The sequence below is a fragment of the Phocoena phocoena genome, chromosome 10 (assembly GCF_963924675.1).
Source record: "Phocoena phocoena chromosome 10, mPhoPho1.1, whole genome shotgun sequence".
NCBI classification, from domain to species: Eukaryota; Metazoa; Chordata; class Mammalia; order Artiodactyla; family Phocoenidae; genus Phocoena; species Phocoena phocoena.
Window position 1 is genome coordinate 72,605,575 of NC_089228.1, and position 114,974 is coordinate 72,720,548.

Below are 114,974 nucleotides of genomic sequence, written 5' to 3' on the forward strand. Positions count from 1 at the left end.
GAGGAAGCAGTGGGAACTGGATGTTTTGAGAGTGACTTACTTAGCTCCTCACCATCTTGGCTGCTAAAGTTTTTTTGTTGTTTTTGTTTTAATGTTAATATACAGGTTTACAGATAAGGTTTCACTGCATTTTGGAATGGAAAGAGGGTGTTGCAAAGGAAAGCTTAGAATTAAAAGTTGGAATGAATTAGTTATTTGCCAAATAACTAAGTTAAAAGTTATGTTTTCGTTTTTGTGTTTTTTTTTAAAGCATATGCAAAAAGTATGTACTGGGACATGTTCCAGTTAGAGTTCTAAACAAATATTGTTTTTTGTTTTTAAACCCCCCCCATCAGCGTCCCCCCCCAGCTAAAACTGGTGTGTGTGTGTGTATGTGTGCGTGTGTGTGTGTGCGTAGGGCGCCTGCGGAGAATAGCACGCATCTTGTAGATCTAAAAAAAAAAAAAAAAAAAAAAAAGCCAAGAACCCTGTTTCTTGAATAAACCACTGCATTTCTTGAAGTTAAAAAGAATCCCAAAGGAAACAGGAATTATCAGCTTTGGAGCTTGATTTTTCTAAAAAAAAAAAAAATTTAATTGAAAAAATCCTAATCTTCACATTTTTTGCTAGGCGAGAACCGAAGTTTGGAGGTAGACGAGCAGGCGAGCGGTTTGCCCGGGCGCAGAGCATGAAGGCCGGGCGGGCGCGGGGAGCGGGCGCCCGCCGCCCGGCGCGGGGGTGAGCAAGAGAGAGAGCGGAGCGCGTGTGGCCGGCGCCGCTCGGCCGGGAGCTCCCGCGCCCGCGCCCCGCGCCCCGCGCCCGCCGCCGCCGCCGCCGCCGCCGCCCCTGGTGCGATGGCGCAGAAACCCCGTTGACAAGGCACTGCTTTTTCATGACGGTGAGTTTCCCTTTGAGTGTATTATAATTTTGTGATAAAAATTTCAAGGAGAAAAAAAAAAAAACACACACAACCTCCTTCCTCTGCCTCTTTCCTTCGGGGAGGGGAAAAAGCGAGGGGGGGAGCTGGAGATATATCTCCAGACAGAAAAGAAAGAGGAGCAAATTAAACACCGAGTTGCCAAAACCAGGATATTAGGTTTCAGCCCAGAGAGCTATTGGCTAAGGCTGTGTTTTTTTTTTGGGGGGGGTGGGTTTGTGGGTGGGTGATGGTGGTGGTGGGTGGATGTTTAATGGACACGGAGAAAAGGGGAATCGAGTGTTTATGCCTTTCCCAGCGATGCCCGGGCCCCGGGAAGACCAAGTTCAATGTCTCGGGCGGGGGCGCGGGCGGGCAGGGGGCGGCGGGGCCGGGCTGGGGGCGCCTAGGCGGGGTGGGGGCCCCGGCGCCTTTTTTTTTTTTTTTTTCTTTTCCGCGGATGCAAATTTCTGGAGCGGGGAGAGGGAGAGCCTGGGAAGGGGGATGGCGTGGCTGTTGGTGGTGGGGTGGAGAGGGGAGGGAAGCCGTTTAATGACTCATTGATTGAGCCGGTTTAAAATTAGTTGTGTGCGCGAGTGAGAGTGTGTTTTCCGCCCCCACCCCCCCCCCCCCACCCCCCGGAGCCGCCGGGAGCCGGGAAGGAGGGAGCGGGGCTCGGCGAAGGGAGGACGGCGCGGCGGGGCCGTGAGCAGGGGCAGGGAGGGCCAGGAGTGACGGCGAGCGAGGAAGAAAAATAAGCTTTTCCAATCTCCTCCCCTCGGTTTTCCCCCCCTCGTTTCTTCTCTCTCTCGGAAGCTCTTGGGTGTGAATCGCATTTTCTTTCTTCTCGGCAAAATGGACCCCGCGTCTCGAGAGGGGGAGGGGAGCAGGTGGGAGGGAGGCGGCGGCGGCTGCACGGGGTTTATTTTTCATCCTGGCTTCCTCCTTCCCGCTGCTTGTGCGGGCGGCCGCGGCTGGGAGAGCTCGGGGCTGGTCAGCCTCCCCGGCCCGGTCCGGCCCGGTTCTCGGAGCGCGCCTGCCGGCAGGACTGGCCCTTCCCCATCGCTTCGCTGCCTGGGTCCAAAGCACCGCAGACGACCCGCGGCCTGGCCCGGACGAGCCCTTGTGCCGCGCGGAGGACCCTTGGCCCAGCCAGGCGCCTCCTGCGGGGCCTGCGCGGCCGGTCCGAAGACACGAGAGGCTCGGTGGCACTCTTTTGGCCGATAGTGCGCGGGCCCGACGCGGCTCGCGCCCCGGATCGTCCCGGACGCAGGATTTTGCGGGGGTTGTGCGGGTCGGGGTTGGGGGGTGGCAGCTGGAAGGCGCTAAGATGGCGCTGGGCCTGGCCCGTCGCCAGGGCTGGTGGCGCAGTTGCTCCGCGGGCGCCATCTTACCTGGCGGCGCGGGCGGCGCCCTTCGGGGACGCTTTGCCGACCCCAGCGCTGGGCGGTCCGGGGCGTGGGGGCTACGCTCCGGGGACCGAAATCTGTACTTGGGCCCGGGGCCGAGTAGCCTGGTCCTTCGCAGTGCCCCCAGACCCGAAAGGCGAGGCAGCCGGCTCGGAGCGGGAAGGGGCTGGGGCCGGCGGCATCCTGTTCCTTTTACCACTTGCGTTGAGGAAGGAAGTGGGCTGAGGGTCGGGCCTTGCAGCCGAGGGGTTCACTCCCTGAACCCGCAGCCCCCTCCGCCCCCGCCCCAGTCAAAATTGGAGGTGAGGGCTTCCCGTCGTCTTCCTACGGCTTGAACCTGGACGGCTTTGCTTTCCCTGGCCCGGCTTCGGGCAGGGCATGGAGGCTTTTCGTTCATCCTCTTCCACTTCATTTTGAGAGTAAAGTCGAACCAGGTTACAAAATTGCAGAAAAAAGAGTCGAGGACAGTGTCTGCCTGCCTTCTAGTAGCGTGGTTCTGTATAGGTACCCTATGTTAGTTTTTTTAGTTGGTTGTCTTATCACAACCCTGGAGAGACTTTCCTCTAGTTGTAAAATTGTGGGAAGCTGATGGGTTCCAGTGACTTGAAACTTCTTTTTGGCTTTCATATCCCCTATTCCAAATGGTAGTAAATTACGATAGTTTCTTAGAACTCTGATCTGAAAAATTAAACTCGCCTTGAAACACCCCGGAGACTTTTTTCCTTTTCCTTTCTAAAAACAAAAACAAAACAAACAAAACACTGTGTTTTGCTTCATCTCTTTCTGATCATACAAGACTTATCAGTTCCCCCACTCATTAAAGTGTTTCCTTAGAAGCATTCATATAAGTATTTATCTGTCCTGTAGTAGCTGTTTATCAAAGTGTGTGTGTGTTTTAACTTTGTTTTCAATTGTTACTGAAAAGATTATAGGGAGGAGGAAAAACGTCGGTAAAGCTCTGATCTCTCTAGGAGTCCACCGAGGTGGAAAGTAAATAGTTAATTTCTGGTGGATAAAAGTAACATAGTGGCACCATTAGGTGTGTGCTTGTGTTTACAAATACTATAGTGGCTGTTTTAGGCCCTATAAGACCTACCATGTGTTGAACACTGTTGTATGCCAGGAATTGTATATATTTACCAGGGGAGGAACTAAAAATGTTTGCCAAGATATTCGGATTGTTCAAGGTCTCGAAGTTTTAAGTGGTAGAATTGACAGTGGATCCCAAAAGCCATGTTCTGAGCATCAGAATCAACTGGGGAGATGTTTTAAAATACAAATTTGTAACATCCATTTGTCAGGGACAGTTGAGATTTTTTCAAAAGGTCTAATGTGTTAGGCAGTCTCAGTTTTAAGATTCCTGCTTTCAACTTCTCAATGCCCCTAACTCCCTCCAGTTTTGAAATTCTGGCTCATCCAGGATCCCCTGAATATGTAGGATTCTGTGTTATTCCAAAGCTCTCCAGGTGATTCCATTGTGACACAGATACACATTCAAAACATCGCTGTACTACACTATGGACTGTGCTGCTGGCTCTCTTGAATTGGAACATGAGACGAGGTCTATATCATTTTGAGTTTCAGCACAGTTTTTTTCTGTTTTTTTGTTTTTGTGGTACGCGGGCCTCTCGCTGTTGTGGCCTCTCCCGTTGCGGAGCACAGGCTCCGGACGCGCAGGCTCAGCGGCCATGGCTCACGGGCCCAGCCGCTCCGCGGCATGTGGGATCTTCCTGGACCGGGGCACGAACCCGTGTCCCCTGCATCGGCAGGCAGACTGCGCCACCAGGGAAGCCCTCAGCACAGTTTTATTGCTCACATTATTTTTATTTTTCTCCTCTGCCATTTATCAAATCGTTGAAATGATTTGCTTACAGAAAGAAAACTTAAGTATTGCAAGCCTTTAAAATCTTAGTATATATTTTAAAGTATATAATTTCATTCTACTACAAGTTACATAACATACTGGCTTCTAGGTCTACCCGGGCCATCTAGTTTAGTCAAGACAGCTATGCAACAAAAATATTGATAGAATTGAATATAGGGTTGATACAGAATTTAGGAATAGGGTAGGAAATATCCTGAAATAAAAACCTAGAGATAAATCCTTGAAAGGAAGGGTTCTTTCTGATTTTGAATTGGGAAGGTATTTTTTTGGGGTTTTGGGAAGTAGGATGGGAAAGTTATTCTAAACATGAGACTTGATAAGAACAGAGTATGCATTAAAGAAACAGAAGGTCAGGAAGAAACATCCAGAGCAGGTAATGAATAGCCAACGAGACCAAAATGAGAACCGAGTCAGTGAGGAAATCATTAACTTCTCTGGAGCAAGGACTACGTATTTTAGTTATTTTGTGCTTTTCTTTCCTTATTCTAAAATTCTAAGATTTTCTTTCTTTATTCTAAAGTGTTTAGTGATTTCTAGGGGGAATGGTTGAAAACTTTGATTTTTGATACAGATGTCAAAATTATATTATCTTTGTGTATATCCACGTTCCTCTGTCCGTCTACATTTTGAAAAGTTTTATAAGGGGCAACTGTTGGATACCTGTGTGCAGTCTGTGTCCAGTCTAGACTAGTGAGTGGGTGGAGTCCTAGTATTTGTGTCATGTGGTTTTTCTCCCCTTGTTTTTCATGGTAAATGCCAGTAATTATTTTCTTTGACTAAAATCCAATAAAGCTTGAAAGGAGGGGAAACCTAAAATAAACCTGCTCAGAGGGAAAGAGTATCTTCTTTATTTTAAAGTAGCCTTTAGTGAAATTCAAGACAGACAAGATCTCTGCCCTCATGGACTTTATAGTATAGTGGGAAAAACAGGAAATAAGTAAACACAAACAAGATAATTACAGGTTAAGAAAATTTATAAGAAGTTAATAAGCTGTTGGGTCTAAGAGTGTGTTGTAGGGAATGACTGTTTTGGCTAGTAAGAGTCAAGGAGTGTCCCTTTTGAAAAGGTGACATTTGAGCTGAGACTTGACACACGAGCTTGTGCTAGCCATGTGAAAAGCTGGGGAGACATTCTTGGCCTAGGAACAAGTGCAAAGACCTTTAGGCCCAGAGGGTGCGGGTGTTAGAAAAGAGAAAAGCAGGAGGAGAATGCAGTGACCTAGAGAGAGAGTGCAGGGCCTCTTATATTAGGGCTTGTGGGAGTTTTGAGATTTTAATGAAAATGAGAAGCTATTGTAGGACTTTAATTAGGACAATGATATGATTTTGTTTTTAAATATCACTGGCTGCTCTGTGGAGCAAGAGAGGAAGCAGAGAGGGCAGTTAGGGGACGATTGCAATGGTCAGCTCAAGGCTGATAGTATCTTAGACAAGGATAGTAGCAGTGGAGATGGAGCAGAGTAGATGGTGGGCTTCAGATATGTTTTGGAGGTTGAATCAGTATTTTCTTCATGGGTTGGCTGTGGAGAGAGAGAAGGAGGAATCAAGGATGCCTTCAGATTCCTGGCCTAAGCTTTGGTGGCTGGTGGTGCCAATTGCTTGTAGAGAAGACTAGGAGAGGGAGAGGTGTGAGGGGTGGGTTCTGTGTGGAACCTTTTAGGTTTCTGAAAAACTTGTGAGACATCCGAGTGGAAAGTCGAGTAGGCAGTGAATATTCAAGTTGAGCTGAGTGGAGTGGACATAAATTTTGGGAGTCACTATCATAGAGATAGTATTGTCATGGAACTGGTTGAGATCATTTGTGATCATGGAAGACTTAAGATCAAGCCCTAAAAGTTCCAGTGTGTAAAGGTTGGGTAAAGTAGACCGAGAAGGTTAAGCGTTAAAGCGGGAGAGCGAATTATCCCTTTCAAGAAAAGAAGGACTGGTCTGCTCTGCCAAATACTGTTGAGAAGTTAAACAGTGAGGATAGAGAAATTCCACTTGGATTTGGCTCTCTTGACAAGTAGTTTCAGTGGCACATGAGGATGGAAGCCAGGCTGGAATGCACTGAGAGAATGGGAGTGAAGTGAATGTAAACTGCTTGTTGGGGAAGTTTTCCCGTAAAGCGAGGACAAACTGCGCAGCAGTGGTTGGAGAGGTGTGATCAAGGAAGCGCATTTTAAGAAATGATGGGAAATAGCAGAGCATTTTCAAGTAGGCTAGCGAGAATATCTAATAGGGAGAGACTAATGCAGAAGAGAAATAAGACTACCAAAGGAGCAAAATTCTTTCTTTCTTTCTTTCTTTATTTGTTGGCCTCGCTGCGCGGCTTGTGGGATCTTAGTTCCCCAACCAGGGGTTGAACCCAGGCCCCAGCAGTGAAAATGCCGAGTCCTAACCACTGGACCACCAGGGAATTCCTGCCAAAGGAGCAAAATTCTTCAGAAGGAGAAAAGGAATTCAAAACACAAGAAGAGGGTTTGCCTTTGGTGGGAGCAAGATGACTTGCAGTCATCTTGCAGTGTAGCAGGAGAGAAGGCAAAAAATTGGCACAAGTGCAAGGAGGTTTAGGAATTGGAGGTAGAATATAGGGCTTTCTGTTCAGGTGGCTTCTGTTTTCTCAGTGAAGTCTGAGGCAGGGCCAGCAACCTAAAGTAAAGGAGGAAAGGGTGTGGATGGTTTGAGATGAGGAGGACACCTCACCTTGGACAGCAGGAAGTGAACTCGCTGAGACACCAGATAGGGTGGCTGGGCATTATTGAGTGGCTGGAGGTGGGGGGGGGGTAGGTCTGAATTTAAGGTGAAACCAATCGACCCAGTTAGTTGTGTGGTTTTCTGCCACCAACGTTCAGCTATAACAAGGGAAGCAAAAGCAGCCAGGTGATCAGTTCAACCAAGATTGGAGTTTGGCCCCCCAGGTGTGATAGGAAGAGAGGAGCTAGGGAATTGAGGGTGGTCTCAAGGGTGTGATTAGTGATGAACTTGAGATGTTATTTGGGTCGGAAAGCAGGAGAGGATAATGAGGGTGGGGGGTGAAGAATTTAACCATGAAAATCAGTTTTGGTTAATAAAAAGTGACTTAATGGGTAGAAAACTTCAGCCGGGGATGATGAAAAAGTTCTGGAGCTGGATAGTGATAACAGTTGTACAACAATGTGAATGTACTTAAAGCTAATGAACTGTACACTTAAATGGTGAATCTTATGTATGTTTTACCACAATTTTAAAAAATGCATTCGGGAGTTGCCTGGCAGAGCAGTGGTTAGGACTCTGTGCTCTCGCTGAGGAGGGCCCGGGTTCAATCCCTGGTCGGGAACTAACATCCCACAAGCCACATGGCACGGCCAGAAAAAAGAAAGAAAGAAAAAGAATTAACATTTAAAGGTTTGTGGCAGGTACAGATGTTAATTGCACAGTGCCTTGGACTATTTGCAGAGTACGATGTTTTCTATGGAAGAAAGGTTTAGAAAGCATATCTCAAATTATTGAGGCTAAAGAGACAGTATGCCCTCTTATCATGGTCCCAGACTTGAGTAGGCATAACAGTCACCTGTAGACACAGAGGTTCTGGCGTAGGACCATGAAATCTTATGTTTCCCTGTTCCCGCACTTATTCTAAGCCTTTAGCATAGCATTTAAAACAAGCTGGGCACTTAGTAAACATTTTCTGGCTAAATACTTAGACAACCCAGGTTAGAGTAGAATGGTGGGAACCAAAGAAAAAAACATTTTTGAGATAGGTAGAAATCAGCAAGGCCTTATAGTACATTGTGATCTCTGTGGGTAAGAGAAAAATCAGATTAAAGGGAGAGAAACAGGGAAAGTCATTTTTTTAAAAAATTCAGATAATACCAAGTGGAACTTTGTAGCACTCTCCCTAACCTCCCTTTCTCTATTCTTTCCTCAGACTGCTGTCATTCTTTTCATAAGGTTCCTCTGTTCCCCAAATGGCCTACAGAATAAGTAACAGTAAAGTAAAATTAGAGAAGAGGAGAGCAGGGTAGATGATAGGATTCAAAATAGAGGTCTGGGGCTTCCCTGGTGGCGCAGTGGTTGAGAGTCCGCCTGTTGATGCAGGGGACTCGGGTTCGTGTCCCGGTCCGGGAGGATCCCATGTGCCGCGGAGCGGCTGGGCCAGTGGGCCATGGCCGCTGAGCCTGCGCGTCCAGAGTCTGTGCTCCGCGACAGGAGAGGCCACAGCGGTGAGAGGCCCGCGTACTGCAAAAAAACAAAACAAAACAAAATAGAGGTCTGTGGTCTTTCCTGGGAAGATAGCAAGGTCATTTGTCAGGGGCAGAGGCAAAAGGTTTTGAGTTTGAGGGGAGTAAATTTGTGGAATGTGTCAGATGTGGGGAAGGTGGATGAAAGGAAGGGTACTTAGCTGCAGTGAGGCAACATGCATTAAGCAACATACCAGTTACATCTGCATGGCATGGTTCTCTCGTGATCAATAATGTTCTAGGGTAGAAGTGGAAAATACAGTGGGTGAGGGGGCTGGCAGAAAGCAGGGGGGTGGGGGGGGGTGGGTGTTAAATGAATGTGAAGTGGGAGAGCTGACAGAGAAGGAAGGAGGTGTGGACTTGAAAGCCCTAAAAGGGAAACCTTGTGAGTGGTACCTCGCTGAATGGAGATGGGCCCACGAGGCGGCTCTGCTGGGGTGGCTTGCCCACGTGTAGTGCAGTTCACAAGTGCTCAGGGCTGGCGACATACCCAGTTTGGGAACGTGGAAGAAAGAGGTCTTGGGGAGAGGCAGCTTGATCTTTTTTCCCCGTTACCTCATATGTGCTTCCGCTCAGGAAAAGATCCTGAGACCTCACTGTACCAGATCTGAAACCCAGGTTCCCCTTCCCTGTAATCCTAATCAACTTTATATAGTTGTTATTTAATTATAAATTTCTTTTTAATAAAGTTGGAAAATTGAACATTTTCTGTTTTTGTGGGTTCTTTGGCTTATCTTGCAAACACATTGAACATTCATATTACCTGAAATAAAAATCCTAAATGTGAGGGAATGAGATATGAACGGTATTGCCTTTCTAGGAAAGGCTTATTTCAGTTCATCTGAAATCCAGGGTGCTTCCTTGTAGCATCAGAAATTAAACATGTGTCACAGGTGTCCCAACCTGTGACTGTAACATTTTCACAAGAAAGAAAAAGGGGGTAAGGAAAAAGAATATTGTGAAACCTTAACATTATTTCGGGCCCTGATGGGTGTTTAGTATTATTAAATTCTGACAACACCCTGTAGGTAGGTTTGTCTCCATTTTATAGATAATGAAACTGAGGTTTAGAAATGATAAATAACTTGCCCAAGGTTACATTACTAAGCAGTAGAGCTGGGATTTGAATATATACTGCATGTCCATGCACGATACATTTTGCCCTTAGTATTAAGCCCATGTATAAGATTTTATCTACAAATGACTGCCTACTAGTTAAACATTTTGAGGTTTTAAAATTAAAATTGGATGACCTTTGTTTCAATAGGAGGAATAGAGAAAAGTAGTGTTTTATTGATAAATAAAAGTGGTGATCAAAAAACCCAGAATCTTAACCCAGAATCTTATGTCGATAGTCAAATTTTAGGTCAGAGCAGTTATTCTGCTCCTTCTGCAGATAATTCAGTTTTTTATTTGCACAGTATGGTGAGTCAGACATGCATAGTATTGCTCCCAAGCTCTATACTTGGGAGCAATCAGGGATTATGAATCATATCTTTCACTTAGCAAAAATCCTAATTGGAGAAAAGAACAGAACCTTAATTAAACATGATATGGTACGGCTCAAGTTGTTCCCTTGCTTGGAATGTTGTCAGTGTAATCAAAGTACAGATTTGGATTTAAAACATACGAAGTATGATTTGCTTTAAGGAGACATTCTTTTAAAGAGGCCATACTGTAGGTTGAATATAAGGCCAGTAAAATAACGTGTCAGAAGGATTTTTTCCTTTTCTTTTTGACCCTATGAGAAAGCTGAGCCCTGATGGACAACAGTAATAAAAGATGATGAAACATTCTTACTGTGGATTTTTTAGTTCACTGGGGCTGACCTACAGCTCTTGATCGTTAAGTTGGTCCCTGAACAGTCTGAGGTGGTACATGAGTTCATGCAAGGCTGCCAGAGCTAACCTGAATTTTCCTTCTTTCCCAGTGAGAACCAGCCCTCTCGCTACTTACTAGTGTTAAGCCTAATTGGGGGAGATGAAGAATTTCAGAATCTTGTGGTAAATGTCATATGGGAGAGACTTTCAAAATTTGTTATATAGACTAAATATTTTGAACATAACTAAGGAATGTTAAGACTGCTGTTTTATGTATTAAAATCACCCATCTTTAACAGTTGCTTGCAGTGATTTCAGATTTTTATTGTAATTTTTTAAAAAAGATAATCAGTTTATCCGATTCTTGGTTTTTATTGTAGAGTTGGTATTCAGCTCTCCTTCAAATAATATTTTACAGTGTTAGGGCCACCACCATCAGTTGATTTTTTTTTTTTTGAGGTACGCGGGCCCCTCACTGTTGTGGCCTCTCCCGTTGCGGAGCACAGGCTCTGGACGCGCAGGCTCAGCAGCCATGGCTCACAGGCCCAGCTGCTCCGTGTCATGTGGGATCTTCCCAGACCGGGGCACGAAACCGTGTCGCCTGCATCGGCAGGCGGACTCTCAACCACTGTGCCACCAGGGAAGCCCCATCAGTTGATTTTTAGCAATAATTTTTAAAACCCTAAGCATTTCCCCTGAATTAAAAAAAAAAAATGCCATAGTTGTTGAATGTTTAGCTTTAGTGTAATATACATGAAAGTTTTATGAATATAAAATAACTTAGGATAGTTTATAATTATTTTCAAGTAGTCATTTCTCAATAAGTAGTAGAGCTGGAGAAACCTGGATGCCATATTGAGAGATTAAATTTAAAATCTTTATATCTGTGTTTGGCAAACAAAGGTATTACATACAAAATTTAAATTACTGTCAAAGAAAGTTTTCTAGAGCAAAGTTTAGTTTTTTAAACTGGACCTAACCTGGGAAGTAGAATAATAGATTTTTTTTTAATGTGGAGAAATGTCTTCAGATTTAGAAATAACTCATTCCATGTGTAGAGACTGTTATCCACACACAAAAAAAAAATCAGATTTTTTTCTCCTGATTACTGAGAGTAAAAGTTTTCGATTGTGTGGTTTTAACTTGGAAGTATTTCTCCTAGGATTTAAAATGAATGCTGCTACATTTAGATTTTTTAACTCTGATACTTCCTAGAAGTGCAAAGAAATATATTTAGGAATAGGAAGTAAGAATAAACTGACCTATTTGTATTCTGATTCTCCAGATCTGTGAGAATCAGGATTGGAAAGATCATGAGAGTCCAGCCCCTTTTCTCTAGGTGTGATCATACTTAAAAGATGCAGATTTACACCTAGAGATGTTTGGAGCTACCTCTATCCATAAACCTCAAGATCGCTTGCTTGCTTATTTATTTATTTTAGGTTTTTTTTTTTCACTTTACTGGTCTAATTTACAAGGTAAACAATAACTGATTTCTTTTTTTTTTGAGCTCACTTCTCCCTCCAGCTACTGCCCTAATTCTTTGCTCCTCTAGCTTTGTTGGGATTTTTTTTTTTCCCAAAGTTTAAAAAACTATTTTACTTGTTTCTCTTCATTAGTCTGATTTTTATGTCACATGTATACTTAGAATTATTTTCTGTTACAGCATATATTACGTAGGTAAAACAATCTGAAAGTAAATGTCCAAAGAGAATAATCAAAGAAAAATGAAATTTGGGGAACTGTGTTTGAAAAAGAGGAGTGGAGAGGGCCTTAACTTACCTAGAAATGTAAAATGGACATTGTGCCATGTGAAAACCTGTGCATACCAGAGAAGATTTCCTTATCTTTTTAATATATTTTATGAGTACCATATTATTACTGTACATTCTTTTTTCATTTGCACTGTCATGTTAAGGTTCTGAGGTTAAATGAGATAAGTAATCAATTAAGAAATCACCGTAAGTCTTGCAGGGGTCTGTTTACATGTCTTCCCCACCAATACTCACAAAGAGAAGTGCATGTGCTACAGTCAAGATGACTGAAAAGATCTGCATCTAATGTTAAAAAGTTGTCTAAACTGCTTTTCAGAAATGTGCACATTGGATATGCAGCACAAAATGAACAATATAGAGAGATGTGTCAAAGTCTTCATGTAAACGAATACTTTAGTTCTATACATACATGTAAACTTAACTTGTTTATAGAACACATTTTCGTTACAATTAGATGCTCCCCAACTAAAACTGATATTGCGTCAAAAAATGTGACATAAAACCTATTTGACATTAACCTTTTATTTTTGTCACACATTACATAAATTCTCAACTCATTACTTAAAATATGTTCTATGTTCCAAATTACCTTACTATCCAAATGTTACCTTGAGCTTCACTCTCAAGTATGTCTTCAGGATATAATATACATGAAAGTCACAAAGCAAATAATTTATTTTCAGAGCATGACATGGATTTGGTATATGTATATGCGTTGTATGTATATACCTTTAAAATATTTTCCACCCTTTTAAGATTAATTTTTTTTTTTTTTTGCGGTACGCTGGCCTCTCACTGTTGTGGCCTCTCCCGTTGCGGAGCACAGGCTCCGGACGCGCAGGCTCAGCGGCCATGGCTCACGGGCCCAGCCACTCCGCGGCATGTGGGATCTTCCCGGACTGGGGCACGAACCCGTGTCCCCTGCATCGGCAAGCAGACTCTTAACCACTGCACCACCAGGGAAGCCCTAAGATTAATTTAAAGTTAAAAATATTCTGGAAATTTTCTGGCAGTCCAGAGGTTAGGACTCGGTGCTCTCACTGCCGAGGGCCTGGGTTCAATTCCTATTTGGGGAACTAAAATCCCATAAGCCGCGTGGTACAGCCAAAAATAAATAAATAAATTAAAATATTCTGGTGTTTTTCTTCCTTTCCAGAATGTTTCTTTTCTAAATGGAATGTCATGTTTTGAAAAGTTATTACTGTAACTATTTGGAAAGAAAAAGCCACTGCACTGATAATTGATCATCAAATATTTATTAAATGCTAATTTTGTACAGGGCTCTTGGAGGGTACAGGAACATGTGATCTAGGTGGGTGGATAATAAGTACATGCAGAAAAGTACACAGCAGCATATGATAAGTGCCAAATGAGAGAGCAAAGGAGAGAGAGCCTTTGACCGAAGTGTGTGAGCGCGTCCATCCATTCACTCATTCAGCAAATATTATTGAGTACCTAATATGTGCCAGGTGCCATTCTAGGTTCCAAGATGCCTCAATGAGCACGACTCTCATGAGACAACAGACAGCATACCTAGGTAAACTTGTAAGTTATAGGGAGAAAAATAAAGCAAGACAAGGAAGATGTGGAATGCTGGGGGGATGGGAAGGTGGTCACTGGTAGGTCATGGTCCTCGGGGCAGAGAGTTGAAAGAAGTAAGGAGTGAGCCTTATCTTAAAGAATGGCATTCCAGGCAGAGAGCAGCCAGTGCAAAGGGCCTGAGGCATGAGCATGCCTGGTGAGTTCTAGGCCTGGGAAGTCGGCAAGGGCCAGAATCAGAAAGAAGTCAGCGAGGTTTGGGGGTGGGGGTGGGGGCCGTTGTTTACTCAATGGGTATTCACAATTGAACATAGAAAAGGAGTTTGGTTTTTACCATGAGAAAAATGGGGATTCATTGGAGGGTTTTGGTTTATGTTTTAAAGGTATTGCTCAGGAGGTTGGGGTGAGAATAGATGCAGGGGGTAAAAGAGGGAGAGCAGAGAGGCCAGATGAGAGGTGATGACGGCTCGGACTAGGGAGGTAGCAGTGGAGGTGGTGTGTGGTTGGATTCTGGATCTGTTTTGAAGGTATAGCCGATGGGATTTCTTGATGGATGGGATGTGGGGCGTGAGAGAATGAGCAATGAAGGGTCACATATAAAAAATTAAATTTGAACTGGAACCTAAGGAATTTGTTGACCGGGAGAAGACGGCAAAGCAGAGGAATTTAGGTGGGAAAGAAAGAAATTAAGTGAGAAGTATATAGGAGGGGCAAGACAGTGGGGAATCTTCCGTTGGATGAACTGAGAAGTTTCTCAAAGAGGAGAGAGAAAAGAAGGAAGGCTGGGATGGGACATTAGCATAACAGTTTGTGAAATGCACTCAATGCAAGGCCAAAGTATTTGAATTTTTCTTTACGTACAAAAAAATCATAAAGTTTTTCAAGCAAGGCAGTTATTTGACTAAGAGAGAAAGAACGATTGTAGTTAATAATAGCCTTGGAACCAGACAGATCTGTGTTCCAATCCTGGCTCTTTTCCTTTCTGTGCTGTCTCCAGTAAATTATGTAACCTCTCTGGGGGCATGTGCCTTAGTTTCTCTGGCTTGAGGATTTACCTTGCAGAGGAAGTTTGCCAGGATTAAGTGAGACCATGCATACAAAGAGTTAACAGTGCCTCACTAGTTTGGAGCTTAACCATCACTACTTTTTAAAATTATTGTTATAAAAAATGTTAAAGCAGTGTTTAATTAGACTAGTTTGCTAATAGTGAATGAATGAGTGAATGGCTCCTTTAGAAAATGAAACTGACTTTTTGTGTTAAGTGAATTATTTCTGTCAGTCAGTATTGCTTTCCAAGACTAGGCAATGCCCCTTGAAATTCCTGTTAGTTGTCCAGTGGTATACTTTTATCAGAACAGCAGAGGATGTAATACAGAGCTCTCCCCTCAAACAGTTAGAGATCAAATATAACAAATTCCCATCTTGACATTCTCAGTTTAGTATAGAAAAGACTGAGAAATTTAGCAGTAGAAGCCTGATGTCACTCTAAAACCCACTTTCCAAAAATCAGTGTCCTGCTGATCACTGGTCTGCAGAATGGAGGTTTAGAAAATGCTGGGAAAGTGAAAAAAGGCATATGGGCTTTGATTTCGTTTAAATATAAAACATACTTTAAAAAATAAAAATATACTAAAGAAAAAGATTGAAAAAGTATGTTCCAAAGTATTAGCTCAGGCTGCCATAACAGAATACAGATGACCCTTGAACAACATGGGTTTCAACTGCATGGGTCCACTTATGCACGGATTTTTTTTTTCACGGAATACCTACTACAGTACTCATGATCCACAGTTGATTGAGTCTGTAGATGCAGAGTAACTGCCTTTGTAGAGAACTGACTATAAAGTTATATGTGGATTTTCAACTGCACAGATGGTCAGAACTCCAACCCTTGAGCTGTTCAAGGGTCAACTGTACCATAGACTGTGTGGCTTAAACAGCAGAAACTTATTTTCTCACAGTTCTGGAGGCTGGGCAGTCCAAGATTAGGGTGCCAGGTAGTTCGCTGGCTGGGGAAGGCCCTGTTCCTGGTTTGCAGATTGCCACCTTCTTGCTGTCCTCACAGGAGCTCTGGACTCTTTTCCTCTTCTTTTTTTTTTTGCGGTACGCGGGCCTCTCACTGTCGTGGCCTCTCCCGTTGCGGAGCACAGGCTCCGGACGCGCAGGCTCAGCGGCCGTGGCCCACGGGCCCAGCCGCTCCGCGGCATGTGGGATCCTCCCGCACCGGGGCACGAACCCACGTCCCCGGCACCAGCAGGCGGACTCTCAACCACTGTGCCACCAGGGAAGCCCTCTTCCTCTTCTTATAAGATCGCCAGCCCTACTGGATTAAGGCTCTACCCTTGTGAACTCATCTAACCTTAATTATTTCCTAGAGACCCTGTCTCTAAATCCAGTCACATTAGAGCTTAGGGTTTCAACATGAGTTTTGTGGGGGACACAATTCAGTCCACAGCAGTTACTGCTGTAGGCAGTGGAATCATAAGTGATCTCCATTTTCTTCTTTATGCATTTCTGTACTTTCCAAACTTTCTGCCGTTGAGGCTGTTGGGTGAAACTGGGTTCCACTTATATGAGTTACCTACAGTAGTCAGACTCATAGTCAGGGACAGAAAGTAGAATGGTGGTTGCCAAGCGCTGGGGGGAGGGGAAAGGGGGAGTAAGCATATAACGGGTACCGAGTTTCAGTTTTGCAAGATGAAAAGACTTCTGTGGATGCATGGTGGTGATGGTTGCACAACAGTTTGAAGGTACTGAATACCACTGAACTGTACAGTTAAAAATGGTTAAGATGATGAATTTTATGTTATGTGTGTTTTACCACACATACACACAAAAATTCTCAGCCCCCTCTCCAAGAAAGGCCCCAAAAAACTTCTAAAAAATATATAGCTTTTGGAGTTAGACAGATTGGGTTTAAATACTAGTTCTGTGTTGATGTCGTGGTTCTCAAACATGAGTGTGCATCAGGATTACCTGGATGGCTTGTTTAACACCCCCTGAGTTCCTGGTCCAGTAGGTCTGGGGTGGGCCTGAGAATTTGGATTTTTAACAAGCTGCCAGGTGATTGAAAGCCTACAGCAAGTTCCCTGTTTGTAAAAGTGGGTCTGTTTGTCAGCTGTGAGGCCTATGTGGGAGTACCTGGTTCAGGAGCTCTCAGCATCAGTTTTAGTTTCTTTTTAGCAGATTGTTTGTTTGCTTTTTCCTCAAATAATTTACTATTGGATCTTTTTCTCATGTATTTAAGATCATTTTACACAAACATGAAGAAATAACTTATTTAAAAAATTTATTTTATTCAAGTATAGTTGATTTACAATATTGTTAATTTCTGCTGTACAGCAAAGTGATTCAGTTATACACATATATGTTCTTTTTCATATTCTTTATCACAGAATATTGAATAGAGTTCCCTGTGCTATAGAAGAAACTTATTTTTAGAAATATATATTAAAGTCTTTAAATATGTAAGAAGCATGTGAAATTAACTTTGCTTCTTAGAAGATTAGGATTATTTCAGTCCAATGGCTAGACTAGGGTTATCTTTGGAACTGATACTTAATATTCAACTTTTTTCCTTTTCCAAATTATATCTGTGTGTGTGTGTGTGTGTGTGTGTGTGTGTGTGTGTGTGTAGGGGGTTGTAATCTGGTGAAAACAAGGGTTATGGCAACTCCCTTCCCTTCATCCCCCCCTTCCATAAAAAAAATCCCACAAACAAAACCTCTTGGAAACCTTATGTAAATAATTAGGGTAAATATTATTCATACCTCTTTTTTTTTTTTTTTTTTTTTTTTTTCTCGGTATGTGGGATCTTCCCGGACCGGGGCACGAACCCGTGTCCCCTGCATCAGCAGGCGGGCTCTCAACCACTGCGCCACCAGGGAAGCCCCTTATTCATACCTCTTTAACTGTTCTTAAATCTTAAAGATTTCCACCTTGTGGCTGTCCGTACAGGCTAACAAGGGGAAATGAGCCTCTAGGCCAGTGTTTTTCCTAAACTAAGTTCTATAAAAGTCTCTAGATGGGAACTGTCCAGTATGGGGGGCACTAACCACAGACGACTATTAGTGCCTGAAATGCGCCAATTGTGATGTGCTTAAGTATAAAGTCCACACCAGATTTTGAAGACTTTGTATGAGAAAAAGGATGTAAAATATCTCATTAATTTTATCTTAATTACATGTTGAAATGATTAAATAAATACTAAATAAATTTCTTTTTAATTTTGTCCAAAATAGTTTTTGGGTATTCTGGACAAAATAAAACGCAGTTGACCCTTGAACAATGCGACGGTTAGGAGCACCAACCCCCTATGCAGTCAAAAATCCACATATAACTTTTTATCCCCCCAAAACTTAAATAATAGCCTACTGTTGAACAGAGCCTCACTGATAACATACAGTCAATTAACATATATTTGGTGTGTTATACTTATTATATACTGAATTCTTACCAAAAAAAGTAAGCAAGAAAAAAGAAAAGGATTTTAGGAAAATCATACACGGGGGAATTCTCTGGTGGTCCAGTGGTTAGGACTCTGTACTTCCACTGTGGAGGGCTCGGGTTCAATCCCTGATCAGGTAACGCAGCGAGGCCAAAAAAAAAAGAAAGAAAAGCAAAAAAAAAAAAAAAAGAAAAGAAAAGCGTACAGAAGAGAAAATACATTATTTAGAGTACTATACTGCATATATCCATACCATTAAGTTTATGACGTCTGTTTACAAGATGAATTGTCTTGTCAGTACCTACATCAATATTGTCTTATATAATACAAAACATTATAGATGTTACATGTATCTCTAACACTAGACATCAAAAATGAAAAGATAATGTGAAAAAGAAATTTATATTTATGTATGGGTATAGTGATTCATGCGTTGGTAAAGAAAAAGCAGCAATATGATTGCTTTTTGGTGGCCTATACGATTGCTTCACAGTAGCCCAGCCTCTGTGGGCTGAATGAATCATTATATGAATGAATCATTATAAAATGAATGAATGAATGAATCATTCATTATAAAATGTTTATGGCATATAGTATTACAGTCATATTCATAATACAATATTGGAAACATTGTTATATTTTTCTAAAAAACCAGTTACCTATTATGATAGGCTGATATGCAGGTCTGCGATTACGAGAGAAAGAGGCATACTTTAATGTAATTCCTTTTTTTAAAAATTTTTTGGCCTTGCCGCATGGCATGTGGGATCTTAGTTCCCTAACCAGGGATCAAACCTGCGCCCTCTGCATTGGCAGCACGGAGCCTTAACCACTGGACCACCAGGGAAGTCCCACAGTAATGTAATTCTTTGAAAGCAAAGTTATAAAACAGTAAGAAAACAAGCACTGTTAATTTTGTATTAAATATCACTCACCTTATGCCTATGTAAGGAGAGGCTATCCACTTCCATACAAGTCTTGCTCATGATGTTCTACATGTATATATTTGTAAATGTATTGGGGGAAAAAAATCTGTGTATAAGTGGACCCTCGCAGTTCAAACCTATATTGTTCAAGGATCAACTGTATATTACAACAAATTACACTTTAAAAAGTTTAGGGCTTCCCTGGTGGCACAGTGGTTGAGAGTCCGCCTGCCGATGCAGGGGACGCGGGTTCGTGCCCCGGTCCGGGAAGATCCCACATGCCGCGGAGCGGCTGGGCCTGTGAGCCATAGCTGCTGAGCCTGCGCGTCCGGAGCCTGTGCTCTGCAACGGGAGAGGCCACAACAGTGAGAGGCCCGCGTACCGCAAAAAAAAAAAAAAATTAAAAAAAAATAATTTAGCTACTAGAACATTTTGAATCTCTTGTGTGGCTCTCACTTGTGACTCATGGTGTTTCTATTGGACAGCTGTGCTGCTCTAGACCCACGGGAGTTAATAGGTGTTGGGAGTGGAGTTGGGAGAGAATGGAGGGTTCTGTGGCAAAGTCAGTGTGGGAAACAGTGACTTTTAAAAAGCAGGAGGTCTGGGGACTTCCCTGGTGGTCCAGTGGTAAAGAATCCGCCTTCCAATGCAGGGGATGCGAGTTAAATCCCTGGTCGGGGAACTAAGATCCCACATGACACGGGACAGCTAAGCCCGCACGCACCACAACTACTGAGCTGGCATGCCTCAACGAGAGAGCCTGCCTGCTACAAACTACAGAGCCCACGCGCCCTGGAGCCTGCACAGCACAACTACAGAGAGAAACCCCACATGCCACAACTAGAGAGAGGCCTGCACACCACAACGAAGAGCCCAGAAAGAAAGAAAGAAAGAAAAGACTTTAAAAATAATTAAATAAAAAGCAGGAGGTCTGATGTATATCATGAATTACTGAGACGGGTATGTGATATGTAACGCTTCCCAAAGTTATTTCATTATGGAACCTCTGCCAGCCTTTTTTGTTTAAAGGACTCCTTTCCCTGAAGTCTTACATGGAAAAGACTAAAGTGCTGCTCTCGGCTACAATGTTCCCACAGCTCCTTTTCTCGAAGCCAGTGCCAGTGTATTTCTCCTTACTTATATTTCTCCCTACATTTTTAATATAATTATTTACTTATTTTATTTATTTATTTTGGCCGCACTGGGTCTTAACTGTGGCCCCAGGATCTTCGTTGCATTATGTGGACTTCTTAGTTGCGGCATGAGGACTCTTAGTTGCGGCATGCATGCATTCCCCAACCAGGGATTGAACCCCGGGCCCCCTGCGTTGGGAGTCGGAGTCTTATCCTCTGGACCACCAGGGAAATCCCTCCCTACTTTTTATAGTGATAGAGTTACAATAATGGTGCTTCACTTTTCTCAGCAAAAATACCTTATAATAAGTTGATTTAAAATTTTAGAATTGTAATTGATGGAATAATGAGGTTTTTTGCTGTGGGAGAAAGTGTTTTAAGATTCTCAACTGCTGTTTTTTGGCCTGGAAAACATTTACAGAAATCAGACCTTCCAAAAATCCTGTTTCCACCCACAGAGATGAGAAGCATGGGCTTGGGAATTAGAGATTTGAATTCAAACTTGTGTCTCGCTGCTTACAAACTGCAATGTTGGGCAACTGTCTTACATTCTCTCTAAAAATAGGGATAATAATACATACCTGGCAGGATTGTATTAGAAGGATTAGGACTGTGTAAAGTGTGTGGCAGAGGGAAGGCGCTTAATGAATGTTAGCTGCTACTACAGTTTTTATCGTATCATATGCCTTGGTATATTAATAATATTAATTTAATTTATATTTTTTAATAGTTAATAGTAATAATAATAGCAAGAATCATTAATTGTAAAAAGGGCTTAATGTTACTGTAAATATCCATGCTAGTATATGTTTATTTTCATGCACATTGATAATGCTTACTATAGTTTGGAAGATTATTTCAGATGTAGCTGTCTTGCCTTTCCAATAAGATTATCAGCTACTTGAGAGCTGGGACATATTATACACTTGTGTGGGGCTTTTTTTGTGTTTCTTTAACCCTCTACCCTGCCCTTCCATCACAGGCTTATTTTAATAAATAAATGATCATTGAATCAAGCCCTCATTATCATTAGTATGATAAATTACAGTTCTGCTTAATATATCATGCTTTTTTTTTTTTTTTTTGCGGTTCGCGGGCCTCTCACTGTTGTGGCCTCTCCCGTTGCGGAGCACAGGCTCCGGATGCGCAGGCTCAGCAGCCATGGCTCACGAGCCCAGCCGCTCCGCGGCATGTGGGATCTTCCCGGACCGGGGCACGAACCCGCGTCCCCTGCATCGGCAGGCGGACTCTCAACCACTGCGCCACCAGGGAAGCCCCATGCTATTTTAATGTAATTTGTTACAGAAAAATTATGATATTAATGATATGAGAATCATTAACAAAATTTGCAAGCTTTCATTAGAAGTTTAAGAAAAAGTTAAATAATGACAAACCTTCATAGAAAAATAATTTTACTAGGTGAAGCAAAACTGAAGAACTTAAATATTTAGAGAGGTAAATAAGGTGTTCTAAAGGCAAGAATATGAAGACATAATGAAGCAAGAAAAGTTTATTCTAATTTGTTCAAAAGAACGATACTGAATAATGGCAGTAATAGAGCTATGGATCTATCCTATTTTAAATGACCCAGAAGTGATAGAAGAGGGTCAAACTAAATGAAAAGTCTTCACCTCTTTCCTAAGGAAAAGGGTTGTGTTGTGGCACAAATCTCTCAGAAGTTGGGACTGTGTTCGAAACCAGTTACGCAGTTTCCCGACATCACTTGCTTCTAGCACATGTGACTGCCACTTCAGAATGATGTGGTTTTAAGTCCAAAAAAAAATTTTTTTAATGACACTGAGCTGGCCTTAAAAACAAAACATAGTGTTTTATTCTTAGATCACCAGAGGCTGTTTCTAAGTTACTTGACTCTTATATGAAGGTTCAATAATCTATAGCAGGATAGCCCAGAAGTGAGTATAGAAAAAGGTGTTAATTTACACGTCTATTCCATTCCAAGCATTCATGTAAAAACTAGAAAAGTAAATGATTATGGGGCTATTTTCTACAGTGGACATTTGGGAGAATAAAGATGTGAATTTTGACTAAGCTTTCCAGAAAGGACTGTTGCATGTTTATCAGATGAAACTTACCTTTGTATCTCACTTTGGTCCAAGGTGGAGAATGTTGATGGGCTTTTCCACTGCAGTGTCAGGTTTTTTTAATTGTAAAATGCATTTCTGTTGCCCTCTACTAAGCTTGCAGAAAACTAGGTTATACTTCACCTTCCTCTCTCAGGGCATTCTTTGGTGTCTTTGGTGATAGTGAAGAGTATCCCTTCTGCACTGTTGAAATTGACAGCTTGCTGCTACCATCCTGTGCATCTGGCAGCACCTTCAGCATCTTTGCATTGCAAAAATGTACATCCAGACAGTGTGTAGAAATGGCCATTGTGTGCTTAGCAAGTTTAAAAATATATTGTGAATTATATTCAGATGTTCAGAATTCCTTTGTTATTTGTTACTGGATTGAGTTTATTTGTTTCACATGTTGAACAACTGTCCTGGACCCCAATGGTACAAGGGCTCCATGGACTGACCCCTAAAGGATCTGTGGTTAGAATTAGGGAGAACTGGGGAGAGGGAGGCCCGTGAACTTGGATACGAAAAAAATTGCATGTTATTTTCACTAGACTTCAATTGAAATTTATTATTTCCTAAATCTATGAGTGGAGGCCACCAGCCACTGTAGTATTAACAGTGCCTGGGGAAAGTTACCAGTAGAAATATTGTTTATCACATTACATTTGCAGTTATCTTGAAAGATTACTATCTCCTAAATGATAGTAGTTACTAGACTCACCACTACATCTAGTATATTAATGCATTGATGAAGAACCACATATATAACTATATTACAATTTTTAAATATTTTTATAACTTTTAAAAAATCTTCCATATACTCTGCATCTTGAAATATTACTCTGAGAAGGGATCCATAAGCCTCACCAGACAGACAGAAGGCACAACAGGGTTAAGAACCCTCCTCCTTCCTTTGTGGGATGATTTCTTCCTACATCTGTGCCTGTTGGTAGTTGTGGGGTGATCTGCCTCAGCTTCTTTCACCCCACTGTTTGCTGGGGTTAATTTTAACTGATGTGCCATAGGTCCCTCATTTTCCCTCAGTGAGCATGTGTCCTGAAGCTGCCTGCTTGAGGGAGAGAATACTTTTCCAGAAATAGGAAGATTTTTTGGAGGGGGGGGGATTTTTTTTTTTATTCAAACAAAGTTACAAAAATTATAATCCTCCTCATCAGTTCACTTAGTCCCATGCAATTAATTATTTTTTCATCTTGATCTTTGTTAGCACTTTTATGAATCCATCAGTTTTCCATTAGGGTTCTGAAAATGCTTATTCATTCAGTTCAGCAGTATAGTCAGTTACCAGAAACCTGTACTTGTCAGAGTCTTTTCCATGAATTCCTTGAAGATGAAACCCTTTTATAGGAACATTTTTGCGAAAGCATCAGAGTCCAGAACTGTCTGTAAATGACAAAAACTTAAAAATGACCACAGTTAAAGATCTGATGAAAGTTCATAATAATGCAATTGACAAGGAAATTTAGTTATTTCTGAGTTATACATTTTAAAGTAATAACTAGACTTATAACACTATACCAGAACATATAAGATCTTTAGAAATTTCATGTGATGTCTGAAACATTTATATTATTTCCATACAAATAACCCAGAGAAAGTTTAGTATTAGTTGTTTTTGTTTGTTTGTTTTTTTATACTGCAGGTTCTTATTAGTCATCAATTTTATACACATCAGTGTATACATGTCAATCCCAATCGCCCAATTCAGCACACCACCATCCCCGCCTCACCATGGTTTTCCCCCCTTGGTGTCCGTACGTTTGTTCTCTACATCTGTGTCTCAACTTCTGCCCTGCAAACCAGTTCATCTGTACCATTTTTCTAGGTTCCACATACATGCGTTAATATATGATATTTGTTTTTCTCTTTCTGACTTACTTCATTCTGTATGACAGTCTCTAGATCCATCCATATCTCAAGAAATGACTCAATTTCATTCCTATCTATGGCTGAGTAATATTCCATTGTATATGTGTACCACATCTTCTTTATCCATTCGTCGGTCGATGGGCATTTAGATTGCTTCCATGACCTGCCTATTGTAAATAGTGCTGCAACGAACATTAGGGTGCATATGTCTTTTTGAATTATGGTTTTCTCTGGGTATATGCCCAGTAGTGGGATTGCTGGATCATATGGTAATTCTATTTTTAGTTTTTTAAGGAACCTCCATACTGTTCTCCATAGTGGCTGTATCAATTTACATTCCCACCAACAGTGCAAGAGGGTTCCCTTTTCTCCACACCCTCTGCAGCATTTGTTTGTAGATTTTCTGATGATGCCCATTCTAACTGTTGTGAGGTGATACTTCATTGTAGTTTTGATTTGCATTTCTCTAATAATTAGTGATGTTGAGCAGCTTTTCATGTGCTTCTTGGCCATCTGTATGTTTTCTTTGGAGAAATGTCTATTTAGGTCTTCCGCCCATTTTTGGATTGGGTTGTTTGTTTCTTTAATATTGAGCTGCATGAGCTGTTTATGTATTTTGGAGATTAATCCTTTGTCCATTGATTCGTTTGCGAATATTTTCTCTCATTCTGAGGGTTGTCTTTTTGTCTTGTTTATGGTTTCCTTTGCTGTGCAAAAGCTTTTAAGTTTCATTAGGTCCCTTTTGTTTATTTTTGTTTTTATTTCCATTACACTAGGAGGTGGATCAAAAAAGATCTTGCTGTGATTTATTGTCAAAGAGTGTTCCTCCTATGTTTTCCTGTAAGAGTTTTGTAATGTCCAGTCCTACATTTAGGTCTTGAATCCATTCTGAGTTTATTTTTGTGTATGGTGTTAGGGAGTGTTCTAATTTCATTCTTTTACATGTAGCTGTCCAGTTTTCCCAGCACCACTTATTAAAGAGACTGTCTTTTTTCCATTGTATATCCTTGCCTCCTTTGTCATAGATTAGTTGAGCATAGGTGCATGGGTTTATCTCTGGGCTTTCTATCTTGTTCCATTGATCTATGTTTCTGTTTTTGTGCCAGTACCATATTGTCTTGATTACTGTAGCTCTTTGTAGTATAGTCTGAAGTCAGGGAGTCTGATTCCTCCAGCTCTGTTTTTTTCCCTCAAAACTGCTTTAGCTATTTGGGGCCTTTTGTGTCTTCATACAAATTTTAAGATGATTTGTTCTAGCTCTGTAATAAATGCCACTGGTAATTTAATAGGAATGCATTGAATCTGTAGATTGCTTTGGGTAGTATAGTCATTTTCAAAATATTGATTCTTCCAATCCAAGAACATGGTGTAGCTCTCCATCTGTTGGTATCATCTTTAATTTCTTTCATCAGTGTCTTACAGTTTTCTGCATACAGGTCTTTTGTCTCCCTAGGTAGGTTTATTCCTAGGTATTTTATTCTTTTTATTGCAATGGTAAATGGGAGTGTTTCCATAATTTCTCTTTCAGATTTGTCATCATTAGTGTAGAGGAATGCAAGAGATTTCTGTGCATTAATTTTGTATCCTGCAACTTTACCAAATTCATTGATTAGCTCTAGTAGTTTTCTGGTGGCATTTTTAGGATTCTCTCTGTATAGTATCATGTCATCTGCAAACAGTGACAGTTTTACTTGTTCTTTTCCAGTTTGTATTCCTTTTATTTCTTTTTCTTCTCTGATTGCTGTGGCTAGGACTTCCAAAACTATGCTGAATAATAGTGGCCTGAGAGTGGACATCCTTGTCTCGTTCCTGATCTTAGAGGAAATGCTTTCAGGTTTTCACCATTGAGAATGATGTTTGCTGTGGGTTTGTCATATATGGCCTTTATTATGTTGAGGTAGGTTCCCTCTATGCCCACTTTCTGGAGAGTTTTTATCATAAATGGGTGTTGAATTTTGTTAAAAACTTTTTCTGCATCTATTAAGATGATCATATGGTTTTTATTCTTCAATTTGTTAATATGGTGTATCACATTGATTGATTTGCATATATTGAAGAATCCTTGCATCCCTGGGATAAATCCCACTTGATCATGGTGTATGATCCTTTTAATGTGTTGTTGGATTCTGTTTGCTAGTATTTTGTTGAGGATTTTTGCATCTATATTCATCAGTGATATTAGCCTGTAATTTTCTTTTTTTGTAGTATATTTGTCTGGTTTTGGTATCAGGGTGATGGTGGCCTCATAGAATGAGTTTGGGAGTGTTCCTTCCTCTGCAATTTTTTAAGATTTTTAATCATAGATGTACAGCTAGTTATTTTCAAATAAACCCTTTTGGGTATTTTTTTAAGTAGGAATATTCAGAGATGCTTTCTTCTTTTTTTGTGGTAAAATATACATAACAAAATTTACCATTTTAGCCATTTTATTTGTTTGTTTGTTTATTTATTTAAAAATTTTAGCTGTGTTGGGTCGTCGTTGCTGTGCGAGGGCTTTCTCTAGCTGTGGCGAGCAGGGGCTACTCTTCATTGCGGTGCGTGGGCTTCTCATTGTGGTGGCTTCTCTTGTTGCGGAGCATGGGCTGTAGATGTGTGGGCTTCAGTAGTTGTGGTGCACTGGCTCAGTAGTTGTGATGTGCGGGCTCAGTAATTGTGGCTCGCGGGCTCTAGAGCACAGATTCAGTAGTTGTGGCACACGGGTTTAGTTGCTCTGCGGTCTGTGGGATCTTCTTGGACCAGGACTTGAACCCATGTCCCCTGCATTGGTGGGCGGATTCTCAACGATTGCTCCACTGGGGAAGCCCTTTAGCCATTTTAAGTACAGTTCTGTGGCATTGAGTACGTTCACTTTGTTGTATAACCATCACCACCGTTTTTCCCCAGAACTTTTTCATCTTCCTCAACTGAAACTCTGTATCTTATGGTCTTTTGATAGAAAAAACTATCAATTTAAATTCCAGTCCACATGGCATTTCTTAAAGTTTGTAAAAGATTTCACACTAGATAGAAGTTTATATTTCTTAAACGGAGTTTAGAAGAGTGAGATTAATTCAGCTTCTTTAAAATTTTTGTGGAAACTGGGAAGTCTTTCTTAGAGTAATATGCTACATATATATTTGCCCATATTCTTTCTTAAATCGTTTTTAAGCTTTAAAAGTTTCCTTTTATTTTCTTCTCCTTAAAAAATTGACTCATGCACACATCTTCCTTTTGAGCCTGCTTTTATAAAAGAGAATCCTCAGCATCTCTTCCTTGGTAACATCATTGACTTTGTGAAATGGAATTTTGTTTAATATTGTTAGTTGTTTTTATAGGGCTTGTTTTTCTTGGAACATACCGTAAAACCAAAATATTTTGAATGTTACTCATTGACAGAGAGCAGTGAGAGTCAAGAGTTTGCATGATAACTTTAACCAGATTGTAATACTAAAGCTCAATAAAAGAAAACGATTTTTTATTTATAATTCCTGCCATTTCAAAGTATTTTTTAAAGCAGTTCCATACATAGAAACAATAACATGTACAAACTACACTGACACAGAGCAATGGTGTCCTATTGTATTTGAGGAAATATAGAGAAAGATCAGGCAGTTTTTTTTTTTAATAGCTTAATTATTACCATACTGTACTCTAGTAAATTTTGTGATTGTAAGATGGAAATGCAAACAGCAGTCCTTTTTCTGTTTATGACCGGTATTGTGCAATAATATCCATTGTTCTTAAAAGCAGGAAAAAAACGCATTGGGAGGATTTTTCTTTTACTTCATTTAAAATGCTCTCTAAAAGAAATCCCTTTCAATTAGGAAAAAAACACAAATGACTCACTACATCTCCATTTAATAAAAGATACCTTTTTTCTGAATGAAACTAAAAATTTAAAAAGTGTCAAGAGCCGTTTGTGTTTAGTATTTCGGTAGTTTGTTTTTATGGAGAGGATGCAAGTAAGACTTACTTTTGGCTTTCTAGTTTTTAATTCCTGTTCCTAAAATTTTGGCTTAATGTGTTTTTGGTCGATGCATGACCAGGTTCATCTTCATGAGTGTTTATTTCAGTGTTGGCATTGCTTCCTTTTGCTAAGTCAGCTTGTCATTGGAGCCAATTCTCTGAATGATTGTTTATTTTTAGTGGAAGAAAGTAATAAATATGGCAATCACTGATTAAAACAGAAACTCACCTTTTATTTGGAAGTATAATACAAGAGTTCTTTGAAATTTAGTAGTGTAACTGAAAAGAACTGACTCATCTTTTTAGTACTTATTATTCTATGTAGCGCAGTATTGTGAATTATCACAAAGATAGTTTCAACTTAATTTTATTTAACATTTAATAGCAATCAGGACAGCAGTATTTCTTGGTCATTTCTCAGTCATTTCCTGTTTACTGTTTTCCATAGTCATTAAAATCTTGTCTCTTATAAAACACAGTAAAGAAATTATGAAAACATTTTTGGCAGAGCATCTGTTTTTCCTGTACTGCAGTTTTTTTTTGTTTGTTTGTTTTTTTTTTGTGGTACGCGGGCCTCTCACTGTTGTGGCCTCTCCCGTTGCGGAGCACAGGCTCCGGACGCGCAGGCTCACGGGCCCAGCCGCTCCGCGGCATGTGGGATCTTCCCGGACCGGGGCACGAACAGTGTCCCCTGCATCGGCAGGCGGACTCTCAACCACTGCGCCACCAGGGAAGCCCTGCAGTTTTTTTCTTTTCTTTAAAGGTCTAGTGTTGATGCCCTCAAAAAGCCATACATGGCTGTGCCAGAGACTTCATCTTAGACTTTTACTTCTGAGTCTTTTGATGAACACACCTTTTTTTTTTTTTTTTGGCTGTGTCGGGTCTTAGTTGCAGCACGTGGGATCTTTTCATTAGGGCGTGCAGGCTCTTCCTTGCCGCGCACAGGCTTGTGTCTAGTTGTGACGGCTGGGCTCCGTAGTTGCAGCGTGAGGGCTTAGTTGCCCTGCAGCATGTGGGATCTTAGTTCCCCAACCAGGGATCGAACCCGCGTCCCCCAGCATTGGAAGGCGCATTCTTAACCACTGGACCACCAGGGAAGTCCCTGAACACAACTATTATTAATATAAATTACTGCTCAAGACTTTGGGACTCCAGGAGTTATTTTATGTTTATGTTCAGTGCATAAATCCCTGTTTTAAGGAGGTTTATTAAATATTAAGTAGGTTATTATGGAAGGATACACAATTTTTTTGTCATATGGATCTTAAAAAATGACATTTTCATATGCCTCAGAGAGCTGAACTGTCTGATCAGATGGGGAATCAGTTGACCTCGAAAGCCTTTTTCTCCCTGCCAGGAATGCCTGGCTAAATACATAAGGGCCCAGCATAAGCTGGTGGATCCCGGACAACGGATGACCAGCCTGCATCTGAATCCTGTGTTTTATGATTGTGCTAAAGTGCTCCTGTGTAGCCTAGCTGAATATTCTTGGAAACCAAATGATAAGGAACTGACATCACTCCTGAAAAAGTTAGTTTTAAGACCAAAATTTTACTTAAGTACGGAGTAAAACATGTTTATTGGGCACATTTGTATCAGGCATTGCACTAAACTCTGGTAACATGATGATGGAACAAAATTGACCCAGCTTTCATGGAACTTGTAAGCTAATGAGGGAGTCAGAAAAGCAAAGTTTTGTCACACACGTGTCAGATCTAGTAACATGTCAGACGTGCTCTAGGGATACAAATAGATGAGCGATTAATTTTGCTTCAGGATTTTCTTTAAATTAGTTAATTTTATTTTTGGCTGCATTGGGTCTTCATTGCTGCACGTGGGCTTTCTCTAGTTGTGGCGACCAGGGGCTACTCTTTGTTGCGGTGCGCGGGCTTCTCATTGCAGTGGCTTCTCTTGTTGTGGAGCACGGGCTCTAGGCACGCAGGCTCAGTAGGTGTGGCTCATGGGCTCTAGAGCACAGGCTCAGTAGTTGTGGGCTCTAGAGTGCAGGTTCAGTAGTTGTGGTGCACGGGCTTAGTTGCTCCGCCACATGTGGGATCTTCCTGGACTAGGGCTCGAACCTGTATCCCCTGCATTGGCAGGTGGATTATTAACCACTGTGCCACCAGGGAAGTCTCAGGATTTTTTTTAAAAAATGAAAGGCAAAATCATTTTACTCAAAGCCTTAAAAGATAAGGAGGTATTCTCAGTTGACCACTTGGAGATGGGCGGGAAGGTCTTTTGTCTTCTAAGTAAAGGGACAAGTGCAAAGCCAAAGAATTGAAAAAGTGGCATGATAAGTTTGGGGGACATCAAATGGTCAAGATGGCGAAGAAACAAGTGTTCCATATAGGGGAGGGTGAGGTGGGTTAAGGTACAAAATGAGGCCAGAGCCTATTGTAAAGGGCCAGAATTTTAAGTTCGCTAATGCCGAAAAGCCATGCAGTCTAAAAGTTGCTTGGCCTTAGGATGGGAGAATTCATTGTACTCTTGTAGCACTTTATACTGTTTTTGTTTAAATTTGGGCTCTGCTTTAGTTGGGTGCAGAAGATAGGTATAATGAAGCTAATCACACAGAACAGTGGCTGATCAATGTCAAAAGACAAGGTTGGTGCTTTTAGAATTCTCGGTAGAAAATCCAAAAGACAGCCCAAGGTTGTCAGAGAAAGACTCAGAGAGGTAGATTCAAACTAAGTTTTGAATAACGGATGGAATTTCAGTAGATGGAGGAGAGAAATAAGAGCATTTCAGATAAAATTGTCACCTGAACCAGGGCAGATGCTGGGAAAGTGTGCATTGTGTTTGGGGGCTAGGAGAGTGGCAGTTTGGCTAGAATAGTGTGCAGGGGAATAGTGGGAAGTAACTTTAGCACCACTGTATGTTCTAGGTTTAAATATAATTCTTTGTTTTCCGCTTTAGATTGCTCTCCCATAGGAATAACCTGGTGTCCAAAGTAAGCATGCTTTCTTGGAAAACTGAAGTAAGTTTCAAGAAAAAGGGAATAAGCACACTTTCCCTGGTATGCCTGATCCTGTTGCAGGTCTTGCCATCATGTGACCAACATATTGGAAAGGGTGATAAGTTCATTTCAAAAAATGTTCATTGACCACAGTGCGATACCACCTCTCACCTGTTAGAATGGCTATCATCAAAAAGACAAGGGATGACAAGTGTTGGCAAGGATATGGACAAAAGGGAGCCCTTGTGCACTGTTGGTGGGAATGTAAATTGATGCAGCCACTATGGAAAACAGTATGGAGGGTCCTCAAAAAATTAGAAATAGAGCTACCATATGATCCAGTAACCCCACTTCTATATGTATATTTGAAGGAAATTAAATCACTATCTTGAAGAGATATCTGCACCCTCAGATTCATTGCAGCATTATTCACAATAGCCAAGATATGGAAGCCACCTAAATGTCTGTTGTTGGATGAATGGATAAAGAAATTGTTATATATAAATACAAATATATAGATAGTTGGACATACACATACGTACAGTGGAATAGTATTCAACCATAAAAAGAAGGAAATCCTGCTGTTTGTGACTAAATGGATGAAACAGAAGCTAAGTGAAATAAGTTGGACAAAGATAGACAAATACTGTATGATCTCATTTATATGTGAATCTAAAAAAGTTGAACTTGTAGAAGCAGAGTAGATTGGTGGTTGCCAGGGACTGGGGGGTGGGGGAAATGGGGAGATGTTGGTCAAAGCGTACAAACTTTCAGTTACAAGATGAATAAGTTCTGGGGATCTAATGTGTAACATGGTGACTATAGTTACCAATACTATATTGTATACCTGGAATTTCTTGAGAGAGTAGATTTTAAATGTACTCACTACACCAAAAAAAAAAAAAAATTAACTATATGAGGGGATGGATGTGTTTGTGGTAATCATTTCACAATATAGACATGTATCAAATCATCAAATTGTACACCTTAACCTTACACAATCTTATTTGTCAATTATATCTCAATAAAACTGGCGGTCATGTTCAGTGAGCTCCTGTCACGTGCCAGGCACTATTCTGAGGTTCGTCGGTGAACAGACAAACCTCTGCCCTGGTGGAGCTGACATTGTATGTAAATATGAGTAAGTACAGCACAGAGAGGAAGGGAGAAATAAATCATTTGAGGGGAAGTAGTGGAAAGGGACTGGTACTGAAGGTGGTTGAGAGTGATGAATCCTCAAATGAAGTTTCACCTACAGCGTGTCCTTTAGTCAGATTACCACGAAGCTACCCTTCCCCTGAGTTTGGAAAGTTGGCAGCCTAGATTTGGGTCTCTGAGCTGACCAGAGGCCATTGTTTGCAGGTCCCATCTGCCTGCAGCTGGGGACAGTTTCCCCAGTTTGCCTGAAATGTGCCCAAGTGTGTGCTGTAACATGGGGGGGAAAAGAGTGACCAACCTCAGGGGGTCAGGGAGAAAACCCCATAGTAACCCCAGATTCCTGGTGAATCAGAATCTCTGGAGGGGGCATGGGAGATGGACTTCCATGTTTTTAATAACTAACTCCAGTCCATATTATTATTATTATTATTAGATTTCATTTTATTTATTTATTTGCCGTGTCACGCAGCTTGCAGAATCTTAAGTTCCCCAACCAGGATTCGAACCCATGCCCTTGGCAGTGAAAGCGTGAAGTCCTAACACTGGACCACCAGGGAATTCCCCAGTCCATGTTATTTTGAAGCAAATCCCAGACATCGTATTACTTCATTCATACCTATTTCAGTATGGGATCTCTAAAAGATATGAGTTACTTTAAAAAATGTAACCCAAGTTTCATTGTTACACCTTAAAATTTTTTTTTTTTTTTTTTGCGGTACGCGGGCCTCTCACCGCTGTGGCCTCTCCCGTTGCGGAGCACAGGCTCCGGACGCGCAGGCTCAGCGGCCATGGCTCACGGGCCCAGCCGCTCCGCGGCATGTGGGATCCTCCCGGACCGAGGCACGAACCCACGTCCCCTGCATGGGCAGGTGGACTCTCAACCACTGCGCCACCAGGGAAACCCTTAAAAAAAATTTCAACAGAATGTAATAGCAAATTTTCAATGCTGATGGACTTTGGGAAATTATAAATTTCTTTTTCAGGGTTAAACTAGAATGATGTGAGTTTTTAAGGCAAGGCCTTTGGGAACACAATATTTGCATAAAATGCAGCTGCCCTACATTTATTTATTTATTTATTTTGAATCGCAAATAGTTTATTAGCAAGTACATGGTTTTAGTGACAATAATAAATTCACTTGAACGGAAGACAGTAATCAAATCAAAAGAATAAATTCTTGCCAATCAGAAAATCTGTGGCCATTAGGGCTGTCATGTAGAAATCCAAAATCATTGGGTCCAAATCTTAACGAAGATACATCCTCTTATTAGTCCATATGGAACAGGTCCACAGTACCTGGAATCTGTAGAATTCTATAGATTATCACCTTCTAACCAAACATGACCCGTTGGCACATAACTGTGCTTTTAAATAAACCTGATGGACTATTGATAAGAATTTTGTCTCCTTCCAAACCAATTACTCTTTTACAAATATTTGATTTTGGATCACTCGGGCTTTTTGCAATCACAGTGTCACCTCTTTGGATACCATAAAAATGTCGACTAAAATTTTCTGCAAAGACAATATCTGAATTTTGAATTTTAAGCTCTATTGATGGTTCAGAACACATGACAACACCACCAAAGTATTCAAAAACACAATGAGTTATACAGCCAGACTGAATAATATAACCAACAAGCCGAAAGGTTTTTCCTGGAACACCACGAAGCATGGTTCTATGTAGACTCTGCCACCATTGGCCATATGTCTTTTCAACAATACATTCAATTTTTATGGTAGTTGCAGGGCTTCCAGAAAAAAACATCTAAAGCATGTCTCAAAACATATATAGGTGATCCATGGTTTCAAGATTCCTCTAGCCCCAAAGAACCCTGGAAGGCTCTCGCCCAGCACTCAGGTGGCTCTTTCTCCACAGCTGCCCTACACCTAAACCCGGGATATTTATTAAGTATTTATTATACCTGTTTATGTGCTATTTGCTGGGGATATGAAGATGAATATGACAAGATTCGTACTTTTGATGGTAGCACTGTAGTATGTTTTTTACTGTAAGCTTCTAGAAGGTAGTCTGTTAGTAACATTTACATTTGAAGTCAGTCTTTTAGTCCACTGTACTTGAGCCATAACTTAATACCCAGAGTTCTTTACCACCACTAGCTGTGCAGTGGGAGAGAGTAGGCAGTTAAGAGCATTCTCCCATTCTGTAGGGCTTTGTTACTTCCAGGGTTTGGTATCTCTTGAACCACCTCAAAGACTTTTGAGACCCAACCCACAGTCTCTTTTGATGCCATCCTTTGTTTAGACCTACTCTACCCAGCCTGGCACAGCATTGGCAATTGAGATTAAAGGAGGATAAAGAGAGACCTGGAAATGTTTTCCCCAGGACCATCTTTGCATCAGTCAGACAATGCATACACAGGTCTTCTGTCAGTAGATTCCCATTAGATCTCAAGATTTTGAGAGGCTTTTAGTAAACATGTTAAGCAGAAATTTTATCAGCCCTGAAAATTTTCAGCATGTGTATTTCTGGCTGATTTTAAAATCTGTTGGCGTTTCTCCAACTTGAGAACTCAGACCACCCAAGATTACTTCTGCAGATCCCAGTTTGAGAAACACCAATCTGTGTGATTAATGGTTCTATAGTCAGTAAACAGGATCGTTATCACTACGTTGGAATTTATCTTAAAGAAGTTTGATACATTTATCACTATTCTCTTGCTTGCTAAAATAATCATGAATGTCTTGCTTTCTGTGGATCCTTGTGTTTCCATTTTCAGTTTGACCACCATTAAAGGTCATTCCTTTACAGCACACGACAAATCACTGAGTTCTGGAGTTGGATAAGTTAAATGATTTTCAAACTTTTTTCTCCCAGTTAAGAGTTCTATCACTGAGTTAAAGGGGAAAAGTGGAGCGTTACAATGCCTCTGCCACCAACCTTTAGGCCTCCAAGACAGCTCCTGGACCCCTCGGAGACTCCTAGGTCCCCGGGGATCAAAGTTTTTAAATCACTGATGTGGCTATTAATTTCATTTAAAGATGAGAAAACAGGCCCTGAGAGATTGGAATTTGTCAGTAATCACAAGCCTAGTCAATGTCAGTATCCAGAACAAGTCCTTTCCAAATTCCGTGTCCCACCCGCCCCAACCTGTACATGTCCCCAGCCCCTGTAAAGCCTGGCCAGACTTCTCCCTGACCCCCCCCAAGGTTGGTCACTCTTTCCTCCCATGTTACAGTGCATTGTTTAGCCAGCTGGATTGCTTAATATATTAGGTTTGTTTCTATTCCACCTCATTCCAAGTTGGAATTAAAGCAGCTTTAAGGCCTGGAATTTTTTTTTTTGATTCCTAAGTTTTTCTCCTAATAATGTTCTTAGTTTTTTCCACCTTTCTTCCTTGCTGTTAGTATGCCCTAGCTAGTTACAAAAAGAATGAAGGTCTTGGTTGAATAACAAAGGAAAAACTCAGAGCCCATCTTGTTGAGTTTGACAGCTTCTTTTTATTACAAATGGGCATAATTGTGAAAATATACTAGTGTTTCCTCCTAGTAAAATGTCATATTATTTCACCAAAAAAATGACCAGTGACTTCACCTGAAAAAGCTTGGGAACCCCCGCCAAAAGCTCTAGCACTTCTTACCTTGCGTTGTGATGAATTGTTGCATCTCTCTCCCCAAAGAAAGGGAGTTCCTTACAATCAGAAACTGTGCCAGGAAGTTTGACACAGCCTTGCAATTACAAAATTTGACAGTCCAGGGACTTTCCTGGTGGTCCAGTGGTTAAGACTCTGTGCTTGCACTGCAGGGGGCACAAGTTTGATCCCTGGTTGGTGAACTAAGATTCCGTGTGCTGCACGGTACAGCCAAACAATAATAAAAATAAAATGTAACAGTCCATAACAATGACGATATAGTAAAAGGAATAAGATGAGAATGCTTTATATCTTCGGTGACGTAAACAGTTACTTGCCCTGGGTAAGTGACTGTTTTATGGTGTAACTTTTTGATCATGACACTTATCAGAATATTGTTTGCTTAAACATAATAATTTACTTCTTGGCCTTGCTTTTACAGTCCTACAAAAATGTTAAGGGTATTTACATTTATTATTGCATTTTATGTCATACTCATTTGATATTCCCAGTCCTTAACAGAGGACCTGGCACACAGTGGGTGCTAAATGTTGGTTAAATGCTTATTCTTTTCAACCACTGAACAAGTTCATTAAAGGTAGTAATTAATGAAGCGGCTTTCCCCATTCCCTAAGCTATTCTTCAGGGTAGAAAACAGAAGGAGGCAGGGGATAAAACTACAATTTACTGTCCTCCCTTTCTCCTTTCCTCCTTTGAGGATGCTCTGATTCTATAATTCATGCTAATTAACTCATATAAGCTGTTCTTACCTCCTAAAGTGATTTCTTCCAAAACCTTAAAAATCGCTATAGGACCAAGATGCAATGACAGGGATTGGATTGACCTTCCTGCATAAAACAGTTAAAAATTAGATAAAATATATTAAACAGTGGTTTTTAGACATTGAGTATCAGGCAGCACAGGACAGGGATTCATGAGAAATAGAAAACAGATAAGGTAAGCCCTGTAACTGCCCCAGCTTCTGTCTGGGGAGTTTTCAGGCCATAGCGCAGGGAGGGGGAACCCAGATGGAGTCTGGTAATCTTCCTGAGTTGAGCTGATGCAGCTGGGGGGTAAAGTGGCTAAAACTCATTGGGCAGAGCACCAAAGGAGAGAGCTACATGCAGATAAAACCCTGGAGAGCTGCAGAGAGTCTCCCTTGAGTCTTCAGCTGGTAACCTGATCGGTACATGTGTGTGGGGAAACTACCCAAGTCATGGGAAAGAATCAACCAAAAGCATTATAGGAAATAACACTTGGAGCTCACACAGGGCAGAGAAGAGTTTGTGTTCCCACCTGCAAGACTGCAAAAATCCTTGTAATTCATGGGACATCAAGTGAAGTACTCAGAAGGGTATTACCTCACTATAGGGCAAAATTAGCCCTAGACTAAAGACTGACAAAGCTTAAAAGCAGACCTCAAGAGAATCAAACCATTTACACGTAACTTAATTGTGTCCTAGACAAAGTTCAAAAGTATCTATAGGAATACAAAAATATCCAGTACTCAATAATGTAAAATTAGCAATGTCTGGAATCCAATAAAAAAAGTACCAGGCATACAAAGAAGGAGAAAAATGCCACCCACTCTGAGGAGGACAAAAATCAATCAGTAGAAAAAGACCAAGAAATGATATAAATGATAGAATTAGTAGAGAAGGACATTAAAAAGCTGTCACTATTCTGCATAATTTCAAGAAGGTAGAGGAAAGATTGAACATATTAAATAAAGAAATGGAAGATATTTAAAAAACCCAACTTCTAGAGATGAAAACTACAATGTTTGAAAATAAAAAATACATTGGATGCAATTAACAAGCAGGTTAGACACTGCAGAAGAAAAAATTAGTGTGCTTGAAGACATAGCAATAGAAACTATCCTAAATGAAAGCCAGAGAGATAAAAGGACACTTAAAAAAATTTTTTTAAAAGAGCACCAGTGAGCTGTGGAACCACTTCAAGCAGCATAATCGTAGGTAATTGGAGTCCCTGAAGGAGGGGTTGGGACACAAAATATATGAAGGAATGGCTGAAATTGTTCTAAATTGGAGGAAAACTATAAACCTACAGATCCTAGAAGTTTAATGAACCCCAAGCACAAGAAGCATGAAGAAAATGATGCCAAGGCATATCAGAATCAGTTTGCTTAAAACCAGTGATAAAGAGAAAAAGTTTAAAGCATTGGAGTGGGAGTGGGGTGGGGAGGGGAGACCTATCATGTACAAAAGGACAAAAGTAAGAATGACAGCAGAATTCTATTTGGAAACAATGCAAGCAAGAAACAGTGTAGCAATATCTTTAAAGATCCAAAAGAGAAGAAAAAAACTCAGTCTAGAACTATATGTCCCATGAAATACATTTCAAAAATGAAGGCAGAATAAACACTTTTTTAAAAGACATACGAAAACTGAAAGAATTCATCACCAGATCTGTACTACAAAAATATTAAAAGAAATCCTCCAGGGGCTTCCCTCATGGTCCAGTGGTTAAGAATCCGCCTGCCAATGCAGGGGACAAGGGTTTGAGCCCTGGTCTGGGAAGATCCCACATGCCGCAGAGCAGCTAAACCCATGCACCACAACTACTGAGCCTGTGTTCTAGAGCCCGCAAGCCACAACTGCTGAGCCCGCGTGCTACAACTACTGAAGCCCTCATGCCTAGAGCCCGTGCTCTGCAGCAAAGAGAAGCTACGGCAGTGAGAAGCCCACGCACCACAATGAAGGGTAACTCCCGCTTGCCACAACTAAAGAAAGCCTGCACACAGCAACGAAGTCCCAACCCAGCCAAAAATAAATAAATAAATAAATTATTTAAAAAAAGAAATTCTTCAGAAGGGAGAAAATGATACCAGATGAAAACTGGATTTACTCAAAGGAATGAACAGCACTGGAACTGGTAAATATGTGGGTAAAAATAAAAGTGACTACAGCTCATTATACCTTGAATAGCTCAGGCACAGATCACATGAGAACACTGCAACCATTCCACAGCTCATGATTGCTTAAATAAAGTTTCCCAATGATCCCTCTGCTAGCCTCAGCACCTTTTAAAGGTAAATTTGTTTGTAAATGATTGGGAAATTATGGCATATACTGATGCTATACCAAATTAGTGCAAATAAAGCAAATGTCAGTAATTTTTTGTATGTTGGTAAGATAGCCTATTATATTGACTCTTGGTGATTATTTATTTATTTATTTATTTTTAAAATATTTATTTATTTGGCTGTGCCGGGTCTTAGTTGCAGTACGTGGGATCTTCACTGCGGCATGTGGGATCTTTAGTTGCAGCATGCGGACTCTTAATTGCGGCATGCCTGTGTTCCCCGACCAGGGATTGAACCCGGGCCCCCTGTATTGGGAGCGTGGAGTCTTACCTACTGGACCACCAGGGAAGTCCCTCTTGGTGATCTTTTAAAGTTTTAGCTTCCTAGTCATTTTCACTATGTAATGTTTTTGGAAGAAGAAAAAGAACAGAGAGGCATATAAGGAAGAGAAGAGAATCATTTGTTATAGCAGTCACATACCAAATTTCATTTTGTGAAGTATTTGAAATCCTGTGTATGACTTTAAAAGTTTTCTTCTACTGCTGCTAGGTTATAATATCTTAAATCAGTAGAATTGATTTGCTTAGCTAGCTTTCCTGAAATAGCTGTTCTTGAAACCAATACATTTCTTGATATGAGAGCTCAGACTGTTCCCACTGTATGAAAACAATTTTAAATAGCCTGTCATCTTCCTTTTTATCTCTGTCTTAGAGGTCTTTAAAATCTTTCTGTGATCTTAATGAAAATCAGACTGTCTGGAAGATATTTCTTACAGATAGCTGATGTAGATTATTCTTGAGGCCACTAGGCTGCTTGAAATTTTTCCAGGTATTTGATCTCTGGTATGCTTACCTAGAGTGAGACTGACTTGAGATTCTTGTGTTTCATGGGTCTCCCCCATCCTCTTTGTTTTATTAATTGTATTTGGTGTGGGGGGCACCATGTGGCTTGCAGGACCTTAGTTCTCCAACCAGGAATCAAACCCCGGGCCCCAGGCAGTGAAAACCCAGAATCCTAACCACTGGACTGCCAGGAAATTCCCATATTAATTGTATTTATTTCTTAAAATAGGCCTTTCATGCATGTGGCATAACATTCAAGAGGTACAAAAGGACATATAAGTGAAGTGTATACCTTCCTCTGTGTTTCCAGCCACCCAGATTCCCTCACAGAAGCAGCTGGTGTTGCTGGTTATTTGTGCCTCATTTCAGGGTCTGCATATTTACAAACACATGTATATATTCTGCCTCCACCCAGCACTTGGGAGCATAAATCATGATTCATCCACACTGGAATATTACACAGCCATTAAAAATAATGAGACAGACAGTTCTGCAGCCTGTGGAATGAAAACCACATTCACAGAAAGATAGGCAAAATGAAAAGGCAGAGGACTATGTACCAGATAAAGGAAAAAGATAAAACCCCAGAAAAACAACTAACTGAAGTGGAGATAGGCAACCTTCCAGAAAAAGAATTCAGAATAATGACAGTGAAGATGCAGGACCTCAAAAGAATGGAGCAAAGATCGAGAAGATGCAATAAATGTTTAACAAAGACCTAGAAGAATTAAAGAACAAACACCTAGAAGAATTAAAGAACAAACAAACAGAGATGAACAATACAATAACTGAAATGAAAAATACACTAGAAGGAATCAATAGCAGAATAACTGAGGCAGAAGAACGGATAGGTGACGTGGAATACAGAGTGGTGGAATTCACTGCCACAGAACAGAATAAAGAAAAAAAGAATTAAAAGAAATGAAGACAGCCTAAGAGACCTCTGGGACAACATTAAACACAACAGCATTCACATTATAGGGGTCCCAGAAGGAGAAGAGAGAGAGAAAGGACCCAAGAAAATATTTGAAGAGATTATAGTCGAAGACTTCCCTAACATGGGAAAGCAAATAGCCACCCAAGTCCAGGAAGCGCAGAGAGTCCCAGGCAGAATAAACCCAAGGAGAAACATGCCAAGACACATAGTAATCAAACTGACAAAAATTAAAGAGAAAGAAAAGTTATTCAAAGCAACAAGGTAAAAATGACAAATAACGTACAAGGGAACTCCCATAAGGTTAACAGCTGATTTCTCAGCAGAAACTCTACAAGCCAGAAGGGAGTGGCACGATATATTTAAAGTGATGAAAGGGAAGAACTTACAATCAAGATTACTCTACCTGGCAAGGATCTCGTTCAGATTTGATGGAGAAATTAAAAGCTTTACAGACAAGCAAAAGCTGAGAGAATTCAGCACCACCAAACCAGCTCTACAACAAATGCGAAAGTAACTTCTCTAAGTGGGAAACACAAGAGAAGAAAAGGACCTACAAAAACAAACCCATAACAATTAAGAAAATGGTCATAGGAACATACATATCAATAATCACCTTAAACGTGAATAGATTAAATGCTCCAACCAAAAGACACAGGCTCTCTGAATGGATACAAAAACAAGACCCATATATATGCTGTCTACAAGAGACCCACTTCAGACCTAGGGACACATACAGACTGAAAGTGAGGGGATGGAAAAAGATATTCCATGCAAATGGAAATCAAAAGAAAGCTGGAGTAGCAATGCTTATATCAGAGAAAATAGACTTTAAAATAAAGAATGTCACAAGAGGCAAGGAAGGACACTACATAATGATCAAGGGATCAATCCAAGAAGAAGATATAACAATTATAAATATATACGCACCCAACATAGGAGCACCTCAATACATAAGGCAACTGCTAACTACTAAAAAGAGGAAATTGACAGTAACACAATAATAGCAGGGGAATTTAATACCTCACTTACACCAATGGACAGATCATCCAGACAGAAAATTAATAAGGAAACACAAGCTTTAAATGACACAATAGACCAGTTAGATTTTATTGATATTTATAGGACATTCCATCCAAAAACAGCAGATTATACTTTCTTCTCAAGTGCGCACGGAACATTCTTCAGGATAGATCACATCTTGGGTCTCAAATCAAGCCTCAGTAAATTTAAGAAAATTGAAATAATATCAAACATCTTTTCTGAGCACAACACTATGAGATTAGAAATGAATTACAGGGGAAAAAACGTAAAAAACACAAACACATAGAGGCTAAACAATACGTTACTAAATAACCAAGAGATCACTGAAGAAATCAAAGAGGAAATCAAAAAAATACTTAGAGACAAATGACAATGAAAACACAACGATCCAAAACCTATGGGATGCAGCAAAAGCAGTTCTAAGAGGGAAGTTTATAACTATATAAGCCTACCTCAAGAAACAAGAAAAATCTCAAATAAACAATCTAACCTTACACCTAAACAATCTAAAGAAGAACAAACAAAACCCAAAGTTAGTAGAAGGAAAGAAATCATAAAGATCAGAGCAGAAATAAATGAAATAGAAACAAAGAAGACAATAGCAAAGATCAATAAAACTAAAAGCTGGTTCTTTGGGAAGATAAACAAAATTGATAAACCATTAGGCAGACTCATCAAGAAAAAGAGGGAGAGGACTCAAATCAATACAATTAGAAATGAAAACTGAGAAGTTACAACAGACACCGTAGAAATACAAAGCATCCTAAGAGACTACTACAAGCAACTCTATGCCAATAAAACAGACAACCTGGAAGAAATGGACAAATTCTTAGAAAGGTATAACCTTCCAGGACTGAACCAGGAAGAAATAGAAAATATGAACAGACCAATCACAAGTAATGAAATTGAAACTGTGATGAAAAATCTTCCAACAAGCAAAGTCCAGGACCAGATGACTTCACAGGTGAATTCTATCAAACATTTATAGAAGAGCTAACACCCATCCTTTTCAAACTCTTCCCAAAAATTGCAGAGGAAGGAACACTCCCAAACTCATTCTATGAGGCCACCATCACCCTGATACCAAAACCAGACAAATATACTACAAAAAAAGAAAATTACAGACCAATATCACTGATGAATATAGATGCAAAAATCCTCAACAAAATACTAGCAAACAGAATCCAACAACACATTAAAAGGATCATACACCATGATCAAGTGGGATTTATCCCAGGGATGCAAGGATTCTTCAATATATGCAAATCAATCAATGTGATACACCATATTAACAAATTGAAGAATAAAAACCACATGATCATCTCAATAGATGCAGAAAAAGTTTTTAACAAAATTCAACACCCATTTATGATAAAAACTCTCCAGAAAGTGGGCATAGAGGGAACCTACCTCAACATAATAAAGGCCATATATGACAAACCCACAGCAAACATCATTCTCAATGGTGAAAACCTGAAAGCATTTCCTCTAAGATCAGGAACGAGACAAGGATGTCCACTCTCACCACTATTATTCAGCATAGTTTTGGAAGTCCTAGCCACAACAATCAGAGAAGAAAAAGAAATAAAAGGAATACAAATTGGAAAAGAACAAGTAAAACCGTCACTGTTTGCAGATGACATGATACTATACATAGAGAATCCTAAAAATGCCACCAGAAAACTACTAGAGCTAATCAATGAATTTGGTAAAGTTGCAAGATACAAAATTAATGCACAGAAATCTCTTGTATTCCTCTACAATAATGATGAAAAATCTGAAAGAGAAATTAAGGAAACATTCCCACTTACCATTGCAATAAAAAGAATAAAATACCTAGGAATAAACCTACCTAGGGAGACAAAAGACCTGTATGCAGAAAACTGTAAGACACTGATGAAAGAAATTAAAGATGATACCAACAGATGGAGAGCTATACCATGTTCTTGGATTGGAAGAATCAATATTTTGAAAATGACTATACTACCCAAAGCAATCTACAGATTCAATGCAATCCCTATCAAACTACCAATGGCATTTTTTACAGAGCTAGAACAAAAAATCTTAAAATTTGTATGGAGACACAAAAGACCCCGAATAGCCAAAGCAGTCTTGAGGGAAAAAAACAGAGCTGGAGGAATCAGACTCCTGACTTCAGACTATACTACAAAGTTACAGTAATCAAGACAATATGGTACTGGCACAAAAACAGAAACATAGATCAATAGAACAAGATAGAAAGCCCAGAGATAAACCCACACACCTATGGTCAACTAATCTATGACAAAGGAGGCAAGGATATACAATGGAAAAAAGACAGTCTCTTTAATAAGTGGTGCTGGGAAAACTGGACAGCTACATATAAAAGAATGAAATTAGAACACTCCCTAACACCATACACAAAAATAAACTCAGAATGGATTCAAGACCTAAATGTAAGACCGGACACTATAAAACTCTTAAAGGAAAACATAGGAGGAACACTCTTTGACATAAATCACAGCAAGATCTTTTTTGATCCACCTCCTAGAGTAATGGAAATAAAAATAAACAAAAGGGACCTAATGAAACTTAAAAGCTTTTGCACAGCGAAGGAAACCATAAACAAGACAAAAAGACAGCCCTCAGAATGGGAGAAAATATTCGCAAATGAATCAGTGGACAAAGGATTAATCTCCAAAATATATAAACAGCTCATGCAGCTCAATATTCAAGAACCCAATCCAAAAATGGGCAGAAGACCTATATAGACATTTCTCCAAAGAAGGCATACAGACGGCCAAGAAGCACATGAAAAGCTGCTCAACATCACTAATTATTAGAGAAATGCAAATCAAAACTACAATGAAGTATCCCCTCACACCAGTTAGAATGGGCTTCATCAGAAAATCTACAAACAACAAATGCTGCAGAGGGTGTGGAGAAAAGGGAACCCTCTTGCACTGTTGGTGGGAATGTAAATTGATATAGCCACTGTGGAGAACAGTATGGAGGTTCCTTTAAAAAACTAAAAATAGGGGCTTCCCTGGTGGCGCAGTGGTTGAGAGTTCGCCTGCCGATGCAGGGGACACGGGTTCGTGCCCCGGTCCGGGAAGATCCCACATGCTGTGGAAAGGCTGGGCCGCTGGGCCTGCGCGTCCGGAGCCTGTGCCCCGCAACGGGAGAGGCCACAACAGTGAGAGGCCCGTGTACTGCCAAAAAAAAAAAAAAAAAACTAAAAATAGAATTACCATATGATCCAGCAATCCCACTACTGGGCATATACCCAGAGAAAACCATAATCCAAAAAGACACATGCACCCTAATATTCATTGCAGCACTATTTACAATAGCCAGGTCATGGAAGCAACCGAAATGCCCCTCGACAGACGAACGGATAAAGAAGTTGTGGTACATATATACAGTGGAATGTTACTCAGCCATAAAAAGGAATGAAATTGGGTCATTTGTAGAGATGTGGATGGATCTAGAGACTGTCATACAGAGTGAAGTAAGTCAGAAAGAGAAAAACAAATATCGTATATTAATGCATCTATGTGGAACCTAGAAAAGTGGTACAGATGAACTGGTGTGCAGGGCAGAAATAGAGACGCGGATGTAGAGAACAAACATATGGACACCAAGCGGGGAAAGTGGCGGGGGTGGAGGGTGGTGGTGGGATGAATTGGGAGATTGGGATTGACATGTATACACTAATATGTATAAATCAGATAACTAATAAGAACCTGCAGTGTAAAAAATAAAAAAATAAAATTCAAAAATACAAAGAAAAATGAGGCATATTTATACAGACTGACTTAGAAAGATATATAATCAAAGGAACAAGAAAGGTATACAGACTGACTTAGAAAGATATATGATTAAAGGAACAAGAAAGGTACACACCTCTTTCATTATGGACATAGAGTTTTAAAAAATGCTTTAAATAGAATTTAAATACCATAAAATGCACCCTTTAAAGTGTACAATTCAGTGGTTTAATTACACAACATTTCCATCACCTTAAGAAGAAACCCCGTACCCCTGACATTGAGGTTTTTAGTCTTTTGCTAAAACCAATCATGCTGCACTGGATATTCTTACACACATATCATTTCACACATGTACAAGAATATCTGCGGGACGAGTACCTGGAAATATTTGCTGGGTGAAGTGATTTGAGCCCTTAAAACTTTGAAAGCGACTGCTAAATTGCCCTCTGCAGAGGTCACATGAGTTTACACTCTCACTACCAGGGTATGAAAGTCCCTATTTCCCATTTCCTGACTAGCATAGTCCTTAACCAAACTTTTTTATCTTTGCCAATCTGACAAATAATAGTATCTCATTGTAACTTTAATTTCATTTCTCTTATTCTAAGTGAGGGTGATTACTTTTACATGTTTAGGAGCTACTTGTCTTTCCTTTTTTTATGAACTGATTTTTCATACCCTTTGATATTCTGCAGGGTAGCTGACTTTTTAAAAATAGGAGTTATGTATTAAGGAGAAAAGCTGTTTGTGATATGAATTGAAAGTATTTTCCTGTCGTATGTTTTTTGGGGGTTTTTTAGTCTTTGACTTTATTCATGTTTTTTTTTCTTTGATCATGCAGAATTTAAAAATGTTTTGTCATCACATTTGGCAATCTTCTTTTATGACTTCTGCGTCTTGTGACATACTTAGCCTTTCCCTACTCCAAGATTATAAAAACAAAATTCTCCCATATGTTATTCTAGTACTTTAAGCTCTCCTCCTCCCTCCCACTTAACTCTTAGATCCACCTGGAATTTATTTTTGTGTAAGATGTGAGGTATGGCTCCACCTTATTTTCTCTAGAAGGCCAGCATCTTTCCCCCACTGATTGGAAATGTCACTTTCATAGCGCCTCTTGACTAAGAATAGTAAGAGCAATTTTAAATATTAGCTTTAACTCTTTGAGAGTGGTAGTCAGGTGTCTGGGGCAGTGATTTCTGATCTCTTGAGGATTCTGTAAGAACTGCAATCCCCTTCTCTCCCTGACAAATTCTACTGCTGTAAACTGCTATTACTTAGGGGATGTGTCTTGCTCAAGTGTGCTGAACCAAGAAGTAGTTTTTAACCCCTTAGAGGGGGGGACTTATCTTTCACACAGCCTTATAGGTTTAACCTGTGGCCAGAGGCCCACCTAGTGAATCCAGGGTTGTTACTTTAATGAGAAAAGAGCCTCAAAAAGAGTCCAGAAGTAATGGGAAAATCTTTTCCAAAAAAAACTAAGCTCTTCACTTTTGAGTCAGTTTCTGATCCTCAGGTTGTCTTCCCACTTTAGAATCGTAGTCAATTTCTACAGTTTTACTTTGGCAGATTTGCTTCGGTGGGCCGTGTGTCCTCCTGGGAAAGGACTACTGGCTCGGGCTGTAACATGACTGTGTTTTGGCACCATGTAGAGCTGGGCATGTAGGGATAAGAGTCATCTCTTCTAATTTGAAACTGTTTATAGTCAGAAAAGAGTGCGGCCCTTTAAAAAGTAGAATTCTCGGGGTACCCCTGACGATAAAGGCTCGTAGAGTTCTACCCAAGGAGGCCTGGAGGAGGAGGTCTGTCTGTTAGGACTGATGCCCCCGAGTAGGGCGGATGTCCCCAGGGAGCATTTCGTCAAGCATTTGAGCGGCCTGCTTGGTTTGCTGTGGGGGGCGTGCAATGGCTTTTAATTTCATCCAGTATTGTAAAATTGTTCTTTTATTTGGGCTACTCAAGGAGTAGCTTGTCACTTTGAGCTTTGGGGTAACAAATGTTCTCTGTGCTTGAAAGTCCCAGTGGCAGTGACACCTCGTCTCGGAGGAGTGACTGGCGCTGCCTCCCTCCCTCCGTGTGTGTTAACCCTTCGGCATCTCATGCACTGGAGGAGCTGGGTACAGGTGTAAAGTAGTGAGGGAAGCTGGGAGAGGCATGAAAGTGTTCTGCTTTGGTGTAAGCTATTTTTCACGTACGTTTTTATTAATTAGTTTGTTCCAGAGACTGTTAGACACTTTAAAAAAATAAATTTACAAAGGATACAGTGGAGCTCCATTTAAATGGTCACGTTGAAGTAAAGAAATAATATCCACTTTATAGGCTTAGTTATACGTCATATTTGGCTAATTTAGTCCGTGCTGTCTGGGAGATAAGCCCAGGCTACAGTAATGAGCAACAGCTAGTGCAGTTCTACATATTAACTATCATGATTTAAGGGAAGCTCTTCACACTGATGTCGACATATCTACTTAATGATAGTTCTCCTGTTTCTCTTTCCTGTCCCTTTTCACTCCTCAAAGTCGTATTAGTAGAGTCGTCCTCGCATGCCCCTGAGCACCTGGGCATCTGAGTGCTAGCTGCAGACTTCACTTAGCCTGCTGTACCTTTCACAGTCTTGGCCATGGGTGTTACCTTTTGACAGGCTTTCCCCACTCTGACCTCCTCCTGTCTCACCCATCACCTCTCCTCTCCACTGATGATCCACTCAAATGGATTGTAATCGTCCGGATCATTCAGCAGCTGAACCAATTCTCCCATCAACGGGAAGGTCCCACATGGGGGGATACTTACCCCTTCCAGACCCTTCCTGAAGAGAGCAAGTTTCCTTCCATGTGGCAGGAGTACATTTTATATTTGTTTGGCCTTGTGACTGATAGGATGGGAAGCTGAGGGGAAGTGGAGAGGAGATGGCAGTTTTAACGGAGAAAAAAAACTTAGTAGAAACTCTGCCTCTGCCTTCTTCGGGCGTGTCCCTCTTCTGGGCATCTCTTCAGGATTTCATTCCTCCGTCCAACTGCCGTTCACAACTGCCCTTTCCAACGGCTCCAGAACTCTTGGCCTTGGCATTCCGTGATGTAAATTATTCCACTGCATGGCTCGAAATGGGTGCGAAGCAGTGTTGCCAGGTGTCGGATCACTAGTGTAAGTTTCCTGGATCTCGGGGGGGAGGGAGGAGAAAGAAAGGGGGAGAGCTGCTCTTGGAATTTATACAGTTGTTATTGTTTCAGCCAGAGCACAGTGATTGCGCTGGTTAAGCTGGATGCTGTCGATGGCTGGGGAGAGAGAGAGATTTGGGCTTGGAGCTGGGGTGAATTTGGGGTTGAGGGTTTCTACTTTAAAGATTCCAGTGTTGGGATGCAGATCGTTTGGAATTGAGCAGTTGGCGTTACTGCTGCAGAGGGAGGAACTTGGGACCTTCAGGGCAGAGCCTGTCGCAGTACTGCCTGGGGCGATGGTGCCTCTTCTGTCTCAAAAAGTAGGGACAACTGACTTTTCTGTTTTCCTAAAGATAGCCAAAATATGGCTAGAAATCCAGATTGCTCACCAGGTTTGGAAATATCCAGTCACAAAATTCAAAGACCTCTGTATGCATGAGATTTTTTTCTAAAACAAAAATACGATTTCTCCTCTTGTTCACTGTGTACATTTTGAGGAAGTTACTGTTCATGGTTTACCGCCCCTTTGAGGAATCTGTGTGTGAGTGGTTGCTGCCAACTATCCTTGATTTGTCTAGATTGCTTTTTGACTTGTAAGTTAAGGATTTGTGTTCAATAAAAACAATTTAAATTGAATACTTCATCTCTTGAATGACCACAAAAATTTAAAAGTCACATTCATAATAAGCAATTAGAGGGAAAACTCACATGAATTAGTTCTTTATCTAGGAAAGTGTAAGGTATATTTTTGTGTTGCTTTGATGCTACTGGCTTTAATCTGCTTGGCTGAAACAGTGCTTTCTATTCCTTTTCTTTATAGTTGTCATGGATGATGATGATGACTCGTGTCTCCTTGATCTTATTGGGTAAGATGCTCATTCCAAAATAAGGGTAAATCAAATGTGTGAGGTTTGCTGTACTAAAACAACCTAATAAGCATATTAAAACCAAGTGGGTTTTTAAAATAAAGATTAAATAATCATCATAGATATAGAAGGGAGACAAAGTGACATAGATTAACATAGGGGTCATAATTAGGTAATCCTTTATTAAATTTATTTTATAAAAAATCCTAGGAGGCAGAAATGGAACATCAAAATGAAACAAAACAAAACCAACCAAAAAAACTACTAATAGTTTTAAAACAGGAAGAGGATTTTACTCAAACTAATACATCATTTTCTTTTTCCCCTGTAAAAATGAACCCTAAATATAAGTAATGTATTTATTTGCTGTTTTCTCTTTTTGGCTGTTGTTTTCTAGAGACCCACAGGCATTGAACTATTTTCTACATGGACCTAGTAATAAATCGGTAAGTAATACTCAGACCATCATAGGCATACATTTTGTTTCTTCTTGAGAGTCCAAGTGATCACTTTTTTGAATTTGTACTTTTGCAGAGCAATGAGGACTTGACTAATGCAGGATATTCTGCAGCCAATTCAAATTCAATTTTCGCCAACTCTAGTGTGAGTATTGGAAACTGAATGCAATGATCAGATGTTTCTGTCTCATTGATGCCTAGTGAATTGAAGCTTTAATTGCCTTTGTATCATGATGGGAATCCCTACTTTGTCTTTTGTAATTGACACAAGAGAAAAATCTATTGAATTTTGTTGACATTTTCTACTTTGAACTTAGTCTATTAATATTTTTACTTTGCCATTTTCCTAAGCTTTCAACTTTCTTTCTAAAATGCCTCAGAAACGTTATAGCCTGAGAAACTTATATTAGAGTCTTTTGAATGTTGTTACATAAGCTTTAAAAAAAATCATTCTGTATTGTGGTTACTTTCTAATCATTTTCGTCTTAAACAAGGAGAAAGATCATAGTAGCTGGCACCTACTGAGCGCTCGGTATGTTCTTGGCACTCAGAGCTTAACATATATTAACCTCGTTAACCTTACAGTAATTCCGTGAAGTAGGTTCTATTATTATCCATATTTAAAGATGAGAGAACTAAAGGTTGGTATTTACCCAGTATTACACAGCCAGGAGTCGCAAGCTAGGAATCGAACCCAGGCCACCAGGTTCCAGGGTGCAGGTTCTTAAGCTCTAGGAACATCTAGACAAGAAATCTGACCTGAGGGCAGGGAAGTCCTGCCTGGAAACTATATCTGGATTGTTGTGTTTAAGCCTATGTTACTTTAATCTTTTCAACTGCTTTGTTCTGCCATGGATGGTAGTCCAGAGTCCGACCACCCAAGTTTGAATCCTTGCTCTGCCACTTACTAGCTTTATAACCTTGCGTCTATCACTAAATCTCTAAGACTCAGTTTCCTTATTTGTGAATCCAGGAGAATGTTAAATCTACCTCATAGGGTGGTTAAGATGAATGGACTAGTCCATGGAAATCAGTTGACACAGTGTTCAGTTAATGTCAACTTATCGTCATCATCAGGGTCTTTATTTTCTTCATCCTTAAAATGGAATAGTATTCAGAAAGTCCTTGGGAATGCACAGTTCTTTAAAGTATTTGAGTATGTGTAAAGTATGGCAGATCATAACATGCAAGACTCCTCCACATGCTAGGGGTGGCTTTAAAGTCACAACACTGATTTCCTGTAAGGCTTATGAATTAGTAGCAATGCTGAAATTCATTCTGAGTGGGCAATAACTGCATGTGATGCCATTAAACCCATAAAGTAGATATTGAGCCTGTTTGCCAACACTAATGAGTTTTACTTACCAGCTCTCCCACTTCCACGTAAGTGTTAATTCTAACTCTTCAGGCTGCTTCATTCAGGGTGTATTTATTGTAAACTTGAGTTGCATCATGTCAGTAAAACGTTTTAAAAGCTTTTAAAAATATGGAATTTTAAACCTATGGTCTGTTAATTTGTGCATTGTAAAATCATTAAACTGTGTACCACCACTCAGGAGATAATCCACTGTTGCCTTGATATTTCTCTGCAAAAACAAACTAACAAACAAACCTCCTTGCTTTCAGTTGCTTTTTCCCACTTCCTTTCAAATGACTGTTCAAGTCCTAAGGTGGTGTCCACCTAACTGAGGCCACATTAGTCCCGTTTCAACTGTTGATTGGGTGTCAAGTGAACTAGTCTTGGCTTTTCTACCTGGGTCTTCCCATCATCTAGCCCCCAACACACCTTATTAGCCTAGGGCTGAGAATCTGTATAGTTTTGAAAGTTGGACTATTAATTCTTTTTTTTTTTTTTTTTTGGCTACGCCATGCAGCTTGTGGGATCTTAGTTCCCCAACCAGAGATTGAACCCAGGCCCTGGCAGCTAAAGCGCCAAGTTCTAACCACTGGACCCCCAAGGAATTCCCTGGACTGTTTTCCTTTTTTTTTTTTAATTTTTATTTATTTATTACTTTTGGCTGCGTTGGGTCTTTGTTGCTGCGCACGGGCTTTCTCTAGTTGCGGCAAGCAGGGGCTACTCTTCGTTGCGGTGCATGGGCTTCTCGTTGCGGTGGCTTCTCTTTTCGCGGAGCACGAGCTCTAGGTGCGTGGGCTTCAGTAGTTGCGGCGCATGGGCTCAGTAGTTGTGGCGCACAGGCTTAGTTGCTCTGCGGCATGTGGGATCTTCCCAGGCCAGGGATCAAACCTGTGTCCCCTGCATTGGCAGGCAAATTCTTAACCACTGCACCACCAGGGAAGTCCTGGACTGTTTATACTTGATTGATCTATTTTTGATTTTTTTTTTCATCTTTTTAAAATTTTTAATTGTGTTAAAAATATATATAACATAAGGGGAAAAAAATGTCATGAAGAACCTAGGGGTAAGACAGGAATAAAGACCTACTGGAGAACGGACTTGAGGTTATGGGGAGGGGGAAGGGTGAGCTTTGATAGGGCGAGAGAGAGTCATGGACATATACACACTAACAAATGTAGTAAGGTAGATAGCTAGGGGGAAGCAGCCGCAAGGCACAGGGATATTAGCTCGGTGCTTTGTGACAGCCTGGAGGGGTGGGATAGGGAGAGTGGGAGGGAGGGAGACGCAAGAGGGAAGACATATGGGAACATATGTATATGTATAACTGATTCACTTTGTTATAAAGCAGAAACTAACACACCATTGTAAAGCAATTATACCCCAATAAAGATGTTTTAAAAAAAAATATATATATATATATATATATAAAACAACAAATTTACCATCTTAACCATTTAAAGTGTACAGTTCAGTAGTGTTAAGGATATTCACATTGTCTTCACCTTATGTTAAATAACGACTGATTCCATTTATTTTTTCTTTTATAATTTTGACGTATCCCATGATAAACTGCTGGCCAGCAGCGTGTCTCCTATTTGTCAGTGACTGTGTTCAGTTCCCTTCATTTGCCTGTGTTGTCGTCTCTAGTTGGAATGCGCAGTCCTTAAGGACTCGTTACGGACAGACACAAACGCAGAAGTGAGCGCTTGACAAATGTTGACCAACTTTTACTCTTGAATAGGACATTGAAATGGTTTTTAAAGCATCATAATAAGCTGATAACTTCTAAGAAATCAAATAACTATTCACTCATTTCATATGGGAAGCTTGTTTTTATCCAGGCCGATTTTGCCTGGAGTGGGGCAGGTTAGAACTAGGGGAGTTCCGAGAAACCTTTAAAGTCAAGCCTGGATCTGGGATACCTTCTGGACCTCTAGTAGAACCACACTCGGAACTCTCAAAACTCACATCTACTCCTGTGGTACAAAAAACTAGACACCGCTGTGTCCTGGATACGCACATACCCTAGGCTGAGTCCCACTCAAGCTTTGGACTTGGGAGCAATCCTGAAAAAATTAAGCCATGCCACTATCTAAAAAATAAAGTTAAACTCCAGGTAGCCATGAGTATGTTGGCATTATTGATCTGTTTCCTATAATAATTTTATCAGAGCAGTGAATGCATATACTTACAAAAACAACATTAAACATCATTCCTAAGGAAATCAAGTATCAGAATAAGGTGAGCAGGGCTTCCCTGGTGGCTCAGTGGTTGAGAATCCGCCTGCCAATGCAGGGGACACGGGTTCGGGCCCTGGTCCAGGAGGATCCCACATGCCGCGGGGCAGCTGGGCCCACGAGCCGCAGCTGCGGAGCCTGCACGTCTGGAGCCTGTGCTCCGCGACGAGAGAGGCCGCGGCAGTGAGAGGCCCGCGCACAGCGATGAGGAGTGGCCCCCGCTCGCCGCAACTAGAGAAAACCCGTGCGCAGCAACGAAGACCCAACGCAGCCAAAAGTAATAAATAAATAAAAATAAATTTATTTAAAAAAAAGAGAATGAGGTGAGCAGTTTGGAGAGTTGTGCCTGAAAAGCAGACTGTTTTGCTTTATTCATATTCAAAAGTGAGATGAGATTTTTGTTTAAGAATCTCTTTCCAAGGTTAGATATGCCATGTAACATCCTGCTTATTTTTTTAGAATGCTGATCCTAAGTCATCCCTCAAAGCTGTAAGCAGCCAGCTTGGAGAAGGGCCCAGTGATGGACTGCCACTTTCAAGTAGCCTTCAGTTTCTTGAAGATGAACTTGAGTCTTCTCCTCTTCCCGATCTCAGTGAGGACCAACCTTTCGACATTCTTCAGAAATCCTTGCAGGAGGCCAATATCACTGAACAGACATTGGCAGAAGAGGCATATCTGGACGCCAGTATAGGTTCAAGCCAACAGTTTGCACAAGCTCAGCTTCATCCCTCTTCATCAGCAACCTTTACTCAGGCTTCTAATATTTCTAATTACTCAGGTCAGACGCTGCAGCCTATAGGGGTGGCTCACGTGCCTGTGGGCTCATCGTTTGCAAGCAATACAGTGGGTGTGCACCATGGCTTTATGCACCACGTGGGCATCAGCGTGCCCAGCCAGCATTTGTCTAATAACAGTCAGCTTAGTGGTTCTGGTCAAATACAGTTAATTGGGTCATTTGGTAATCAACCTTCCATGATGACTATTAATAACCTAGATGGATCTCAAATCATATTAAAGGGTAGTGGGCAACAAGCCCCATCAAATGTGAGTGGAGGGCTTCTGGTTCACAGACAGACTCCTAATGGCAACTCCTTGTTTGGGAACTCCAGTTCCAGTCCAGTAGCACAGCCTGTTACCGTTCCATTTAATAGCACAAATTTCCAAACATCTTTACCTGTGCATAACATCATTATACAAAGGGGTCTTGCACCAAATTCAAATAAAGTCCCAATTAATATCCAGCCAAAGCCTATCCAAATGGGTCAGCAAAACACATACAATGTGAACAATTTGGGAATACAGCCGCACCATGTTCAGCCAGGGATCTCGTTCGCCTCTGCGAGCTCACCCCAGGGCTCAGTGGTTGGTCCGCACATGTCGGTGAACATTGTAAACCAACAGAACACAAGGAAGCCAGTCACCTCGCAGGCCGTGAGCAGCGCTGGGGGCAGTATCGTTATTCATTCTCCCATGGGCCAGCCTCACACACCCCAGAGTCAGTTCCTCATACCTACAAGCCTTTCCGTCAGTTCCAACTCGGTACACCACGTCCAGACCATAAATGGGCAACTTCTTCAGACTCAGCCCTCTCAGCTCATTTCTGGCCAAGTGACCTCAGAGCATGTCATGTTGAACAGAAACTCTTCCAACATGCTCAGGACCAACCAACCATATTCTGGACAGATGCTGAACAACCAGAATACTGCCGTCCAGTTAGTGTCTGGGCAGACGTTCGCCGCCTCTGGAAGTCCAGTGATAGTCAATCATGCCTCTCCTCAGATCGTTGGTGGGCAGATGCCCTTGCAGCAGGCATCGCCAACCGTCTTGCACCTGTCCCCCGGGCAGAGCAGCGTCTCCCAAGGAAGACCTGGCTTCGCCGCCATGCCCTCGGTGACAAGCATGTCAGGACCTAGTCGGTTCCCTGTTGTCAGCTCATCCAGCACTGCCCATCCTAGTCTTGGGGCTGCGGTTCAGTCTGGTGCATCAGGATCAAACTTTACGGGAGATCAGCTGACCCAGCCAAACAGGACTCCGGTACCGGTCAGTGTGTCTCATCGTCTTCCAGTTCCTTCTTCCAAATCTACTAGCACCTTCAATAACACACCTGGAGCAGGAAGCCAGCAACAGTTCTTCTGTCAGGTAATATTATCAAACGAATGATAATATCAAACAAATGTTTGGTTGATTACGGAATGGAAGAGTGGAATGAGTATCTGATAGAATATAATTTTCATCCTAGGCTCCCAATTTATTATCTTAAGATGTTCAACTTACTATTGATTGCCTTTTTTCTTCTTAACTAAAATGTTTTATCCAGGATAGTGTTGTGGTTTAGAGTGGAGACTCATGGATTTGAATCTAAGCTTAATGATGTGGAGCAAGTCTTACCTTAACTAACCTCTCTAGAGGTTAAGTTTTTTCATCAGTAAAGTGGACATAGTAATACTACTATCCCATGGAATTATTGGGAGAATTAAATGAGATAATCTATATAAAGCACTTAGCAAAGTCCCTGGCAAATGACAAATACTTAATAAGAGCCAATATTAAGACATATACTTGATGGAATGTATTATAGGCATTTAAAAGGAAAGCTTGTTTTGGATGGACTGGGTAGGAAAGTCGCAGCTGTTTCTTGGGTGCCAACTGGAAAGGCTCCGGGACTCAGTGAGACTCAGCAGTGGGTAACTGGCCTGCACAGAGGGATGCATATGGAGGGAGGGATCCAGGGCAATGGATTTGACCAAGTACCTGAGCCTACTCTTACCAGAGCATTGTGCCGGTAAATGACTGAGGGCAATCTGTTAAGGATTATGTTTCTGAAAAGCATTTCAAAGGGTCATCAGCTTTGGTCCTTCACCCCATCTGCCAATCTTTGAACTCCTCTGGCTTTCGGTTCTCACTCATTCTTAGCATGTTCTGTAGTTCCAGCTCCATACCCAATTCCCCACCAACCCCCTGCCGGTGGTCTACCCTCCTTACTCCTCCATTTTCCCTGCCTTTCTTCTCCACATTTAGAAGAATTCAGAAACTTCTCTCTACCATGTATATCAATATTTTTAAAACTGTATACCTTTGACTTAGTAATTCCACTAAGAATCCTAAGGAAACAAAGATTATTTATGATCAAGGCTGTTCATTGTATTACTTTTGGTGTCAAAGGTGTGTGTGTGTCTTTGTGTTTTGAAATAACGTCAGGCTTATAGAAAAGTTAAAGTTTCGAAACTGGTGTAAAGAATTCTCATATATCCTTCACCAAGATTCCCCAGATGTTAACTTTTTACCCCATTTGTTTTATCCTTCTCTCTCTCTTTCACACACACATACACACACACACACACACACACACACACACACATAGTTTTCAGAGTAAATTGCAGGCATGATGCCTCTTGACCCCTACATACTTCAGACTTCAGTGTGTATCTCTTAAGAACAGGGACATTCCCCTACGTAACCACAGTACAGTCATCAAAACCAAGAAAAACAGCATTATTACAGTATTATCATCTAATCTACAGACCTTATTCTGATTTAGTCCATTTTCCCAATAATGTCCCTTACAGCAAGAGAGAATAAATTATATTTTGTTTTGTTTTTATGGTCTAGGATCCAACCCAGGATCACTGCCTAATTCTGTTGTCATGTCTTTAAATTGGAAACAGGTTTTTTTTTTCTTTCTTTCTTTCTTTTAATTTTTGGCCACACCGTGCAGCATGCAGGATCTTATTTCCCCAACTAGGGATCGAACCCACGCCCCCTGCAGTGGAAGCGTGGAGTCTTAACCACTGGACCACCAGGGAAGTCCTGGAAACAGTTTCTTCATCTTGCTGTCTTTCATGACCTTGATAATTTATTTATTTATTTATTTATTTATTTTTGGCTGTGTTGGGTCTTCGTTGTTGCACGCAGGCTTTCTCTAGTTGCAGCAAGTGGGGGCTACTCTTCATTGCGGTGCACAGGCTTCTCATTACAGTGGCTTCTCTTGCTGCGGAGCACGGGCTCTAGGCGCGTGGGCTTCAGTAGTTGTGGCATGTGGGCTCAGTAGTTGTGGCTCTCGGGCTCTAGAGCACAGGCTCAGTAGTTGTGGCACACGGGTTTAGTTGCTCCGTGGCATGTGGGATCTTCCCAGACCAGGGCTCGAACCCGTGACCCCTGCCTTGGCAGGCAGATTCTTAAGCACTGTACCACCAGGGAAGCCCGACCTTGATTTTTTTTGAAGAGTCAAACCAACTTTTTTGTGGAGTGTCCCTCAGTTTGGGTTTCTCTGTTGTTTCCTCATGATTAGATTCAGATTATACATTTTTGGTAGGATTGCCACAGAGGTGATGGATGTGTCCTCACGATGTGAACTTGTCACATTCCTGGTGATGTTAACTTTGAACACTTGCTTAAGATGGTGTCTGCCTCATGTGGTGTCTGATGCATAGTTAAAAAGTTTCTTCGGGGAGTTACATTGAGATTATGTAGATATCCAATTTCTTGTCAAACTTGAACACACTAGTTTAAGCTTTCATTGATAATTCCTGACTGAATCAGTTATTACTAAATCAGCTGTTACTGTGACAGTCACCAAATAGAGACTTTCTAATTCCATTGTTTATTCTACATTAATTGTTGGCATTCTACTCTAAGGAAGAGATTTTCTGTCTCCCCTTTTACTTATGCCAGTATGGACACATAGATTCTTATTTTATTTAATGTGTTAAAAATTGTTACAATCACTTATTTTGATGCTCAAATTGCTTTGATGCCATTGGGCACCCCTCCATATTGGCTGCTGGTCCTTCTGACATGTTTCCATCGTGCTTTGAGCACTTCCTTTAATTTCTGGCAAAACATGATGTTCCACGTTCGTCTTTCACTTTCCCTGCCCCTGCCCTGGAATCAACCACTTGAGGGACCTTGTTCCTTCTAGTGGAGAACAATATTTAGAAGCCAAGATCTGAGCACTACATATTCATTGCTACTGAGGTTGTCTCAGCTGGGACTTATATGTATTTACACATACACAACATCTATAGCTGTCTATCTATCTATATTAAAAACCATGAGTTCATACTGATACTTTCAATTCTAATCCAGTACCACCAGGTTCATTATTCAAGTCTCCTTTTCCATATTTGTAGCCCTCTTTTCTAACAGTGAGAAAGCCTGCCCCACAATATATTTGCTTATTTGCCCAATCCTAGAAAACAAAGAAAATAGTTTTAGAATTGCTAATTCATAGCACTGTGAAAAACAAACCTACTTCAGACTTCAGTATTGGTTTACATTCTGTCTTTAACCTAAAGGTGTATAGTCAAAATACTGTGTTCAACACCTGAAAATACCACAACATTATAAATCAACTATACTCCAATAAAAATTTTTTAAAATATACTGTATTCAAAAGTTACGAGAGTTAGTACTTTCTTTTTCCTCCCTTGGTATGGTTATGCTATTCTTTTGAACTATATTTTTGCTTGTTTCTGTTTGTGTTTCATTTTAGAATTCTTTTCCCACTACCCTTGTTGATTTTATCTATTTAATTTCTTTTGAATGAGTGAACCATTAGCATGGTCCCAAAAGTCAGGGCTATGCAGAAAGTGTGCCGGGCAGTCTCCCTCCTCCCTGGCCTTTCTCCCTGCTCCCACCCCTCCCTCCATCCTTTCCTGCCAGTTCTCATCCATCCCCTATTTTCAGCAATATCATTAGTTTCTCCTTTTTTTTTTTTTTTTTTTTTTTGCGGTACGCGGGCCTCTTCACTGTTGTGGCCTCTCCCGTTACGGAGCACAGGCTCCGGATGCGCAGGCTCAGCGGCCATGGCTCACGGGCCCAGCCCCTCCGCGGCATGTGGGATCTTCCCGGACCGGGGCACGAACCCGTGTCACCTGCATCGGCAGGCGGACCCTCAACCACTGCGCCACCAGGGAAGCCCGAGTTTCTCCTTTATTTATCCTCTGTTTTTTTTCACACAGATAAGCAGATACATGTATATTTTCTTATTTCCTTACATACATATTTTCTTATTTCCCCTCCTTTCTTACTCAAATATAGCATACTATAGATAGATATTCTTCTATACTTTGGGTGCAAAAAAGTGTTCTAAACCCAATATAATAATTCTCCAATAGTAGGAGGATTATTGGATATAATGAAGTATTATGTAGCCATTTTAAATGTTTCTGAAAAATAATTAAAGATTTGGGGGAAGGCTTACAAAGTCATTTTAAGTGACATTTTAAATGTGAAATATTTAAAATGCACATTTAACTGTAAAATATTTAATAAGCAATTTGTTTTCTCTTTTAGAAAGATGTTAAAAGACAATATGGTGAACTAGAAAATAGAAAACCCTCTTGCTTACAAAACAACCAGAAACTTGATTAGGAGGAAATGTACTGCTCCCTTAACAGCAGTTCTCTGGGTGGTGGAATTACAGATACTCATGTTTTCTTCTAGTTTTAAAAACTTACCCCAGGTAGAGGAGGTGATACCTGGACAGCATTTATCAACATATTGATGCATTTAGCAAAAATAAGTAAAATATGCCATTGGTAATCACTAGAAACAGTCCCAAAATAGTTCAGAATGAAAAGTAAGTCTTCCTCTTCCAGAGGCCACCGCTGTTTCTAGGTTCTTTCTCTTGCCCCAGATATGTCCTCTGCATATACAGCACAAACGTCACATATATACTTATCTCTGCAACACACCATACCTGTTTTTACTTAATTATAGAACTTGAGGATTACTTTATATATCTATATATATCGATCTGCTTTATGTTTATTATCATCAATTATACATAATCAGCCACAGCATGGTCATTTCCTTTCTTTTTCCTTTTTTTTTTTTTTTCAATGAGGGGGAAAAAAAAAATCTGTCTTTCTGACTCCCCAAAGTTTCAACTATCCAAAGGTAACAAGAAGCCTACACTGGCAGCTCCAAAGTAGTTTTTGTGACTTTTAATGCCAGAGAGTATTGGGAACTAGATCAGTTGCATTATGTTCTGTGTGCTCTGCTGCAGGTTTTCCAGAACAATTAAAGCATCAGGTGTTTTGGAGGAAGGAAGACACAGCCTTGGAGGCAACACAAGTTGGAAGAATAGTGCTGAGGTGTCATCTAACATTTAAACTCCTAGGACATCCAGAGACATTTACAGTGGCTCTTTTTATAATTTCTGTATAAATTATAGAACATTGTAATGAACAAAAATACCATTATCAGGGGCCTACAGTGTTTATCTATTTGGAGAAATTTAATTTGTCAAGTTTTGATACTATAAAGCATTAATATTAGAGAACAATGAGTTTTTAAATATAAACTTTATTTTTGGTATAGATAATACACTTATTTGGTTCAGAATTCAAAAGGTGCAGAAAGGTGTATACTACAGTGAAAAATTTCCTTCCTCCTGTTCCCCAGGCACGCAGTTGCCTGCAGGCAACCAGTGTAACCAGCTTCTTGAAGAGCGAACTTAAGTCCCCACCCCACATTTTCCATTATGAAAACTTTCAGAACCACAGAAAAGTTGGAAGAGTACCGTGAACCTATTCACCTAGATTCACCAGTTGTTTATGTTTTGCAACATTTGCTCTGTGTGTGTCTCTGTGTCTCTTTCTCTACACACACACACACACACACACACACACACACACACACTCTTTTCTCTGAACCTTTTGAAAGTAACTTGCAAATGGTATGACGCTTGACCCCTAAATTCTTCAGCAGGTATCTCCCAAGAACAAAGACCTTCTTCAACACAATCTCAGTATTACTATCACCCCCAAGAAATTTAACATTAAAACATTATATCACATTTCTTCCAGTTGACCCAGTAATGTCCTTTATGAAAATGCCTCACTCTAGAAAGCAGAGAACACTGATTTCATTTATTGTCACATCTCTTTAGGCCACAGCAGCCTGGATCAGTTGTCTGGTAGGGTGGCCCTCAGTGTGTCCTCTGATTGTTTCCTCATGATTAGATTCTGGCTGAATGGTTGGCACATAATGTTGATTTTTCCCATTATGGGTGATTCCGATGTGAGCACTTGGTTACGGTGGCCCCCTGCCAGGTTTCTCCTCAAGGTATTCAAAGGTATCTTGTTCCCATATAAGGAAGAAATGATCTCTAGGGTGGTGCTTTGGGACAACGTAACTCTCCTGTTTCCCGGCCTCTCACCCAGTGATTGGACTCCATTGGTATATATTGCATTAGTGGTTGCAAAATGATTTGCTGGTTATATTATCCTATCTACTGTTATTGACTGGGATTTTTCCATAAAAAAGAGCTTTTTCGTCTCACATTGTGTGTGTGTTTAACACTATGAAATCATAGTTGTTTTTTTGCATTAATTTAAAAACTTTATTACAGGGAATTTTAAACACGAATAAAGACAAGTTAGTATAATGAGCCCCCATGCTCAATCAGCTCCAGTGCTTACCAGCTCATGTCTATTCCTGTTTCATCCATACCCCACTCAGTCTCCCCTGCCCAGTATTACTCTGAAGCTAAAGCAGACATATAAGTTCATCTGTAATTTTTTAGTGTATATCTCCAAAAGGCCATGTATTCTCTTTAAAGTTAACATTGCAATTTATTGCTTTCATTATTCTTTTTGATGCTTATATTGTCCCAAGTTTGGTCAGTGGAGGCCTACTTAAGCTGACTTCTACACTTCTGACACATCCCCACCTCCTTTGAGCACTTTGAAGCACAAGATATTGTAGGCATGTCTTGTGATTACCTTGCCACAGACCTAGAATCAGCCATGTCTCTGAGGAGCCCTGTGAATTTAAATCTCTTAATGCAGAGAGTCATTTACAGGATTTAAACTTTCTCTTAAATGGATTAATATTTCAAAAGTTAGTGACAAAGAAGGCAGTCTGCAAGAGTTTAGACTATCAAACAAAAGTAAACAAATTATTTTAAGTCCAAATCTCTTTAGATCACTAAAAGTTCTAGTAGATTTTAAATTCCTTGAGAGCAGCACCTACTGGTGCTTTGCAGCGCTTTGCCTCGCCGCGTGAGATTTCCAAAGCGATTACCACTGAAGTCTCCAGCCCGCCCCGCCCCTCCCTAATTCCTCTCCCCATCCAGCTCAGCCTGCCTGCCTTACTGTGGAGGTACTGTATTTTCAGACGCCCAGACTCATAATCTACATGTTCTCGTTTCTTCCTCTTCCTCTGCACCTTTAATAAGTTACAAATTCTTCTTTGAATGTCTTATATCCATTCTTCCCAATAACAATGAAAATAATGATCATATTATTAACTGGTACAGGCAGGGGCTATCTGTATTATTTCTAATCCTTACTTCAGGGCTACAAGTAGCATTACTGTTCCCATTTCACAGTCAAGGAGATGGAGGTTCAGAGCGTGGGCGAATTGCTGTAAAGGCAGACTCCACCAGCTAGCTGTCTCTACCACACTGCTTCCCATTTCTCTCTTTTCTACATCTATACCCTGAGCTAGACTTTAAGAGGGACAGCGGTATAATGGGGAAAGCAAGAGTTGGAATAGGAGTCAGAGCTCACTTGCAGGTCCTCCTCTGCCAGTGACTGGTTTTGTGATCTAAGTTCCTATCTTACATTCTGAGCCCTAGTTTTCTCTTGAAAATGAGGAGCCCTAGCAACGCAATAGAATCATCTGGGGAGCTTTGTAAAAATATGGATGCTTGGGCCTCACCTTCATAACTTCTGATTTACATGGTCTAGATTAAAGGTTCTAGGCAGCAGCATTTTCCAAAAGCTCCCCAAGTGATTCTGAAGTGCAAACGAGGAAGAATGGACCGCTGGGTAGATGTTTTCCAAGGCCCATTTGTACTGTAATTAGACAGCTGTAACAATTGTCTGGGTGATTAATCTGCCTTCAGACTCTCCCTAAAGTCTGGCTTCCACCACATTTATCTTCCTAAAACATTTGCTTGGTGACCTGAACCAAATCATCTGGGAGCTTCCCATTGCACAGGAGAAAGTACCAACGCCCAGCCTGGCCGCTAAGGTTCTCAAGCTGAACTGCTCCAGATTAGCCAGGCAGGACCCCTCATGGCTCCCTGAACAGGCCAGACTCATCGTGAGCCTCAAGCCTTTGCTGATGGGCATTCACTGAATGTCCTTTCCTATCTGGCCTAGATGCTTCTCCTCCCTCGGGGCACCCAAAGCCCCTAAAAGAATGAAGCCTTTTTCGGACCCTCCACTGATCTCCCCTCTGCACTTGTTATTTATACTGCCCACCAGGTACAATATTTCCTTCACTGATTCATTCATTCAACAGTGTATCAGTAGCTGCCGGGGCCAGCCCTGGGCCAAGTCCCAGGGATGCAACAGTCTTTTGCAGAGCAGGAGGCAGCAGATAAGCCAACGGCCGCAAGACAGTATTCTAAGTGCTCTGGTGGAAGCAGCCCAGGGCACCAGGCTCCGAAAAGGAGCCTCTCACCAAGATGGGATGGTTTGAGCAGGTTTCCACGAAATAGTGGTTTCTGACTGAGCCCTACTATGGGAGAAGGAAGTTATCCAGCAAGAAAGGGTCTGAGTAAAGAATGTTCAGGCGGTGGAATCAGCAAGTGCAAAGCCTTGCAGAGAGAAGAGAACGTGGTTCTGCAGGAGAAGGAAAACAAGTCCAAGTGAGATGTGAAGATTTAGGTGGGAAAGGTAAGCGAGCCCTAAACGCTACAGGACCCTGACGCCGGGCTCAGGAGCCAGTGTCGTAACGTAAGCATGAAATGGTGCAGACCCACTTGAGCCTAGTGGCAGAAGAAATGGAGAGAAGTGAATGGATTTGAGGCAGGTTAGATCGAACTTCTGATTGATTGGCTATAGTGGAGGAATAAGGGTGACACAGAAGTTTCTGGCAGTGACACCCAGGGTCACCGAAATAGAGAACGTGGGAAGAAATCATGATTTGAAGGGAAGTTCTGAGTTCAATGTAGGTTGTTTGTCAAGGGTGAGGTACCTTTGGGACAACCAAGTCGTACGGGCAACAGCTACATGTGCTGAAGCAGAGTGAATTGTGAGCTGAAGTGGGATTGACCAGCATATGTATCGTGATGGAAGCGGTGGGAGCGGATGAAACGGATCAGGAAGAGTGTGTCAGTAGAGGAGGAGCAGCCAGGAGAGAGCCCCAGAGCACCAACACACTTAGGGGGTGGACACAGAAAGAGGGGTCCGCAGGTAAGACTCAGAATATTCCAGAGAGGAGGCGTAAAACCCTTAGCTTTGGAAGCTCAGAAAGGAAAATGAGGCAGACGGGAGGGATGGTGTCCACAGAGTGGAGTGTTGCTGAGAAGTGGGTGGAAGTCAGGATGGGAATGTTTCTGACACATGTAGCAACAATGAGGCAGTTGTTGACCTTGGTAAGATTTGTCTCCATGGAGTGATATGTGCAGAAGCCAGCTGCAATAGATTAAGGGGAGTAGGGGAGTGTGGTGATAAGCACAGGCAACTTCCAGAAAAATGACAGTAACTGACCCTGCAGTAGCTCCACGGATGTGTGGAGTCAGGGTGTGGTTTTTATAAGATACGGGAAAGGCTTGAGCTCTTTTCCAAGCTCATGGGAAGGAGAAGGATATGAATTCCAGAACGTTGGTGGGATTCTTTGTATAAAAGCATTGGGGGATGCTTCCTCCACTGTAACAGAGAAGCGGGAAGGGATGAATGGGGTTGCAGGTGATGTCGTAGCTTTGGTGGTAGAAAGTTGAATGAATTCTCACCTGGCTTACAGGTTTGAAGATAATGAAATAGGCTTCAGTGGAAAATAAGCAAGGAGCTGGCCAGGGGAAAAAGAGGATTGCTGGTCATGCATGAGGGCCTGAGGTCGGACACCATAATATGGTACACTGTGTTTGGGTGGGCCTGGTTGTCTTCTGGGTGGTAAACTTTCAGAGGGCAAAGACTGTGTGTGGTGTCCTTCAGCTGCCTTCTCTGTGGTCACCATGGTGCTGTGCATACGGTGGACACCCAAATGTCTTAGTCAAGGCACTTCGGGCTGCAACTCTCTAGAAACTCACCCTAACACATTTAGCAAAAAGGAGAACGTCTCGTGTAGTGGAGCTTCTTTATAAGAGTCAGAACCAGGCTCTCTGCTCTTCCCTTGGCCTCTTCAAGATGGCATGGCCTCACCTCTCTCCTTCATGGTCCTCTCTCAGTCTTCCAAGCGTTTAACAGAAACTGGCAAAAACAAAACAAACAAACAAAAAAACAAAAACAGACTGGCAAGTGCAGTGGTTTCCAAAACTTAGCAATGTATCAGAATTAACTGGAGAGCTTTTGAAATTTATAGATTCCTAAGCCCCACGTTGGATTTCTGCATCGATCTTTGTGGATGGAACCCAGAAACTTTGTCTTTCAGTTGCTCCCCCAGGTGATCTTGATGCAATTAGGCTATAAACCTGCATTTGAGAACCACAGCCCTTAGGTATCCCTCCCCCTCCCCCAATTCTCAGTTCCAAGGAGAGAGAGTCTGATTGGCCCACCCGTGGTTCAGTCACCCTTGACCAGAGGAGCCAGTCGTGGGCAACATGAGGAAGTGGCCACGCAGGGCCTCTATACGGAGCTCTATACGTATAGAGCTGATGCTCTATACGTATAGAGCTGATGCTCTATACGTATAGAGCTGATGCTCTATACATATAGAGCTGATGCTCTATATGGAGCCTTTGTTCAAATTAGGAAAAAGTGCCCCTCTGAGCCAAAATAGAAAAAAGCACCCCTCTGGGTAGAGAAGCTGTGCTCACTGACAGGCTTGGCACTTTCCATGGGAAGAAAAGGTGCTCGTTCCCTGGATTCTAGCTCTTAATGCCCTCTAGCAGGTAACAGACCTTTGTGTGTCCAACTGTGCTGGCTCCAACCCATTTCTATGGCAATGGGGCAATTCCCAGAGGAGACTTTGGGCTGGGAAGATCCCAGATGGCCTCCCTCACTCAGCAAATGCCTGTCGGTTGACAAATATCATCTTGCTGGTTTGTCGTTGGCTTCTTACAAAGTGTACCACAGAGGGGGATAGAGATATATGGAGTATTCTGATTCATTGGTGGATTTCTGTATATTCACGTGGTATCAAGATAATACAGGGTCTAAAGAGTTAAAATTGTACATTGATATGAGCAGAGTTCTTGGAGCCAAGTTCTCAACAAAATATCCTTAAATAGCTTCTCTATTTGTGAAGAAAATATATTTCAAGAGCAAGTCTTCTCTAAGAGGGACTTCCCTGGTGGCACAGTGGATAGGACTCCATGCTCCCAAAACAGGGGGCCCAGGTTCGATCCCTGTTCAGGGAACTAGATCCCACATGCATGCCGCAACCAAGAGTTCAAATGCCGCAACTAAGGAGGCTGCCTGCCTCAACTAAGACCTGGTGCAATAAATAAACAAAATTTTTAAAAAGTGTTCTCTAAGAGTTCAGGAAAAAAAAAACCTGAATGATATATTTTCTTTCTGGAAAAATTGTCAGTTCGGGGGCAACCTAAATTTGGAGGGAATGAGAGAAAGTTGCTGGCTCCTGGGCAGGGGCATTGGACTAGGAGGAAGTACAGACCCCTATGACTTAATGCCGCAGTGGAATTCACTCACTTATTTTCATTTAACAATGATTTACTGTGTGCTCACTATGGTGTCAGGCCCTCTTCTGGTGCTGGGGATACAGCAGTGAACCAGACACACAAAAGTCCTGCTCTGAAATCAGGGGACTGGGAGTGACCAGTGACCAGCGAACATCTGGGAACAGAGCAGATCCCTTGGGCAGCAGAGCTTTCCAAACATACAGACCTAGTGAATGGAGGAGATTCCAGTGGGGACACCAAACCAAGTTCCCAGTGGATTACAATTCTACCACCATCCTGGCCCTACCTGCCCCGCCCAACCTGTGTTACCCTCATAGCATAAGAGGTGGGGAGATCATTCCAGTCCCAAGGGGAGGGACACAGTGAGGGGTACTGGCAGCAGCTGAAAGATGAAAATGCAATGATGCCAGTGTTCAACCCCCACATGGGTGTGGGCAAGGGGACTGTAAAACACTTACACCAAAACCTGCTCAGGACTTCCCTGGTGGCGCAGTGCTTAAGAATCCTCCTGCCAGTGCACGGGACATGGGTTCAAGCCCTGGTCCGGGAAGATCCCACGTGCCTCGGAGCAACTAAGCGTGTGCACCACAACTACTGAGCCTGCACTCTAGAGCCCACGAGCCACAACTACTGAGCCCACGTGCCACAGCTACTGAAGCCCACGCGCCTAGAGCCCGTGCTTCGCCATAAGAGAAGCCACCACAATGAGAAGCCCGCACACCGCAACAAAGAGTAGCCCCCCCCGCTCGCTGCAACTAGAGAAAGACCACCTTGCAGCCAAAAAAAACAAAAAAACCTGCTCAAACAAGAGGTGTCCCTACAGTTAGTAACCTTGTTTTCAGACACAACAGTACTTTATACCCTTAAATGATGGCAGTTTTTCAAGCTTTGACATTAGATTAGATTGTTCAGAGTATTTTTTTTTCTCTTTACTCTTCTGTATTATGAAAAAACACATAGAAAAATACAGAAAACATAAATGTACAGTTAACAAATAATTATAAAGCAAATACCCATGCATGTAACCACTCAAGAAATAGATTATCGGTACCCCAGAACGTACCCCCCTCCATGTACCTTCCTAACCTAGCCCCTCTCCTGACTTTTATGGTGATTTCTTCCTTGCTGTTCTTATAGTTTTACTACTTCTGTATGCATGGATTTTGTTTTATCTGTCTGTTCAATAGCTAGGAATCATTCAAGGTGATATCTGATAAATAAGGTGGGAGATCAGGCTAGGTAATGACATTTATTTATTAAAAAAAAAAAAACTTGTGTGCTCTTAAGCAATTAGAATGATACTCTTCTGTTTCATGTGAACTAGGCATATTGAAAGAAATTCCAAAATTGTTGTGTCCTGGCAACACTGCTGTGAGGATTTTGGTCATTTGAACGTATTCATTCTGGTTCATCTATTCATCTGTTGATCTCGTTATTTCAGAGTCCCATCTAGAATATAGCCTTGCCCTGTTAGACCACGTTTTTCCAACTTTTACCTGTTTGTTTTTTTATTCAAGATGGCCCTTAGTTTTGTTTTTATTTATTTACTTTTTGGCTGCACTGAGCGGCTTGCGGGGTCTCAGTTCCCCGACCAAGGATTGAACCCGGGCCGTGGCAGTGAAAGCCCGGAATGCTAACCACTAGGTCAAGGTGGCCCCTAGTGTTCGTCCCTTGGAAATACTTGTGAGGAAGGCCTGTGCTCACTGTTCACCCCAGGCCTCCTCACAACACGGGTGTCCTTCTTGTGAAGAGCTTCCCTACAGTAGGCAAGTGTGGAGTTATCTTCTAGGGCAAATGCTGTGAAGACCGGGAGATTTTCCCCCATGGTGTTCTCACTAAGAGATGCAGGTCCGACCTTCCCTGCTAATGGAAGGATGAACAAAGTGACTGTTTCCAACTTTGTACTGACCTCCTCCAGTCTTTCTTGGTTGATGTCAAATCCATCTCCATTTCTGTATTAGAAAAAAGGACCAAATAGCTAATTAATTGTTTAGAATAATTCATTGTTTAGAACAGAAATATCAACATGAGTTTAGTTGGCCAATGGCCAGGTATTGCCAAGGTCTGTGTGAGCGGCCACATGTGAATGGTTGGTGGGAACATTTTGCTTAGGCCAAGGTCGCAGGAGATGGTTAAACTAAACTCTAAATCATCTGCTGGTATACAAAATATAAAACTGAAGGAAAAACTGAAAACTTACTGCACTGTGAAGTAGTAATAACATAAAGGATTAAAATTTGGGAGTAGTTTAGAAACCCTTTATCATCTTACTTTAAATGCATTATAGAGATAACAGATTTTTTTAGAGCTAAAAGGAATTTGTTAGTCCTTAAACATCATCCAGTTCATCTTCCTTATTTATAGAAAGGAAGCACACAACAGTTTAAACATTAGATTACTTTTTCTAATAATATTTTGCTCAGACTAATATTCAGTTGAATTACATTTCCCAATTACATGGCACCTGAGGTTAGTTATCATGACATGAACTAGAGACATCCCAGACGGCAGAGGTGAGATTTCCTTTAGATCATCCACACAGTGGACAGCGAATGTTGACAGTAGATTTGGGGTTGGTGCTTGGGCCCTGACCGGGTGCTCAGCATCCCTGCAGACCCCACACAGGAACTGATACTCAGGGTCATAATCCTTGCAGGCGTGACATTGCATTACTGAGGATAGAAACTGTTGGGGGTAGAGACTTGTTTCAGGCTCAGCTTTGCATCTGAGCACCATGAACACAGGAGTTCCAGGAGTGAGAAAGTAGCGGCTGTCAATCAGCTCAGCTGGGATCAGTCCTCCCTCCTGAATGGCGTCAAGAAAATTCAGCAGGCTTGTAGACTTTAAAGGGTACTCTTTGCACTTCTCCCGATGTGATAGGAGAATAATGTTTTTAAACTTTTGTAAGCTAAACCGAAGGTGATGCGGGAGACTCATTAACAGACTTGGTTGGCACTTTAAGTGATCTATTAAAGCTTTTATCATGATATTAATTTTTCCATCTTGGCAATGTTTTTTCACAGGCTCAAAAAAAAAGTTTGAATCAGACTTCCCCCATTTCTGCTTCCAAGACTGCAGATGGCCTGAGACAAGCGCCCATCCCAGGCCTCTTGAGCACAGCACTGCCAGGTCAGGAGCCCCTGTTGCGAGCTCTCCTTAGTCTGTCCCAGTCCTCCCAGCACCAGGGGACACTCTTCACGCAACCCTCATCCCGCATCTCTTCCACTCAGCCTCACCTCCACTCTGATCCTTCCTTCTTTCCGTATCCTTTCCACCCAAATAATGTACCATGTTGCATCTGTAGTATCTTATATACTAATGAGGAAAAGAAAAGCACTTCTATTTAAATTACAACACATTAAATTATGTGGAAAAAATGTGCTGCTTAGAAACAATGAAACCTAGTATTATATGGCACATGCGACTTTGTAACTATCCTGTATTTGTATATTTAGAATCTCTCCCCCACACTCCCCCACCCCAGTCAAAAACAAAAAAAATGGTGGGCCATGTCTTCCATTTCTTCTAAAGCTTTGAACACCCGCACTGCTCAATAAGTACTAGAAAAGATGACGGCATGAACACTCCTAGCCAGTCCTCTATTTGGGCCTCCCTTTCTTAAGTTGTGAGTATTTGGGGGTTCTGTAATACTGACAGATCACTGCTTTGAGGCCTATTCCTTAGACCTTAGATAATTTGAAACTGTAGCGTTGACAGCTTTTATTTATTACCATTTATTTATGTGTTTATTTCTACTTATTACCTAAATAAGCTTTAATAATCCTTACCTCTGTCTTTAGAGCTTTGGTAGATAAATGTACTTCCTGCTCTCCTTCCTCACAGCCAGCACCCATGATAAACAAATCCCTTTCAGAATGTTCAGTAATCTGTGTACGTTGGACTCGAGGGGTTGCACAATGGGCCTGATTTACTGTTTCTGTTGAACGTTGTCTCATGTGTTCATTCTAATAGGACAGGATTCTGGAAGCAAAGCTATACCGGTGTCCTTAGGAACCCCACAACCACAGCAGGAAAAAGTCGTTGGATCATCTCCTGGCCAGCCAGTTGTGCAGGTAGAAAACAGTTTGCACAGCTTCTTCTCAATGTTCAGCATGATTGACAGAAAATGTGGTCGCACCACCTTCTGTTTGCTAGTGGCTGTCTGGCGTCATCTGCACAGTCGGCCTTGTCACCCTGGTACCCACAAAAGTGCTCACTGAAGACCTTCCCCGAGAGCCGTGCCTTGTGGTGTTAATGTTTATAGGACGAGTGTGTCTGTTCTATTTCTCACATGTTTACAGTTCTTTCATTTCCTCATGAATTAATAGTATACCAGCAGCCAACACATCGTAGACACTCAAAAAATGTAGTTTACTGTTGAATGATAATGATTATTATCCTATCAAAAGTGAATCTGTTCCTCTTAGTTATACTAGAGATTTTTTTTTTCCTGCAGGAGTGTGTGAAGTAGTCAGTCCCTATGGTCTTTGAACCCATACTTGTCTGAAAAAGAAGAAAAAAACTTTTGTTTTCTAAGGCCTTCGTCTCTTCTCCATCAAAATTGTAATAGCTTAATGAAATCTGTGGTAGTCTGGGCCTGCCTGGAATACTCAGTGAAGGATCTGGTTCAGTTCTCAGGTTCTGATGTAAGGCGTATTTGTTCCTTACCGTGATCCAAGAAATGCCCTCTGCTAGGTCACACACCTGGACTGTATGTGACAGGAGCTCAGACGTGTTTGCTCCCTTATTTACCACTGAGAGGATGAATTAAGGACCGTCTACTGAATTTTCAGATGTTTATGGAGTTGTTACTTAAAACATATTTCTTCAAAAACAGAATGAAGCTTTGTAGAGGGAGTTGGGAAGTCAGGCTTTAGGGTGCAGCCATGTCCTGCCAAGGGGCTGATAGTACAGCTTTCTATAACCTTGACACAGTGTAGCTTCGCTACATGGGTCTGTGGATTTCTTTGTTTCATTTTTCAACACTGGCAAATTATAGCAAATGCTGCATGCTTAGAGTCTGCTCTTGATAAGGATTTGAAAATATTGGAAACATAGTGACCTTTATGTATAACTGTATTTTGCTGATTCTACAAAAGGGAATAATAAGAGGTGTGTTTTGTCTTTAGGTGGATAGTCATTCGGGAGGACAAAAGAGGCCTGCTGCAAAACAGCTAACTAAAGGAGCTTTGTGAGTTACCTTCGGAAATGACCCATTTTGAACATTTTTCTAGGTTCCTAACCTTCAACAAATATCCAACAACAGTCAGGTTATGATACTACATATTTTTTAAAAGTATACTTTGGAAATCTTTCCCTATACTTTATTTCTGTTAGGAGATATATCTATCTATCTATATCTATATCTATATCTCAAATGTAGTTTGAGCCTACTGTTCACCCTTTTGTTCTTAAGGAGAATAGTTCTTGGTCTTTTTAGCCACCACATACCCTTTGATTGGCCTGAGGGTCATAGTTTGAGTCCCCTGTGTTGATGGTTAGACTAAACTCTAAACCCACCATGATGTATGAAGTATAAAACTGAGGGGAGGGCTTCCCTGGTGGCGCAGCGGTTGAGAGTCCTCCTGCCGATGCAGGGGACACGGGTTCGTGCCCCGGTCCGGGAAGATCCCACATGCCGCGGAGCGGCTGGGCCCGTGAGTCATGGCCGCTGAGCCTGCGCGTCCGGAGCCTGTGCTCCGCAACGGGAGAGGTCACAACAGTGAGAGGCCCACGTACTGCAAAAAAAAAACAAAAAAACTGAGGGGAAAAAAGACCTGCTATACTATGGATAATAACATTCCTGTGTCTCTCATTGTCTTTGCATGCAAATAACCATCGTGATTAGATTTCTTCACATGACTCAACACTGCCATTGGTAATTTCTCTTTAACAGCATTCTCCAGCAGTTACAGAGGGACCAAACCCACACGGTGACACCTGATAAAAGTCAGTTCCGATCACTCAGTGACGCAGTGCAAAGGCTGCTCTCCTACCATGTGTGCCAGGGCTCCATGCCCACGGAGGAAGACCTGAAGAAAGGTAAGCAGGCTGGACCCCCAGAGTGCCACCTTGACACCAGACACCCTCCTAGGGATGCCCTCCTGGGGACTCACCCCACAGGAGAACCAGAGCCTCGTCAGCCCCAGATGGTAGCCAGGTTACTGTTTTTCATTGCAGACCTACCTTCTTCCCAATTTACTTGATTTCCCAGTCCACGTTTAGGGTTGTGACTTATTTTTCTCAGCATTCTTTGGAGGGATACCCGAATGTCCGAATATTTTATGGACACATTTGAGGGCAGTGAATCCAGAGCACTGTGTGGACTCTGGCTGCAGACAGGACGGCCCTGGACGAGGTGCTGTGCACGGTGATTCAAGCACTGTCCTTGCGTTTAGATAGAATGCATACATACCCTGAGCTGCTACTATCACTTTTATGAATTAGATAGATCCTGTAGCTCCCAAAAAGCATTCTTTGAGGTTACAAAGTGAGTCCAGAGCAGGGTCTCTGAGGGGAGTGCAGCAGTCAATCCACTGTGAGCTTCCCTGGGAGGACCAGGGAAGAGCGTCCACGTCCAGCATTAAACAGGGATGTGGAGGTTCTGAGAAGAGTGAAGTGGAAAATGTGAGACCTTTGGAGACAGACAGACAAAGGACAGAGCCACAGGACCATGACCTGCGAGATGCCACGGACGAGTTGGTGTCGTTATGTGAAACTGGTCTGCCCAGCCCGGACAGTAGGACTTCATTGTCTCAGCGGTTTCAGTTTTTCATGCTGTTGGAAGGAAGTGGAGGCTTAGCTCACCTAAACTAGTAGATCATTCTCTGTTCATTGATATTTGCTGCTGGTCTGTGTTAACGTGGTTTTCTTTTATAAATGATCTTAATTAAAGGCATTATGTTTTTAGTTTCCTAATTAGAGTGAAAATAAGCTAGTATTAAAATGAGTTTCTGTGATCACATTCCAGTGAACAGTGAGGGACAGGAGTGCAGAAGGATGATGTTTAACCAAGGGGGAACTAAACTAAGAGGAGAAAATGGAGGGATAATTCATTTCAGTCCTAAGGAGAAAAGGACCTAGTGGGTGATTTGCGCTCTCTTACTTTTTTTTTCTCTCTCTCTCTCTCTTTTTAAAGTTGACAATGAATTTGAAACAGTTGCCACTCAGCTCCTAAAAAGGACCCAAGCTATGCTTAACAAGTACAGATGCCTGCTCCTGGAAGATGCCATGGTAAAGTCCCACTACCAAGCATGTTTGTTTCTTAAACTCCACAGGTCACAGCTACTAATTCAGAGAGAAAAACTTCAAGAAATTACATTTTCCCAACATAGTTTAAAAGGCACAGATACTTAAAATTGTAGAAAAACTTACCTTTGACTGAATCATCTACTAACATCAGCTATATTTGCTATGCTTTCCATGGTTGATCACACTGAGTCAGTGCTATCGTTTTCCTGGTTCCAAATGAGGAACTAGGGCTTTGGTTACGTAATTTGCCCAACATCGTACAGCCAGTAAGTTTGCAGTGTAATTAGCAGAGCTAGAATACAGACCAGGACCACCTGACCCCCATCCGCACTCTGATGCTGTCCACTGCCTCTCACCAACCAGAAGACGTGGGAGAGGGCCGGCAACACTCCTGCTGAATATTGTTCAGAGTAGTATCTGAGAAGATGAGGTGGTGACAGGTGTTAAAATTAGTTTTGTCTTGGGAATTCCCTGGCTGTCCAGTGGTTAGGACTCTGTGCTCTCACTGCCTGGGGCTCGGGTTTTCACCCCGGTCTGGGAACTAAGATCCTGCAAGCCACATGGTGCAGCCAAAAAAAAAAAAAAAAAGTTAGTTTTGTCTTGTTTTCAATTGAGAGATCACTAGCATGTCATAAAAACCATGCTTAACAGGGAGATCAGCTCGGTGCTTTGTGACCACCTAGAGGGGTGGGATAGGGAGGGTGGGAGGGAGGCTCAAGAGGGAGGGGCTCTGGGGATATATGTATACATATAGCTGATTCACTACATAGTACAGCAGAAATAACACAACAAGCAATTATACTCCAATAAATGTAAAATAAAAAATAAATAAATATGAATCTTTTGTCATATATTACAATAATAATTTCCCCCCCAAAAAAATCACGCTTAATTTTAAAACATACAGCCTGATGGATTTTAGTATATTCACAAGGCTATGCAAGCATCACCACTCGTTCATTCCAGAGCATTTTCAGCGCCCAAAATAGAAACGAAAATTAGTTGTTGTTTTTTTTTTTCCTTTGGCCGCACTGCATGGCTTGCAGGATCTTAGTTCCCCGACCAGGGATTGAACCCCAGCCCACAGCAGTGAAAGCGCTGAGTCCTAACCACTGGACTGCTGAGGAACTCCCCTAAAATTAATTTTAAAACACCAGATAATTAGAGAAAGGAGTAAGGTATCTCAGAAAATGATGGAAAGACCAAACCTATCTGAGATTTTAGAAGCAGTTCTAAAATCATACAGACTTTAATAAATTGGTCTCTTACCAGTGGCTTTTAATTTGAGATCAGCTTTGAAAATGTACCTTGAGAGATTAGCTGAACTATATTATACACGTATGCAATATAGTATAAATATGTATGTGTATGTGTTTGTGTTTAACTAAAGCGTATATATTTACAGGCATACCTCAGAAACATTGTGGGTTCAGTTCTAGACCACTCAATAAAGTGAATATCACAATAAATCAATTCACATGAACTTTTTCGTTTTCTGGTGCAAATAAAAGTTATGTTTACACTATACTGCAGTCTGTTAAGTGTGCAGTAGCGTTGTGTCTAAAACAACAATGTGCATACCTTAATTTAAAAATACTTTATTGCTAAAAAATGCTAACCATCATCTGAGCCTCCAGTGAGTTGTTGTAGTCTTTTTGCTGGTGGAGGGTTTGAAATATTGGGAGAATTACCAAAACGTGACACAGAGACATGAAGTGAGCAAATGTTGTTGGAAAAGTGGTGCCAATAGACTTCCTCGATGCAGGGTTGCTACAGCCTTCAATTTGTAAAAAAAAAAATGCAATACCTTCAAAGCGCAATGAAATGAGATATGCCTGTACTTATGTATATTAAAACTGTGCCACCAAAGTCTGAAATAGTTGTTCTTATATTGACAGTCATTTCTGAAACAAAACTCTGAGATATCAAAAAGACTAACTCTATCATTTGTGAGAAAAGGACCATTTGGACAGACTTGGACAAATGGACTAATTACTTGGACAAATTATATCTGCCATGAATTTTTATGTTAAATAAGACCCAGAAATATAATTTCAGATTTGATTCTGTACAGCAAAAAATAATTCTAAGGAAAGCCTTAATACAAAACATAATTATAGGGAATTCCCTGGAGGTCCAATGGTTAGGACTCTTGTGCTTTCACTGCTGAGGACACGGGTTCAGTCCCTGGTTGGGGAACTAAGATCCCGCAAGCCATGCAGCACGGCCAAAAACAAAACACAACACAATTTATAGCATAGCAGAATATAAAGTAAAAGGTTATCCTAATGAAAAGATTTCCCACGTATTAAGCAGAGGAGGAAGTAAGAAAAGTACAGAACAGTGTGTATAGTTGCTGCCATTTGTGTGCAAAAATAAAGAACGAAGAACGTAAACTTGTGTGTGTGCATAAACTATCTCTGGAAGAGTTTATTAAACTGCTTGGCACGAGGGTTCCTGCAGGGAGGGCCCTGGGTGGGTGAGGAAGGCAGTGCACAGGGGAGGCGAAGAAGGAAGGCTGACTTTCCACATCCCCTTTCGTACCTTCTGAAGTTTGTACCAATGTGGTAAATTACCTTTCCCCAAAAAACACGATTCAAAAAAGTATGTCAAGGATAAACATACTCTCCTTTCTGATTGCTTCCTTTGTCCCCAAAACACAGCGAGCTGTTTGCACTTGTTAAAGGGCATCTGAAATGACTAGGCTCTCTCATTTTCAGCGGATCAATCCCTCCGCTGAGATGGTGATGATCGACAGAATGTTCAACCAAGAGGAAAGAGCTTCTCTGTCCCGGGACAAGCGTCTGGCACTTGTAGACCCCGGTAAGAAACGCCAGAGTAAAAGCAGAGGAGAGCTACCGCCAGGGTTCAGGGACTATGGCTTTGCGGAGACTGTCTGAAGTGACCTTGGAGTTTGAAACCTGAAGGTAGATCCTGAATTCTGGGGAGAAAAAAATCCAGAGTTGAGAGCAGGATATGAATACTCTGAAAAGGTTGTTCTGCAAAATCCAAACTGGAATTTTACATTCAGTTAAGTGATTCTTCTTCCCCATTGTAAACTCAAACTTATCAATCTTTCCCTAGTTTTTGAGAACTAAAGTAAGTCAGAAGCCTTCCCAGAAGCAACTAAACCTCAGCAAATGATTGAGTTTTCTCACTATGTGCAATGCATTGTTGGGGGGAAATCAGTGAAACATGGTCCCTGCCCACAGGCTCTAGTAGAATGTAGTGCTCCTTGTTGGTACTCTTCCCGCACCCCATCAGCTTCCTGCCATTTGCATCTGTGCTAGATTCAACCCACATTCTGCCTTTTAAAAATGAATTCTCTATACTTCTTTCTAGCGTCTAAAATTTTTTAAATCGAATAACATAACAATTTATGGAATATCAATTTTTACCCATACTTTTACCATCCTAGAAAAGGAATGTTATTATTTCTCCAAGTTTTCTTCCAGTTATGGTTCCCATTTGTATACATCACTTATAATCATATGTCATGTGCTAGATATGATTTTGTTATTCTAATTTTCTTCCATTTAACACATCTGAAGTTTTTATCCTGTTGCTATAGTCTTCAAAATAATATTTAATAAATTTTTAATATACTAATTCGATAATTTGGCTAATCCATTCTCCTCCTATTGGAATATTATTTTCCTCTGGCTTTACTTATATTTTTCTAACATCTTTTCTGATACTTAAATATTAAGGTTCAGCCTTGTGTTTCATGTGGCTTAAGAAATTTTCAAAGAGAATACATGATCCTTATACTCAGTGTAAAGGGAGAGTCCTAGAGAATTGCTGTATACCTAGGAGAATCCTCAAATCCTTCCAAAAAACAAGAGAATAATGTGAGATATATTTCTGCCCCTTTTTCTTAGAACCTGAAATCCCCTATTGCCACTGGGTGAATTGGGCTTTGGGGATAAACCCTCCTCTTTTGTCACAGCCTCTCAGGCCTGGTGTCACGCGGGCAGGGGCATGCCCCATTCTCCTCTGTATTGTACCTGCACAGTGTTTGTTGGGTGGAATCACCTTTTTTGATTTCAAGGCTGTATCCCTTAGATCTCATATTTTGAGATTTAGTGAACAAATTCACGTTTGTGGCTTTATAGTATCATCAAAGCTCTATTTCACTTTCATTACTTCCAGAGTGAACACTTTCTTTGCCCTTGCATAACAGCAACCTGCTTCCCTCCCTCCGTACCCCCCACCCCCTAAATCCTCACTAACACTTCTCTCGCCATCCTTGGCTCTTCAAGCCTGGCACAGGTCAGCACTCACCCTCAGACCCGGTTCCTCCATACCCCACCGTCCTTCCAAGCAGATACCATTTAAGGTGCATGTTGATCGTTCGTTTTGTGTTCCTGGCAAAGTGCCACTAGTTATGCCAGGTCCCCTGCCACGTGTTTAGAGGGACTGAAGTGCCATCACCCACAGACAAGTAGTTGTGTCCTCCCCAGCCCCCCGCCAGAGCCTCCGTTCAGGGCCTTCTGCTCCAAGGAAGAAACGAGGCTGATACTAGCATCTGGTTTCTGTTTTCAGACTGTTTCAAAGCAGTCATTAATAAAAAACTGATCAAAAACTACAGTGAGAGACCAAGACAAAGTGGAGCTTTCTGCCCATTGGGTTTTCCCATTTGTCATCCAGCAGCTCCTTTCTCAAAGAGGTTTAAGCTCCTCTGGAAGCTGCAGCCCCGCAGCCTCAATTCCTTTTCAAGGACGCCCCTCAAGTACTGTGCTTCTGCACGTTCCTGGCCATGAACAGCTGACTCGGTGTGGTGGGGTAGGGTGGGGTGGGTTTGCACCTGACCCACTGAGGGGCCTGTCTCATTCTTTCATTAATGTTCTTTTTGTTCCCATTTCCAGAGGGCTTTCAGGCTGATTTCTGTTGTTCCTTCAAACTTGATAAAGCTGCTCATGAGACACAGTTTGGCAGGAGTGACCAGCATGGCAGTAAAACAACCAGTTCTGTGCATCTGACAGCCAAGGCCCAGAGCAGAGACAGAGCCAAAGCAGGCGTGGCAGAACCAACGAATCATGACCAGTTTCATCTAGTGCCTAATCACATCGTGGTCTCCGCAGAAGGAAACATTGCTAAAAAAACCGAATGCCTCGGCAGAGCACTGAAATTTGACAAAATGGGCTCAGTTCAGTACCGGAGTGCGTCTGAAGAGAAAACCAGCCGGAAAGACTCCGTGAAAGGCCGTGAGTGCTCTCCCGGCCCTGAAGGGCACCGGAAGAACTCGTCCAGACCAGATCACGGTCCTGAGAGCAAACTCTCAAGCCTCCTGGTAGATTCGCACCTGGAGATGACGTGTAATAGCTCCTTCCAGGACAAGACTCTGCGGAATTCTCCAAAGAATGAAGTTTTACACACAGACATCATGAAAGGGTCAGCCGAGCCCCAGCCTGATCTCCAGCTCACTAAGAGTTTAGAAACAACGTTTAAGAACATCTTGGAACTCAAAAAGGCGGGGCGGCAGCCCCAGAGTGACCCCACGGTTAGCGGCTCTGTTGAGTTAGATTTCCCCAACTTTTCTCCAATGGCTTCGCAGGAAAACTGCCTGGAAAAGTTCATCCCGGACCACAGTGAAGGCATTGTAGAAACTGACTCCATTTTAGAAGCAGCTGTAAATAGTATCCTAGAGTGTTAATAGCCGCAGTCCTCCCCCACCTGCCCCCGAGACCCTGCCCCGGACAAGTTACATTCTTTCCTGGCAAAAGCAATGGAAATGGTCTCCTGTCTCCAGCCTGCTTGATCTTTCATCACAGCTTATTCTTTCTAATCTCAGTCCCGTTCTTTGTTTAAGAGCAATACTCGTCGTGGTTACAGGGAGATCCTTCAGTAAAACTGATCCTTGTTAGAAAGCAGTCTGATGGGCCCTACACATTTCAAGTGTTTTGAAAGTGCTTATAGTCATTTTTTTGTTTGTTTTTGTTTATCTGTTTTATTTTTTTTAAACACTGTAACTCAATGAGATCACAGTACACTAGGCCCTGGGTAAAATTCTGACAATCATAAGTCATTTGAAAAGAACAGACTTATTAAAGAAAATCAAACAGGACTGATAGAAGATACTTTTTAAAGAAATCCCACTGCATCTCCAAATTTTGGCTTTGGGGGGGTCTTGGGGTGTCATGGGCCGGGAGACCACATGGCTCTCCCCTTGGCCGCCTCTGAGCAGTTAGTCCTGGCTGCTCTGCCAGGACCCATGGCCCTGGCGTGAGCACCTGTAGCGCACAAGCAGGGCTTCCTGTTCATCGTTCAAGTGCTTTTCTGATGCTCCCGGAGCAAAACCTCACCTCTTCAGCATATCCGCGTTGAGTTTCATCTAGGGAATACTTTGTTTTGAGTTACGACAGCACGACTTGAGATAATCTCACCAGGCGAAATAAAAGAAAATGGAAACCAGTTAAGTGGCACAGTGTACAGGGGAGGCCGGGATAGAGCCATGAGGATTACAATATGTATATATGTAAAAGCATATATATGTTAACTATTGAGAAAAAACAAGGGTTTTGCGTTCTATAATTGGATCTAGGCAGCATACAATGTACGTTTTTGTTGGTTGCTGGGTTTTGTTGCATTTAACCTCTCTTTGCACCCCTCCCACAACAAATAGGCAAGCGTCAAAAGTATTTTCATTTGAAAACTGTGTTGTAATTTTTCAGTTTAAACGTTAAGGGGACTTTGGCCTTGTTTCTGCTTCTTGTTGTCTGAGAACAGTAGTCACCCCTGGCAGCAATCATTACCAAAACACAGACAAACCAAAGGTAACCAGCCAGCCCACCACTGAGAGGAAAGATCTGAGACCCGGGATTCCCACTTGAGAGCCAAAGGACATTCCCTGCCATAGTTTGTGTTTGGCCCACGTTCATGTTCGTGAACGTGATTTATTGCTTTATTTATTTATATTTCTTTTCAGGGAGCTTTCCCCAGTTTCCTTTCTTGTATACCTGCCCCAGGTCATCCCGTTTCTGTTGACACTTTCATTCTCAATGTCATTGTAACCATCAGTATCTCCTAGCATTGGGAAAGCTACATATGGTATTTTGTATGTACCCTCTTACATACATGTGTGCGTGCGTGTGTCTGGGCTGTTCAGATCCAGAGGTCATTTTGGCGACAGTGTGTACACGCTCACCCTCCCTGTTATGTGCACGGGCTCTCATTTATTCTGTCCATCTCTCTGGCTTTAGAGGTGCACCCACTGGTCTTCACTCTAACATGTTGCCAAGATCCGCTTCTGGCCATCCCCAGAATGGGGATGACCCCACTGTCATCATGCTGGACATTTCTCTTCCAGGTTGGCCTGCAATGGACAGGAAGGCTTCTGATTACTAGAAAACTCAGTAACAGAAGACCTGGACTCTCCCTGCTCCTTAGTCCCCCAAACAAAGAAACCCTGTGAGACAGCCAGTCTTCACAAAAGCAAAATACCTTCTCCCCACTCCCACCCCTGAGCCAATAGAAATTGGAAAATCTGGGCCATTTTACGGTGACCATGTTTTCCTTATTTGTGCCAATGTCCAAGTTGCAGATTTCCCCTTCTTCCTGTATTGTAACATATTAGAAAGATAAGTTGGTATTGCCAGTTGGAACTTTCTGTTTGGGTAGCCCTGGGGTAACACCCTGCCCTGAACCCCATGATTTCATAGGCTCTTCTCTTAGGGCTCATGCTCCCCTAATTCCTAGCAAGACTTAAAGATGGTCCCTCCTGATCAAATTCTTCTCATTGTGGAAATTTATACCTAGAAGCCTTCACGGAGGCTACTAATGGGTTACAGTAATTACTGAATCAGTGGAATGCTTAAGAGACAAGATAAGCTCCATGTACGTTTGTCACCTCTCTTTCTTCCCTACCCTGCCCTGCTACCCCAGTCCCAGCTTTTGGACATACCATCTTAAAGGGTTTTTTAAGCCTTGACACTTGTCTAGAAAACGGAGAGCCTGATTTACCAAAATGAAACTTGTAAATTTTTGTGTCCTTGTATGTAAGTTTACTTTTTATGGAGGAAAGATTCTAGATAATGACAAATGACGATTATGAAATGTATTTTACTCCTGTGATTAGGTCATAACTCGCATGTCGAGGCCCCTCTGGTGGAGGGTGAGATCTCAGCCTCGGATGGCCAACATTCAGTTGTTCAGATTCATTAGTCAAAGTTAAGTTTTAGAGCTACTCATACTCAGTAACAAAAATCATTTTCTTTTCTTTTTTTTTTTTTTCTGTTGTGGAAAAGTGTGAATTTGTTATTAAGCATTTGATTTTCTGTGTCCTTAAGTACTGCCTAAAGATAAAGCAAATTTTAAACTGGCAATTATGAAAAAGAACTATTTTAGCGCTGAAGAATTTAGCAGACTTTGTTAGATTAGGGAGGCCTTACAGACTGACTTGACTTAAAGAGGACGCGTCACTCACTGTCAGTGTGGTGTGGGCTTTATTTGCTTAAATACCTTCATTTGTATAGTATGTCTCACTTGAAATTGCTTTGTATACATTTTGTAAAAATATTTATAAAATGTTTTGTAAAAAAAAAGTATAACAAATTGCAGTTTATTTTGTTATGTTGGATAAATACTGTTAAAAGAAACCAGTCAGTAACTATATTGTTAATCCATGGTTAGGAAATGTTTAGTTGGAGATTACAAAATGAAACAACCATTGCAATACAGCCAAAGATTTGGGAAAATGTGCAACTGTGATTGTCTTGATTTTGCAAAGAGGAATGGCTGCTTTTCCCAGAAGAAAAGGGTAAGTAAATGTCCAGTGGGAGTTCTGTTATTAAATACCATTACCAGAGAATACCCCTGCCAGTGAGGGGGGTAGGATTTTAACTGATCAGACTTTCTAAATTACAAGTTAAACAAAATTGGTCAAGGAGAAAGTTTAGTCATGAACATCTCCGCCCTCCCTCCCTGCTCCCCTCACATGGGCCCTTAACTGAGGAAGGAAAAATGAGGTCATTTAAAAGTTAGATAAATGTGCCTCAATCTGCAGGAATTTTTCTTTAATCGTTACATTTCTTTTGTTTCTGCAGGAACGAGAAGGCTAAGGGATAGGTAAGAAATGAAAAAAATAAAAAACTATTTTACATAAAACTTGTTCCAGAATTAACATGTTTCTCTTTGGATTCACACGTTTGACCAAATTGTAACCTAATCTGTAAAATCAGCCCCACTGAGCCCATTTGAGTTCCTGCCCTCACAAGTGTGACTCTACCCAAATTGTTAGGGAAACTAACAGAGGGGTAACTTCCTGGGGTAAGGGTATAAGACTCCTTAAATTTTCCTTCGGGGCCTAGAATTTATACTTAGACTCCCTACTTTTTAATTTAATTTTATTTTTATTTTTAATTAATTTATTTATTTTTTAGGCTCCCTACTTTATGGTTTAATTGCTCTCCACCACCACCAATAGGTAGTAGCAGTCAGGATATCAAGATTCTTCAGTAATCAATACATAAAGTGGAAGTTGTCCTCATATAACTAACAGAAGTTAGAATAACTATGGCTAGAATAATTACATCAGTGGATGGATCCCTTAATGACTTTTACAGTGGTGTCCTGCTGTCAAGCTTCTCTCCTTGCTAAGGACAAATGTGTGTCCAACATGACACACATTTGTCTTGCCCCTCTTCAGGCCATTTGCAGTGGGTGTGCCCCATGGATAAAGAGTCAGAAGGATAATCTGGCTGCTCGATTAGGATCGGGTTGGAGTCTGTTCCGCAGAGGCACGCCCAGAGGAAAGACCAGGCACCTTCTCCTAGGATGGTTAAAGCCCTCAGGCCTGTGTACAGGAGGCCATGTCCCAGGAGAGGGGCCCTAGCACTGCCTGGTGTGGAGAGAGTAGCCAGGGTTTTACTGGGGGGGAAGGAATGGGAAAAGAAAGAAACTCCAGTGTCTGGGGGCACTGGAACAGCATTGCTCAGGCAGGACTCGAGCTCTGCTGTCCTCAGGAGGGCTGAGCCCTGGATCTGGGCTCTGGCTCTTCTTCAGCCTTTGTGCTCTGAGCCGGAGGATTCCTGGGTGTCTGGCATTAAGCACTGAACCATTGAGCAGTTTACAGGCGTTGTGCTAGACACTAGGAGTCTACAGATCATTCAGGTATGATTTCTACTCTCAGCTCAGTCTAGAGAGGAAACAAGCACATAACTAACTACATTTCAAGAGAGAAGAAACTGGGGCTAAAATTCTTCCAGATTGCCAGTTGGTAGAGAGCTGTGACCTATATTCCCGTGCCCCGTTTATTTCCATGGTTCTTAGTGAAATTTCCTGAGGTATGTTTGAGAAAAAAAAGTATGACACTTTTCGCAGGAATGAAGATAGAGGAATTTTATAGTGTTAACTACGTGGAGAAAACTGGTTCAGCGGACACACAAATTGTAGAAGCACATTTGCAGTATAAAGTGGATTCTGTAATGTAAACAGCCTGTATGTACACCGCTGCAGGTAAAAGGCCTGTATGGGTCCCTCATCTCTATTCCTTTTAGGCATGTGCTGGAGCCTGGCCTTTGAAAACACTTTCAAAGGTGAGATCCTTAGGGAAAAATCGTGTCTGTGAAGGTCAAGGAAAGCAGTACAATGGGGGGTGGGAGGCGGGCGGGTGCAGAAGGTGCCTTTGGCAGCAGAATCTGGAAACAGGTCCCAGGACTTCACCTAACCCATCATCAGACACCTTTGTGCAAGTTACTCTCAGCCTCAGCTTCCTTGCAGATAAACTAGGAAGACTTGTCCCGACCCTCTACTTCTTAGGGTGTAAAATGAAGTCTTACTGAAGAAGTGTGGCAGGTAGGAAAAACTAATGTTCCATTATCCCCGAAATAATTGAGAAGAGGTTTGGGTTTTTTCCGTTTTGCATTTATTCTTACCTACTGCACACTGCCTCCTTCCTACCCTAGCTCTCCTGTGTCTACCCTCGACTCTCAGAAGGCTGCTGCCCTCCAGCTGTTCTCTCCTCTTCCTTCTCACTTTTGCTCCCTTTGCTTGTTTTGCATCAGAATTGAAAGCTGTTGTCCATGTTGTCTTCCCTGACTCCAGGCTCATCTGGCTGCTCTTCCCACTTGCCTGCTGGTAACCCATGTCACTCTCTGAGGAAGCAACAAGGAAAACTTGAAGCAAAACGAAGTCAACTGCAAGAAGGGTCATAATCCAAGAAAGAGGTTTGGGGCAGATGCGAAATTGCAAATTGAGCCCCCTTTTGGGTGTGTGGGGTGCGGTGGTTTTGCCTTACCGAGAAGGCATGGATTCCAAATAATCCCCAAATGCAGACAATACTGAAATAACTTATTGTGGGATATGTTAGGAAAGGGATCCTGGAGTCAATTCAAAGAACCACAGAATGTTGGTCCTGAAAGGAGTCTTTAAAAAAAAGTATAGTCAAGTGGTTTCTAAAACAGGCAAATCACAAGAACCTAATTACCCAGAGAGCGCTTTCTTCAACTAATACGTAAGTGATAAACAAAGGCAAAGCACAACTGTAAGTCTTCCTCCCATTCCAGGCCCCACGCCCATTTCCCCAGAATAACCCCCATCAACTCTTTCTTGTACATCCTTCCAAAACTGTTATATACAAGTACACCTATAGCCAAGAAACAAAAACAACAAAACAACTGGGAACCACTCTCTTAACACCCTATTCTCTTCTGTATCTTGCGTTTTCAAATGTAACCAAATATCTGGGAGTTTTATAGTCAGGATTCTTTGGTTTTAAGCATCAGAAACCAGTCTGCTTGGTTAACCAGCATAAAGGAGTTTTATAGGAAGGATAAAAATTAAAGGGAAGATTGAAGAACTTAAAGGCTTGAGAGGGACTTCCCTGGTGGTCCAGTGGGTAAGACTCCAAGCTCCCAATGCAGGGTACCCGGGTTTGATCCCTGGTTAGGGAGCTAGATCCTGCCTGCATGCTGCAACTAAAGATCCCACATGCCACAACAAAGATCCTGCGTGCCACATCTAAGACCCAGCACAGCCTAAATAAATAAATAAATATTTTTTTAAAAAGGGCTTGAGAAAGATAGGAATAAGAAAACTCCAAGAGGTCTTAGTAGGTGGAAATCCTTAAAAGTCTGCTCCTTTGGGTTTCCCTGGTGGCGCAGTAGTTGAGGGTCCGCCTGCCGATGCAGGGGACACAGGTTCGTGCCCCAGTCCAGGAAGATCCCCCCATGCCACGGAGCTGCTGGGCCCGTGAGCCATGGCCGCTGAGCCTGCGTGTCCGGAGCCTGTGCTCCGCAACGGGAGAGGCCACAACAGTGAGAGGCCCGCGTACCGCAAAAAAAAAAAAACCAAAAAGTCTCCTCCTCTTCTTCCATCATCACTCTGCTGAAGATTCAAAACCTGGAAGAGAGGGTCTTATGGAGAAGTGGGAGGAGTTGAAAAGATCTTCCAAAGACCCCTTCAGTTTATGTATTTATTGGGAGGGCAAGTGTGTTTGGATTAGATACCCCACCCTCCAAAGACTATTCAATGAGGGATCGATCGGTCCAAAAGAGAAATGGATGGATGTCTGTGGGCAAAAAAATAAAAAATACTCCCCATCGAGATTTCGGGACACAAAGACCTACCTCACTGCGTATAATTGCATAGTCTTCCATAAATTTTTTAACCATTCCCTAATGATGGACAACTGAAATGGTCAAGAAAAAAGAGAACAGAGGCCTATGAGGACAGGCTAAAAAGAATAAGATTCTTGAGGCTGTAAATGGCCCTGCCCCATTCTCATTCAGGAATGTCAGTTAAAAATCTCATGTCTTGCCCAGGGCCCAGGGCATATGCTCAATGGTCAGTAAACATGTTTTCAGTTAGTGAACATGTTTGGGTTCAGGAGGACTCCATCTCTTTTTTCTCTGGATCAGTCTAGTGGAACGATGGCTTTCACACTGAGAATAAGTGCTCTTCTAGCACCATCTGCTGGCATTGGAAAGCCTTTCCTGAATCCCTGCCTCCGAGTCTTTCAGCCAGGAGTATTGTATTGTTAATACCTCTGAAATACCTTCAGTAGCACAGAAGCTACTTTTTATCTGTAGACAGGGAAGTTACAAAATGTTTACTTTTTTTGTTTCTTGTTTACTATTTAATGGACACTTTACAGTTTGCCAACCTTTCTGTTTTTGCCTTTCCACAAAGTAAGACACATGGTGAGGTGCTGAAAGAGCGAGTAAAAATGAGGCTCAACGCCATAGCCTGTGACTGAAGACTATGTAGACCTTTGACATTTATTCATCAGCTACTAAGCTCTGCGCGAGGTACTGTCTTTCTGGTTGAACTAATTACATAGCACATACCAATACGATGCCTTCAGCTTAAGATGGTTAACAAGCCCCTGCAGGTGCCCATGGTTGTCAGAGGTGCTGTAGAAGATTCAGAGAAGTATGTGACAAGTTCTCAGCCTCCAGAGAAGCCAGTCTAATCAGGAAAAACAAGCCAAACAATACAGGATAAAGTCTGTGGATATGCCTGTAAGCACTGTCAAAGTATGACATTGCCTTAGACCTTAAGAGAAATATACATACTGTGCTAGACATTTGGCAATGCCGGAAACATTTTTGTTGTCACCACTGGGGTGGGGATGCTACTGGCATGCAGTGGGGTAGAAGCCTGGGATGCCGCTAAACATCCTACAATGCACAGGACAGCCTCCGTTACAAAGAATTATCTCGCCCCAAATGCCAATAGTGCCGAGACTGAAAAACCTGTGCTAGACTCTTAGGATCAGTGATGAGCAAGGCAGGCATGATCTCTGCTCTCCTAGTATCGTGGCGAAGAAATGTTAAAAATATAACAACTTGCTGAAGGAATTCAGAAGGATAGAGCCTACTCAAGAACTCTGCTGGTCACAGACGTGAAGTATCCCCATCACTTTGAAGCATGTTTAAAGTGCAGAATAGCGACCCCGCCCCCTCCTGAATAAAATGCGTTTTAACAAGACCCTCAGGTTACTCCTATGCACATTAATGCTTGAGACGCGCCTGCTCTAGAGGTTTCAGAAAAACACAGGACGGGACTTTTCATTGTTTAATGAAGACCGGGAAAGAAGGAAGCATATGGCAGGTGGTTAAGAACTATATGAGGGAAGGTCCTGACTTGGTAAGTTGGAATTTCTAGTTTTCCGTTCAGCACCAATAATAATTAACAAAGTGTTAACTGCTTACTGCCAGACTTTGTGCTAAACGCTTTATATGGAGTAGCTCATATAACTCGCCTAAAGCTATCGCAAGATCCATCATTATGTCAATTTAATGGGTAAAGGAAACTAAGGGACAGAGGGATTAAAGAACTTGCTCAGGGACCCACTGACGGAGCCAGGCCGACAGAATCAGAGTTGCCTTTTTTCACCGTCCTAAGTAGTCCCTACACAGTGCTACCCACACGTGAGAGCCAAAACCATAGCCCCAGCTCTCCCCACCCAGAGAAGGAAACGTGCAGCCCAGCGAACGGAAATTGGAGGAGCAGCTCCCACCCCCACCGGAAGTCGGTGCATTGTGGGAAGCGTTTCGTTGTTTGTTTACAGTGTGGCCTCCAGCGTTATGAGAGTGCAGCTGGAATAAAAAAGGCTGTGTTTTGAAGATAACACGGCTCTAAAAAGCTTCGAAGCGGTGCGAAGGAAGCTTTGTGCAACTTTTGGCGGGAATCGGGGTTAGCAAAACCTCAGCTGTTCACTGCCGCTAAAACGGCCCGGACCGCCCCTCCGTGGGCTAGAATAGACGTCTCTATGGTAGTTTTTCTCTTCCCCACGCGGTGGGGCTGCGCATGAGCAGTAGCCGCAGAGTTGGAAAGATGGCGGAGGAAGAGTAAGTTTGGGGGGCTGTGAGCCTCTGGCTTGGCGTCTCGAGCATCCGGTACCATCCACAGTGTTTATTTCTCGGTGGCGGAAAATAAGGATAATTGTGGACTGAAGGGAGAGAATAGGAAAGGTTCCAGATTACAGAGGGAGGAGTAAGGAGCCGTAGGGGTTGGGTGGGTGGGTGGGCGGGCGGGCGGAGGGGTCTGCAGTCGAGTTCGGGTTACCTCAAGGGGAGAGGATTGACATTTAGGCAGCGGGGCTGGAGAGTGGGTTACTCCAGCCTGGCTTAAGTGTTACCCCTACAGATGGGTCTGCACCCGTCCCAGCCCCACGGGGCCGAATCTCATCGCTGATGGTGTCTGTAAAGCTGTGGCAGTTAAAGCTCTGTTGACGTATATGAGGACCAGTGGTTAAGGGGTTCATGACTTTTTAAAAGGTTTTGGAGACGAGGGAATGTGAGAGGTCCATTTTGAAGACTGGAGCCAGGAAACCACAGATTTCAGAGGCGCCTCAGTCCTTAGTAATTTGAAGACAGTAATGTTAACCGAAGCCCAGGATATCTTTCGGAAATCCATTGAAGATTTGTTTACTTAATACTATCGTTCGTCTCCATTTTCTGTGTCAGGCCAAGAAAAAAGATCCCTTTGGTTCCAGAAAATCTCCTGAAAAAGAGGAAGGCTTATCAGGCCCTGAAAGCCACCCAGGCAAAGCAGGCGCTTTTGCAAAGGAAGGAGGTAATGGTGGAGAACCAGGTGGAGGGAATTAGAATTTGTATTTGATGAGTTTTATCCAGCATGTGTTGAACTAGATTTGGTACTGACAGTCTCTTCTCCCATCGGTTGGATTATACAAGGTATAGGGTTCTTGTCTTTGCTTAGCAAATATGTATCACTTTCAGCGAACAAAATACTGGCATAAAGTTGTTAAGGAAAAAGTGAATGGAGAGTTCCAGGTTCATACCAAGTGACTTGAGAGACCAAACATGCGTGTGTACCTGAAGGAAAACTTTTTTAATATACCAAACGATTTTTGCTATTTGCTAAATGTTTTTGGAGAAATACGTATTTTGGAGGCCGGTAACAAAAGAAGTGTGAGCTTTATGATGCCTAACATAGTGTTAGGTTCCATAAACACTTACTGGTAAACATTGGCTGACAGCATGTAAATTAATTGGGTTTTTGTTTATTTAGCAGGGACTTTTCCCAATAAGTTCCCAAGTTTTCTCAACAACACCTTCACTTGGGTATTTTGGTTTTCCCACTATATAAGAATAGTGGGGATATAAGAGGATGTTTGTCTGCGCCCCTTTCCAGAACATAGGGGGAAATAAGCTTCATCAGTAGTGACTCATGAATTACTGTTGTGGAAGTAAAGATGACTAGAGGCATAAAATGGTGATGGTTTGCCTTCTCTGTAGCAGAGGAAAGGAAAAGAGATCAAGTTTAAGCGACTAGAATGGTTCCTACATGATTCCTGGCGGCAACTCCGTGACAAGGTGCGACTCAGACGACTAGAAGTGAAACCTCATGGCTTGGAAGTGCCAGATAAACATTCCTTGGCTTTTGTTGTACGCATCGAAAGGTAGGGAACTTGCTGGATTTCATGATGCTGGGGCAAACTATTGGTTCAGCTTTAGGCCCTTTTTAGGGAGATGAGATAGTAGGCCTTAAGCCATTAATGCAAGTTATGCTAGGAATTCAGGGTTGAGCAAAACATAGATTTTGTCTTCAAGATTCGGGAGACTGAGCTTAAGCAAACAGACATGAGAATACACTGACTGCTTTGAGGGTAAAGTGTTGGATGTCGGGACAAGGGGCCCTTGGTGTGGTGTGTCACGGTTTGGGACACTGGGAAGCAGGAACTTGAAGGTGAGACCTACAAACATGAAAGGGTTGGGAGAAGGCTTTCCAGGCACAGATGGAAAAAGTCCTGAAGTGGGGGATCAAGGCATCTTCTAGGAACTGAACCAGGTCGATTGGATGGAGTATATTCAGTGCTGGGGAGAGTACAGAAAGCTTTTTCCACGTTTAGTGATAACTTACCTATTCCTATCAGCACATATAGCTCTGCCTCTGTTTCCCTACCCAGTCACCCAAATCAGTAACCTGTGGGTTTTAAATATGTATGAGTCTCCTACCACTGCCATAATCTCTTTTCCTGGACTATCACATCAGCTTTCTAGCTGGGTTTCCCGGACTCTGGTGTCATGCACTATTTTGCTTTATATGCTCCCTCAGTGATGGACAAACAAATCTGATCATGTCTCCTTTATTTAAAATCTTCCATAGTTTGGTTTTTTCTGGGTTTTTTTTTTTTGGCCCTGCTGCGTGGTTTGTAGGATCTTAGTTCCCCGACCAGGACTGAACCCAGACCCTCAGCAGTGAGAGCTTGGAGTCCTAACCACTGGACCACCAGGGAAGTCCTTAAAATCTTCCATAGCTTTTAATGCTCACAGAAGCAAGCCTGGCTTCCTTAGCTTGATGTGTTCAACCCCACACACACACAAATTCAGGGACCATTTCTGTTCCCTTAGCACCTCAGGTATTGCTCCACATAGCATGGAAATGATCTGTTTACATAGCTGCATACCATTCAGTTGCACTTTGTAAGTCACGGTCTGTGTCCTACCCTCTGGGTGCCCAGTAGTGGCAGACATTTCATGGGTGCTTGCTGGACAGAGCCCAACTTCTCTGGTGTTCATTTCAGGATTAATGGGGTGAGTTTACTGGTGCAGAGGACCATTGCAAGACTTCGCCTGAGTAAGATTTTCAGTGGTGTCTTTATGCAAGTAACTCCTCAAACCATAAAAACGCTTCGTATAGTGGAACCTTATGTGACCTGGGGGTGAGTATGGATTTTTGTGTGAATTCACGTTTGAGAAGGTTGAGAACATTGGGAGGCACAGGGTACTGTCCTCCAGTGCTCATGTTGCTATGTCCAGGGGACATTTTGCTGCGACCACAGTCACCAGGAATCAGCTGCCAGCCTTGAGAGTCTCAGAACACGGGGCGGGTAGAGCGGGGGTTCCCAGAGCAGCTGACAATGGCCTGAACAGGGCTGTGGCAGGGCTTGCTCAGCTGTAGGCTAAGGCTGAGTAAGACGAGTAGAGGACAGATTAATTCTTGGAATCTTGAAGCAGGGCTAGGTAGTAGTATTCCTTCAAACAGTAAAACCCAAAAAAGCCTTGGATTTCATTTCAAACTCTTGAATAGGGTCACTTAAGGCCAAAGTCCTAGACAGTAAGCCAGGACATATTTTGCCTGGAAAATAAATACCTTTATTTGGTGAGCATTTGTATGCATAAATTTTAATTTCTAATTACGTAAGGCTGCTTGGGTTTTTCACCTCCTTCAGGTGAATTTCCGAGCATCCCAGCTGCAGCATGTTGCAGGACACATTGAGGAGGGGGCTTGGTAGAATCCTTAGCCAGGATGCTGGACTGTGTGGCCAGTTAATACAGTGTACCTGGTGGCCGTGGGGAGGTGGCTGAGGTGGTATTTTACTCTGCCACACATAGATTTCCAAATTTGAAGTCAGTTCGGGAACTCATCTTGAAACGTGGACAAGCCAAGGTCAAGAATAAAATCATCCCTTTGACAGACAACACAGTGATTGAGGAGCACCTGGGTAAGTGAACACCTTAGGAGTCGGAGCAGAAAGTCCCAAGAACCTGCCAGAGTGCTGAGCTCTGGCATATAAGAGCCTCACTGTGTGTGCTGGGAAAATGTTGAATAAAGGAATCTGAACCTTATGTTTCTTAGGGAAGTTTGGTGTCATTTGCTTGGAAGACCTCATTCACGAAATTGCCTTTCCGGGGAAGAATTTTCAGGTGATCTCAGGGTTCTTGCGCCCTTTCCAACTCTCAGTAGCCCGTCACGCTACCAAGAATAGAGTGGGCTTCCTCAAGGAAGTGGGCTCACCTGGCTATCGAGGTGAACGCATCAATCAGCTCATCCGGCAGCTGAACTAAACCCAGGTAAGGCAGGGCTGAAAACTGCCCTTGGGCTGACTTTGGATGGGATATGCCTTGCCTCTTAAAAGATCTTTTTGCATTTACGAATGTATGAGAACTCAGGGTAGGGGAGCTGGTATTCCCAAGTCTAATGGATGGAGATACTTGGAACAGTGAATGCCTGGTTAGGGCATGGGGTTTCGTGTACCCCAAGAGTTACAGGATAGAAAACACTGACTAACCAAAAAACCTTCTGTGTTGCTGTGGTCATTCAGCTGGAGGTGGAGAGAGAATAATACTGAGAACTAATTTCAAAAAGGACCTGAAGATCTAAATCATCACTTGTTGAAGGAATGTTAATTCTTTGAAATTGCTCTTTATTGTGATTACTCTTAGGTGCCACGTTGCATTTGAATTAATGAAGTTGTGTTTTTCTTCCTCAGCATATCTGAAAGCACAGTGCATTGGAAGCATGTGTTTTTGTTTTATGGAATTGTTACCCAGTATCTTCAAGCAAGATTATTTTCTGCTGTATCTTCAGAAACTGGAGGGGAAGGGTCAGGGAAAAGATGGTGTTCAGGGCAGGCACTTTTCATCCCACGTCAGTTCCAAGAAAAAGTTCCTGTGTGTTTTCTGCAAAGACCGCCGTCCACCTCTGAAACCAGCAAAGGATTTGTGCCATGAAGGAGGGAGTCCTGTTTTATCACACCTATCCTGGGATTTAATGTTGGTGAACGAACAAATACCCACATATGAATACAAGACAGCAGTGGACCAGGCCCAGGGGCATATTGAACCTGGGGTATCCAAGGGCCTTGTTTTAGAAAGAACTTGAAATACAATTAGAAAGAAGCGCAGAAAAACAATGCCCTGTTGTCTGCTGTGAGTCTGTGTTCTAACTTCCATGACGGCTTAGTGAGCTCTCCGACTGGCTGGCTCTGGCAGCTTACTTATTATCATCTTTCCAGCTGGCTTAGTGCTTTTCTCTAGCTCAGGATTTTAACCGACTCTTGGATCTATGCGAAGGGAAGGACCCTTTCCCCAGGAAAACATGCATACACCCCACAGTTTTTTTCTTGGAAGTTTAGGGTGTTGGTAGATCTTTCTCAGGGACCCAGGCACCTCATGTGAAGAAGTCCTGCACTACCAGGATTGGTCACATGGGCTCTGACCTTGCTAGTGTCCTCTGGTTCTGTGCCCTGTGGAAGACCAAGGCTTACCAAGGTGGCTTTTTTCCCTTCAAGCCAGTGGGTGTTTCCTATTAAGAACATGGTGGTAGATTGCTGAGCCCCTGTGCCTTTAATCAGTCGATCTAAAAAAGAAACAGAAAATTTTATTCGAGCCAAATTTGAGGATTATAACCCAGGAGGAGCATCTCACAAAGCCCTGAGAACTGTTCTGCCCATTAGAAGTCAAGACACAGTTGTATAAGCTTTTTGAGACAGAGGAGGGTTGTATATCAAATGACATATAATTGACAATTTACATAATCCAGACCTGAGCACCATGTGACCCCTTATCAAGTAGGAATTTTACCCTTAAGGAATTATTGTCTTAAGAGAACGTTTCTCTTTAAGGTTGAGTGGAAATTTCTGCTGATGGGGAAGGTTTGGTCAATGCATAACGCAGATAACACAGTGCACAGTGGTGGGAGAGAGGAGGCCAAAGGGCACAGATTTTGTGTTTAAATTTTTCTTGTCTTGCCATAAAATACGTATCTTACAGTTTGCCCCTGTTGATCATTAATCTTTTGACAGAAAGCATTAGGTGACCAAATGTTTGGTCCCTCAAAGCTAGGGGGCTGCTTGCCTGCCTCAGTGTCCATCATGTCCCTTGATGCCGGGCCCTAGTAGCCTGGTTCTCTCTTTTAGAGGGTTATACTGGCAGAATATTTGTCAAGGATTGACAGCCAATTCCAAGTTGTCCAAAAAGGTACTTAAGCCAGTTTTCCTAGCATGTACATTGTGTATGTCCATAATTTTATAGAAAACTATAGATGTGACCTATAGTTCCAAGTCATTCAAACATCATTATCTTAGTAGGAGCAAATGACACAGTGTGAAAGGCAGGAAACTATCACCTTGTAAGTTCCACAAACTCATTTAAATTGGTAGGAGGAGGAACAATGTTATTAGCAAAAGTTCAAGCCAAAATTCTGGACCAAACCATTTTCGTAGTATCAATATTTCAGAGCAAAAGTTTGACTCTTCATGGGTCATGAGGTGAATTAAATATCACGGCCAAATGGTAGTACCATTGGAAAACTGATAGAAACCAGTGTGCCTGCACTAAAGGCAGACTGACAGCTTGGCAGGAACTATTTCCAAGGCTGCCTGTAAGTAAGTGACCAAGGGAAACCAATTGTGAATCTCCCTGCTGGGGAGAGCCAAGGTGATAAACTTGTTCCATAAATCCACTGGTTCCCGTTAGGAGCTACCTGATATTCAACATCTAATATAAAGGATTATTTATGGCCAGAACAGGCAGCATTAATTAGCTGGGTAAAAGGGGTCTCACTGGGCTTCCCTGGTGATGCAATGGTTAAGAATCTGCCTGCCAGGGCTTCTCTGGTGGAGCAGTGGTTAAGAATCTGCCTGCCAATGCAGGGGACTCGGGTTCGAGCCCTGGTCCAGGAAGATCCCACATGCCGTGGAGCAACTAAGCCCATGCACCACCGCGCGTAGCAACGAAGACCCAACACAGCCAAAAATAAATAAGTAAATTTATTTAAAAAAACAAAAGCGAGCTTCAGTTCATTCAGGAGAGGCCTGATATGTTCCCTTCCAACATGGCTGCAAGGAGTCTTTTTTTTTTTTTTTTTTTTTTTGGCTGTACGTGGGCCTCTCACTTTTGTGGCCTCTCCCGTTGCGGAGCACAGGCTCCCGACGCGCAGGCTCAGCGGCCATGGTTCACGGGCCCAGCCGCTCCGCGGCATGTGGGATCCCCCCGGACCAGGGCACGAACCCGTGTCCCCTGCATCGGCAGGCGGACTCTCAACCACTGCGCCACCAGGGAAGCCCAAGGAGTCCTTTATCGGATGTCCTTTCCAATATGAATAATGTCCTGGTTGCAGGTCATGGTGGATCTGATCTTCATCCAAAGTTAGAGTACTATGATAGCCTTCAGAAACAGTGTCCTTTTAATTAAACTTTGCAAGGAGCTGAGAAGTGAGTCTTAGCCAGTAAATGCCTGAATTAACAAAACTAGAATATTCACTGAAACATAATCTTATTCTTTCTAAAGTTAACCTCATTTCTACTAAATATCTGGTTAACTGACCATATAGCTAGCTACAAATGACAAAAGACTTTAAGAGTCAAGGTTAAAGAACTTGATTACAATGCAATTGAAAAGAAACTTGGTTACTGCTGTGACATACACTAAAATTATGACTGATATCACTTACGAGGACATACCAGAATTTTGGGAGTTCCACTTAATTTCTAGAATGTATATATTAATAATGTTTACACATATGACATAAACTAAAGTTTTATCATCATCTATTTAACTGCTCCCCATTTAACATACCAGGTAAGCCTAATTAGTTTAATATTCCTCTCTCTGAGATGGAGAGAAAACAAATATTTTGAGGTGCTCCAGGGACCCTCTGGAAAACCTCAAAGTTAGAGGTCAAATGACCTTCATTTAGTATTTGATCTTTGGAAAGTTTGTCAAAAATATCAAAAAGTTGTGGGCTTCCCTGGTGGCGCAGTGGTTGAGAGTCCGCCTGCCGATGCTGGGGACACGGGTTCGTGCCCCGGTCCGGGAGGATCCCACATGCCTCGGAGCGGCTAGGCCCGTGAGCCATGGCCGCTGAGCCTGCGCGTCCGGAGCCTGTACTCCGCAACGGGAGAGGCCACAACAGTGAGAGGCCCGCGTACCGCAAAAAAAAAAAAATATCAAAAAGTTTTAAAACACTTGGTCAAATAGAATCACAGGTCACTGAAACAATACCAATTCACTTAACCAGCAAGACGATAAAAGTTCTCAATAGCAGGGAATTTCCTGGTGGTTCAGTGGTTAAGACTTGGTGCGCACACTGCCAGGGCCCCAGGTTCGATCCCTGGTCGGGGAACTAAAATCCCATGAGCCAAAATCATGGCCAAAAAAATTAAAAACTTAAAAAAAATATCTCAATGGCAAATACAGATCACTTAAACACAAAGAAACTCACAATCTATTACCAAAATCAGTTCAATATTTTAAGAAAACTTTGTCCTCTTAGAGGACCAAATTCAGGTTTTATACTACTTTACCTTTAAAACATTTCCTTGGGCTTCCCTGGTGGCGCAGTGGTTGAGAATCCGCCTGCCAATGCAGGGGACACAGGTTCGTGCCCCGGTCCGGGAAGATCCCACGTGCCGCGGAGCGGCTGGGCCCGTGAGCCATGGCCGCTGAGCCTGCACGTCCGGAGCCTGTGCTCCGCAACGGGAGAGGCCACAACAGTGAGAGGCCCGCGTACCGCAAAAAAAAAAAACAAAAAACATTTCCTTAATTAAGTTCAATCTTATCTCAGCCAATTTTGACCATGCACAAAACTCTCAGTGTTCTTTTTCCACAAACTTTCCACAACTTTCTGTATCTATTCAGAAACAACCAGCTCTAGGACAAAACCTTTTTTCCTTTAACAACATGCATTTTCAATCCTCATACCTTCTTTGCTGAAAACACACATCCTACTTCCTTGCATACTGAAATGTTTCCCTTATAATTCTTAACCTTAAAACCTTAATTTTTCTCTGGAATTCCCTGGTGGTCCAGTGGTTAGGACTCCGAGCTTCCACTGCAGGCGGCACGAGTTCGATCCCTGGTCAGGGAACTAGATCCTGCATGCCACACATGGCACAGCCAAAAAATAAAAATAAAAATGCTGTTTGTCACATCAGCATTTCCTGATTGACGAACTTATGCTTATGCTTTAGTTTTCCTCTTCTAAGAACTTAGACCTCCCCAGCAATTAATGTTCCAGAATTTTATCCTGTTTGAAATGACCCAGATAGTGAATGAATTCTCATAATTTACCTTGGTTTAGTTTCAAGTTACCAAAATCTGCAGATACTAACCTTTTTTTTCTGGCTGCACCATGTGGCTTGCTGGATCTTAGTTCCCTGACCAGGGATTGAACCTGGGCCTCCGGCAGTGAAAGCAGAGAGTCCTAACCACTGGACCACCAGGGAATTCCCTGGTTCGACTTCTTTTAGGTGGCTCAGTTTCTCCCAATTACAGCCTAAAACCATCTCGGATGCTCGGAACACTAGGTGATCAGCCTCTGTCACGCCGCCTGGATGAGCAGTACTTACTTAATGACTGTAATGGGGTTTCCCTATGGGACTGCTACACATCATGAAAATTGATCCTCAGACACTTCCCAAAGATCCTCAGTCATCTGAGGATGGCTTGTGGCTGGAAGGAGCAAAATGTCCCTTTATTCTTTGGCGCTGAATAATTCAGTCTCTGATTTCACTAGCAAAAGTTTTGTTCAACCTTTTTTTTTTTTTTAATTCAAATTTAACAAAACCCCAGCCACATGTTTCCCTGGGCCTCTTGCCCAGACGCCCTAGGAAATGCACCGGTGCCCCTTAAGACTCTAAGTCTTAAGTGAAAACCAGCTCAAATAAAATTTTTAGGATCAACACCCAAACAATGAGATCCAAGTATCAGGAGAACCCACCAAAAACACCTGGGGAGTGCTGAGAAGCAGGTGGGGCTCAATGGGCCCATGCTGGCACCAAGCACTGTTTCTGCATAGACTCCCGGTGGCCTCTGGCAGGAGTCTCTGATATCCTGCTGACTATACCAAGCATATGTCGATGAAAAATTTTAATCAGTCGATCTAAAAAAGAAATGGAAAATTTTATTCGAGCCAAATTTGAGGATTATAACCCAGGAAGAGCATCTCACAAAGCCCTGAGAATTGTTCCACCCATTAGAAGTCAAGATACAGTTATATAAGCTTTTTGAGACAGAGGAGGGCTGTACATCAAATGACATATAATTGACAATTTACATAATCCAGACCTGAGCACCATGTGACCCCTTATCAAGAAGGAATGTTACCTTTAAGGAACTGTCTTAGGAGAATGTTGCTCTTTACGGTTGAGTAGAAATTTCCGCCGATGGTAAAGGTTTGGTCAATGCATAATGCAAGATACACAATGCACAGTGGTGGGAGAGAGGAGGCCAAAAGGCAGAGAAGATTTTTTGTTTAAATTTTTCTTCTCTTTCCATAAAATATGAATTTTATTTCACAGTTAACTGGCTCAAGAGTGAACCTGCCAGGATGAGATGTTATAGATGTTACTCTTATACTGTAAAGCATTGTGAAGTCAGATTACTTTAAAATGATGTATCAAAAAGTCACGGGAAAAGAGCAGTTGAGTGTGGAAGCCCCAGGGTTTATATCCCAGATCTGTCGTATACTAAATATGGAAATGTTTCCACTCTTGCCTATAAAATGGGGCTAATATAGTCTAGCCTGTCTGCCTCCCATGGTTAAGAGTATTAAGCAAAACAACAGTTTTTAACTTAGAAATCTATGTAAAGGAAGTTTTAAAAATTATGCGCTTCTGTATTGTGTACCATGTTAGATACCATTCCCTGAACAAGTTATGGGACTATCCTTTTTTCTGGGGAAAATTAGTCCTATTAGTGTGTGCTAATGTGGGATCACGACAGTCAACATAAATACCTGATATGTTCTAGGTGTAGGGAGAACAAAAGACCTAGTTTCAGGAAACTATAGTAGGTGCAGTGAGTCATGCGGCTGATTTTAAAAGACTGACTTTACAAGGTAGTTAAAGCTTTTCCTTGGCTCTAGAGCCTCTAGCCCCTTGCCTGACCCAGCTGGTTCTTAGAGCCTAAGGTTCTAGGGGTTGTTGTTGACTGGCTCTTTTTTATGCTTTGAGATTTCATTCGTTGTCATTCTGGGGCCAAGTTCTTTCATCAAGCCTTTTTTTTCACTGCCTATCTGGAGAATGGCTGTCTGAAATAAAAATGCCACTTGGATCCCAAATTCACTTCCACAACCACCAGAATAAGCTGAATCGGGAGATAAACACTAACTTCTACACTCCTAAGAAATTGTTCCCAGTTGGTCAGAACCGTTTAGTGTGTCCCAAGTAGCATTTTAAAAATAAAAACACATCTATGCACTGCAAGTAGTGAAGTATGAGATTTTGTTTCAATTACACATAAGGACTGAAACAGGATTACATTTTTTTTTTTTTTTTTAATTGAGGCTCACTGTCTAGAGATACAAATACAAAACAACCACAGTGGGGCTTCCCTGATGGCGCAGTGGTTAAGAATCCACCTGCCAATGCAGGGGAAACAGGTTCGAGCCCTTGCCTGGGAAGATCCCACATACCGTGGAGCAACTAAGCCCGTGCACCACGACTACTGAGCCTATGCTCTAGAGACCGCAAGCCACAACTACTGAGCCCACGTGCCACACCTACTGAAGCCCTCGTGCCTACAGCCCGTGCTCTGCAACAAGAGAAGCCACTGCAATGCGAAGCCCGCGCAAGGCAACAAAGAGTAGCCCCTGCTCACCGCAACTAGAGAAAGCCCACGCGCAGAAATGAAGACCCAATGCAGCCAAAAATAATAAATAAATTAATTAAAAACAACAACCACCACCACAGTGATGCTCCCAGGAGGCTTAAGTCCAGCTGATAGGTGGTGGTGAATGCACAAAAGAGAAACAGCAGTGGCCAGTATCCAGGGTCCTAGTCTATGCAGGACACAGTCACACCCTCCAGATCTCAGAGTTATATCGACTGAAAGATGCACAACCTAAAAGTTGAGAATTATGTTTTATTTGGTGGACTTTCTGAGCACTCAAGCCTGGGAGGCAGCTTCTCAAGATAGTTCTGAGAGGCCGCTCCAAAGAGGTAAGGGAGCAGCCTTTACAGGATATACAGGAGCTCTGCAGAAAAAACCAGGTAGTCAGAACATCAAAAGATGACTGTTAACTAAAGAAAACCAAACATCTCAAGTCAACGAATTTAACACTTTTCTATGTATGAGAAGATGTAAGAGTCTGAGCTTATTGAAATCATTTCTTTGCTATGTACCTTAGCTGTCCAGGGCCAGTATCCTGTTCTTTCCCTTCCTGAGTCCCCTCAGGGTGCGCCCTCCGGGTGGCTGCGGGCTTGGCAGTGGCAGCGCATTTGTCTCTCCTTGAGTCCCCTCAGGGCTCACCGTCAGGGGCGTTTGTAGTGGCTGATGGCGTGATGGCTGCAGCATCCTTTGTTGATATGGCAGGCAACATTTTTCACCCACAGTGCTTCCCCTTAGTAATAAAATTCGACCAACATTTGGGAGACATTTCATGACCAATTTTGTCCCATGGTGCTAGGAAGGCTCATTCCTAGATCAGGCAAAGATTCTGTTGATAGCCTACTCAATGTGTTAACTCTTTTTGGATTAGGCCCTGTTAATAATGTAAAATCCTCTGGATCACCTGTCTTACTAGTCTATTATGATCCAGGAAATGTTTTCCCTTGTTGCTTCTTCTCATATCTAGAATCACACTGTTACAATTATTGATCTATTTCCTCAAGATGTTTAGCCATCATTAATTTTGTTGGAGACCTGGTTACACATTGGGTAATGCAAGAGACAATCTTATGAACTAGATGGGATAAGTAATAAAGCTAGTAACATTAATAAGGTCATAGTACAGCAGAGAGAAACACAAAGCATAAACAATCTGGAAACAAAGAGAACAAATTAAAACAATGATTAGTATAACTAGTTGTAATTTGGTTGTAATAAACCATCAACTCCACAGGAGACCCAGCTGGAGAAGCCAAATTCTGTATGGACTAGGTAGAGTGAAGAAGATAAATGTTTCAGCTTTGTTTGTAAAGGTATACTTTATCAACTTTTTGTAGGTCATAGCATAAGAGGAAAGGTTTTTCTAGAAAACAAAGATTAAAAGCCAGGATATTACAGAAAAAGTCATAAAATTATAAATCATGTTTATCAGTTCATTCAGTCCCATGTAATTAATTTCTGATGATCTGAAGTGTTCAGGTTTTCCATTAGAGTTTTGCAATTTGTTACCTAGTTCAGTGGTATGATCCAAAAGTTAATCAGAAACTTATATTTGTCAGAAATCCTTTTTATGAATTTTCTTGAATATTTTCATTTTATAAAAGCTTCAGAGTAAAACAACGATTGTCTATAAATGACAAGACTTAAATGGCATGGTTAAAGATCTGATTACAAGGCAACTGGCAAGAAACTTGGATATTTCTATGACATGTGACATTTTAAGATAATAACTAGAATTATGACTGATAACACTATACCAGAGCATATCAGAATTTTAGGAATTTCACATAAATTTTGGAATATCTATAACATTTATCCATACCATATAACTAAGGCTCATCTCCAATCATTTGACAATGTTTCTCAAGTAATTTAACATACCAAATAGGCCTAATTAGTTTAATAATCCTCTCTAAGATGTCTTAGGGTTCCTTTGAAGCATCCCAGAGTTAACCAGAGGTCAAAAGAACTTTTGTTAGAATTTGATATTTGGGATATTTGTCAGAAATATTAACACTTGGTCAAATAGGATCACAGGTCACTGTGAAACAATACTCACTTAACCAAAGTGACAAAAAAAAAAAAAAAGATCACTTAAAGGCAAAAAAGCTCACAAAATCTGCTACCAAAAGCAGTATTTCAAGAAAACTTTATTCTCTTAAAAGAGAGAACCAAATCCAGTCTTGCACCAGTCTACTTTTAATAACAAAATCCATTTACGAAATTAAATTGAATCTAATATAAGCCTGACCATGTATAAAACTCCTTTTTCAGGGCTCTCTTTTTACAAATCTTCTACAAGTTTCTGTATTCATATTAATTTGTCCCTTATTTTTTTTAATACAGAAATAACCAGCTCTAGGACAAAATCATTCTTTCCCCTTAACAAACTGTACTTCCATTCCTCATACCTTTTTTTTTTTTTCTCATACCTTCTTTTGCTGAAAACACACATCCTACTTTCCTTGCATACTGAAATATTTCCCTTATTATCTTTAGTAGTTCTAATTACATACTACAATTTTAACTGTTAAAAACCTTAATCTCTGGGCTTCCCTGGTGGCACAGTGGTTGAGAGTCCGCCTGCCGATGCGGGGGACACGGGTTCGTGCCCCGGTCCAGGAAGATCCCACATGCCACGGAGTGGCTGGGCCCGTAAGCCATGGCCGCTGAGCCTGAGCGTCTGGAGCCTGTGCTCCGCAACGGGAGAGGCCACGACAGTGAGAGGCCCGCGTACCGCAAAAAAAGAAACATAAAAAAACTTAATCTCTAGCACAAACCAACAAGCAGCAAGTAATTATAAGCTGTTTGTCATACCAGCATTCCCTGATTGGAGTATCCCATAACCTCTAGAAACATATAAAATAATTTCTTTCCTCAATGTGGTACAAGGTATGTTTGTAATAAACCCAGACATCTTTAGTTTTTCCTTTCCTAAGAAGAATAAAGTGATTAACTTTAGACCTGTTTAGCAATTAATGTTTCAGCATTTTATCTCATTTGAAACGACCTGGATATTCAATAAATTCCCATCATTTAACTTAACTTAGCAAAACTCAAGTTACCAAAAATCTAGAGAAACTATTTTAGACAGACATACCCAAGATATAATTATTTCTAAAAGAGTTCACCTGAAAACTCCTATCTCATTTACCTTCATTTTATAACTTATGAAAATATTATCCTACACGTTAATTTGTTGCTGTTGTTGCTGTTGACAAAGTCTGTAACAGAAATAACATGAATGCAGGGCTTCCCTGGTGGCACAGTGGTTAAGAATCCACCTGCCAATGCAGAGGACACGGGTTCAAGTCCTGGTCCGGGAAGATCCCACATGCCGTGGAGCAACTAAGCCCGTGCGCCACAACTACTGAGCCTGCACTCTAGAGCCCATGAGCCACAACTACTAAGCCTGTGCTCTAGAGCCCACGAGCCACAACTACCAAACACCGTGTGCCTAGAGCCCGTGCTCCACAACAAGAGAAGCCACCACAATGAGAAGCCTGCACACCACCAAGAAGAGTAGCCCCCCACTCACCGCAACTAGAGAAGGCCCGCACACAGCAACGAAGACCCAACACAGCCAAAAAAAAGACATGAATGTATTAACCTTTAGTAAACCTAGGTACAATACAGTAAGACATGTCTATATTAATTAAGTCAGTGAGCTTAAGCTAGCTTTAATACCAGATGTTATACTATATATAAAACAGTTAACCAACAAGGACCTACTGTATGGCACAGAGAACTATACTCAATATTTTCTTTTCCTTTATAGGAAAAGAATCTGAAAAAGAAAAAAAGTATATATATAAAACTGAACCACTTTGCTGTACACCTGACACTATACATTGTAAATCAACTATACATCAATAAAAACATATTTTTAAACACAAAATGTTAATTTAATATTGAATATTTCTTAGATCACATAAACCTGAAATTCATTCCGACCACTTTCTTTTATATTTAGAAATATTTAGTTTGTAACACCTTACTTTTAAGTCAATTATACAGAGCTCTTTTTAAATTTTAATTTTGATATTTCTAGAGGTACATACTTCTCATAATAATATCTCATAATAATGTACACACAGACACATAAACAGACAAAACTAGAGATCTCATAGCTTCACTTTAAAACTTAGTTATTGGGAGGAACTGGCGCAGAAGGGGAGAGGCAGCATGTGGAAAGGAGGGCCTCTGGAGTGTGGAGTTCAGCAGTTTGGGGCCCAATTATTGAAGACAGCTGTGAAGCCACACACTCCTCTGGGTTCTCCGGATCTTCTGCCTCAGTTACAAGCACCTCCTCCATCAAATGTCTTCAAATTCCTGAGAAACTGGAGCTCACTAGTGAGACTACAGACAGCCCTACTCAGTCACCCTGGTGTTCACAGTACCACAGACAACTGCTAAAATCCCAACCAGAGCTGAGTACCTCTGCAGAGTTTTTCGTAGAAGATAGACCAATGCCTAATTTGGAAATAGAGAAGGAAACTGAATTAGATAATGAGGATTACTGCATTAACAAGAATACCTGTTATGTGAAGACCATAAATTATTCTGGGTGACGCCAAGAAACTCTGCAGAGTTAACCATAATAAAGGTATCTTCTCAACCTGTCCCATGGGACTTTTATATCAACTTCAAGTTAAAGGAACGTTTAAATAAGGAGTGTGATAATTTGTGTCGCTGGTATCAATACCAAGATGGCTGTATCGTTTGGCACCAATATATAAACTGCTTCACCCTTCAGGATCTTCTTCAATACAGTGAATTTATTACCCATGAAATGACAGTGTTGATTATTTATAACCTCTTGACAATGGTGGAGAAACTACACAAAGCAGAAATAGTCCACGGTGACTTGAGTCCAAGGAGTCTGATTCTTAGAAACAGAATCCACGATCCCTATGATTGTAATAAGAACAATCGCGCTTTGAAGATGGTGGACTTTTCCTACAGTGTTGACCTTAGGGCACAGCTAGGCGTTTTTAACCTCAGCGGATTTCAGACTGTACAGATCCTGGAAGGGCAAAAGATCCTGGCTAACTGTTCTTCTCCCTATCTGTTTGGTATAGCAGATTTAGCACATTTACTATTGTTCAAGGAACACCTGCAGGTCTTCTGGGATGGGTCCCCTCTGGAAGCTTAGCCAAAATATTTCTAAGCTAAAAGGCGGTGAACTGTGGAATAAATTCTTTGTGCGGATTCTGAATGCCAGGGATGAGTCCAGTGTCTGTTCTGCGGGAACTTGCGGCAGAAATGAATAGGGTGTTTGACACCACATTCCAAAGTCACCTGAACAAAGCTTTATGGAAGGTAGGGAAGTTAATCAGTCCTGGGGCTTTCCTCTTCCAGCAAGATAGGCAGTCAAGTTTCTCGCAGATTCCTGCCTAAAACCAATGGTTGTACTGTGGAACGCTGGACCTGTATATGCTATGATTTAATATAGGTACACTACTAACACTTTTCTACTTTCTGATAGAAGTATATTTCTAGGTAACTGGCATTTTCTACGCAACAAGGTACCTCCTCTTGGCCTTGTCTAACAAAGAACTGTTTTATTCTAAATGGATTCCGTATTAATGGGTGCCTGTTGTCATTTTTTTAAACATCTTTATTGGAGTATAATTGCTTTACAATGGTGTGTTAGTTTCTGCTGTATAACAAAGTGAATCAGCTATACATACACATACATCCCCATATCTCCTCCCTCTTGCATCTCCCTCCCACTCTCCCTATCCCACCCCTCTAGGTGAACACAACCTTGTTGTCATTTAACGCATATTTCTCAACGTTTTCCCTGTGCTTTTCCCGTTTGTAATTTGTGACCTGTACCCTTAAGATCACTATGTATTTTGTAAAGAATAAAATAGTATTTGTTAAAAAAAAAACTTAGTTATTGTGAGTTCCCTGACGGTCCAGTGGTTTAAGACTCCAAGCTTCCACTGCAAGGGACGCGGGTTTGATCCCTGGTTGGAGAATTAAGATCCCACATGCTGTGTGGGACAGCCAAAAAAAAAAACTTAAGTTATGAATCACTTATTACAATATAAACTTACTAGTTTATAAATAACACTTGGAATGAATTAAATTTGCTTGCTCAGATGACTAAGCCTTTACTATTTATGAAAAAGACTTAAGATTTGTATTTGTCCTTGATAAAACTTTGAGGCTATGAATTAGATTTTGGCTGAGGGAGACTTTCCAGCTGTTTGAGTTTAAAAAGGCCACTTTTTCCTTTTTTTCTTCCTTAGTTTCAGGTTCTTTCTGATTGAGTTAATTAGGCTCAGTCTCAGGTTTCTGTGGGCTGTATTTACATTTCTGTTGTCAAGATTTGCAAGACAGGGACTCCCCTGGTGGTCCAGTGGGCACCAAGGAATTCAGGCGCTTTTGTCAATCTTTCAAGTTGATTAATTGGCCTGTTGCCCCAAGTAATTGTTGGTCAAGTATCTCAGTGTAATTTTTTCCAGCCCTTTAAATATATATTTTTAAACTGGGGTAAATAGAGCAGACTTGTTTGGGGCCCTTTAATGTTGGGAACCAATAGTGCGTCCCTTTGGCCCATCCAACTTTAGGTAGTTTTGTATCAAACCTTTAATTTAATCCCATTAACATCTGTTTTATTTATTCCATTTTTAAGTAACCACCTTAAAATTTCCAACTTGTTGGGAAAAAGTCCCTAGACTTTCCCGTCACTTTTTTCTTGTTTTCCTGTTAATCAACCTAATTAAAATTAATTATTCTGTTTTTATTGTTATCCATAAGACCCACTGAGGGGAAGGAGAGACCACAATAAGGCTTCCCAAACCATTTTTTAGGGGGTGGGGGGTTGTTTTAAACTAAGGGAGTTTTTAGGTTAACCATTACACATATTTTTCCCACTTTTTTTTCCTCGTAGGTACTAATAAAACAGCTAGTTATAATGAGAGCTCCCTAAAACTTTACCAATTCAGAGTTTTCCCAATTTAAAAGCTCCATCATCTGGCCATTAATAAGATGTATCTTAATAGTGACTCAAACCAATAAGATGCAAGAGGCATTCCCCGCAAGAGAGTGTGAAGGCTGCTGCCTAAACAAGATCCAGAAAGTTTATTCCCAAAAATAGTCTAAGAAAGTAAAGGCCTTTGTTGTACAGGCTGACGCAAATGAAGGTTAAAATGGCAAAAAATCTCCGAGAGTTGGTACAGCTAGACAAAAGACTGCTCAGAATCCCAGTCTATTTGATTGGCTGCCAAATGTACACCATGTGCACCTTTTGGATGGCAGAGACCAAGTTCTCAAAAGCCATACACGCAAAAAGCTGGAAGAAGATCAAGTAGAACATTTACATCTCAAAGACACAGAAAGAGAAATTAAACTTCCCCCGGAAGGGCTTTTATTTGTTTTTGTTTTTTTAAGGTCAGAATTTTGAAAAGATGTTTTTATCAAGCCGGCTTTTTGTAACTTAACTGCGTATTCAATAAATGAGCCCAATCTTAGTCATTTTCAGGGTGAGATTTCCTCTGACTCCCAATTAGGTAGGTACTTGCAAGTATGAGCTCAGTACATTCATGAATCTGGATGGAGTGTTAATCGGAGGTTGGTTTTCTGATGCCCTTCGTTTTTGTTTGAATCTATTTCCCGTTTTAAAGCTGAATTCGTTGAGGATAAAATTTACTATTGCACTCTTATCCTGACAAATTCTTATTAAGGTAGCCAATTTGAGGAAAACATCGGGTCACCCTCTTATCTAAACATTCAGCCCAGACTGCTCAGTACTTTTTTTTTTTATTTGGCCGCGCGGTGTGGCATCTTAGTTCCCTGACCAGGGATGGAACCCGTGCCCCCTGCAGCGGAAACGCAGAGGCTTAACCACCGGACCACCAGGGAAGTCCCCAAATATCTTCTCAACTGAGCAAATCCAAGTGTCTTCCAACCAGGTTCCCCCAGTATCTTTCAGCTGGTGGGCATTTTCTTCCAGTGTCTTTCACAACTGTGCTCCCCTAGTATCTTTCAACTAGGGAGGTCACTCCCCAATGTCTTTCAACTGGGGAGCCAGGCATCTGCTAGACACTGCCAAATAAAACTCAGGATAATCAACCAATAATCAGGAGATCCAAGAACCAGGAGAGACTCACCCAAGTTCGTATGAACTCTCCAAGGAGGCGGATGGGCACAAGAAGCCTCTGCCAGTACCAAGGGTCCGGTTCCTCGTAGAGTTCAGGCGAAGAGGAGAAGTCTGCTCTGGTTCTCTCCATGGTCACCAAAACTGTAGACTGAAAAAAAAAAAAAGCAAAACCTCAAAGTTGAGAATTATTTTATTTGGCAGACTTTCTGAGGACGCAAGCCCAGGAGGCAGCCTCTCAGATAGCTCTGAGGGACTTCTCTGAAGGATAGATAGGAGTTCTGCGACAAAATCAGGTAGTCAGAACATCAAAAGATTACTGTTAATTAAAGAAAACCCGACATCTCACGTTAATGAATTGAGCTTTTTTCTGTGAACAGGTAGATGCAAGAGTCTGGGCTCACTGACACCTTGCCTTTGATATGCGCCTTAGCTATCCAAAGCCAGTATCCTGTTCTTTCCCATCTTGAGCCCCCTCAGGGTGCGCCCTTGGTTGTGTCTGCAGTGGCTGAGGGCTTGGCAGCCGGCGGCCCATCTACCTCCATCGTCGGTTCCCTAGGGCTCGCCGACGGGGCCGCAGCACTGGCTGATGGCTAGATGGCTGCAGCGTCCTTTGCAGATAGGGCAGCAACATTTTTCATTCACAGCTGCAAAGGACCTCGAGCCTCAGGAACCCACTATGTGCCATCTAGGAAGGCGCTGTCGCAGTCTCCCCGGAGCCAGGTTCTTCCAGGAGGGTCCTCTGCCCATAGGGAGAGTCGTCGGGCCTGTGGCCCCGGGTCTGGAAGGGCGGCACGGGGTCGTCGGCGGAGCCCGAGGCCTCCCAGGGCTTGGGCCTCCGCGGGAGCCGAGACGCCGTGGGTTCGCCGAGGGTCGCCACGACGTGGCGCCTCTCCAGGCCGGGGAGCCCCCGGCCCTGCTGGACCAGCTGCAGGAGCTGCGCCAGGGTCACCGAAGCCGAGGCTGAGTCCGCGGGTGCAGGAGCCGCGCCAGTCCCGCTCTGACTGCCGGACGGCTCCATGGCTGACGTGGAGCCAGAGCGCTTCCGGGAGGGATGGGTGCAACCACCGTCGGAGGAAGTGAAGGGGGGTGTAGACCGTACCAAGCGGCCCAGAGAGCGGGGAGCACTGGAAAACATGCTCCGCGCGGAAACGCTTCACCCACACATACACCACTTAACCCGCCCCAGAGCCTCCAACATGGAATGCTTTAGAACACGGGAAGGTTTGCACAGAATGGAACGTGCCTGCCGACACGCCGATGCAGGCAAAAAGACCTGAGTTTGCACACTCGCCCGGGCACCGCGCACATACCTGCGTTCATGCCTGCGCTGAGACTACTGCATAGCCACGTGGTGGGGGGAGGGCGGGGGAGATAACCTCCATCCCAGAGCACCAGACAGAAAATAATGGAGGAAATGTCTCCAGTGGTCTCAGGAGACCTGGAACAAAGGACACCACTGCAGAGCCTCGCCACTCTCTCCCCATTTCCTGCCGTCAGGACTATTCCAGACTTTCCCAGAGGGGAGAAGAGAAGATGAAGGCGGGCCAGGAGTGCTACATTCCCTCCAGCTGCTTGGGAAGCCAATGCCAATAAAACCCAGGTTTCTAAGTTTATCGAAAGCTAGCCTGATCTGGCACAGGCCGCCTTAATCAAGTAAGCAAAGCTTAATTACGACTAATCGGACAAACTGGCAACATCTGCCTCCTGAAGTGATGCACTGCAGGGACACTACAGGTGCAGGGACACTGCATCTCCTCTGTACTGTTCCTGCCGAAAGTGTTCACTCGGAATCTAAACTGGAGGAAATGAGCAGACAAACCAAAGTTAGAGACGTTCTGCAAAATGACTGGCCTGGATGCTTTATAGATGTTGATACCATAAAAGACAAAAACAGAAAGAAAAAGACAAGATTGAGGAACTATGTCAGACTAAAGGAGATGTGAAAAATGCAAACTGTGATCCTGTATTGGAGCAAAATGAGGGGAAAATCAGTTACAAAGGACATTTTACCCTTGGGAAATTTTGCATATACTCTGTATATTAGATGACAGTGTTACATCAATGTTAAATTAGGTGCAGTAACTGTGCTTTGGTTATGTGGGAGAATGACCTTGTTCATAGGAGATACATGCTGAAGTATTTATGGGTGAAATGTCATGAGAGAGAGAAAGAGAGCGATCAAGCAAATGTGGCAGAATTGCTAAGAGCTGGTGAATCTAAATGGTTTGGAATTTCTCAAGGTACTTCAAAAACAAACGTATGGTTACCAAAGGGTGGGGGGGGGGATAAATTAGGAGTTTGGGATTAACATATACACACTACTATATATAAAATAATCAACAGGACCTACTGTATAGCGCAGGGAACTATAGTCAATATTCTGTAATAACCTATATGGGAAAAGAACCTGAAAAAGAATGGATCTATGTATATGTATAACTGAATCACTTCACTGTACACCTGAAACTGACACAACATTGTAAATCAACTATACTCCAATATAAATGAAAAATAAAAAATAACTGAAAAAAATTTGTCAAGATGAAAAGTTGGAAGGGGTGAGCTTGAGAAGCCGGTCTGGAGGAAACTGACCAAACTAAGTGTTGTACATAACAGAGAATTTGACTGGCCTTTGTCCCTGGTTCCTTATGGGGAGACTAAATCCTTGGAATTTCCCAAGTATTAGAAGTGATATTCATGGTGGGCCTTGATAATTTATGCCAAGGAGGTGACTCATGGTGGCCCCTAAATGGTTTCAGGACTGGGGCTGGCCAGTTATGGGAAGAGGGTTGGGGCTTTGAGCCATGGGGAGGGAGGTCCAGGAAGGGGGCCTGGAGATTGAGTTCAGCCTCCAGCCAATGATTTAATCACCCATGCCGACATAATGAAACCCCTATAACAACTCTGGACACAAAGCTCAATGGAGCTTCCTGGTTGGTGAACTCATCAGTGTGTCAGGAGGGTGATGTGCCATGGTTCCACGAGGAGATAACACAGAAGCCCTGCATGCCGGACCTTCTCAGACCTTGCCCTATGTGCCTCTTCATTTGGCTGGTCCTGCTGATTTGTATCTTCTCTATAAAACTGTAATCCTAAGAATAGCACTTTCCTGAGCTGTGTGTCCTGTGAGTTGTTCTAGTGAATTACTGAAACTGAAGGGGGTTGTGGGATCCCCCAAACTGTACCCAGTGAATCAGAAGTGCCTGTGGCCTGGGACCCCTCTGAACTTGCAGCTGGCACCTGAACTAAGAGCAGTCTTGTTGGGGATTGTGCTCTTGAACTTGTGGGATCTGCGCTAACTACGGGTGCTTAGCACTAGAGCTGAATGGCAGTGCTCCATTTGGGGTTTTTAACCGAACACTGAATGAAGGAAGAACTCACCTTTCTCTCTGTAGCCTGCATCAGTTTCTGGACTCCCTCCTAAATCACCAGGTTCCCTTTCTCAGATGTCCTTGGCCCCAGTTCCACTCCCAACATCCTACCTGGGGGACTCTGGCTTTCTGCTCCACCATTCCGACCAGCCAAGGACAAGATGAAGACATCTTTATGAGATTAAGACAAACCTTGGGTGTCCTCCCAGGCTCAGTAAGGACCAAATTTCCTCAGAATTAGGGACAGTAATATGTATGTGTTTGGGAGGGCTTCCCTGTGATGCAGTGGTTGAGAGTCTGCCTGCCGATGCAGGGGACACGGGTTCGTACCCCGGTCCAGGAAGATCCCACATGCCACGGAGCGGCTGGGCCCGTGAGCCACGGCCACTGAGCCTGCGCGTCTGGAGCCTGTGCTCCGCAACGGGAGAGGCCACGATAGTGAGAGGCCCACGTACCGCAAAAAAAAAACAAACAACAACAAAAAAAATATGTATGTGTTTGGGAAGTGGGGAGTTGTCTCAGTGTCATCTTTTTTCTTCCCTCGCATTCTTTCATCTCCTGAGCACAAGTCTGTAGTATGGACAGGACAAGTCTAGGAATCAGGGGCTGTCAGGAGGGACCTCACACATCACTGAGCATAACTCTCTTATATACAGAGAGGTAAACCGAGCCTGTGAAAAGGAGTAACAGGGCTGGGGTGGGAACCTGAGCCCGCTGACTAGTAACCCAGGCTGCCTCCCCTTGATGGGGCACAGAGGCCCCTGCCCCTGTGGGCAGCCATTCTGAGTCTGCCACAGATGTGCATACAGAAGGCAAGGAGGCAAAAGAAGGAAAATCGAGTAAGCCCACAGGCAGGGGAAGACACTTCCCATCCAGGCCCATCCACAGCCTTCATCAGTGGGACTTCAGAAGCCAAGAGGTCACGTCGGCAGGGGGTGGCAAGGCCAGATGTCAACCTCTAGGTGTAGAGACAGGCTCCAAACACCCCTGAGCTCATTTATAACCCATTAGACATCTTTCACCCATGATTTTCAACACTGCATCTCAACAGGAAACACCCTCCCCCCCCCTCATTTATTGGAGCCCAATTCATCCTTCAAAGGCTTCTCAGTGGGCCCACCCCTCCCATCGTTGCCATCAAAATGAAACGATCCTTATTCTACGCTCCCACAGTCCCTTGTTCATCCACATACTCTTAGGCCATGAGTCCTACACATCTAGTATCCCTATGTGCCCAGACCAGCACCTGCAGAGACCTAGTGCTCAGAAAATGTTAACTAGGGACTTCCCTGGTGGCGCAGTGGTTAAGAATCTGCCTGCCAACTCAGGGGACACGGGTCCGGGAAGATCCCACGTGCCGTGGAGCAACTAAGCCCGTGCGCCACAACTACTGAGCCTGCACTCTAGAGCCCACGAGCCACAACTACTGAAGCCCACGTGCCTAGAGCCCGTGCTCTGCAACAAGAGAAGCCTGCGCACCGCAACAAAGAGTAGCCCCCTCTTGCAGCAACTAGAGAAAGCCCAAGCGCAGCAACGGAGACCCAACACCTCCAAAAATAAATAAACAAATAAATTTATTTAAAAATATTTTTGACTACCCTCAAGGAATGTACACTGTTACAATTATAAATTAATGTACAATAGTATGTTAAAGTTTTATATTAGTATTACTGGGATGGGGCTGGAAAAAGAAAAAAGAAAATGTTAACTAAATGCCTGCCTGACTGAAACTATTATTATAAACTCAAGGAGAAAAGACTGAATTCAACTCAATGCAAGCATTGGTTGAGAGCCTGCCATGTGCTCTGCACAGTGCCAAGTGCTTAGTATACAGACCCCTGTCGTCAAGGGGCTCACAGCCTACTGAAAAGTCACAGAAGTAAATTATTATGATAATTATGATATATATGTATCACAGAATTTATTATATAAGTAATGCAGTATGGTGCCTGGTGTAGTAACAATGTCATGTGCCAACTGAAATAAGCAGTCCAGGACTTCCCTGGTGGCGCAGTGGTTAAGAATCCACCTGCCAATGCAGGGGACACGGGTTTGAGCCCTGGTCTGGGAAGATCCCACATGCCGCAGAGCAACTAAGGCCGTGCGCCACAACTACTGAGCCTGCGCTCTGGAGTCCACGAGCCAGAACTACTGAAGCCTGCACGCCTAGAGCCTGTGCTCCGCAACAAGAGAAGCTACCGCAATGAGAAGCCTGCGCACCACTACGAAGAGTAGCCTCCGCTCGCCACAACTAAAGAAAGCCTGTACACAGCAACGAAGACCCAATGCAGCCAAAAATAATAAATAAGTAAATTTTTTTTTTTAATTCAGGGAGTAAAGGAAACCTCCTTGCAGTGGGGGAAATGCACCCAGGTAATGCACTGCGTGCAGAGGTATCACTATTACTTAAATTTTCATTGGAAAAAAAAAAGAAAAACAAAAATTATCATTGGGGGTGGCATGGGATGAAGTGTAGGGTACTGCATTGCTGGGGTGGGGAGATGGGAGATGGAATGGCTGTGGCCCTTCTTCACTATGGTGGGGAGTCATTTGGCTTCTGAGGCCTCCGGGAACATGTGCAGGGGAATGGAGAACTGGGAGTTACCAGTGCCTGATGAGGAATGTGAGTGAGCAATTAGGACTCCTTGATGGGACCCTGAAGGAGTCCCTCACCTCCTACAGAGAGGGTTCATATGGCTGACTCAATACTCAGCCCTCTAGGGAATTCCTGGTGGGCCAGTGGTTGGGACTCGGGGCCTTCTCTGCCAATCAGGGAAATAAGACCCCACAAGCCACAGAGCCTGGCCAAACAGAACAAAACAAAACAAAAAAACCTCAGCCCTCTAGGTCTCCTATGTTAAGGCGAAGGCATTGATGGGGAAGGAGTGGGACCCTGAGATGGGGACATTTGTACAGACGTGGATAAGGCTAATTCTGAACTCCTAAATTCTTTTGAAGTGTCTTGTCTGTAGAGACAATCTCCTCTTGTCGTGATCTGTCTCCTGGGACATCAGCCTCAGAACCCTTCCTGCCTCCATCCCTCCTGGCCCCAGGCCC

At 42.2% G+C, this 114,974-nt stretch overlaps 2 protein-coding genes and 2 pseudogenes across 2 annotated transcripts; 3 read left to right on the plus strand and 1 right to left on the minus strand.

Annotated features, from left to right (window-relative positions):
- Positions 1-586: 586 nt before the first annotated feature.
- Positions 587-33,733, minus strand: LOC136129630 (mitochondrial inner membrane protease subunit 1 pseudogene; annotated as a pseudogene).
- Positions 33,734-49,249: 15,516 nt separating this feature from the next.
- On the plus strand, positions 49,250-82,828 carry BICRAL (BICRA like chromatin remodeling complex associated protein). The gene is made up of 11 exons (XM_065886112.1): positions 49,250-49,290; positions 49,688-49,736; positions 49,825-49,893; positions 53,802-55,481; positions 69,906-70,011; positions 70,855-70,955; positions 72,012-72,073; positions 72,779-72,924; positions 74,021-74,115; positions 76,854-76,956; positions 79,002-82,828. Exons 1-11 carry the CDS (start codon positions 49,250-49,252, stop codon positions 79,787-79,789), a joined length of 3,240 nt encoding a protein of 1,079 aa, XP_065742184.1. The 3' UTR covers positions 79,790-82,828.
- A 6,083-nt stretch (positions 82,829-88,911) lies between these two features.
- RPL7L1 (ribosomal protein L7 like 1) lies at positions 88,912-92,888 on the plus strand. The gene is made up of 6 exons (XM_065886167.1): positions 88,912-88,925; positions 89,544-89,652; positions 90,336-90,499; positions 91,625-91,762; positions 92,436-92,545; positions 92,680-92,888. The coding sequence occupies exons 1-6, from the start codon at positions 88,912-88,914 to the stop codon at positions 92,886-92,888; spliced, it is 744 nt and encodes a 247-aa protein (XP_065742239.1).
- An 8,219-nt stretch (positions 92,889-101,107) lies between these two features.
- On the plus strand, positions 101,108-105,833 carry LOC136129631 (mitotic checkpoint serine/threonine-protein kinase BUB1 beta pseudogene; annotated as a pseudogene).
- Positions 105,834-114,974: the final 9,141 nt, after the last annotated feature.

Bases quoted from the DNA above. Each gene is read 5' to 3' on its own strand.
- BICRAL (XM_065886112.1), top strand. From the start codon at position 49,250: ATGGATGATGATGATGACTCGTGTCTCCTTGATCTTATTGG. The intron at 49,894-53,801 runs GTGAGTATTGGA...TTATTTTTTTAG, and splicing joins CAATTTTCGCCAACTCTAGT to AATGCTGATCCTAAGTCATC. The intron at 55,482-69,905 runs GTAATATTATCA...GTTTTTTCACAG, and splicing joins AGCAACAGTTCTTCTGTCAG to GCTCAAAAAAAAAGTTTGAA.
- RPL7L1 (XM_065886167.1), top strand. The intron at 89,653-90,335 runs GTAATGGTGGAG...CCTTCTCTGTAG, and splicing joins CGCTTTTGCAAAGGAAGGAG to CAGAGGAAAGGAAAAGAGAT. The intron at 91,763-92,435 runs GTGAGTATGGAT...TGCCACACATAG, and splicing joins GAACCTTATGTGACCTGGGG to ATTTCCAAATTTGAAGTCAG.